The sequence below is a fragment of the Saccoglossus kowalevskii genome, chromosome 4, assembly GCF_978046115.1.
Source record: "Saccoglossus kowalevskii chromosome 4, keSacKowa6.1, whole genome shotgun sequence".
In the NCBI taxonomy this organism is placed as follows: Eukaryota; Metazoa; Hemichordata; class Enteropneusta; family Harrimaniidae; genus Saccoglossus; species Saccoglossus kowalevskii.
The window spans coordinates 25033106-25135735 of record NC_140644.1 but is presented as its reverse complement, the minus strand read 5'-3'; the positions used below and the strand labels follow the sequence as shown (position 1 = coordinate 25135735).

At 37.2% G+C, this 102630-nt stretch overlaps 5 protein-coding genes and 3 long non-coding RNA genes across 12 annotated transcripts; 3 read left to right on the top strand and 5 right to left on the bottom strand.

Annotated features, from left to right (window-relative positions):
• Positions 1 to 5722: 5722 nt before the first annotated feature.
• Positions 5723 to 15795, bottom strand: LOC146747224 (uncharacterized). Its single transcript, XM_085498575.1, has 5 exons — positions 15636 to 15795; positions 13296 to 14053; positions 10630 to 10780; positions 6666 to 6810; positions 5723 to 6013 (listed from the first exon to the last, which is right to left on the bottom strand). Exons 1-5 carry the CDS (start codon positions 15747 to 15749, stop codon positions 5862 to 5864), a joined length of 1320 nt encoding a protein of 439 aa, XP_085354701.1. The 5' UTR covers positions 15750 to 15795; the 3' UTR covers positions 5723 to 5861.
• Positions 15796 to 26344: 10549 nt separating this feature from the next.
• On the top strand, positions 26345 to 27782 carry LOC100372030 (C-type lectin domain family 19 member A-like). Its single transcript, XM_002737087.4, has 3 exons — positions 26345 to 26613; positions 27571 to 27644; positions 27748 to 27782. The coding sequence occupies exons 1-3, from the start codon at positions 26345 to 26347 to the stop codon at positions 27780 to 27782; spliced, it is 378 nt and encodes a 125-aa protein (XP_002737133.1).
• Positions 27783 to 38887: 11105 nt separating this feature from the next.
• Positions 38888 to 44483, bottom strand: LOC100372175 (uncharacterized). Of its 4 annotated transcripts, none has more exons than XM_002737088.4 (4): positions 44338 to 44483; positions 41533 to 41660; positions 40964 to 41108; positions 38888 to 40127 (listed from the first exon to the last, which is right to left on the bottom strand). In XM_002737088.4, the coding sequence occupies exons 2-4, from the start codon at positions 41621 to 41623 to the stop codon at positions 39896 to 39898; spliced, it is 468 nt and encodes a 155-aa protein (XP_002737134.1). In that variant the 5' UTR covers positions 41624 to 41660; positions 44338 to 44483; the 3' UTR covers positions 38888 to 39895. The 4 variants fall into 4 exon arrangements, with proteins under 4 accessions (XP_002737134.1, XP_077867351.1, XP_085354124.1 ...); XM_078011225.2 differs by having other exon boundaries at positions 41533 to 41673; positions 44338 to 44429; XM_085497998.1 differs by lacking the exon at positions 44338 to 44483 and adding an exon at positions 44156 to 44174.
• LOC146747223 (uncharacterized) lies at positions 43136 to 47157 on the top strand. Its single transcript, XR_014929105.1, has 3 exons — positions 43136 to 43239; positions 43557 to 43839; positions 47114 to 47157. It is a non-coding gene; the product is annotated as an uncharacterized LOC146747223 (long non-coding RNA).
• Positions 47158 to 47450: 293 nt separating this feature from the next.
• Positions 47451 to 55577, top strand: LOC146747222 (uncharacterized). Its single transcript, XR_014929190.1, has 2 exons — positions 47451 to 47511; positions 54963 to 55577. It is a non-coding gene; the product is annotated as an uncharacterized LOC146747222 (long non-coding RNA).
• A 6361-nt stretch (positions 55578 to 61938) lies between these two features.
• LOC102803117 (uncharacterized) lies at positions 61939 to 95931 on the bottom strand. 2 transcript variants are annotated; one of them, XM_085497996.1, is made up of 5 exons: positions 95853 to 95887; positions 74589 to 74731; positions 66725 to 66852; positions 66120 to 66264; positions 61939 to 63655 (listed from the first exon to the last, which is right to left on the bottom strand). In XM_085497996.1, exons 3-5 carry the CDS (start codon positions 66813 to 66815, stop codon positions 63430 to 63432), a joined length of 462 nt encoding a protein of 153 aa, XP_085354122.1. In that variant the 5' UTR covers positions 66816 to 66852; positions 74589 to 74731; positions 95853 to 95887; the 3' UTR covers positions 61939 to 63429. The 2 variants fall into 2 exon arrangements, with proteins under 2 accessions (XP_085354122.1, XP_085354121.1); XM_085497995.1 differs by lacking the exon at positions 74589 to 74731 and having other exon boundaries at positions 95853 to 95931.
• LOC146747221 (uncharacterized) lies at positions 85707 to 86751 on the bottom strand. Its single transcript, XR_014929189.1, has 2 exons — positions 86385 to 86751; positions 85707 to 85891 (listed from the first exon to the last, which is right to left on the bottom strand). It is a non-coding gene; the product is annotated as an uncharacterized LOC146747221 (long non-coding RNA).
• A 3400-nt stretch (positions 95932 to 99331) lies between the features above and the next one.
• On the bottom strand, positions 99332 to 101074 carry LOC146747220 (uncharacterized). The gene has a single exon (XM_085498343.1). The coding sequence runs from the start codon at positions 101072 to 101074 to the stop codon at positions 99332 to 99334; it is 1743 nt and encodes a 580-aa protein (XP_085354469.1).
• Positions 101075 to 102630: the final 1556 nt, after the last annotated feature.

The following is a 102630-nucleotide window of genomic DNA, read 5'->3' as shown; positions in this document are numbered from 1 at the left end:
CAAATTCACAATGTCTATTTCAATCCAACTTTACAATATGTTTCAATTCAGCCTCACAATGTCATATTTTAAAACAGCTTCACAATGTCATATTTTCAATGTAGCTTCACAATGCCAGATGTTAATACAGTTTTACAATGTCAGATTGCAAAACGGCTTCACTGTGTCATATTTCAATTCAGCTTCACAAAGTCATATTTCAATGTAGCTTCACAATGTCATATTTCAATTCAGCTTCACAGTGTCATATTTCAATACAGCTTCATAATGTCATATTTCAATACAGCTTCACAATGTCGTATTTCAATACAGCTTCACAATGTCATATTTCAATACAGCTTCACAATGTCATATTTCAATTCAGCTTCACAGTGTCATATTTCAATACAGCTTCATAATGTCATATTTCAATACAGCTTCATAATGTCATATTTCAATACAGCTTCATAATGTCATATTTCAATACAGCTTCATAATGTCATATTTCAATGCAGCTTCACAATGTCATATTTCAATACAGCTTCACAATGTCATATTTCAATACAGCTTCACAATGTCGTATTTCAATGTAGCTTCACAATGTCGTATTTCAATACAGCTTCACAATGTCGTATTTCAATACAGCTTCATAATGTCATATTTCAATACAGTTTCACAATGTCATATTTCAATACAGCTTCACAATGTCATATTTCAATACAGCTTCATAATGTCATATTTCAATACAGCTTCACAATGTCGTATTTCAATGCAGCTTCACAAAGTCGTATTTCAATTCAGCTTCGCACTGTCATATTTCAATGTAGCTTCACAATGTCGTATTTCAATACAGCTTCACAATGTCGTATTTCAATACAGCTTCACAATGTCGTATTTCAATACAGCTTCACAATGTCGTATTTCAATACAGCTTCACAATGTCGTATTTCAATACAGCTTCACAATGTCGTATTTCAATAAAGCTTCACAATGTCATATTTCAATGCAGATTCACAATATCATATTTCAATGCAGCTTCACACTGTCATATTTCAATACAGCTTCACAATGTCATATTTCAATGCAGCTTCACAATGTCGTATTTCAATACAGCTTCACACTGTCATATTTCAATGCAGCTTCACAGTGTCGTATTTCAATACAGCTTCACAATGTCGTATTTCAATACAGCTTCACAATGTCATATTTCAATACAGCTTCACAATGTCATATTTCAATACAGCTTCACAATGTCATATTTCAATACAGCTTCACAATGTAATATTTCAATACAGCTTCACAATGTCGTATTTCAATGCAGCTTCACAATGTCGTATTTCAATACAGCTTCACAATGTCGTATTTCAATACAGCTTCACAATGTCGTATTTCAATACCGCTTCACAATGTCATATTTCAATGCAGCTTCACAATGTCATATTTCAATGCAGCTTCACAATGTCATATTTCAATTCAGCTTCACACTGTCATATTTCAATACAGCTTCACAATGTCATGTTTCAATGCAGCTTTATAATGTCAGATTTGAATACAGCTTCACAATGTCGTATTCCAATACAGCTTCACACTGTCGTATTTCAATACAGCTTCACAATGTCATGTTTCAATGCAGCTTTATAATGTCGTATTTCAATACAGCTTCACAATGTCGTATTTCAATACAGCTTCACAATGTCGTATTTCAATACAGCTTCACAATGTCATATTTCAATGCAGCTTCACAATGTCATATTTCAATACAGCTTCACAATGTCATTTCAATACAGCTTCACAATGTCGTATTTCAATACAGCTTCACAATGTCGTATTTCAATACAGCTTCACAATGTCGTATTTCAATACAGCTTCACAATGTCATATTTCAATGCAGATTCACAATGTCGTATTTCAATGTAGCTTCACAATGTCATATTTCAATGCAGCTTCACAATGTCGTATTTCAATACAGCTTCACAATGTCGTATTTCAATACAGCTTCACAATGTCATATTTCAATACAGTTTCACAATGTCATTTCAATACAGCTTCATAGTGTCATATTTCAATACAGCTTCACAATGTCATGTTTCAATGCAGCTTTATAATGTCAGATTTGAATACAGCTTCACAATGTCGTATTTCAATACAGCTTCACAATGTCGTATTTCAATACAGCTTCACAATGTCGTATTTCAATACAGCTTCACAATGTCATATTTCAATGCAGCTTCACAATGTCATATTTCAATACAGCTTCACAATGTCATATTTCAATGCAGATTCACAATGTCGTATTTCAATGTAGCTTCACAATGTCGTATTTCAATGCAGCTTCACAATGTCGTATTTCAATACAGCTTCACAATGTCGTATTTCAATACAGCTTCACAATGTCATATTTCAATACAGTTTCACAATGTCATTTCAATACAGCTTCATAGTGTCATATTTCAATACAGCTTCACAATGTCATATTTCAATACAGCTTCACAATGTCGTATTCCAATACAGCTTCACACTGTCATATTTCAATACAGCTTCACAATGTCATGTTTCAATGCAGCTTTATAATGTCGTATTTCAATACAGCTTCACAATGTCGTATTCCAATACAGCTTCACAATGTCGTATTTCAATACAGCTTCACAATGTCATATTTCAATACAGCTTCACAATGTCATTTCAATACAGCTTCACAATGTCATATTTCAATGCAGCTTCACAATGTCATATTTCAATACAGCTTCACAATGTCATATTTCAATACAGCTTCACAATGTCATATTTCAATGCAGATTCACAATATCATATTTCAATGCAGCTTCACACTGTCATATTTCAATACAGCTTCACAATGTCATATTTCAATGCAGCTTCACAATGTCGTATTTCAATACAGCTTCACACTGTCATATTTCAATGCAGCTTCACAGTGTCGTATTTCAATACAGCTTCACAATGTCGTATTTCAATACAGCTTCACAATGTCATATTTCAATACAGCTTCACAATGTCATATTTCAATACAGCTTCACAATGTCATATTTCAATACAGCTTCACAGTGTCATATTTCAATACAGCTTCACAATGTCGTATTCCAATACAGCTTCACACTGTCATATTTCAATACAGCTTCACAATGTCATGTTTCAATGCAGCTTTATAATGTCGTATTTCAATACAGCTTCACAATGTCGTATTTCAATACAGCTTCACAATGTCGTATTTCAATACAGCTTCACAATGTCATATTTCAATGCAGCTTCACAATGTCATATTTCAATACAGCTTCACAATGTCATTTCAATACAGCTTCACAATGTCGTATTTCAATACAGCTTCACAATGTCGTATTTCAATACAGCTTCACAATGTCGTATTTCAATGCAGATTCACAATGTCGTATTTCAATGTAGCTTCACAATGTCATATTTCAATGCAGCTTCACAATGTCGTATTTCAATACAGCTTCACAATGTCGTATTTCAATACAGCTTCACAATGTCGTATTTCAATACAGCTTCACAATGTCATATTTCAATACAGTTTCACAATGTCATTTCAATACAGCTTCATAGTGTCATATTTCAATACAGCTTCACAATGTCATGTTTCAATGCAGCTTTATAATGTCAGATTTGAATACAGCTTCACAATGTCGTATTTCAATACAGCTTCACAATGTCGTATTTCAATACAGCTTCACAATGTCGTATTTCAATACAGCTTCACAATGTCATATTTCAATACAGCTTCACAATGTCATATTTCAATGCAGCTTCACAATGTCATATTTCAATACAGCTTCACAATGTCATATTTCAATGCAGATTCACAATGTCGTATTTCAATGCAGCTTCACAATGTCGTATTTCAATGCAGCTTCACAATGTCGTATTTCAATACAGCTTCACAATGTCGTATTTCAATACAGCTTCACAATGTCATATTTCAATACAGTTTCACAATGTCATTTCAATACAGCTTCATAGTGTCATATTTCAATACAGCTTCACAATGTCATATTTCAATACAGCTTCACAATGTCGTATTCCAATACAGCTTCACACTGTCATATTTCAATACAGCTTCACAATGTCATGTTTCAATGCAGCTTTATAATGTCGTATTTCAATACAGCTTCACAATGTCGTATTTCAATACAGCTTCACAATGTCGTATTTCAATACAGCTTCACAATGTCATATTTCAATGCAGCTTCACAGTGTCATATTTCAATGCCAGCTTCACAGTGTCATATTTCAATACAGCTTCACAATGTCGTATTCCAATACAGCTTCACAATGTCGTATTTCAATACAGCTTCACAATGTCATATTTCAATACAGCTTCACAATGTCATTTCAATACAGCTTCACAATGTCATATTTCAATGCAGCTTCACAATGTCATATTTCAATACAGCTTCACAATGTCATATTTCAATACAGCTTCACAATGTCATATTTCAATACAGCTTCACAATGTCATATTTCAATGTAGCTTCACAATGTCATATTTCAATGTAGCTTCACACTGTCATATTTTAATACAGCTTCACAATGTCTTATTTAAATACAGCTTCACAATGTTATATTTAAATACAGCTTCACAATGTTATATTTAAAAACAGGATAACAATGTCATATTTCAATACAACCTTACAATGTTTCTAAAGGATCTTACTTGACGGAAGCATGCCCCAAATCTACAGAAGAAATTCAAACTTTCTGGAGAGTTTCATCTATTGCTTAAGATCTAAATTTGTAAAGACGATGGTGATGGAAGTGAAGAGAACATATAATTTGTTCCTCAATCACACGAAAGAGGCAGACCTACAAGATATTTCCCGATTCTCAAGAAGATGCTTCAGGAATGAATTCAGAGATAATCTGGATCGGTTGTTGAAAGAGTTATAACACTTTGACCAGTATCAGGCAAATGGGTATTTTACACGTAAACTCACCAACGATTCCCTTTCCAATCCGGCATTGTATTCAGCGAATTCTTTATTTGGAAAGAATCGTTAACGTCCCTACAATTGTCTTATCAATCCGCATAGTCACAAATACCAAACTGACTCCTCCAAGTACAAATATAACCGGCAATCGTTTGCAATTCGATATGACAGTGACTGATGCAATATATGATTGACAGTTGTTTAATTCATGTTCATTAGTTTAACCATTTATTAAAATGCATTCTTGAAGACAAGCCGTCACAAATGATCGTCCCATAAATAACCCATTAATATACATTCAAAACATAGATTTTAATTTACATTGTACGACAATGTAGCTAGTAACAAATTTAATAAGTAACTGAGTAACCGGGTTACGTTCTGGCAAGAGTATTATTTCTGGACGTTGGATATACCCACTGAAAACAATTACCATACATGAGCAGCTGTTCGATACAGAGAACGTGTTGTTGAATACATGTCGCTCGCATGGAATAGACAACCACATTAATTGTAACTACAGCTGCCAATATTTTATGATTTATAATAAAAGTATTATCGAAATACCTATCGTCCGTACGTAAAATAGGTTTCTAGTTTTTATGAATCATAACTGAGCATAATCCAAAATGGTGAATCTACGGGTGTCATGAATTAAGTGTTTTCTTCTCAATTATCATTAAAACGACATATAGTATTATCGACGTTACCGTTTACCTCTATGAATAAAGTAAAAAAAACGCATGACGTATAAATGAAACACGGCCTGGACCACAACTCCATTAATTGAATCTAATTGCATTTATTATTTATTATAAACACATTTGTTCCCAAGAATAATGTATATTTTTTTCAACGTTTTTCTTTCTCTTCTCCCATACCAAGAAACCCTTAGTAGTTTTATTTGGTTATGTGAATTTATTATTTCTTCACGATTCGAAACCCTTCCAACACATCCACCGGTGTACCAGGAATATCTGCATATGTATGGGTTTCTTTATTCTTAGCTGTTCTTCCGAATTCAACAAACTCTGACCAATTAGACCAACGGTTCTTAATAAAAATGCTGGCACCTAACAAGTGAAATACAAGAAAAGTAACTTGTTTATTAGGTCATCACTCACTGGACAACTCATGGTATCACTTAGTTTGCGCATGTACAAACTATCGACCTCCTTCATCAGAATGTTACATTTTGAGCTACACTTTCAGTAATTCAATAGTTGTTGTTTTAATGTATTGTTTATCGCTAAACGGCTCGGCATTGCATTATGAAACTTGACATGAAGGAATCGCTACTACCACTCAACGCGCCCTCGTAGCGGATATTCAATGCAATAATTACAATGAGTATCTCTCGTTATTGGCTGACGCTATGACCGACAGTGGAAACATGCAATAAGGGCTCGGTAAATATATCAAGATTCTGTCGTGATTTTCTATTTAAAAACTAAAGATCCCCTCGATTAGTATACGAACAACTGACATATCAGTGTATATTTCGAGAAATTGCACATGAAGAAACACTAATTAAACACTAATTTACAAGAAATATAATAATATAACATTCACTACTTCAAGGTCTATTTCTCTTAAACATCTCAGTGAATCAAATTGTCTGATGTACAAAAATAACTCCACACTGAATATTAGCATATTTCACAACAATAACCAGTGCACGTACTGTAAGTGAGCATATTAAGAATAATTTTATTTCGTACTTACTGACGCATATTTCTTGTTCCAGTAGTGACATTTTGTATGAATCGTCTAAGAATACTTTTATATCTTTCCCAAACATTGATATATTTTGAAGCGAATCACTGTCTATAATACGAAGCCCAGAAGTTTTGAAAAGAGTAATCATATTCTGAATTAACAAGACATTAAAAAAGAGTATTTATTACTTATTTTATCAATGTATATAAATCGATGAATATGCAATGAATTACAATGAAATGCAACAAATTGTAGCAAAAGTAAATGTTTTGTCACCCATCTTGTGCAGTAAATTGATAATAATCATACAAATAATTTATGATTTTCTTTTGAATAGCTCACTGCCCATCTCTATTTAGTTAACGTAACGGGAAAATGTGTTTTGTTTAAATATATAGTAGTTGCATAAATAACTACGGCTGATTACAAAAATAATATTGCCGAGTACTTTTTGAATGACAAAATATGCTGATCTTACGATTATGAACATAATCTGGCTTTATTTAAGTGCAGAATTATATTATATTATATATGCTGATTCTAAGTGCTAATTCACCACACGTTATTTTAATGTGTCTTTATTGAGATATCATATTTAGCTTTGAGTGGGAATGTTTTATTTGTTCATCTAGTTTTGATCACATAATGTTTGTTTTTGGTGTGGCTTAGAAGGTTATTTATTATATAATACAAGCGATTAATAATGAATATAAATTATATCTCAACTGGTATATTTACATAAAAATGGGTGTTAAAATATCACTAGCAATGTGTATAGGCCACATAATTAATATGGTCCACAATTGCACTTTTCAGTTATAACATTTAACGTTTAGTAGCTGCTACAGTTTTTTCTATCTTCCCCATCGCCTAAACTACTGCAGTATTGCAACGTGTGTAAAATGTATACAGATGACTCTCGAGACAATAAGTTATTCACATAATAGTTAATAGTTGGGTAATATTAAATTACTGAACCATTCTCTATATTTTTGTAAACCCTGCTTCTTGAAAAAATCGAAACACATTTAAAGGAACTGAATACTCGCGTATATTTAAACTGCAAAAATTGCATTTTTTTCTGACAATTCTGGGTTCAGCCATTTTGATTAGGTATGGCAATTAGTTTATCATGTGATGCTTATGTAAACAAATGACTATATTTCATGTAATATTGTGTTTCTAGATGTCCAGACTTTCAGAACTATATGGTATTGCTAGAATACTATTGCTAGCGAACTCTCACAAAGTTACTCTTGTCGCTGTCGCTTGTTTACTCTTACAAAACGATTTCTGCAGGTTGACTCTTACAAAACGGCTGTTGCTTTATGACTCTTACCACCATTTGTAGCATTTGTTTATAGCATAGAGCATCGAATAGAATCACTAGTTGTTGTATAGTTGACTTGAAATGTTAAGTACCCCCAATAATCAGAAATATCACAGGTTTTACCTTATTAAAACTAGAAGATGTGCATAATTCCCGAGATTAATCTTTACATGAAAGGAACTGGATGTTTATGAGTTGGTAGGCTAGTTTTGATACGTATCATCATTTCATAGTGCTAATTTAGTTTACATGTTTTGTTTACGTTGTAGTTTCCCGAATTGGACGTCAAAGTAAAGTAATACAATGAGGTATCGCTTTGCATTACGATAATTGCCGAATTTAATGAATATTTTGACGGTATTGTAATCTGTCTGACTTCTTGGCTCCCTCGGCCCGGGTGTGAACGGTTTGTATACCCACAACGCGGCTAGAGACAAAAGAACGCTAGTCGTTTCCAGACCGGGGATAGAGGAACTGTGGTATATGGTAAAATCAGTGATTTAACACCCCGATTTTTTTGGTGTCAAACAGGGGCGGATCCAGCAAAATGTATGGGGGGGGGGTCCAGGCCTATAGGTCGAATACACGGGAACGTGCGATTCGGACGATGCTATGCGCAATCCGGATGCATTTTCATGCGTTTGTAGGAAGCCATGGCCCCCTTGCCCCCCCCCCTCTGGATCCGCCACTGGTGTCAAATACACATATTACCATTGGTCAATGACATTATCTTAGTAGCATAATATTCATTTCAATTATGAGCTGAATAATTGTCCCAATATCGTTTGTATGTGTCAGCATCATTTACTCTATGTTAGTTTTATTACCTCAAACCTTTCAAATAGAAGTGTACATGGAATCATACGAGAAAGATGCTTGACAGGTCACAATTCTGGAAATACTATTGGAATCTACCATGTGTGCTTGTGATTTACATAACAAAGGATGTTCACGATCTACTGACTTGCCTATGTGAGTGCCTACATTTCTTCACGAGACCACATTCTGATTGGCTCTTGAGGAAACCCGTGTGGCGTACCTAAAACAGGGTCATTTATGCTCTATAGATTGAGGACAGTTGTGGTTCACCATTTCAATTAAGTAGCCTGTGTATTATCATTCTGTGAGACTTGTATGAACTGCTCTGTGATTTCAGTGGTGCAAGCAATACTCCTGTATGTTATTATGTAACAGCAGTAACAGTAAGTTTTTTAGGCCACCGGAAGTAGCGTTATGCATAATATTTGCAGAAGCATAGTTGTGCTAGTATACACAAAGTGAGTGTCTCAGAGGTAGAATGTTATAACCGATGTAAATATGTAGTAAATATGTCGATTATGGTGATTGGAGTATCAGTATTGATGTAAATATGATAAACAATAAATATACTAGGTTCAATCCTAGATGGAATTGTCCCAATACTGAGGCAATTAATTGATCAGTTATCAAAGTAATTGCGAAGATGAGATGAGACCAAGCTAGTTGGAGTTTGTCATTCCTATGTGTATGTTTTGAAAAATAGAGCACTCGTGTAAATACAGTAAAAATCCGTAATGACTTTTTAACGAATCCTGTTTTCTGTTTGATGGTGTTACATATTCGTTTATTTTTAATGTTTGGGATCAGAGACGCCAGTTTCGTACGAATTTGGTGAAAGTTATTAAGTTGAATGTGGTGAGTCTAGAAAAGACTAGTGTAATGTATTGAGTTTGCTTAAGCGTAATGCATGCTGGGTACAGCCTCGTTGTGAGTTTTGGTGAATAAAGTCTTCATCCATGTAAAGATTCAATTCTGATTTGAGTTCTCTAATTTATAGCAGTAAGAGTGACGACTTTGTATATTTCAGAGCCTGGGAGTGATATACTACAACTAGATAATACTGGCACCGAGGAGTTTCTGGCCTAAAATCATCTAGGCCACATGCCTGATATGACTCTTAAGCCAGAAACTTCGATGGGATGGTGGCGCTCTACTCCTAAACCACATTGTTACTTAAAATATTCTCACAGATTTCAACTTTTTTGATATATAGTAGCACCGAAAATTGTTCAAAATTTTAAGATAATGTAATTAATATATTTCAGATCTTTTTATGTTTATTTTTAAAATCAATCATGATCATGTCATCAAATAGCTGTTTGGTTGAGTGTACAATTAATTTATGTGCATTATGTTTATGGTTTGTTGTTGTTGATATTCATTTAGGTTAAATGGCTTTCACAATAGCTTGTTTAATTTTCGGATGTGATAAAAGAGACTTATTAGTGGATTTGAACATTCCTCCTGAATGCATGGTTCATACGATCTGTAGTGGTCGCCGATAACGCCGATAAAGTTGTGATATAATGATGGAAATGGGTTTATTTAAAACATGTGAGAAAAAGAAACCTATGTGTAAATTAGTTAATTGGGGGTAAATCTGTACTAACCGTCTAGTATCAACCACAATGATATCATAGTACTAATGACTGCCAAATAATTCCAGATCAACAATTTTATCAATTACAGCTATTCACTGATCGATTTTATCCCCTTAATTGAAGTAAATAATATAAATAAAATATAATAAATGAAATACGAAAATCAATACTAAATCAGACGGAAAGACAAGCAAGTAACTAAAATGACAGATATAACTACCTTTTGACTGCTTGGTGCTGATATATACATGCACGTGATGTTTTTTGATAACACAAATTTGTAAGTAACATCCCGAATCTCATCTTTTCTCAAATTCAATATATCTCTTGCTTCATATCTCTTGGAACCTTTATCAAAGTTAGGCACCCACCTAAACAAAAAAAAAAACATTTTTAGTCTAGACTGACTGTAAGAAGCTGTTGATCTAGATGAGTGTTTGTTGTCTGCTATGCATCCAACACCCGACATCTTCAACAATCAATGTTATGTAGACCATAATAACAATGTATTGGTCACTTACTTGTTAACAATGTAACACCATAACAAAACAAGTGCCACATATGTTGTGCTAAAAATACCATAATACAGAAAAACTTACTGTAAAATTCATGATATATGTAACCGCTAAATCGTGTAGTGTTAAATGTGATTCATTCAGATGGTTAGGTTTGAACTGCTAGACAGATAGGCAGCTTATTGTCTAGCGCGTAACTGGTGGCACATCTTTAATTTAGCTTGGATGGGCTATAGGTTTTTAGTAGGCTGAAACTTTCAAGTTGTGTTGACGATGCAGTAATTGTTATATGAGAACTCATCGCCATTTGCGGATTTTGAGGGAGAATTGTAAGGAATCTAGAAGACTAAATATAAAGAATAGAATTACAAATGAATTTAATTTGTGTTGCTGAGATTTTACCCTGTCGATCGCCGAGAGTATCATCACATCCTGGTTGCCGTGAATTTCTCGAGTATAGACAACCTGTATTAGACTAGAATGTATAGGAATGTAGAATGTATGTGAAACGGTGGTAGTATAATCTGGGATATGCAACTACATTAAGAAAAAAATATTCTGAGAAATTAATTCACTTCGTGTGTTTATTTAAGGACCCTTAGAGCTTGGCAGACTATATATTATTGTTAAGTTGTTTGTTTTAAGGTGCATTTACATTTATCAATTCATAAATAAAGCAAATGGTTTTCATAACCACAGGTGCATCCAATGCGACCCAGAAGGGGAAAATGTTTTATTTAATTGAGTGGATACCAAGAAATAAGTTTCAGTGAAAACAATGATTGCCATTAAATGAAGAACAGAGATGATTGAAGGCATGAAGATCTGCTTTTGTGGAAAGATATCCGAGGTGAGGATGTTATTGGATGAGTGGCTATATGCATACATGAAACTAAAAGCTGCTGGTAATGAATACCATAGCCAATTGGAGAAATAATGTGACGAACTAGCCACGTTTGGTGTAATTTGATGAACATAGGCATAAAAATGAAGGCATGGCTTCATGTGCAGGAGCAGCAAGATTCTTCAAAGTTTGAGTCTGGATCGAGTAGTCATAATAATTGTAGTTCACAGAATTAGATCACCTAGCTAGAAATCAAAACAAGAATGTACCATTATCACCAATTTCAACATAACTATTTAGTTGAGTTAATTCTTTGCATGTGTTTTCCAACATGGCACTGTGAAGAAAACGTCCGAACCTGAGAACTGATTATACTACCTAGAAAAGTATACATAGGCTAAGTGAATAGCATCTAAACGAATTCAATCACAGCAACCTTTAGATGTTATTGGATAAGTTACCCTATGGTATGGATGAGAGAAAATGCGGACAAATATCATAGACTATTCCTGAAAAAAGACTAGTCCAATTCAAAGACTTGGCAAATTATGTCGATCCAGAAGTCAAGGTGCCTTCTAATGTTATTATGTTTGTATACATAAGTGGTAGTTAGAAAAAGATGCAGGGTGTACACAGAAATGAAATGAAGCCCAGGGATAAGTGCCATTGTTACTCGAAAATGGATCATAAAGTAGTCCGATGTCGAATCTTTGCAAGCAAGCTATAAAAAACAAAATACAACTGGTTAGTTCCAAAGGGCTGTGCTGTTTGTGTATCAAGAATTTGATGTGTGACAAAGTCCGTCTGAAATATCCCGAACAGAAAGGATTATTCATCAACTCAAAAGTGGACCAATGTTTAAATTTGAACATCCATAGCATACTTTGATTATAAGACGTGCATGTTAAAAGGGTTAAAGGTATCCGATTGAGATGGAATAAATACAACTGACCAGCCAGTAACATACACACAGAAGGAGATACCAGCATTTAAGAAACATATTTCAACCCAAGGCAACATATTGAGCTTGTCTTAATTGCGTGACGTGTACCTGTCTAGCAGGCTTAGAACTTCTGTCTGGCTGGCATAGATCTTCTGATAGGCAACAATGTTCCCAATGCATATGACACCTGGGAAAGTTGTCTGTTGTCACGCTGATGATCTGATTGCTATACAGACTGTCTTACGATGGCTACAGGGGCAAGCGAGACAGATGATGAGATGATTTTTAACTGGCTTTTACCATATGATTCTATGGCCAAGATAATATGTCATATATTAAATTGTAGGCTCGGATACTTGTTGGTGTCTCAAAAAATCTGGGTTTCAAAAAGTGGCAAAAATATTGTGCTGTACGTAATTGTACTAAAATACAATTCATGATTTGAACATATCATCAATTATAGCAGTTCTTCTTATTGGCGAAAAATATGTTTTATTGAATTGAAGTGTTACCAGCAGCACCTAACAATCAATAGACGGAAGGACAGAATGTACAACAATTTGTGCTCGACCATTTGTATTTACCTTTCCACCATAGCTCTCCAGTGTAAAGCTGCAAACGGCTGACCATCACATATGATTTTGCTAACACGGGCTGCCATTGTACGTATATACGATGATCGTGTCAGATACTTGTCAATTATAGGGTAACTGTCAGTGTGATAATTAGTTGTAGTACGGTACATTGAACTGGCATCTCTCAGTAACACAGCTATGCAGGATTCAGCAAATGAAGTTTCAAAATTCATCCTCACTCTTGCCGCCGATGGACCAGGATCAGGAATGGCAGGGAGTCTTATACCTAATAAATCTTCAATGATTTCAGGATTCTTGTAGACTGTTAGTTTTCGTTTTGTCCAATCTTGAGTTAAATTTTGTTTGCTCATACGCAAATTAACTAAAGATGACAAGGGTATATTTCTTCCACAGTCTTTTATAAAATCGCTAATAGAAGACACAGGTACAAGTTCAGATAATTTCTGCACATCAAATGTCTCATTGAATTGTTTAATCCTGGACATGCCGTCTAACCACGATGACCCTTTTGCATTAAATGGGACTTGAACTATGCTTCTGTTCTCATGCAGAGCATAATTAATTGCAAAGCGAATTCCTTGATAAATAGAGTTTGGACCCAGTGTACAATAGTACACAAGGGGAAGCAAGTAACGTCTTCTATTGTTTTCAACTCTCCTGTGTGGCGCGTTTGTTTCATGTCTATCTACGTCAGTGGCGTGAACAACCTCCGGTGTTGTGTATTTGATTGCGTCAGTGTATACGTCCTTTAAAAAAGTAGATATGAAATAAAGTTAATGGCATACCATGTTATTACAAATTATATTTATTCAGGAAAATGTGTCAAACAAATTATAAATGACGCTGAGGTCAAAAAGCACATTATTTCCTCAAGCATGTATTTATATACAAAAAACGCTTTCAAACGTCTAATTTTGCCTTATTCAAATGATTATCAATTGGTAATCATACCCGTGATTTATTAACTACGCTGCATGATAACCAACTCTATTTATTGTCTATTTATTATAGGGATGTAATCTGTCTGTTTTTGATATGTAGCGGAAATAATTAGGTGATTTTGCTATACCCAATACCCAACGATTTATACTGGTCTAGTCGCTATATATATTGTTCCAGATCATCATATTGTTCCAGACATCGAAATAATGGGAAACTATATTCATTCAGTCGTAAAACGCCTTGCAGACGTGTTCGAAAGTGTTATAGATGATTTTTGTAACGGACTTTCCTTTGTTCACATGGCAGGCGACAACATGCATCGCGTAACTGAAATAGAATCACATCACTGAAGCAGGCAATGGACAGAATATTTTTCATAATATGTATAACCATCGGGTTTTCACTCGAATACCGCTAAGTATGTTCTAACGCAGTACGGAATTGCCGTGCGTGCATACAACAACTTTTTTTACAAAGTGTAACACTGAGCTTAGTCGCATAATCTCTGTAAACATAATCTAAATTTTATATTAATATCATATGAAAATATAGAAAAATATATCAGTGCATCCGCTATGTCTTCTTTCATGTACAGTTTAGAATAAACACTAGTGACATAGATAACATAGCATTCACCGAAAACATAATTGAATATATTTTCCAAATGAGGTTTATCGCATTATTTGTATGTCAAGAGTTAAAAACCTAAAATAAAAAAAATATTATTGGAGATGTTTTATTGAGAATCTACGTAATTTATTTCTTTTGTTATACAAACTAAACATGCATGTCTGTCCCAATAGAACAAGTTATATACATTATTAGTATTTCGCCATCACCTTCAATCACAATTCATTATTGCAGTACCGATCATGGTCGAAGACGATTGGAGAAGCCGATGTATTAATTTGTTGCTATGAACACAAATACAAACACATATTATGAATATTACAAAAAAGTGTTCATGTCAAGAAAATCTCTAACAAGTAAATATTTATAGAACGCAGGTGAACGTACCTCCTAACCAGTGATCCATTATGCTCCGATGAGAAATGTTATTTAGTAAACAATACAGATGCCGTATTGTAACAGCCCTGGAGTTGTTACCCCTAGATTTCAGCAAGTATAAAACAAATACTGGTCGAACTGCTTTGTATAGAAGGTTTTTAAGACGTCCATGTAGTATGAGCTTGAACCGCATAAAACAATCCTCTATTAATTTTAAATACTCAATCCGAGCATATTTACTAACATTTGCTAGCATGTGGATATTGGGCATTTGATGGTACTCAATAATTTGTATCTGTATCAAAAGATATAGGTCGCAAATATTAAAATTAAATAATAAATGATGTTATGTACTCTAGTTAATTACGGTATACTTACCAGTGAATCAGTCCTGGTGTGATGAGGATGTGGCGGATGTAATGGTTCAAACGAAATGTAGTTGTACAAGTAAGACTTCGTTGATGGTACAATCAACATCTTATTAATCACCATACACACAAAGATAAACACCAGTCCTCCAATGATAAATATTACAGGCAATCGTTTTAGGTAAGCCATGATATTAAAGTGTTGTATATCAGAACGTTAGAATATTGTACTGGTTGCCAGTATATCCGAATACCAAATGACTGATAATGTAATCTCAGTTAGACAGTGTAATTATTTCTATCAATGGTAACATATGCATTAGCACGAGTTTAACTTATCTGGTAGAGCCTTTAATGATTCCCACTACAAGCTGTTCCTGTATTAATATTGTAAGCATTGCTAAAATTCTTGTCATCAACGGGAAATCAATCTGACATTTGCGATTAAAATAAGCGATAGCAGCTCGTTTTTGATTTCAGATATTCGTATTAACGCTATGCCTCCCATCAAGTCATGAGAACGTAGGTTTAAATTATTGAGGAATCGTTACAACTAATTCAGTTAACTGGTATAGACATCCCCGTAACATAATAGTAATTCATATATGAATTTCATTAGATTGGCAAAACTATAGATAGGTTTTCTTACCCCATGGTTTGGATAAGGATAGTGTTGACTATCAAGAAACACAACACAAGCTCACAGGACATATTATGGTGAACTAAAATAACTAATTATTATAGGGGAGCAAACAACTTATATTGTGTGCAGCATAATTATTAATTTGAACACGTCATCACGTGTTTTATGTTTTAAAGGGGAACTGTCGGAAAAGGTACATTTACTACATTTATAGCAAATGCAATAATGTTGTACATGCGTTTGTAATAACCACGTGTTTTGTATAAGTGTTTTACACGTATTGTAATACATTACGTTTTTTGTAATATGCCTTGGTGCATTACGTTATTGAATTATCTACGCAAATTGTAATAAGCTTTGATGCGTTTTGTAAGAAAAAATACTAACGCACGATGTAATAGAGGGTAGATGCATTAACTTTCGTATCATCACAGTGTGACGTAAGACAGTGCAAATCAAAAAACCCATGTCTGGTCACAAACCTTTTTCATTGTACGCGATGCATCTGGAATTACTCAAGGTACGGTAACTACGGATTGTGGTAACAATGGGTATTTTTGCAACATCAGGAATGAATTTTCGGAATTATTATTCGGTGTTATAAACCTATTTTAGTATTTTTTCTCTAGATAGTCACGCACATACTATATTATAGTTTTGTAAAACAATACAATTTAGACAATTTCCAATTAAATCTGTCATAATATATAATTTTTAATAATTGTGTAACACTCCGCATCACTTCAAAATATGCGAAGAAGTTAATGGCCAATAGAGGGTTTTATGTTTAAAGAGGGACAAAATAATTACTAAAGTTCTTTTATAAAATTATTACCGACAGTGTGGCTAAGCAACGAGGGATAGATTGTGCAGAAAATTGCAAAGGATTTTTCAAAAAGAAATTTTAATAATGAAAAGTACAATTTATCTCAACACAAAATATCAGCACGCTTATCTTGATAACAATATGTTTTCTGCACTCGATTTCGTACCTTCAAAATGATTTGTTTAAGTAACAGTATTGTAAATGTTTATAAGATAACGACAGTGAACAGTTTTTTACATGCCTAATTGAAAGTTTCTAATAAAATGTATTTTTTCTTCATTAATATCTAGGCACACCAATTTTATATTACAATACAATAACATTCAGTTCGCCATTGTCGATTCACATATTTTATATAATATTGCAGACTGGAGAAATAATTTTAGCGTCGGACTGCTGTGGTCAGGACGCGTTCGGAATTACGGTAAAAAGGTGACTTGACCACGCTAGATCGTAAACGTGCGTTCTTCTGTGAACAGCTGTAAAAAAACACGATGCGACATGCAGCAATATATGCTCAAGTTGTTAAAAAAAATGAGTAATACACAAAAGTATGTTATATCCATATTTCATGGTAATATCAAATTTCTATGAAATATGGAAAAATGAATTTTATGTACGTAGCTCATCTCTTAACCCCTTCTATTGACCAAACACATCTCTGTCAAATACATGACGAGGTATAGTGTTATTATATCATAATTTATCCCTTTAAGATAAAACAAACTTCCTTTGACCTATGCAGCTATCGGTATTATATAGAATAAGCCATTATAATATAATAAATAAAGACGTATGTCGTTTTGTTGATCCAGTGAAATACATATATGCAATGTTATAGAAATACACTCTGGTAATCTGATGTATTTGTTGTTCTCATGACTTGAATGAGCTGGCATAACGTTAATACGTGTGATATAGTTCAAAACGGCCCGCTATCGTTTGTTTTAAACGCAAATGTCAGATTGACGTAAATATTTAGCAATGCTTACAATATTAATATAGGAATAGCTTGCAGTGTGAATCATTTCAGGCGCTATCAGATAAGTTAAAACCGTGCTAATGCATATGTTACAATTGATTAAAAAAATTATACTGTCTAACTGAAATTAAATTATCACAATTAGTAAAATATTCCAACGTTCTGATATATCTCGACTTACCTAAAACGATTCTAATTGAAGTTCATCTTTTTGTGTAAAATGCCGATTGTACAATCTGATTTCTTTGAGCATTACATCCGACCCTCAATTACCACATCAGAACTGGTTCACTGGTGTATGTACCGTGGTTAACTAGAGTACAGAACAACATTTATTTGTTTTATTTGCGACATATATATTTTGATACATTTTAAGAAACAGTATAATTTCAATTATTGTGTGCAACTAATGCCTAATATCCCTTTGAAGCCGGAGGTCATAATACACTGGTGAACAAGTGTGTCATTACTGCACGTATTTTGGTGTGAGACATAACATGAGGTGAAGCAAGGGCTAATCTCATTCAATGTTTATTTTAGTTTCTTGAAAGGAATGTTAGCTAATGCCAGTTAATATAATCAACAAACAATTGTTGGCTGTCTTGCGAGGTTCAAACTGAGAATTGCACTATTGTTTGTTTGGACCTGCTAAAACAATTAACAAAAATAACAACAACAGTGGTGTGGTGATTCGTAGATCTTTTGTCATACGTACTAAATAACACTTCACATCGGAAATACACACCAGGGATAGTTCAGTTGTATTCCTAAACTAACCTGCTGCAATGGTTCGGGTTGCAAACTCTCGTGCATTTCAATAAGTACAATTGTATAGTATCGAGACATATGTCATCGGCCAATGATAGCAAGCGAGCCACTGACGCGGGAAAGACTTGCATAGTCGTGATAAATTTACTAGATATATAAAATATATGCTTATAATACGAAATAATTTACGCCTGAAATATACGAGTTGTTGTCGTGAATTTCATAACATCGTATGAAATCAACACACGCACGTGCTGTCTCTAGGATAGAATTTACATTCTAGGGATTTTCCTGGCATAGCAGTTGTTACAGTATGTAAATGTATGTTAGAATATATTCACAGCTTTTGATTCAACAAAAATATAACATCGGCTTCGTAAATTGTCATCGGTCATCATCGTCAGTGAAATATTTCCGGTAGCAACACGAAATTGTAAATCACTAAAACGATGAATTGTGAGTGATGATGGTGGTGGTGATGATGAAATTAACATTGTTTGTATATATTATATATTATATATAATATACACAATTCAATTTTTTCCCTGAACTGCAAAACCTAGTTCCGTAGTCAAAGGGACAAGGTTGCTAGTGCATGTTTTAGTAAATGTGTAACATCTTGTATAACAAATTGCAGTAATAAATTATGTAATGCGGGTCAATATTATTATTTTGTATCTCATTTAAATATGACTATAAGGACGTTTATCTCAGCTAGGCTCAGTTTAGAACGAGGATGTTTTAACGTATAATGCAAATTATGCACTAATGCAGTACTGTGATTTTACGAACCAAAGTGTATGCTATCCCGTACTGCCCGAGTACATTTTTGCATTAATTTCCTGTACATCCCGTGCCTTTGTTCACTTTCAGTGACGTCCCATGCGTCCAATGTTAACGAAAAAATGTATTTGAGTTTGACGTAAACGTGGCGGCCATTTCCCAATTAAAAACAGACATTCGAACACGTCCGTATGACGTTTTAAAGACAGTATTTGTGGGCAGTATTGTAGTTGAAGGTTGCCGTGCGAGAATAATAATTTTGTTTGGTATTCCATATTCTTGTTTTATATTCTTTTTTTTGAAGGCCGATTGATGGTGACATCAAGTAGTTTGCATGTCAGTTATCGTTGTGTCATGAATCAATCAAATCAAATAATTGATGGTTTTAGCTACATATTGATAATAAATAAACAGTCTACCATTGATGGCTGTCATGCAGCAAAGCAATCTTTAGAAGACAGAATGCGGTTCTTAGTTGTTAATCATTTCAATAAATCAAGTTTAGACGATTGAGGGCGCTGCAGCAAATCCAGAGTCTATCAAGCATCTCAAAAGGTGGAGCTGTTCATCCTAGGGTTATTAATTGTTTTAGGTGTGTCCTACTCGCAGCATCACGGGACATTGAGCGGGTGCTTTTCCGACGAGTAGATAGTAAAAATGAAGCTGTTCATCCTAGGGTTATTAATTGTTTTAGGTGTGTCCTACTCGCAGCATCACGGGACATTGAGCGGATGCTTTTCCGACGAGTAGATAGTACATCACTCATACCATACCCTACCCGGGGTCATATCGACCATCGTTATGATCACAAGACTCACCATTAGAGTTCATAACCTTCTCAAACACTGTGTAGTAATAAGTTCAGTAATTCGTATGATGCAAAGACTTCACTGATATAGCGGGAACCGTTAACAATAGCCTGGATGAGAGTTGGCTCGTCAACATTTTCTGTGATCATAATGTTGTAGAACTCGGATGTTGTGGCTGCCATCGTAATATAACTATAGGAAAAAGATGCTAGACATTGTACACACATATTTTAATCTACGGATGTGAACACGAAACATACGTCTTAGAATTAGGTCTGAAAGTTTCACCCACTGTTTATCCTGCTTGATTTATGAGCCAAGTTTGTATGATGGCTATACAAACGCAAAATATTTTGTTGTTCTTACAACTGTTAATGATCAACCGGGAACGAGTAACCAAACCGAAAATCATGACAATCCCCCCCCCAAATATTGCGATAACCGTGACAGAAGTCGTCCACGGATAGACAGGCGGCCTACACTGTAGACGTGATTTAAATACACGCAGAAGTCGTCCGCGGATAGACAGGTGGCCTACACTGTAAACATGATTTAAATACACGCAGAAGTCGTCCACGGATAGACAGACGGCCTACACTGTAGACGTGATTTAAATACACGCAGAAGTCGTCCACGGATAGAAAGACGGCCTACACTGTAGACGTGATTTAAATACACGCAGAAGTCGTCCACGGATAGACAGACGGCCTACACTGTAGACATGATTTAAATACACGCAGAAGTCGTCCACGGATAGAAAGACGGCCTACACTGTAGACGTGATTTAAATACACGCAGAAGTCGTCCACGGATAGACAGACGGTCTACACTGTAGACGTGATTTAAATACACGCAGAAATCGTCCACGGATAGACAGACGGCCTACACTGTAGACGTTATTTAAATACACGCAGAAGTCGTCCGCGGATAGACAGGTGGCCTACACCGTAGACGTGATTTAAATACACGCAGAAGTCGTCCACGGATAGACAGACGGCCTACACTGTAGACGTGATTTAAATACACGCAGAAGTCGTCCACGGATAGACAGGCGGCCTACACTGTAGACGTGATTTAAATACACGCAGAAGTCGTCCATGGATAGACAGGTGGCCTACACTGTAGACGTGATGTAAATACACGCAGAAGTCGTCCACGGATAGACAGGCGGCCTACACTGTAGACGTGATTTAAATACACGCAGAAGTCGTCCGCGGATAGACCGACGGCCTACTCTACTGTAGACGTGATTTAATGACACGCAGAAGTCGTCCACGGATAGACAGGCGGCCTACACTGTAGACGTGATTTAAATACACGCAGAAGTCGTCCACAGATAGACAGACGGCGTACACTGTAGACGTGATTTAATTACATGCAGAAGTCGTCCACAGATAGACAGACGGCCTACACTGTAGACGTGATTTAATTACATGCAGAAGTCGTCCACAGATAGACAGACGGCCTACACTGTAGACGTGATTTAAATACACGCAGAAGTCGTCCACGGATAGACAGACGGCCTACACTGTAGACATGATTTAAATACACGCAGAAGTCGTCCACGGATAGAAAGACGGCCTACACTGTAGACGTGATTTAAATACACGCAGAAGTCGTCCACGGATAGACAGACGGTCTACACTGTAGACGTGATTTAAATACACGCAGAAATCGTCCACGGATAGACAGACGGCCTACACTGTAGACGTTATTTAAATACACGCAGAAGTCGTCCGCGGATAGACAGGTGGCCTACACCGTAGACGTGATTTAAATACACGCAGAAGTCGTCCACGGATAGACAGACGGCCTACACTGTAGACGTGATTTAAATACACGCAGAAGTCGTCCACGGATAGACAGGCGGCCTACACTGTAGACGTGATTTAAATACACGCAGAAGTCGTCCATGGATAGACAGGTGGCCTACACTGTAGACGTGATGTAAATACACGCAGAAGTCGTCCACGGATAGACAGGCGGCCTACACTGTAGACGTGATTTAAATACACGCAGAAGTCGTCCGCGGATAGACCGACGGCCTACTCTACTGTAGACGTGATTTAATGACACGCAGAAGTCGTCCACGGATAGACAGGCGGCCTACACTGTAGACGTGATTTAAATACACGCAGAAGTCGTCCACAGATAGACAGACGGCGTACACTGTAGACGTGATTTAATTACATGCAGAAGTCGTCCACAGATAGACAGACGGCCTACACTGTAGACGTGATTTAATTACATGCAGAAGTCGTCCACAGATAGACAGACGGCCTACACTGTAGACGTGATTTAATTACACGCAGAAGTCGTCCACGGATAGACAGGTGGCCTACACTGTAGACGTGATTTAATTACATGCAGAAGTCGTTCACGGATAGACAGACGGCCTACACTGTAGACGTGATTTAAATACTAGTACACGTAGAAGTCGTCCACGAATGGACAGGCGGACTACATACGCTGGACGCAGTATTATATTAATAACTCATAGGACCTCGAGTTCGTTGAGCTAAAAATATATCTATTATGTTGTGTCAGTAAAACCCCAAAATATATAGTAATTAATTAAATATTTTAAGCTAGAAGGTGTCCAGATACTGAAAACAAAGATCTTGACAATAAATCTTCTGCTCTATTTTGTGTTTGGTGACATCATTTATTGACACCGTACCTGAACAATCGAGAGTAGTTAGCATATGGTGCACACTAATTGGTTTAGTAATACAATTAACCCTAATCAACATTGGTGATATGTTTTTCTAAAGTCTATTAGAAAATCTTATTATCTGCATGCATGCAATGTATTAGTCATTATTCGACTATATAATTCCCAAGGTTAAACACTCGGTGTAATTATGATATTTAGATACGAGTATTACATTTGTTGACAAGATCAGACTGTCTTTAATATTGAACATGAGATATTAAAATTTGTTCATGCTAGCTGAAAAGGCGAGGGAAGTTTATAAATAAGCATGGTAAGATAAAGCTCAGCGTGTTTGTAATTATGCCAGCTTGTCCATTGTTAATCACTAGGAAGGTCATTGAATTTGAAAATACGTATAGATTGATTTCCGGGCTAATCTCATCCATCACCGGTGAAAACAGAGGCTGATACCCCCACTTTAGGCGAGTTGTTAAGGCTCTTCTCAACAGTGTAACAAGACTACCCATACACGCGTAGCAAATGTAAAGTTAAGTTTGGACTTTTTCCCGACTTGAGTTATTTTCCCGAGCTCATCAGCTCGCACAAAGCTCATTGTAATAAAGGTACAGTCGTGCGCGTCCAAGTAACATTGAATGTTCTGTGACGTAGCACCCAGTTGAAAGTGATCCAGACAGTAAATATAAAACAAATATATTCAGTAAAGTGATTATAAAAATATAAAAATGACAGAAACAAACTCAGTTTCCAACGGTTAAATACTCTTATCAATGAGTATAAAATTTCGACTATTTTCCAGCAAGTATAACAATTAGCATCAAATGGTGTATGAATTATTCGTAAACAAGTTGGTTCTTGTTTTAGGTTTAATGCGTAGGACGTCGGAAAAAATAAAAATAAAAACTACACATTTAAAGTTACTAAATCACAATACATATACTCATATTACTGAGTCATACAGTCTCTGAATGGTTTATTGTCTCATTCAACATTCATCTGCAGTTGAATATAAAGAATTTGAAAAATTCACAAAAAAACACCTTCTGCAACCTTAGTTACATTTCTGCTGGAAACTACACACAGTGTGTTATTTCCAGCAAGAAAACGCTTCAGATGACAAAATAGAAATGTAATCACTTAACGATAATATTTATTTAGTAAAAATGGGCCGGAAGGAACTTGAAGATATACTGGTGTCAAAAGCCAGGCATAATACCAGAGTAGTACACTTGGCTCTAGCCTCGTGTATAAAGTATACCCGAGTCCTTATACTGCTTACAACTATTTTCAAATATATTTAAATAATTCCTAAAGTAAAGACAACAATTGTTCATTCCCGTGCGCTTTTGTAAAGCATTGTCATCCCTTTAAGCCTATAGATTTTTTGTATATATCTCGCCAACGCTCAAATTTGTGGGAGGGGCCTTTTATACGGCTATTATAAGAGAAGCAACAAGAATAAACATATTATTTATTCGGGTACATACCAGTAATCGCCAGAGCGCTGTTTTGTTGAGTTTGTCGTGAATCGAAATATTTTGTGCATAACCAAAACATTATTTTGTGTATGATCGAGATAGTGTATAAACTTATAATGTACATGAACTAATAAACAGTATTCAAAATAAATCATATTGTCTTCATGTCATTGAATACGGTGTATTCAGATACAGAAATCCCTTCTCGTACGCTAATTAAGGTGAACTTATCTCCTCATCTGTTGTCACTACGTCATCTACTACGTCACAAATAAAATGAAAGCGCAATGCGTTCATAAATTGCTATTCTTTCTATGTAGAAATGTTATCTTACTCGTTTATTGTCTGTACACGTCAAATAATTGTGTGATGACCACTGGCAAGATATCTATCCTTGGAATTATCGTATACAGATATTATCTAATTATAGCTCACAATGAAAAATGAACAAATGTGCCCCAGGTGCGGTATCAAACATTGCTATAAAAGTTGACAAATCACAAGAGGAAACACACCGAGCAGCACCACTGATCAAGTCGGTTGTACAGTTCTATGCCAGGTAAGTATGGTCTTAGTTTCATTGTGAAGTTGTTATAGAGTGTGTTTACCGTGAGTTGTGATCGATGAGTCGGGTCTCTATGTGAGAGACGAGACTCACGAACGAGTGACCACGTTATGTATTTTATAAGACGATTCTCCATCGATTGTAACTCGTTGAATGGCTATCCCCCAATCACTTTGAATCTATCGTATGACACAACTTATAATATATTTTAAAGCTACAGTATTTACACGTCCTGATCCAATATGTACTTGCATTTAATCATAGTAACTATGGTCTTAAGCGGATTGAAGATGTTGTCAGTAATCACATTTTTTGCCGTAGTTGGCGTGTGTTATACAAGTAGTGAAGGTAAGTACCGGGTTAATAATGTCGAAAGCCCAAGAAGTCTATAACATGGGTAAACTCATTTCAATGATCTCTTTTTGTTATTTGTCCCAGACATTTTGCACACTAAGAGTTATTAGTGCTGTTTATACTCCACTTTGTGAGGATATTATTTCTTCAAATGTTGTATTAAGATGCGGATTCGAGACAACAATGGCGACAGACGTGCCTGTACATAACTGGTGCCACTGTTCTCAAGGAGTAAACATACACAACGGTTACCGCTACCAAGTACACGTGAAAATTGTTTCTATTGCAAATATTGTCTGCATTGTGGGCAAAACGAGTCATAGGTACGATAACACAAACACGAATATAAATATTCCATGACCTGAAGATGCATTAATTCTATTCACCTTTATTACTTGCACGACGGACGAAGTACGGGTCACACATCTCGTCGCGTAAATGGCAATAAAATTAGGTATTGTTTGGTTATTTGATTTTTAAATACATTTACTAAAGGTCGTCATCGTATGTACAATGTTTTATTTGCAAAGTAACTTAAATTTAAATTATGCGAATTATTTTCTCGAACACAATTATAGTTATTTTTATGTGATACAATATTCTCATTGTGATAACGGTGTTTAAAGTGTTAATACAGCCACCGTCTTGTTAAAAGTTATCGCTACTAAAATTCATATCGATTTTGCCCACCCCTTATATAGCTGTTTATTTTACCAATCACTAAATGTGTACATTTCATCTCCAGCAACATACACGAGCTGTACCTGTTATCGATACGAGGCATTCTGTTAAGACGACACATCAGACTGGTACACAGGTAAAACGCGATGTGAAAATATGGGTGGTTGGCTCGCTACTATAGACCAGGAGTCCACATTCGACGGGATACGAAACGCCGTTATTGATGAAGGAATGGACAACGAAGACTGTCACAATTATGGCTTCTGGATTGGCTATTATGACGCTACCCCTGACGGTGATGGTCACACAGCTTTGGACTTTGAGTGGCTTCATGGTATGTGTACTAACTGGACAGAGTGGCAGCGAAACCAACCAGATGATAACACAAAAATGTCCGCCGTGGGTCAAAACTGTGTCCAGATGTGGTAAGCAGGTCCTTTTGATATTTCTTCTTGGAAGTGAAGAGTCGTAATGCTATATACACAGTGTAGTGCAAGAAATTTGCGCCCACGTATTACACGGATCGGAATACCGAGTGCTTATTTATTAATTCCAGTTTACTTAAACTATTGACGATAACAGTCGTCTTAAATATCCAATATATCTGACTAAAACTTTTTATGTAAACAGATATTGTAATTATATAGCAGAGACCGCTATAAAAAAAAAAGCTGATATTAGGTGTCCTTTACAACTCAACGTCCGATACATTTTGCACAAGTTTATATCCCTTCAAATATGAATAAATTCATTCCCTAGAAAATAAATAAATAAATAACAATCTCAATAAAATATAACTATATACAGTGAAGTGTGTAACGTAAGTTTAAATATAATACACACGTATTTACAGAAAAACTATTTCCCGTTCTCTGTCTAAATCAAATCTGAGCAAGAATATTGGTTGGTTAATCCGGTGCTACCTTTCATTATACGAAGAGTAACGCCATAAATAACAGCGTGTCGTAATTTTTGCGATATTGCACTGGGTATTTTTATCCTACCATATTAGGAAATGCGAATTCCAAATATGAAATAATTACGCGCGTAAGCGTCCTCTAATAATAAAAACGAGCATGACTCCACTAGGGTTTGATCGGACTCCACACAAAGTTCGCTGATTCTGTTCTAAACTGTTCTAAACGAAGACAGTAAGTACACCATCGCATCGACTTCCGCTGCGCGTCGGTCGATACGCCCGCTGTACTGTCTTCGTGCATACTTTGGGATATCCTCGTAATAACCTCATATAATTCTACACTCTTGACTCCAACCTTGCCTCGAAATACTCATTATGTGACCGCATGAAAACAGTCATAAGTAACATACTTTACGAAGTGATCACACGAATGCTGTCATTTATTTCATTTCTATTGTCATAGGTTCAGGAAGAAAGGCAGATTTGACGATGAATACTGCACAAAATTGAAGGGATATGTTTGTCAAGTACCAGAAAGTAGGTATTCTATTTCTAAACGTGTATGCAAATTATGCGTATATTTGTTACAATGTTGACGCGCGAGTTCAATTATATACTAATATTTTTTTTTTTTTTTCAGGTTGCGATTGTAAGATGCGAGATGAAGATGACTAAGTATTCCAGTTGCTATGCCAACCAGACACTCATTTAACATGCGTGCATAAATGTTCCGTTATTACTTGTAATTCAGTATTGATAATTTAAGTTATTGTTACCAATATTAATGTGATTTACTGCGCATGTCTCCCAGAAAAATGACAAATTATGCATCACGAGTTCCACCAGAAGATAGAATTCGTGTGCATATCATGTGTATTGCACCAGTAACATAGTTAATATTGAGAAACTCGAAAAATCTTAATATTAATCCGACCGTTCTACATGTATTCATTGTCAGCAAATATTTAAATTGTATTTTGAGAAGAACCCAGGCAAAAAAGTATTTTCACATATACGTACCCGTTATGTTAAGGTGTCTTCAACAGACAATCAGATTAAATGGCACCTTCTAGTCAGAGTTTTCCATTCTAACCAGTATGCACTTAATAAATATTCATACTTTATTTGGCGTTTAATAACAATTCTGTGACAGATTTTAAAAACTGAAAAAAATTATTAAATTCCTTCAAGAAATCTTTATATTTCAAATAATGTAAACGAAACGTTAGTTACCTTATATACGTGGTTTGCATGAACAAATAAAAGTCTAGTTGCACTGTTATTTGTTGCGTATCGTTGTTTATAGAGAGTTGCGTGATTAGGGGGTTAGCTGACTTCCGGTTGCCAGTGAACTCTAGTGACAGTGATGATTGACATACGTGGAGTTGGTAGAGCAGATTGTGATTGTGACGTATCACTACTACTGTACCGAGAACAATTCGACTTCATTTGACAATAATCGTAAACATTGGCAATAGCGAGGTCCTGATACAGTAACTAACAAATATCATTTATTTTATCACTTTCCTCAGTTCACCCTTTATTGTTCGTTCTTTTAAAAGAATTTACCTTTGGTCAACGTCCATTAACACAACAACGCATCTGATCATTACATTGGATGTTGCGTTATTGTTGTGGGTAATATATAACGAACCTACGACTGACGTCACTACCACAATATGCATACCTATAACTTTGTGTTATAGTTAGTTAGCAAGCGATCGAATTGGTGTGAAATCAAAATAATTGGGAACAAGTTTACCAAAAAAGCTGTTATTAATATGCGGGTGGTCGTATGAAATTGCCGTATAAACTTTTAGATACCATAAGGTAATTAAACAGCAGATGTATATATCATTATGTGTGACAATTTTAATATTTAATCATATGCTATTAATTATGTCAGCGAAGACTGTTACTAATGTTTTATTCTTATGATAAAAATGATTATTATACATCTGTCACCGGAACGCCATAAGTTACAGCGTGCCGTAATTTTGCGGTATTTTACGGGGTATTTTCATACTACCATATTTAGAAATGCGAATTCCAAATATGGAATGATTACGCGCGTAAGCGTTCTCTAATAATAAAAACAAACATGGCTGCCACCAGGATTTGACCGGACTCCATACAAAGAAGTTCGCTGATTCTGTTCTAAATTTTTAGATTTCGGCATTTCCATGATGTATCCTTGAAGGGAAAAGATGTATAATAATAAGGTTATTACGAAGATACCTCAAAGTATGCACTCAGACAGTACGCTTTCACATCGACCTTCGCTGCGCGTCGGTCGATACTGCTGCAGCTGTAGTGTCTTCATGCATACTTTGAGGTATCTTCGTAATAACCTTATAGTAAGTGCAATGTGATCGACTGTTTAGGGGCAAGATATATGTCAGCGTCAATCGAGAATGTATCAAAATATACCGCTTTGCTTTCAGCGAAAAAAAAGTGAGGGTTCGAGTTAGGTGCGCTTAGGATACGGTATATTAGACTGAATTCTTTTGTGTTATCCGTGCTTATTGGAATGATTAATTACAGAGAATGAAATCACAATTATAACGCGAAGAATCAGTCGATCTTGGATAACCTTATGTGATGTTTGGAATATGGGAAAATAACTGTCAGCATATCAACTAAGCTTTGTTTTAAAGTTTAGCACTTTTAAACCTTACATGGACACTGTGAGTATTTAATACAAATTATACACTTATCAAGTAATTACTGTTTCAATTTGATAAGAACCTTCGTAGTTCCCGGGAGTTTATCACATTACTCTTTCAGTATTCATAAAAGTAATAGGGAGAGCATGCCTTGTTAATCTAGACAAATGTTGAATAACGAGGCCAGTGTTTTTGTTCCCCTTCTTTCTTATTCCCATAATCATACTGATGATAATATTGCGTCAAATGATATATTTATTAGTATATTTTTCCAAATTATTTTTCAACATAATGCACCCACGTTGTGACCACATCCAAAAACTGACTAATATGTATTTGTGTAATACCGGGTAATTAGTTTGAATATCTAAATGACGGTGAACATACTGCTACGGTAGGTCATCATTACTCAAGCTGAACAATGAATGAGAGCCAATAGTTGTTTCGTGTAGCATGGGAGGGTCATGCATCTTTGGTCGCCACCTCTTTCAATTCCCAAACATTAGTTATTCAGTTATCGTTATCAGATCGTCATTACTAACTTAGTCAGTACTTTAATGCCGATACATTTATTCTTTTAATGCGCTTATAAATCGATACTGTCGGCATTTCGTTTTTTTTTCTGAGCCACTACAGCGTTGATTTTGATCGAGTATATATACGTAGTTATAATATTTCAAAATAATTTACGTCATTTTATTACTACCTTATACTAAAATATATTTAGATATTCAGAGTACTAACGAATTCCAACTTATAGTCCGGTTAGACTTAAAATACACCACGAATATTCACTTTTGAGATATAATTTTTGGTATGTGTTGGTTCTAGGATATCTAAGCTTCGTCGTCCTGTACTTCGTTTAGTAATTCGAACTTCCCAGTTTGCGTAAAAAAGAAGAGTTTCGCGATTTTGACATCGAAAATGCCTTTGCTTCAATATTTGCTGGGGGACGGCCGCTTAGGTATGTGCTCTGTAACTCACAACACATGAACCTAAAAACGTTAGGTAATCAAACAAAAATTATGTTGTATTAAAGTCCAAAAAGTACGTTCAAGGTCTTCATTTTCTTCGTAGCATAAAAACGATTTACTCCCTCGCTTATTGTGACACCCTCAAATCAACTGATTTTCATTCCCCTCAAGAGTCAAAATGGTATGTGCCTCCATTTTACGCTACGACTGGAAAAATTCTTTTTTGCTTGACGTGTTCATTTGCCTTCTATTACGTTTCAGTAGCTGTCACTGTCGCATTCTTGTTTTGCCGATAACATTTTGGTTCAAATCCACGTAGCTATCGCCGAAAATTCAAGAAATCATTCATTTCTTTGTCAACTAACATGCCGGAAATCAAATTAGCATAACAATGCGCTCGAAGGTTGTTGCCATTTATTCGACAGCTTTCCACACTAGTACCACACTACATACAACTAAAACATTTAAACCTTTGTTGGGGAATTCACGTGTAAATTGCGTTTTTAAGTCGCGTACCATAAATTGCGTTTTACAGTCCCTCAAGTTTGTTCCAAAGACTGCAGTCGCACCAGAGATAATCAGAACATTGATTCGTTGCAAAAACGTTCGTCGTTAAATTCACGTTTAAAAACGTTTTTAACCTTTGTGAATCGATGATAAGCAAACAAGCATGGTAGATTGGCCCCGACTTTCTGTCGATAGGAAACGATTTTCATAGGCGCAGGTCGTTTAGATCGGACGGTTACTTTTGTTTCAGGTTCGTCGTTGTTTTGGGTGAATATAGAACATGTTCGAGCCCAAAATTGTAGCAATAATGTTCACGTCGCTGTACGTTAAAACACAATCTCGAACTTGACAACATTCACTTACGGACCACTAAGATTGATGATTCGATTGCTGACCGGCCGGGGATAGCTGCATTTAGTGTTCATTTCTATGCAATATAAGATCATATCAATGCTGTGGGCGGCGAAGGCTGACAGATTGTTTTGGTTCTGTGGCCGGCTCTCATGCCTGTCAAGTATGAACAAAATCAGCCAAGCCAAAAAAATCACAGAAGAGTTAAAAAGCAATTCATGGTGAACTGTAACCCCAACTTTGGGGTCGAATTTCTCAGTCAGTAATGAAAAAAGATATCAAAAATTCAAATAGTAAATTTGTACCCACACTCAAGCTGAGTAGAATGAGCTATGTCTGAGGTGTTTTATCCTGAATTTGTATGAGTAGATACATTTGGCGCGAAGCTAATCAAAAATCAGTTTTTTGGTTGTTGCTATGGCAACCGTGGGTCACATACATACCTGTCACGTTTGAGCGAAATCGACCAAGCCAGAAAAATCACAGAAGAATTAATATGTGAAAACTGTGGAAATCACACACACAAGTCGGTAGGCTGGTTGGCGATCCGCTCTGCTCAAAAAGAAAGCAACATGTTTTCGGCTGTTGTCACGGTAGGACATGAACGTGAAGCTAACGTAGGTTTATAACTAAAACCGAGTCCTGCTTACAAAGTTCGCAAGAAAAATTCAGTCTTTAGAAGTTACTTTATTTTATTGTTAGGACGTATTCTGTTGTTAAATTTATTATTTCCAACCGTTTTGCGACAGTATTTTCTAGATTGAAGGCAGCATTTACAGTTCATTCAAAGTTGCGTTGGGATTACGTTGATACAGTGTAACCATGTTGGCGCCGGTGATCTCTTGCCAGTGTGCAACGTAGCCAAAATAAAAAGCATGATCGTTTGAACACGGCTATAATTACAAAACTGGTAGGAGGTAATATGTTTGGGTGAAAGTTTTTGGCTGTTGCAATGACAGTGCTGGGCCAGGATTTGTTTCCAACTGTCAAGTATGAACAAAATCGTCCAAGCCAAAAAAATCACAGAGGAGTTAAAAGTCGTTGCTGATGAAAAGTTACCTCCACTTTGAGGTAAATTTTCTTGGTAATGAAAATAGACATAAGAAAAACAAACAGTATTTTTTTGCCTACACCCAAGCTGAGTATAATGAGCTACGTCCATGCTTTTTAATCGTAGAAATGTAGGGTGAGATACATTTTAGCGCGAATGTAAAAAAAATCAGTTTTATGGCTGTTGCCATAGAAACGGTGGGCCAGAATTTGTGTTCAGATTTTACAACCTAACTATACAGTGATTTGCCTGCCAAGTTTGAACCAAATCGGTTCAGCCAAAAAATCACAGAAGAGTTAAAAAGCCATTCATGGTGAACAGTTACCCCAACTTTGGGGTCAAATGTCTCGGTAATGAAAACAAATTCAAATAGTAACTTTGTGCCCACACTCAAGCTGAGTAGAATGAGCTATGGTAGAGGTGTTTTATCTTAATTTTGTAGGAGGAAATACATTTGGCGCGAAGCTACCCCAAAACAATTTTTTTGGCTGTTGCTATGACAACGGTGGGCCAAGTTTTTTTAAAGATTTTCTCCAATAACTAGAGTGAAGGTGTGACCTACCTGCTAATTTTGAGCGAAATCGGCCAGACCAAAAAAATTACAGAAGAAATAAGGAACACACAGACACACACATACAAACCTACAAAAGTGATTATAAGGGCAATCCTAGCGTAGCGGATCGCCAAAAAGTGATTTTAAGGGCAATCCTAGCAGAGCGGATCGCCAATATGTTATTTAGAGTACTAACACATTCCCACTTCCGGTCCGATTAGAATTAGAATACACCACGAATATTCACTCTTGAGATTTTAGTAATTCGAGCTTTCCAGATTGTGTCAAATCGGAGGGTTTCTTGATTTCGATATCGAAACCGCCTTGGCTTAATTATTTGCTGGGGGCGGCCGCTTAGGTACATGCTCTGCAACTTGCAGTGCATGGACCTAAACATCTTAGGTAATCAAATTCACGGGAAGTTGACAATCCCTAATACTGCTAAATCCCCAGTTGTGAGCTTTATAAGGATTCCTGTATGAAGTTACACATCATTCTAGCAAGGAAAAATATTGATTACTGTTGTGCAGGTTATATAATAAAATATGAAACAATTAATATTTCATTTGTGTTAGTATATCTTCATTTATTAAAATATGTACACATTATATCTAATTGGGGTGGGTATTGCCAAGCAAGTTTATAAAATTATAAACAAATATTTCCGTAAATAACACTGACCGCGAAATACGCCTTTGAGTATTAGTGATGAATACTTTATATTGTAATTTCTTTCAATTTGAATTAGTTGTATTGCAATGCATTAGTGATAATAATAATAATATTTATTGCATCTTTAGAAATACAGTATTTCTATCAGTACAGTAGCAATAAAAGTATAATAAATAAGTATATTTATACTTATTTATGAATATATACATTTCTTTATTTCATTGTTGAGACTGAGTTATACAGTTTGTTACGTACTACAATTTACCTATATTGGAAAACGGTTATGGGGATTATTAATTTCAAGAAACAATATTCAACTATCCTTTGAAACATCAATGAGATCATAATGGTATTGTTTATTGGTCTTTGAAACTAGAGGCATTATCAGAGCACGGGTCTTATTTTGGAACTCCTGTTAGGATGGTATTCCCAGAATAGTGCCAGTTGTTAAAGAAAAATAAAACTTTAATTGTCAACAGGGATAAAAGGACCAGTTACTGAGACAAAGCCATACTCCCCGCGAAACCCTACAGATACGAAACCCAATTACCGCGAAAGTCATTCACCGCGAAGCTTCTAGTCCAAGATATAATTTAAACAATTAACATTCAGGACTCACAGTTGCATGGACACAGGACGACAGTTTAGAGGTAGTGGGAGATTATTACCAGTTTTTATTATCACGTAGTGCATAGATACTATTGTTTGAACATATGTATATCTTTCTGAATAATATTTAATATAATATTTAAGAGTGGATGTAGGTTATATAACTATATATAACATACAATTTGAATATTTTGTTCAATTTAACTGTTCTATTTTGGTTGCTGCAACACTTGCAAAACCCTTAAATGGTAGAAAGTTGAAAATTCAGATATATCGTTTCGGACGTCAGATCAATCTAATATGAATTACTTTGACCATATTCTCGCCTCTATCATTTACATAAGAAAATGTAACGCGCAGTTATCCAACATGTGTTCTAAGTTAGTTTGTAACTTCAGACATTGTTTTGATAACCACGAGTTGAACCCTGAGAGATTAGATCGGTTTCTGTAGCAACCGGGATGCTATCTCCAAGCGTTCGCTACATTGTTTCCCATTGCGTTCTCACGATACTTTGTCTTCTTACCGCCAAATTTTCCACTAAAGTTCTGTCTCGTGTTAGTCGCGTGTCATTCCTAATATGGGACGACAGTGTAACGTTTCGTTTGTATGCGCCTATCATTAGCGTTGTTTTATTTTCGGAACGTACCAATACATGTTTTGCACTTCTCCGATTAGTTGTCACCAAGACATATGCCGCTCCAACGTTAACAACTACATTAACCAGGCAGAGCGCTGTCGTGAGAGGCCCGATTCAGGCCGTCGCTGTAATCCCTCCTATGGTAGCTTCGCAACCTGATGCTCGTTATACGCACACACACCCCTTTCTATGCTCTTTGCGCATGTTAAGTCAGTTCGTTTTATGTGACGAAAAGAACACCTCAACGCCTAGTTTTGCGATATAAACTTACCCACCACAGAAAATTTGCTACTAATATGATAGCATATATGAATAATTAATCATTATGCCCTGCCTGAATAACACACATGATGGCACATCGCATTTCTTATAAATCTGATCATATGTCACAATTCATAAGATGTACATACAAAACCTATGATGCAATTGCTGATCTTCAACCATAAAAATGTCCTAATGCAGATTGTTTTTTAGAAGAAGTTTGGAACCATAAATTTTCATGAAGTTATGTTGGCATTAAATATGCAGGAATGAAAATGTGTTGACACTAGTATCACTTATACAGAAAGTTCCTGATAGCCTTCTGACATTTGCACACCTTTCGCCAGCTCGTGTGAAGAATTCAAGATATGGTTATTCTGCTGATTATAGCTGTAACCAACGCGTCGCTGAAATTGGAGCAAATATTGACGTTGCTGAATATTGATTCTACATGTATAGTTGTTATAATATGCTCACATACAAGAGAGTGGCAAATTATTTTTATGAATATAAGTTTTGACCAGCAATAACGACAAATTAGAACAAATACAGCAATTTACAAAACACATAATGCTTGATAATGAAATAAATCAGTAATTAATGCTAAATTACTTATGGCAGGAATAATGGAGCAAACATTACATACCAAAAGTTGATTGTGGATAAATTCTAATATTCGTTACCCATACTTATGTGTGCAGACTGAATTACCTGTACTAAATTTGTTATCTTCCCCTTTACACAGACTGAGTCACCAGCTGGTAAGGCAATCTGTGCAAAACCTATTATTCTACTAGACCCTGGCACTGTAAAGTGAAATTCAGATTCAAACCTTTGGAAACAGCTACACAACATGAGCTAACTTTATCAGTCCATTCCATTGATAAGAGTGAAACTAAAAAATGTAAAAATTGTAACAGTTTTGGGTTCACTTTGAAACAGAGAGGGGAATCGAATATCAGACTAAAAGTAAAAAAACTACCAGTCAAACTTTGTATCATTGTAACAAGTAGAATTTTACTTGGTCACAAAAGGTATATGCATACCCCTTTTTTCTAAGGGCTAAGGTTTTAGCAAATTGCGAAAAAACTGTAGCTACACGTCTCCTATCGTGCTTGCAAATACAATTGTTGCTTTACAGTCATACAGTTTCTACCAAACATTCAAATTCCGTGCATGTAGAATCAGCCATATTTACCATCTAGAGGGAACTGTGAATCATTCTTTAAACAGGCAGCGGATCGTACATATATCATAGCTTGCCTACCAGCGCACTAACACCACTGACCCTTGAGACACGTCAACTATAAGGTATGTGACACATCATGTATCTTTAGTAATGGTAATTATTTCCACGAACCGATGACATAAATTGAAAAGATACCAGTTTGCACAAACAGTATAGAGTTCATTGAGGTGACGCATTCGCTGAACAGAAGGAATGTGTATACATTGTTGATAACAGACTTGTTAATTCGGCTGTGTTAAATCGTAGTCCATTATATCACCCTGTCACCTTGGTTTGTCTGGAATGATAGATGTTGTTTCAAATTAGACTTCCCTGAGTGGCATTATTTGAGGTAGAACGCTACTGGTGTTTTATTTTTACATGTGTGTATATCTCAGCACATATAGCAGTGACAATATATTAAAAGACAATTATCATCGCGTCAAGCATGTGGATATTTCCCATAACCCATTGCGCTGTCTTAATAGCAAGAAAGAATATGCGAATACTGACACAACTATTCAGAATCCTTCTATACCTTGGTAATCTCCTTTCCTCGTCTACTTGCGGCCCAACTACATCGCTTTTAGTTGATCATTCCAACGATCAAATTCAAGCAATCACATAACGACATTCCAAAAATACAATGCAACTTCAAATTTATCGGATAAATAGAGAATATTTAATTAGTGACCCATAATATTAGCTGATTAAACTAGTGTAGTAATATATTTTTATAGAAAACTTAATACAAATTACTACACGGGTTGATAAATATTATTACACAAAATAACATCACAATTGTAATTTGTGTGTGTATGCGTTCAAAACAGTACGCCGTTATTTGAAAAAAAAGGTGTTGCATTAGTTTATCGCATCCGATTAAAGAGACACATTTGCAACTTGTTCACACAAGTTATAGGGTAATAATATCATCGTTCTTTGCCACAAAAATCCTTTGCAGCAGTCCGAGAGTCGAATCCCTTGTTCTACCAAGATGAGGTTGAAGAAACACATTCGACTAAAACTCCCTTTGGCGAATGTCTGGAACTAGTGGAATATTGTGGAAAGATTCGGATTTTTTTAGGAAATTTAAAACAGTTATTACCAAAATAAATTGTCTATAGTAAGTAAACGAGCCATGATTTGTTTTGAGGGCGGTGATATTGAAAATATCACATGGCATTATCATATTCATGTACATACACATATAAATATAACACGTCTTGCCTCATTCCATTGTTTCAAGTATAAGGTTTGTTTTCGATAGTGGTCAGTTTTCGTTGATCATCCCTCATCCACATGTACTAGGACAATTCTTTCTTTGTTAGGTTTACAATGAACAAAAATGTATTAATTATGTTTTTTAAACAGTCAGCGTTACCTTGAGAAAGATATTCTTTGAAAAATATACTTGTAAGCGAATTGTTTTTCGGAATGAGATTGTTCTCACATGATCCGAGTAGAGAATACAACTCCCTATTGAGTATTTAAACATCGGTCTGATTGTTGATGTGCAAAGTGATGAAATTTTACAATCTCTGAAAAAGCATGCAAATAATTATGCCACCATTCACACTGAAAATGAAATGCGACATATGTCAGATACAATTTTTACAGGTAATTTGTCTATTTTCCACCTATTAAAATAAAGTCTTACCAAAACTATCAATTGTGTGCAACTTTGGATATGTTTAACAATAGTATGTATCCAGTACACCGGGTTTCATGAAGGCGTGGTTTTATATCAACTATTTATAAATTTTAAATCGCGATTGAAAATAACCAAACCAATTACAGTCCAGAACCCCACTACGGTCGTATTTATTCAAGAGTCTCTATTATATGTAATTTTGTTTTAAAAGTGCTACTTATTTATAGATTTCAATCATAGTATTTGAAAACTCCGTGTGACAAAATGCCAAAATAGACATTTTGAAACATATTCTAACAACATATTTTTTTAAAAACGTGAATCACCCATTTTATAAATTACAATTATTATAAATAACGTTAAATATGACGGCATATGACGAGAAATAAATTTGAATGAAGGGCGGGGGTCAGTGGGGATAACTGTTTTAGAAATATTTATAAACATCTATGAAACCATTCCCGCTTTTGCATAACTCAATTTCCCGTGTTGTCGTCATAGTAACTGCACAAAGTGGCTAGACATTTCAGTCAATGGCTATTTTTCGGTAAAAACAAATTGACTAGATATTGAGAATAGTAACTTGGGAGATCTATTGACAAATATATAGAAAATTAACCAGTTGTATGTTTATTTTATTCATTAGCAACTCAAACAAAGCTTTAAATATAAAGTTAGGTAGAGTATTATAATCAGCACAGAAGCCTTTCTTAGCATCATTTATAAAACTACTTGTTCAAAGGGTAATAAGTGTTGTACAGATGGGTCATGCGACTACCAAGTAAAGTGTGACAATTTCCACCTGGTTCACAGAAAGTCTTGATTTTCGAAAATTGTGAACAAATGTCGAGTATCAAAATAATCATTAACAGGTTTATATAAAAATAGCACCAAAGTATTCGCGTCTGCTAGCTGTCTTACATCATTAATCATTTTATCATTATTAAAGATTTATTTTTTAGTAAAAATGTGGCCATATCTGAGATTATTTTTATACAACAGTAAGTATATTTCAAATAAATGAAAACAAGACTATTCATAGTTGACGATGAAGTACTGTGATAGCTTATTATGAATATTACAGAACAAAAATATAGTTTGGCTCAGAATTAGAATACAAAATCATTCTTCGTACATTTCCTTCATCAATCATCAAAACACTACAAGGAATATTTGTTATATACAACAAATATTGGTTTCAGCTCAGTTTGTATATGAAGAAAAATCGAATTACCTTTTTCTCACCATCACTTAAATTGTATCCAATAAAGATTGGCATATAAGGTAAATCATGTAATGGAAATATACCTAGAAAACCAAAAGGAACTAACATAATATAATGCAGGTAGAACTAGAACAATAATATGTATGACTAAAAATGACAAACTATTTCACTGTCTGCGACTGTAACTGTGTTCGAACATGTTTGCTATGATTTTGGCTGCCAGAAAACTCACGAGGAAACACACTTTCAAACGTGTTAAAACCTGACAGAGTCTGTTTGCAAAAATGTTCACCGTGGTCAACCATGGTGCTAAATCCTGGACTTCTCTCATAATACGATGAACCATGGCAATTATGTTTGAACACAATCTAACATTTTAGAGCCATGCTCATTTTGGCTAGAATGCTGCTTGACTAAAATGTTGTAGGTGTTTGTAATTTGGCCCCAATTTACAGTACAAGCAGAAATGTTCACAGTTGTTCACCAATAAATGATACTCCCCATCTACAGGCAGGCCCAAATTTAAACACTCTCTAGCTCGACGCAAAACAACATCCACATGATCACTGAACACATGACAGCAGGTTCCACGTCTCTTAAAAAAGCAAACGATCCAGGGATAACCATACCTATAGACAAATTACAGGAAACCATTATAACTCGTAAATAGGTTTAATGTTAGTAGTAAATATGGCAACATGAGATGGCACCAATTAAGTAGTACATTTTTAAAAAGCACTGCTCTGCCCAGAGTGCAACTTCAACAAATGATAGTCAGATACGTTATTTCGTATTCAGGATATTGAACTGTAAATTTATTTCTTGAAAGTTTGAATAATGATGAAAAACTTATAATTGATACGTGTTCACACGAACAAATCCGATCCATGCTAAGTTTATAAATGGATACCTTGTTAATTTGCTTCTCAAAAAATAAAAATAAATGATAAACTACACGTTACACATCACGTGTATACAAATTCATGAGATATGGACAAATGGCCATCTAATTGAGTATTTCTGGCAGATCACAAACATATAATATACCTACAAGCCCAGCGACCGGTCTTGCAGCCTGTAGTCTATTTTACCGCGTTGAACCACTCATGAACAAAGTCATAGTGTATATACATTTTTACCACGGGTTGCTAGTGTCATCGGTGTGTTTTATATTCAATATAAATGAGGTCATTGCGAGGATACAGTACAGGGAACGAATTGACTGACGCCAGGGGTTTAGAGAATACTATGTATATATGTACATAATATGTAACATATACGACACTTTTACATTACAACTAATTTAATTAATTTCCACTGTATGGAAAAATATGCTTTCATGCCTTACAATAATTGATTTCCAATTGCAGAAAACCTTTGAAATATTTATAAAATTGAGCGCTAATTTCCTGTCAAATATAAACAATTCCCAAGCCTCTTGCCATGTATTCTATTTTTCACAAACCTATATAATCGTATGTCCCCAATACTGCCTTCTCTAAATTCATCAAGAGACGTTATTCTAATCCTGGCTGTACTCTTAGATTTCCACTCATCTGGAGTAAAATGTATGATTTGCCAAACACCTCCTTTTCTCCCCGCTACAATCCCTGAAATCAAATTATACACATTACTATTGTTACAAACATAATTACAATATATAGTAATATATCTAGTATGGTACTGACTGTAATGTGTCCTTGTTGTATAATATACAGAATCTGTAATATACATGGATGGTGAGTGGTTGTCAACGGCGTAGTATTTACCATTGGTTAACAGTTGTTGATATACAGTGTTACTGTTTTAAACAATATTTTTGATTAAATCACTGTTTATTTTGTACTTAGTATGCAAGTTTATTTTGAATACTCAATATGACCTGGTTGTTTCTGGTATTTAATACAAGTATTGTATTTGAAAGGAGGTGCCATTGAATAAATTTAAGAATTATAGAGAACCAAAATACTTTTGTAACTATCTATCTTTCAACAAATACAATGTGTCGATTAGGTTATTTGAAAAAAAACATACCGTGATGCGAGTATAAATACATTGTCTTCCATACATATATATGGTCTCCTGGGTTCAATTCACACTCGTTGATTTTATGGAACACGTCCATTTGTCACAAGTCGGGTGTTTCACCAGTAAGACAACAACTACAAAAGAAAACTGCAAACGTATAATTATCAAAACTCGTATCACAAGTGATTCTTAGCACAGCTAGTACACCCATATTCAAGTTTCACATTCCTTTAATAATATTGGGTTATTGACAAAATACTGGAAGTTCTGGTATACTAGTATCTTTTTGAACCAACGTTTCAAAAAGCTTTCAAGTGTATCACTGTCTTTGTAGTTCGTCGCCAATGAAATCAACAAGTGTCAAATAACGTTTAGTGAATGCAGATCATGGAAATGATTACATAATATACTTCAGTATTCATAGTAACATGCTTGCTGATAATAATAGTATTGCCTGCGAATATGTAGAAATGAGACAAAATAGTCCCTTGACAATTTCAGTAAACAAGTTTGTCACGAGCTTGAGTGGCATATTGTGGAGGACACCACTCAATACTCGTGACTGCGTTTTTTTATCCTTCAAAAACAGGGTTACATTATTGGATCCCTCAAAACTAACCGAATTAAAATTTTCCTGATGAGGATAGTACAGTGGCGGCGGTCGAAAATCAAGCTGAAACCCTTTGTGTCAGCAAACTTTGCCCCTCAAAATGCGTCCAGAGGGTCTAGATTTTTCAAGGGAGGATGCCCCAGTACCCCCTAGTAAGGTCGCGTCTTCGGCGCATGGTGGGCAGTTCTCGCCCTTTCATGCACAATTACGTGCCGCAGTCTCTGTAGTATTGTGGATACAAAATGTGTACAAAATAATAGATTTAATATCAAAATATCACGTACAGTAAATAATTTACAAACAATACAATGAATAACAATAAAGACAATAAATACCACTACAGCAGTGGCGGATTCAGAGGGTGGGGGGCATGCCCCCCGAAAAGCATGAAAATGCATCTGGATTACGCATAGCTTCTCTGTGATGTATGCTCCGTAAATTTTAAGCGAAGCCTGGAACCTCCAAAACATTTTGTTGGATCCGCCCCTGCACTACAGCCTCCGAGATTTCCGATACTAATGTGAATGTGTGTATGAAAAAAGTAACGATACTGGTAACAAATGCCATGGTATTTGTAGTCAGCCAGCAGTGCTTGCTATCGATATAAAATCGTAGATTCCCTTGTCGGAAAAAGGGTCCTCAATTAGCACGCTGTTTATTAGCTTGATATGGTAAAGCCCTCTCGGTCAGTCTGCATGGCCCAAGTCTCTTCAGAACTTGCAGGGAGGGATGATGACATCCGTCACCAAAGAACGACTGCCTCTATGTGTGCTTCCAATTCTACCGGATTTTCTCTAGGAGTTCAGGAGTGGGGTCAAAGGTTATGTCAACCTTTCATTCCAGTAATCAGGTCAATGAACCTGTCTCCCTAATTTGGCAATGAATCGGCAAAATTAGTTTCCTCTAAAATTTGGCAATCATTCTCAACTTCCTTCAGCCAAGTTAGTAATACATCTTTGCATATACGCCGTTTTCTTTAAGCACATGCTTATAAACTACAATGTTTTGACAGGAGCATGGCTCGGTGACTGCAAAGTGTGCGTATGCACAAATCTTCCTACCTGGCTGTATAATCACATCATCTGGAGGTTTTACATCTATAGGTAAGCGGGATATACTAATTGTGATATATTTTAAGCCATTGGGGTCAACTCTTCGTGGGCTTTGTGATGGCACTGACCTCCACCTCTTTTGGGCGACCAGCCGAGCTATCAAAGGCTCTTACGGATAAGCACCCGAGCCGCTCACCACTAGATCAGAGGCCGCTAGACTAAACATGTTTTGTTTCACTTTACACTATTTACAGTCTATTGCAGTTAACAAACTAAACAGCATCTCAAAGTTGATGGCTAAGGCTAATGAAATGTCAATTCAACCAGATTTCATCCTACAAACTCATGGCGTGTTTTTGATTTCCTAGATCACTGGTGAAACTTTCAACGTCACGGGAAACAACAATTCGTTCACCGAACACTCACCAGTACCCACAATGCGTCACAAACGCCCACTGCATGACCCCGATTCCGACTAGACAATGCATTTCCACAGAACTTGCATGGGTGTTCGAATTCAGAAAGTTGTTGTCATCGTACATGAATTCTCAATAGGTTGATAATCATATACCAGCAACGCGGATATATCAGAAATACTACGTTGTATGTAATATGGCGCTGTGTACCAGCTGATTGGCAACTAACAAATAAGTAGGTGGTACTGTTATACGTCTTATTATAGAACTTAGGTAATAATGATACAACGTCATGGCGTCGTCCTCACGTTTCCGAAGCCTGGAAGTTATTTCACTCGAGACGCAATGAATGCATGCTGTATTTTCGAATACACCTCATCACTCGTGAACATAACTTCCATACGCCACACATTTCTAGGCTATAGCGTTCTGTCGTATAATTAAATTATGAAATTCCACAGGTTGCTCTAGCGAATGAATAATAATTACACTTAATTATTTAAATTCACCTTTTCGCTACCGTTTAGGAAGTAACATTGGCATTGGCTTACCATTTATACGTCTTAGGATACGAGTCAAACATATGCCAACTTTTGACGGCCTCGGTGTTGAGTGGCTTCAATCGAGTAACGGGGACTGTAATTTTTAGCACTAATTTCATTATGTGTATGTGTTATCTTCCACGAGACACTATATTAATAGGTTGATTGTATGTAAAAAAAAAACCACTTACTAGATGTATTCTGCAAGATAGTTTCTGTACGTCTCAACAGGAACTGCTAGAGTTATTTTGTTGTCATACTGCTATGTATAACTTACTTCTTTGTAAATGGGGAATTTTGTGACTCACACTTGTTTGCATTGTAACACCAAGGCCACGCATTTTATTTAACAGTCAACAGAACAACGTTGCTAAGCGAATGTGTACTTAAGGAAAGAACCACCATTGCAGTTGCGAATACCACAAGATATTGCCTAATTCACGACATATTTGTAACAACCGCACCCTACTAGTATTATTTTACCTGCTTCATTCAGGTCGTAATTTTTAAACATCGAAATATGTTTTAAGCATCGGAGAGATTTTCTCACCCTTACCTTGAACTCCTTGCCTTACATACAACGGCTATAGTAAGCAGCAACAGTTGTCTATATTGACATGAATTGACGTGACACCGATAAGTGTCATACGACAAGTTTCGTTTTGAGAAGGATCGACAAAACTTTCGTGTTCATTTTTGGCGTATTTATGTATTTCTGAAAATTAAATTTTCTCATGCATTTCTTTTGAACTCAAAATAGCCAACAGTCTATATCCTTATCGCAATATATTGTTATTTGTCAATTTCACTTGACAGGAGTGTTTAACCTTTCTGTGTGTTATTCACCTCTGTGGCCTACTTCTAAACATGAGCAACTTTGGTTAAATCACTGAGCGGCGTGGGCAATTTTTACGCCGTATGGTTGCGTCAACATCTGTTTTGCCTTCTTTAGTTTTAATTTCTGTAAAAAAAAAATGAATAAAAGTATTAGGTCGTTTATTACTTACATTCCGAATTAGAAATCATATGTGCAATTTATTTGTTGTAAGGCCGGGCCAAAATAGAACGTTTTGCTATCACGATAAAGAATGAAATAATTAATTTTCATAAGCCGATAAATTTATTCTAGAAACGATTTCTCTATCTCATTTAATTCGCACATTATCCTGCTTAAGCAATAAATTTATCTCTTTCATTTGTGCTGTGGAATTTGTATGTCTAATCTAATTTGTCTCAATACATGCAGCCCAAACATTTAACAAAACATTAAATTTGCTTCATCTTGTTACCACTCTCCCTGTGACCGGTGATGACACAGTTTGCAAGTAGCGGCAACAGAGTTCGCAAAACGGCCAATACCAGCACTGCCGATGGAGAAGACGTTCATAAATCAGTCAACTGCCTTTATATTCTACCGTTCAATGCAGTGAGGTCAACAAGTTTAATTGGCACGGCATTCTGGAGACATAACAATGTTGTTACATCATAACAGCTTTAACAGACTGTTTCGCTTTCAGGGTTGTGTGAGTTGTAATCATCAGCACCGCCATCGTACCTCAACCTTGCAAGCTTTCTGCTTCTTGACATGGCGTATTCCTGAGGTTTCCACACACGTCGGTCTTAACATGCAAAAGTTTGTCCAAAAAATCGTTAATAATTTCAATACTTAAACAATGACAGATCCTATCATTTAAAATTAAAGCGAATCTCTGTAATTGAAATAAAATTGCAGTGGTTTATGTTTTTTGTTAATTTTAACTGTAGTGTATAGGCATTTGAAATTCTTAAAATTAAAGCCCATGGAGGCCATTCTTGAAAGGGGGTAACGAACGAACATCTCTAACCTCTGGCTATTTTTCAAAGCTATGACGTATGACTTTCTGATCACGTTCGTATACGCCATTGTACATAACCATTCATGCAGGCTGGCATTGTGTACTACTAGTATAAACTCACCTTTTATATGCAAAATGAGCTTTTCGGAACTTGGGTAAGAACCTTCTGCGTTTGAACCACAGTATTCTGACAGTCGGACGCCCAAGTACATTGAAGTACCCCGATCATAAGCCCCTCACAGAATATGTATAAACCCACCCCTCTGTTTTACGATTTGAGGGCATCCCCGATTATAAGCCCAGGGTGTTTTACCGGGCGTCGACGACATAAGTACACAACATGGTTCGCACCCTTTCTATTCTGCTATTGTGTTTATTATATTTACTCAGGATGAACCCCGATGTTGCAATACTGAATTAATTCATATTTCTTGAGTAGTAGCTTTCGAAACGCCAAAAATGTCATCTTCAAGTCATGAAATCTGGTCATTGGACATAGTTTTACTTAATCGTCTCCATTGAGACTATAATAGACTGGCACAGTCTGGGCGATATTTCTTTTTAAATTTAAAATTAAATAAAAAAAATAGCGAAATGCAGTAGTTAACGCGAAATCACCCAGACTGGACGTTTTTGCCGCGCCCTCTGTGGTGAGAGCAATACCTAGTGTGTTTTCCTGGGTTACAGTGAAGCGCGATCTGTACAGAAGACCCACAATGTTTACGTCATTATGCAGCGTGCACGCCTCCACTCCTTTTCACTGCATATCATGAATAAATAATAGCAACAGATTCGCTGCAAATAAGGCGAGTCTGTGGTGGTTTCGCGTTCACCCCACCTTTCGCAAAACTATTTTTTCCAATTTTTTTAACTGAAAAAAATCACCACAGCTGGGCCAGTCTAAGACTATAACGAATGGGATGTAAACGACGTTGGCTGTTGGCGACCGTGAAAAATGTTTAAATACTCCCTCCACACACAGTTTAGCTTTCGAAAATTGCGAATCACCAGTTTGTAGGGAAAAATCACCATTTGCAACAGATCGCATTTTATGGCTTTAGAAATCAATTATATATAGTAAACAATATCTTATCAAGTGTTATACAAATGTTTTAAATTTGATTTTGAATAGTGGACATTTCCCACAGACTTGGTCAAAGGCACTGATTTGTCCAATTTTAAAGAAAGGTAAGTAGTTTAGGACACACTATAGGGACGACCATGAGGGCGCTGTTCATAGAAATTCGTGCATAAATTAGCATAAATGGCCGTAAAAGGATTAATTTGAATGATGACGTCACAATGGGATATTGTGAATACATTTGCATACATGAAATTGATTTGAATACGAGGTCGCGTCGAGGTCATCGTGAATACATTTGCATACATTACCATCATTTTTTTTTAATTATTTTGTAATTATGTTTTAATTGGCTTTTTTTTTTAATTTTTTCAATTATTTTTAATAGGTCACGAAAGATTTTTCAGAATGCATCGTAGAGGGCGTTCTCATACACGCACACATATAAGGTAATAAATCCACGGCATTTTGAAAACTAACGGAGTTTATTGCACAGAAGAAGTAAACAAGAATGAAATATTGACATGGAGTATACATTCATGGCGTGATTGAGTTTTTTTTTTAACGTCACGAAAAAACAAACATATGATGTGAGTAAGGAAAATAGTTGCATAGCGTGTAAATGTTTAGCGTGATTAAATATTTCTTAATACCTCGAAAAATACGTACATACATGTAAATGTGTGGCGTGGTTAAATTTATTTTAACGCCACGAAAAATACGAGTACATAAACGATTCGATTAAAAACATGGAAGAGTAAAAAGTCAAAAGTGAACAATCAAAAATAATTAATTCTATTTATACATATGTTGTTCATTGTTTATATTTCTTACTTCATATTTGCTTTTTTTTCGAGTAAATTATTTTTAACGGCACGAAAAAAATATGAGTACATAAACGATTCGATTAAAACACAGAAACGAGAAAAGTCAATAATAGTAAACATTGATCAATAAAAAATAATTCATTCTATATATACATATGTTGTTTATTTTTTACATTTCTTACTTCCTTTCAATGAGTCAGGCAGTTTGTACACCTTTTTTTTTCTTATTCCATCCCTCTAATCAGAATCGCTCATCTGTCGTAGAAGAAAAAAAGAGAGAGAGAGAATAATATTAAAAACCGATAGTTATATAAAGAGGGTTATGTGTTGGAAATTTAAAAGTATGAGTCACCCCGTAAAAATGCGGTCATAAACCCGCTAAAATGCAAAGTATGTAAAATCGGTTGATCGATCGATCGTACAGTTTGGTTTTCAAAAAAATGGCGGACTATGCTACTATGAGTTAAAATATATATTTACCTGATCGTTTCACAGAATAACTTTGACATACATAATCATCACACGGAATGAGTTTACGCTGTAACATAGCGATTTTCGTTTTCCCTTGGCGAAGAAGATCTACGCAACGAGTCATACAGAACGTATTGACCACACATGGCTTGAAAGTATTCGATGATTGTAGATCCACGTACGAGAAATCTTTTAAATTCCATGACATGACTACCGTACGAGTAAAAATAGTCATCGGTGTTTAATACGAGCGATGTGTATTACTCCAAAGCACAATCGTGACTGCCAGTTTGAACTAAATCACACGATTAAGTTTAAGGCATAGGGGTTATTTATAACTCGCTCGTCATAAGTGTTCCTAACGTGAAATAGACCTCCCACGTAGATGATAAACAACAGATGTTGGTGTATTTGTATATTTATGTTATCTAAAACATGAACACTCGCAAGCAGGGATATTGAATAGGGTTTCGAGTTTAAAGCATTACCCATATGCATGGATTTCGACCTGCGTCACGGTGTATTGAATCGCGCCTGGACATGATAAACATCGAGCAAACAAACCTAATCTCGTTTATGGCGATTAGTTGTATACTGTTCCTTTCGTGGCAGTGTGAATTACTACAGAGTTGAAATTCGCCATGAATGAAAGTCGAAATACTCACATAATTTTAACATCAGTCACTTATAACAGGACTTGAAATTTTGTTGACCCCAGGCGCTATCAGTCAATTCACTTATTTTTATCGATTAGACTTTGCTAAAATACTACCGTCATTTTCGACATATAACAAAAACACATGACCCACAGCGGAGGGATTTGATCTCCCAAATAAATGAAATACAACACGTACGTATGACCATTATCGAAGCGTTCAATCCCATCGTTTTTTTTCAGATTTGATAACCTCAGACCTCGTGCCAAAATAATCTCGTAAATAAAATGACGCGTTCCCCATGCCAATGTTACGATTACACTCCAAATTGATTCTTTGCGGGTTAAACACTGGGTCAACTTGATTCAGTCAACATGAATCTGACCCAGGCAGTATGATGATTCCAGTCCGTCACCAATTCACCCCAAGAGTGTATGACGCCTTGTCTCAATTCAGGCCGAATCAAAGACTGTGCACGCCGTCGATCTATATCTGTGATCGGTGTAGACGAGAAACATTCCACCACTCTGATCGTTTCTATATCATCGGTAATTCAGTGTACCGCTCAAATGTAATGCATCAAACAATAGTTTACTTTTGAAGGTTTATTTTACAATGACTGGAAAACCGACCGAAATCGCGAAATTTTAGGATTCAATCTTTACTCCGTCAACCATCAAAACTATTCAGTTCATTCTCTCTTCACTAATGAATTGGCAGTACACAGCAAACTATCATTCATCGTTTTTTAAACATCATTTCGAGTATCCACGATTTCGAAATACTAGAAGAGGCAAGAACGAATCACTGTACATATAATTACGTATACCATTGACAAATTCACACTCCGCTTATAAATTATACTCGATTATGTCTTTACCAATCATTACTCCGCTCATCATTCACTATTCGATTGACCACGTTCTGAATAATTTGTACACACAGATAAACTGATTTTTGCAATATACATGTACTTCTTGTTTTCACTCCAAAACTTACTGCTTATTTGATCCCTCAATCAAAAGCTGTTTTACTTGGGATTGACGTTTCCACATTTCCACGTTAAACTGATGTCATCAACGATTTTCAGAAAGGGTGACTGTCGAAAAGTAGGACACCACTAATTTGAAATAAACAGTTATATCGGAGAGAATGAGATGAAATTTTATTATTATCATTGTAGATTCAATAAGCAAACGGGAAGCGGGTCAAGAAATCGTAAATGTTTAATATTATAGAGATAGTGCGTAGTTCGTTCTTTGACGGTAAACACGTACGCATTGCATACAGAGTCTTTTCAATGCGAACATCGACCAGTAATAATGCCATACACTTTGTATGCTAATTCATGTTTAATAAAATGCGCTAAGTTTTGATTATTGCCAAGATGTACAGGTAGCACTCGTTTATCCATTAGGCAGATTCCATTATACAATTATAATAATATCCTGACCGTATTGTTTACACTCTCGTAAATCGACTGTTTGACGTGACTGGGGCACCGGTGGACGAGGAATGCGTGCGTGCACGTTACATTTCGTCAACACTTTCATTGATAATAGTATCATTTGCAATATGGCGTAATATCAATCGACGATCCTCAGAATACTGTATGTATGTATGCACGTTGTAGTTCGAATGATTAGATATTTCTTTTATTTTGCCATTTTTGTCGATTCTTTCATTATGAACAGTGTTGACTCTCGAAATAAATACTTTTACACCGATGTTACCGTTTGTAATGTTTATAGTGTGTACGTGAAAGATATTCTCCTTTGAAATAATAATTGAAGACACAACTATATAGTCTTCAAATCAGCTGGGTGTTATTATTGAAGTAACGCATGAGGCGTGATATTGTTGTAATGGGGGTCTGATCGCGTTTCATAATTCCTGTATTGAATAATGCCATGAATCAAATTGTGCTAACAACATGGTAAACACGGGTCATCAGTAAGTGGCTATTTTATCGGTGAGTGAAGATCTGCTTCTTGATTGAGATTATGATTATGTCTAATATAATGTATAATAATCTATTACTCTACGCACACAATTTGAAGCGGGCTTTTCAATTCAACTCACTGCGGCCGTACACAATATGGCTAGTTCCCCCTTCGAAAGAGTGCGTGCGTGTGCTGCGTTAGCAACACTATCTGTGACCATTGAGCTTGTCAAATATTTACAAAGCACGATGTGATAACTGCGGTGGTAAAGTGACCATGATGTCAATATTCAATTTTTGCATAATAATAATTAAAATTGAAAACGTATTCATGCGTGGGATCTTGGTTGGAAATACAGCGAAGTAACAAAAAACCAGCAAAGTGTAACAATAATAAAATCACAAACATTTGAATGTAAAGAAAAACAAAATTATTTTGTGGTTGGTTTAGGCATCTGTTATTTTAGTGTTTTTTCTTGTCGTAACCTGAAACAGATGTGGACGAATTTTCCTAGCTCAATGATTGTCTTGTCATTTTAACTTTTAGTATACCTGTTAGGTGTTCATCATCTGTTCAAAAGTTGATTTTATTGTATTTAATATTTTAATCATGATTTTTTTTGTTTCTTCTTGTATAGATTACAATTGAGAAAATATTGTTTTTCGTTCTCAATTTTCTAGTTGTCACAAACTGGGCAAATTTAGTCTTCAGCTATAAGGTTATATACAATAAAGTAACAACAATAAGCAAATTGTAACAATAATAAAATCACAAACATTTGAATATAAAGAAAAACAAAATTAAATTGTGGTTGGTTGAGGCATCTGGTATTTTAGTTTTTTTCTTGTCGTAACCTGAAACAGATGTGGACGAATTTTCTTAGCTCAATGATTATTTTATCATTTTAACTTCTTAGTGTATCTGTTAGGTGTTCATCGTCCGTCTTAAAGTTGATTTTATTGTATTTAATATTTTAATCATGGTTTTTTCGTTCCTCCATGTATAGATTACAATTGAGAAGTTGTTTTTCGTTCTCAATTTTCTAGTTGTCACAAACTGGGCAAATTTAGTCTTCAGCTATAAAGTTATTATATCTACCCCTTTTGATTTGAAGGGTATGCGCCCTTATTCCGAATTTCGCCTTAGCACAGCACTAGGATTTAGATTTTTGATTGTGGTGAGATATTTTTCATAGTTAGAGTCTCCAGTCCTACTTTTCGACAGTCACCCTTTCTGAAAATCGTTGATGACATCAGTTTAACGTGGAAACGTGGAAACGTCAATCCCAAGTAAAACAGCTTTTGATTGAGGGATCAAATAAGCAGTAAGTTTTGGAGTGAAAACAAGAAGTACATGTATATTGCAAAAATCAGTTTATCTGTGTGTACAATTTATTCAGAACGTGGTCAATCGAATAGTGAATGATGAGCGGAGTAATGATTGGTAAAGACATAATCGAGTATAATTTATAAGCGGAGTGTGAATTTGTCAATGGTATACGTAATTATATGTACAGCAAGTTTGGTATTAAAATATGTATAATTTCGAAATTTGGTTAATTTTGTCTTAGAAATATGGAAATGTCTAGTAATTCTGTTCTGATTTTTTTGTTGGGTGAGACACAAATTCAATGGGTTGAACATTATTAATTAACGCATGAATACGTACTCAATGTTTTTCAAATCGGAAAACCAATTCATTCATAAAATGTGTTCTATCAACAGTAATTAACAGATATACTAAAATTGTGTCCTTCATCTCGTGGGTCTCCAGAAATGTTGTGTTGACGTCTACACGTTCTTGCAAGGAACGTAGTTTAAGTATTATGTCAGGATTGTTCTTGTTGGAATTTGAGTCCACGAATTCGTCAATCGGCTGTTTTGCTGAGGCGTACAGTATCTAAGCCGATGTCTTGATGATGATGATGAGCGGCTAGATGTCTCGTTTCAAAGTGGTCAATTTGGCGAGCTAGTAACTTCAATTGTCTCTTTGTAGCCAACCCAAGCCCGTTACCTCGAACAGGAGATCGCCTATAATGTTTCTTTTTTGTCGTTGATCGTGGAAATTTGAATCTGGTGGTGAGGTTAGTTGAGTGATTTCTTTTGCCAGGCTGCTAAAGATGTCAGCATCATTTGTGACGAATCACAGTGCTTCATTTAATTTGGTTTTGAACCATTTGAAGAGAAACTCGTTTTTTTTAAGCATCGGCTATGGCTCTCAATGTTTCGAGGTTGACTCTGTCTTTTAAATGGGTCAATGCATTTGATACATTCTGTTGCACATTCGAGCGGGGTCAGCCCCTTGTCATTTGACCATTCAAATGTAACGTTCGTTCTTGCCTCTTCTAGTATTTCGAAATCGTGGATACTCGAAATGATGTTTAAAAAACGATGAATGATAGTTTGCTGTGTACTGCCAATTCATTAGTGAAGAGAGAATGAACTGAATAGTTTTGATGGTTGACGGAGTAAAGATTGAATCCTAAAATTTCGCGATTTCGGTCGGTTTTCCAGTCATTGTAAAATAAACCTTCAAAAGTAAACTATTGTTTGATGCATTACATTCGAGCGGTACACTGAATTACCGATGATATAGAAACGATCAGAGTGGTGGAATGTTTCTCGTCTACACCGATCACAGATATAGATCAACGGCGTGCACAGTCTTCGATTCGGCCTGAATTGAGACAAGGCGTCATACACTCTTGGGGTGAATTGGTGACAGACTGGAATCATCATACTGCCTGAGTCAGATTCATGTTGACTGAATCAAGTTGACCCAGTGTTTATCCCGCAAAGAATCAATTTGGAGTGTAATCGTAACATTGGCATGGGGAACGCGTCATTTTATTTACGAGATTTATTTTGGCACCAGGTCTGAGGTTATCAAATCTGAAAAAAAACGATGGGATTGAACGCTTCGATAATGGTCATACGTACATGTTGTATTTCATTTATTTGGGAGATCAAATCCCTCCGCTGTGGGTCATGTGTTTTTGTTATATGTCGAAAATGACGGTAGTATTTTAGCAAGGTCTAATCGATTAAAATAAGTAAATTGACTGATAGCGCCTGGGGCCAACAAAATTTCAAGTCCTGTTATAAGTGACTGATGTTAAAAATATGTGAGTATTTCGACTTTCATTCATGGCGAATTTCAACTCTGTAGTAATTCACACTGCCACGAAAGGAACAGTATACAACTAATCGCCATAAACGAGATTAGGTTTGTTTGCTCGATGTTTATCATGTCCAGGCGCGATTCAATACACCGTGACGCAGGTCGAAATCCATGCATATGGGTAATGCTTTAAACTTAAAACCCTATTCAATATCCCTGCTTGCGAGTGTTCATGTTTTAGATAACATAAATATACAAATACACCAACATCAGTTGTTTATCATCTACGTGGGAGGTCTACTTCACGTTAGGAACACTTATGACGAGCGAGTTATAAATAACCCCTATGCCTTAAACTTAATCGTGTGATTTAGTTCAAACTGGCAGTCACGAGTGTGCTTTGGAGTAATACACATCGCTCGTATCAAACACCGATGACTATTTTTACTCGTACGGTAGTCATGTCATGGAATTTAAAAGATTTCTCGTACGTGGATCTAAAATCATCGAATACTTTCAAGCCATGTGTGGTCAATACGTTCTGTATGACTCGTTGCATACATCTTCTTCACCAAGGGAAAACGAAAATCGCTATGTTACAGCGTAAACTCATTCCGTGTGATGATTATGTATGTCAAAGTTATTCTGTGAAACGATCAGGTAAATATATATTTTAACTCATAGTAGCATAGTCCGCCATTTTTTTGAAAACCAAACTGTACGATCGATCGATCAACCGATTTTGCATACTTTGCATTTTAGCGGGTTTATGACCGCATTTTTACGGGGTGACTCATACTTTTAAATTTCCAACACATAACCCTCTTTATATAACTATCAGTTTTTAATATTATTCTCTCTCTCTTTTTTTCTTCTACGACAGATGAGCGATTCTGATTAGAGGGATGGAATAAGAAAAAAAAGGTGTACAAACTGCCTGACTCATTGAAAGGAAGTAAGAAATGTAAAAAATAAACAACATATGTATATATAGAATGAATTATTTTTTATTGATCAATGTTTACTATTATTGACTTTTCTCGTTTCTGTGTTTTAATCGAATCGTTTATGTACTCATATTTTTTTCGTGCCGTTAAAAATAATTTACTCGAAAAAAAAGCAAATATGAAGTAAGAAATATAAACAATGAACAACATATGTATATATATAATTAATTATTTTTGATTGTTCACTTTTGACTTCTTACTCTTCCATGTTTTTAATCGAATCGTTTATGTACTCGTATTTTTCGTGGCGTTAAAATAAATTTAACCACGCCACACATTTACATGTATGCACGTATTTTTCGAGGTATTAAGAAATATTTAATCACGCTAAACATTTACACGCTATGCAACTATTTTCCTTACTCACATCATATGTTTTTTTTTCGTGACGTTAAAAAAAAAAACGCAACCACGCCATGAATGTATACTCCATGTCAATATTTCATTCTTGTTTACTTCTTCTGTGCAATAAACTCCGTTAGTTTTTAAAATGCCGTGGATTTATTAGCTTATTCTCTGGGGCGGACATCCGGGCATTTTCACCGCCTGGCAACCCGCGGCGGTGAAAACAAATTCCCAAAACTCACAGAAAACAGTACTTTGGGGTGATTGTTGAGACTCCTCTGAACAGTGCAACAAGATTAGCCCTACGCGTGTAACATATATAAATTTGATTGTTCGGGATTACTTCAAAGTTGAGTTTGTATTGTTTTCTCGAATTTTCACCGGCTCGACTTGCGATCCACAGCAGCGCGCACAGAGCCCATAGAAATGCATGGTACAGTGGTGTGCGTCTTAGCAACGTGGAACGTCTGTGACGTAGCTCCGCCCCCGAGGATATGTGTGCGTGTATGAGAACGCACTCTACGATGCATTCTGAAAAATCTTTCGTGACCTATTAAAAATAATTGAAAAAATTGAAAAAAAGCCAATTGAAACATAATTACAAAATAATTAAAAAAATGATGGTAATGTATGCAAATGTATTCACGATAACCTCGACGCGACCTCGTATTCAAATCAATTTCATGTATGCAAATGTATTCACAATATCCCATTGTGACGTCATCCTCATTCAAATTAATCCTTTTACGGCCATTTATGCTAATTTATGCACGAATTTCTATTGTGACGTCATCATTTATGCTAATAAACTATGGGGACGACCAAGAGGGCGCTGTTCATCATCGCATCCAACTATGAACAGCGCCCTCATGGTCGTCCCAATTGTGTGTCCTAAACTACTAAGGTAGCATACACGACCTCACTAATTACCATGGCATTTTCCTATTGAGTTGTTTTGGTAAGTTTTTACAATTATTATTAACGAAAGAATAGTCAAATGGTTTGATACAAATAATATTCTCAGTGATAATCAGGCAGGTTTCCGGGCAAATCACATCACTGAAGATAATATTTTTATCCTGTCAACGCTAATTTAGAAATATAGAGCCGCTAGAAAGAGATTATACGTTTGTTTTGTAGACTATAAAAAACGTTTGACTATGTTGACCGAGCTAGTTCATTTTTAAAGCTTGTTAGAGTAGGCTTTAGTTGTAAAATAGTCAATCTTTTGCAGAATATGTACAGTTTGGTTAAATATTGCATAAAATTACCGCATGGTTACACAAACACATTTACATTTGAGATTGGAGTACAACAAGGGGTTATATTAAGCCCAATGTCATTTGCATTTTTTTCTAAACGATTTAGAAAAGGCTTTGAATAAAGCACCATTTAATGGTGTTGAATTGGATGATTACCCACTAACATGTCTTATGTATGCCGACGACAGTGTTATTGTATCTTATAGTGCTTCGGGTTTACTGTTGTTACTTGCCATATTCCAATTTTATTGTTATACGTGGAAAATGTTTGTAAACACCACTAAAACTGAAATTATTATTTTCAATAAGGATATTGTTGACTGTGATGACGATAACATGGACTTTAAACTATTTGGAAATCAAATTGATATTGTTGTAAATTATACATATCTAGGTGTTGTTGTGCCGAAAGTGGTTCATTTAAGTTGGCATGTGCAATTTTGGCCGGAAAAGCCTCAAAGGCAGCGTACGTGGTCAGGAAAGGAATTGGTAACAATATTTCTCCAAAATTACTTTTAACAATATTTGATTCGAAAACTATATCAATTTTAAACTATGGAAATCTGCATTGTAAACCAATTGAAGATGTTCAGTTAAATTGGTGTAAATATATATTATGCAGCTATGGGTGAACTCGGACGATATCCACTTAGTGTTGGAAGAAATATAATCCGTGTTAAATTTTGGAAACGTATTCTGAAAATGTCATCTAATCAACTCCTTTACAAAGTCTATAGAGAGTCTGAAAAATTGCACAGACGTTAAAAGATGCTGCAAGAGTATGTTATAAACAATAATAAATGATTGATTTGACATATGTTTTATATTAGTCATGTTTCTGTTAGTAAATTTAAATTCATTTTACTCTCCATATCATTTGACTGTATATATTGTCTAATAACTGATGGTTGATATTTTATTTTTCAAGTTACCTAGTACAACCCATTGGTAATGCAGCTGGAATTCAAGACACAGTTCATACTCCAATGCTGCAATGGTCGAGATTATAGAAACTACCCAGACAGTGTATATCTCCAATAGATAGACCAGTCAGTGCTACAATGGCCGAGATTATAGAAACTACCCACACAGTGCATATCTCGAATAGATAGACCAGTCAGTGCTACAATGGTTGAGATTATAGAAACTACCCACACAGTGCATGTCTCCAATAGATAGACCAGTTAGTGCTACAATGACCGAGATTATAGAAACTACCCAGACAGTGCATATCTCGAATAGATAGACCAGTCAGTGCTACAATGGTTGAGATTATAGAAACTACCCTGACAGTGCATATCTCCAATAGATAGACCAGTTAGTTCTACAATGACCGAGATTATAGAAATTACCCAGACAGTGCATGTCTCCAATAGATAGACCAGTTAGTGCTACAATGACCGAGATTATAGAAACTACCCAGACAGTGCATATCTCGAATAGATAGACCAGTTAGTGCTACAATGGCCGAGATTATAGAAACTACCCAGACAGTGCATATCTCGAATAGATAGACCAGTTAGTTCTACAATGACCGAGATTATAGAAACTACCCAGACAGTGCATATCTCGAATAGATAGACCAGTCAGTGCTACAATGGTTGAGATTATAGAAACTACCCTGACAGTGCATATCTCCAATAGATAGACCAGTTAGTTCTACAATGACCGAGATTATAGAAATTACCCAGACAGTGCATGTCTCCAATAGATAGACCAGTTAGTGCTACAATGACCGAGATTATAGAAACTACCCAGACAGTGCATGTCTCCAATAGATAGACCAGTTAGTGCTACAATGACCGAGATTATAGAAACTACCCAGACAGTGCATATCTCCAATAGATAGACCAGTTAGTGCTACAATGACCGAGATAATAGAAACTACCCAGACAGTGCTCCAATAGATAGCCCAGTCAGTGCTACAATGGCCGAGATTATAGAAACTACCCAGACAGTGTATATCTCCAATAGATAGACCAGTTAATGCTACAATGGGCGAGATTATATAAACTACCCAGACAGTGTATATATCCAATAGATAGACCAGTTAGTGCTACAATGGCCGAGATTATAGAAACTACCCTGACAGTGCATGTCTCCAATAGATAGCCCAGTTAGTGCTACAATGACCGAGATTATAGAAATTACCCAGACAGTGCATGTCTCCAATAGATAGACCAGTAAGTGCTACAATGGCCAAGATTATAGAAACTACCCAGACAGTGTATATCTCAAATAGATAGACCAGTTAGTGCTACAATGGCCGAGATAATAGAAACTACCCAGACAGTGCATGTCTCCAATAGATAGACCAGTTAGTGCTACAATGACCGAGATTATAGAAACTACCCTGACAGTGCATATCTCGAATAAATAGACCAGTTAGTGCTACAATGACCGAGATTATAGAAACTACCCAGACAGTGCATATCTCCAATAGATAGCCCAGACAGTGCTACAATGACCGAGATTATAGAAACTACCCAGACAGTGCATGTCTCCAATATATAGACCAGTTAGTGCTGCAATGGCCGAGATTATAGAAACTACCCAGACAGTGCATGTCTCCAATATATAGACCAGTTAGTGCTACAATGACCGAGATTATAGAAACTACCCAGACAGTGCATGTCTCCAATAGATAGACCAGTTAGTGCTACAATGACCGAGATTATAGAAACTACCCAGACAGTGCATGTCTCCAATATATAGACCAGTTAGTGCTGCAATGGTCGACATTATAGAAACTACCCAGACAGTGTATATCTCCAATAGATAGACCAGTCAGTGCTACAATGGCCGAGATTATAGAAACTACCCACACAGTGCATATCTCGAATAGATAGACCAGTCAGTGCTACAATGGTTGAGATTATAGAAACTACCCACACAGTGCATGTCTCCAATAGATAGACCAGTTAGTGCTACAATGACCGAGATTATAGAAACTACCCAGACAGTGCATATCTCGAATAGATAGACCAGTCAGTGCTACAATGGTTGAGATTATAGAAACTACCCTGACAGTGCATATCTCCAATAGATAGACCAGTTAGTTCTACAATGACCGAGATTATAGAAATTACCCAGACAGTGCATGTCTCCAATAGATAGACCAGTTAGTGCTACAATGACCGAGATTATAGAAACTACCCAGACAGTGCATATCTCGAATAGATAGACCAGTTAGTGCTACAATGGCCGAGATTATAGAAACTACCCAGACAGTGCATATCTCGAATAGATAGACCAGTTAGTTCTACAATGACCGAGATTATAGAAACTACCCAGACAGTGCATATCTCGAATAGATAGACCAGTCAGTGCTACAATGGTTGAGATTATAGAAACTACCCTGACAGTGCATATCTCCAATAGATAGACCAGTTAGTTCTACAATGACCGAGATTATAGAAATTACCCAGACAGTGCATGTCTCCAATAGATAGACCAGTTAGTGCTACAATGACCGAGATTATAGAAACTACCCAGACAGTGCATGTCTCCAATAGATAGACCAGTTAGTGCTACAATGACCGAGATTATAGAAACTACCCAGACAGTGCATGTCTCCAATAGATAGACCAGTTAGTGCTACAATGACCGAGATAATAGAAACTACCCAGACAGTGCTCCAATAGATAGCCCAGTCAGTGCTACAATGGCCGAGATTATAGAAACTACCCAGACAGTGTATATCTCCAATAGATAGACCAGTTAGTGCTACAATGGCCGAGATTATAGAAACTACCCTGACAGTGCATGTCTCCAATAGATAGCCCAGTTAGTGCTACAATGACCGAGATTATAGAAATTACCCAGACAGTGCATGTCTCCAATAGATAGACCAGTAAGTGCTACAATGGCCAAGATTATAGAAACTACCCAGACAGTGTATATCTCAAATAGATAGACCAGTTAGTGCTACAATGGCCGAGATAATAGAAACTACCCAGACAGTGCATGTCTCCAATAGATAGACCAGTTAGTGCTACAATGACCGAGATTATAGAAACTACCCTGACAGTGCATATCTCGAATAAATAGACCAGTTAGTGCTACAATGACCGAGATTATAGAAACTACCCAGACAGTGCATATCTCCAATAGATAGCCCAGACAGTGCTACAATGACCGAGATTATAGAAACTACCCAGACAGTGCATGTCTCCAATATATAGACCAGTTAGTGCTGCAATGGCCGAGATTATAGAAACTACCCAGACAGTGCATGTCTCCAATATATAGACCAGTTAGTGCTACAATGACCGAGATTATAGAAACTACCCAGACAGTGCATGTCTCCAATAGATAGACCAGTTAGTGCTACAATGACCGAGATTATAGAAACTACCCAGACAGTGCATGTCTCCAATATATAGACCAGTTAGTGCTGCAATGGTCGACATTATAGAAACTACCCAGACAGTGCATGTCTCCAATAGATAGACCAGTTAGTGCTACAATGGCCGAGATAATAGAAACTATCCAGACAGTGCATGTCTCCAATAGATAGGCCAGTTAGTGCTACAATGGCCGAGATTATAGAAACTACCCAGACAGTGCATAGCTTTGTCTCCTCTCCTTTAGTATGACAAGAAGATTAAAAATAAAATCAAGAAATTAGTCACAGTCACATTTTTAAAGCTTTTGCTAACGCATTATTATTACATACAATCATTTTAACCTCTGACATTGTTTCTCTTTTGCAATTTAACCTTCGATGCCAAATTATAATGAGAATACTTGTACATGCATGCTTTTACATTTATTTCGGCGAAGGAATCACAAGTTTTATTCGATCCATCTTTTGCGTTCATGGCAGTAAATTGGCCAATAATTGAAGAAACCCTGCAAAAACATACGGGTAAATGGCATTACCAAATGATGTATGTAGTAAATGAAATCATATTCTTTGAATCACAATGAAGGGCGATGATCTGTCGCGATAACTGTTTAAGAAATATTTATAAATAGCTATGAAACCATCCACGTCTTCGCAAAACTCATTGCATGTAAACATTACTCCAACAATTTAATTATTAGTAAATAGATAAAAGCTCTAGATTAAATAAATATTGTTTACTATAGTGATTAACCAAATTGATATTTCCTACACGTCAACGAACACATATCGCCAACTACCTTACATCGAAAAGTGTTACCCACTCTACCAGCTAACACCCACACATTAGATTGTACCAGTGTTTGTACGATTTAATGACAGCATACATACATAAACTTATACTAAATTAGTTATTTTATTTCACATCAGAACAAATACATATTAAATATTCATGTCCTATATTCAAGCATTACTTTCTTTTGCACATTATTTGTGTGAACAAATAATTTACTTGTATGACATAAATTATTGTCCGTACAGTAAACTAGTATTTATGAATTGCATGTTTATTTTATTTATTAGACACAAAATATTGTTCAAATAAAGTTAGGTGCATTATTATAATCAGAACATGTTCGGTGCGTGTTTCTGCCCTTTTAAGCATTATTACTAAAACTACATGTGTTGTACAGACTTCAAAGTAAATTTTCGAAACATTTCACCATTCCACCTGGTTCACAGAAAGTCGATTTACGAAATGTTTGCCTGGGAATGGTAAAAAATTGTTGAGTATCAAAATAAGCATTAACATGTTTATACACAAATTGCACCTAAACATTTGCGTCTGCTAGCTGTCCTGCCAACCAATATGACCATGGTACCATACTTTTTCCTAGTTAATCATGATTTACACTAATGACTATAACGGAACGTCATGAAACATGATGTTTTGGTGTACACATTGTAGTACAATATTAAAATAATCTAGAAAACAATCGTGTGAAGCATGCTCAAACATCACTGAAGTTAATCAAATTGTTAAAGATTTAGTTTTAGTAAGAGGTTAGCCAAATCTGAGTAAGTAAGTATTTGTGAACTACATGTAAACACAATTAATCATAGTTGACAATGAAGTACTTTAACGGCCAATCCTAATTTGCATATTATGGAACGAATATATTGTTTTCGATCAGAATTGGAAGTCATACTCCTTACATATTCCTCATCAATCATCACAACACGATAGAGGACAGTTTGTTTTATACAACAAATGTTGGTTTCAGTTCAGTTTTTTGTGATGAAAAATTGAATTACAACCTTGAATTACAACCGAAATTGTGCTCAATGAAGCTTGGAGTACAAGGTAAATATAATGTAATGTAAATATACATAGGTACATATATTTCTGTGTTGGCTGGAGCAGAACAAAGTAAAATGAATTACATAAGCCATATTATAATACAATGTTATTAGTACATTATGTATGACTAAAAAATAACAGTGACAATGTGGTTAATTGCCTGTGAATACATGTAACCGTTTTCAAACATATGGTATAGCAAGAAAAAATAGAACAATAATATGTATGCCTGAAAATTACAATCTGGTCCACTACCTGCGAATGAATACATGTAACTATGTTCAAACATGCTTGCCATAATTTAGGTTGCAAGAAAATTCACAAGTTGAAACACGTCCAGACATGTTGAAAGCTGACTGAGCCTGTATGTAAAATCTCTGACTGTGGTCAACCATGGCGCCAAATTCCGGGTGTGATTGAAGATGATTGAACGTGTTCTGACTACTCTCATAACGCGATGAACCATGGCAATTAATTATGTTTGAACATAGTTCAACATTTTAGAGCCATGCTCTTTGTGGCTACAATTATACTTGACTAAATGGTTGTAGGTCTTTGTAATATGGCCCCAATTTACAGTACAAGCAGAAATGTTCACAGTTGTTCACCAATAAATGATACTCCCCATTTACAGGCAGGCCCACATCTAAACACGCTCTAGCTCGATGCAAAACAACATCCACAGGATCACTGGACGCAGGACAGCAGGTTCCACGTCTCTTTACTGCGCAAACCCGCGTGGGAAGACCATACCTATTGACGAATTACCGGAAATAATTATAACTCGTAAATAGGTTTAATGTTAATAGTAAACATGGCAACATGAGATGGCACCTAATAAGTAATACATTTTTAAAAAGCACTGTTCTGCTCAGAGTGAATCGTTATTTCGTATTCAGGATATTGAACTGTAAATTTCTGGCAGATCACAAAAATAAAATATACATACAAGCACCAATGCCGGCCTTGCAACCTGTAGTCTATTTTACCGCGTTGAACCACTCATGAACAAAGTAATAGTGTATATACCAAGAATTGGGTGAATTGGTCAATAGCATGATTTTTTGCAGATTTGAACTGTTTGCTACGGGTTGCTAGTGTCATTGATGTGTTTTATATTCAATATAATATGAGGTTATTACGAGGATACAGTACAGGGGAAGAATTGACCGACACACAGCGGCGGTCGATGCGACCGCTTACTGTCTGAGTTTAGAACAGATTGAGCGAACTTCTTTTGTATGGGATCTAGTACCTTATGGCGTTACGGTGACAGATGATAATTAAGTTGATGTTCTTCATATGACCGTTAGATTGGCTGCGCTAGAGACACCTTCGACAAACTAATCTGATTAATGTAAATCTTATCAAACTGGTATCCTATATATAATGATTTTCCTGTTAACATGTATGAATACTGATGATGTCACATGACCAGACAATCATGTCCATTTTTTGTTTAGGTGAATAATACATTATGGCTAACATCCATCACATGTAATTATATTAGTCTGTTTTGGCAAAGATTTGACAGAAAAGAAAAGAAAACCTTTCATCACCAACATAGGTTTGTTTCTCTAATCTCCAAAAATCGGGCCAATTCAGACCATTATATAAAAAAAAATAATGTGAGAATATTGTGGTTTTATATGCAAATCTTGATACTTCCATTATTAGCCACTTAAGGTGTATGAAAATTCAACTAATCTTCAAATCTTCAGTCACTAATGCAGAGATTGGTGCAGTCAATAGTGGAGTGAATGAATTGGTTTACTCAGCAGTGTATGGATTGATGCAACTAGTAGTGAGTAGTACAGGGAGAGGCGCCGTCATTAGGCAGAGATTGCCAGTCGGTAATGCAAGGATTGATGCAGCAAGTAACAGACAGCAAGTAGCAGAAAGGGGCGTCGTCATTAAGGCAGATATTGGCGCATTCAGTAGTGTACTGATTGGTGCAGTCAGTAGTGCGTGGATCTGTGCAATGTATAGTGCTGAGAATGCATTGTAATGTGTTTTTTAGTGCATAAATTGGTACAGTATTAGTGCAGGGTTGGTACAGTCAGTAGTTCAGGGTTGGTACAGTCAGTAGTTCATGATATGGTGCAGTCAGGATCACTTACAAAAGCAAATAGTCAAACATATGTGAGTGGCCAAGAAGAAAAACATAGCAGTAGTAAGAGAGGGACTACTGGCACCAGTACATGAATTAGTGCAGTAATTGCTTGGATTGGTCCAGTCGGTAGTGCAGACATTGGTGAAAGTAGTACTGTAGGAATGGATGCAGGTGTCAGTAATGCAGAGATTGGTATATGTATTAGAGCAGTAATTGATTGTTCCAGTCAATAGTGAAGGAACAGTAAAGAAATCTCGGCCATAACATCTAATAGTTTTTTGCCAGACAAGGCTCGTTCATTTGACTATCACACCACCACTATAGCTTGGCATATTCAATGCAACCGATTAGTACTAATGTGTCCTTTGGGAATAATTATTTCAATGCATTGTCCAAACAAATTACTCATCATGGCGGACACAATAGGGGCGCTTATAGTAGTATATTTTAATATTAAGGATTCCTGTTCATAATATGATGATCGATTATAAACTGTCACCATAGCGACATTATTTGTAGTAGGATATTTGTGAAGCGCTAATATTTTAACAAGTTAAAACAACGATTTCCACATTGCACACACTGACACATAGTGGAGCATCTGAACATGTCAAAAAAATGCATGCATTGAAAGAAGGGGTATAGTGTATAGTGTATAGTGTAGTAATTTCGGAATAGTTCAAATTAAGTGGATTTGGTTTAGGTTCACAGCACCATGCTGAAAGGCTTTATGCTGCTTTTTAAAATGATGTAATTTCAAATAGAAATATGCATCAATGAGAAATAGAAATAAATTATACCACATATAAAAGTAATATATTATGAACAATGAGGTTTATGAGGTAAATTGGTTGGCCCCTATAGTGGAAGAGAATGCATTTGCAACTACTACGTACATATGTATATAATATGTAACATGTACGATACTTTCACATTACAACTAATTTAATTGATTTCCACTGTATGGACAAATATGATTTTATGGCTTACAATAATTGATTTCCAATTGCAGAAAACCTTCGTAATAATATTAAAATTGAGCGCTAATTTCCTGTCAAATATATTTTCCAAGCCTATTGCTAGGCATTCTATTTTTTCACAAACCTATATAATCGTATATCCCCATCACTGTCTTCTTTAAATTCCTCAAGAGACGTTATTCTAATCCTGGCTGTACTCTTTGATTTGCTTTCATCTCCAGTAAAATGTATGATTTGCCAAACACCCCTTTTTTTCTCCGCTACAATCCCTGAAATATGCAAATTATATACAATACTATTTTCATGAACATAATTTCAATATATATCTAGTACGACACTGACCGTAATGTGTCATTGTTGTATAATATACAGGATATGTAATATACATGGGTGGTGAGTGGTTCTCAACGGTATAGTACTTGACATTGGTTAACAGTTGTTGATATACAGTGTTACTGTTTTTAAAGAATATTTTTGATTAAAATCATAAATTGCGAAGTCAGTTTATACGATGTAATAACTGTTTATTTTGTACTTATTATGCAAGATTATTTTGAATACTCAGTATGACATTGTTGTTTCTGGTATTTAATACAAGTATTGTATTTGGATAGAGGTGCCATTGAATCAAAAAATGTAGACAACAAAGTTACTTTTGTAACTAACTAACTAACTATCTATCTTTCAACAAATACAATGTGTCGATTAGGTTATTTGAAAAAAACATACCGTGATGCGTGTATAAATACATTGTCTTCCATACATATATATGGTCTCCTAGGTTCAAGTCACACTCTTCGATATTATGGAACAAGTCCATTTGTCACAAGTCAGGTGTCTCACCAGTAAGACAACAACTACAAAAGAAAACTGCAAACGTATAATTATCAAAACTCGTATCACAAGTCATTTTTAGTACAGCAAGTACACCCATATTCAAGTTTCACATTCTTTTAATAATATGGGGCTATTGACAAAATAGTTTTGGTATACTAGTATATTTTTGAACCAACGTTTCAAAAAGCGTTCAGGTGAATCATCACTTTCGTGAATCGTGAAATGAAATTGTGTTATCCTTCGAAAACAGGGTTACATTGGACCTCTCAATAAATAACCGAATTAAAATTTATCCCGATGTGGATAACAGTCATAGTACAGTGGAGGCGGCACCAGGAGGGTCGATCAATTGTTAGGGAGGGGGCGTCCCCTCAAAAATCAAGCTGAAACCTTTTGTGTCAGCAAAATTTGCCTCTCAAAGTGCGTTTCAGAGGTCTAGATTTCAAGATTGTTCATGGGAGGCTGAACCCTGACCCCCTAGTAAGGTCGCGCCTTCGGCGTATGGTGAGCAGATCTCGCCCCTTCATGCAAAATGTCGTGTGCCGCCTCTGTAGTATTGTGGATACAAAATGTAACGTCTCTTTAGGGGAAAATAATAGTTTTAATATCAAAATATCACGTACAGTAAACAATTAACAAACAGTACAATGAATAACAACAATGAAAATAAATACCACTACAGTCTCCGAAATTCCCGATACTAATGTGAATGTGTGTATGAAAAAATAACGTTACTTGCAACAAATGCCATGGTATTTGTAGTCAACCAGCAGTGCTTTCTATCGATATAAAATCGTAGATTTAGGCGAGGGTTCTTCGAACCCGCCTATTCACATAGTTCATACCCACCATAGACTCCGGTCAGTCAAAATGACTATTTTGAACTGTAGGCATTAATCAGCGATTCTGCCGGTGACGGAGAGATAGAATCCAGGTCAGGGGAAGCCCCATGACCTCAAGATTCTTTTACCCCTTACGTCACGAACCCACGTGACCGAGGCCACCTGGCAACGCCACAGGTAGCCGTCCATCACTCTGGTTCCTTTCTCTCCGCCTCGAGGACTTAGACCAACGCGACGGAAAGAGTGGGAAGGTTGGGGGACCCGGAGTCTATGGTGGGTATGAACTATGTGAATAGGCGGGTTCGAAGAACCCTCGCCTAAATTCACTACGTTCAATTACCCACCATAGACTCCGGTCAGTCAAAATGACTATTTTGAACTGTAGGCAGAGTCAGACACCGATAGGTGGCGGGTTTTTCCGAGCAAACAGAAAAAAAAAAAGGAGAATGATGAAAGACTTTCCCCCAGTCCGGGATGAAAAACAAACCCAAAGACCTAAGTTAAGACCCAAGAAGGGTGGTGTCTTACCTTGCCTGTGCTGTCCCAGAAGCAAGAAGCCAATGCTGCTGTGGTGACAGGGTTCGGTGTGCCCGAGAAAGCTAGACCCAAGCCGAACTTGGGGGTGATAAGCTTGAAGTAGGACCAAAACAGTTCGCATGAGGGCGTAGGTCGACAGAAGCGAAACCTGGGAGCTTCCAGGAAGTGCTAGTGGAACAGACAATCTGCCCGCAAAAATGCAGAGACTGACTTATCGCCTATGCGCAGAGGCCCCTGCAGTCGTTCGGGCTGGGTCAGCAAACAAGGCCTGACCCGCTACGACGGGGCCTAACCTGAAGAGACCCTGCTCAATAGATTGGGTGTCTCCTAGGTAGTAGTTGATGAAGACGTTCTGCGTTCTCCAGAAGCCTGCCCTCAGAATGTGTTTGAGGGGGGCACCTGACGCTAGCGCTAGTGAGTTAGCAATCGCACAGACCTCATGTTCTTGTACTTGGTGTCTCTGCAAGGTCTGTGTTGAGGAGGATAGTGCATTATAGACCTCCAGTACAGTTGCAGTAATCCACCTGGGGATGGAAGTCGGGGAAACCGGCTTATCCCGCTTGTCAGGGCCGTAACACAAAAACATGTGTTTGGTTCCCCGTCTAGAAAACCTGATACGGTTCTCGTAGCAACTCAGCGCTCGGACCGGGCAGAGAAGCAACTCCTCCTGATCTTCCGGACTGACAATATTTGCCAGCCGGGGGATGACGATCGGTTGAGGATCGTGTCCTGGGATTTGGTTCTTGGCGAGAACCCGATTCGTGTCTTAGTACAACTTGATCGCCCATAAAAGCGGCACAACCGTCCGCAAAGGATAGTGCGCGCCTAGCTTTGACCGGCGCCTACCTGAGGCAAGGGCCAGTAGGAAGACTATTTTCCACCTCAAAAAATTGAGTGGTGCTGATTGGAGAGGCTCAAAAGGCGGTCTGCTTAGAGCGGACAACACAGCCGACAAGTCCCAGTTGGGCAGTTCCCTTGCATGGGGTTTCAGCGTCTGGAAAGCAGTAAATAGTCTCCTAATAGTAGGACAATCGGTTAGTCTTGTTCCCGTACGTTTGAATGGTGGGGCACAAGGCCGACCTGTAGCCAACGATCGCTGCATAGGACAAACCCACTTCGTCAAACAGGTGGACGAAGGAGCCTGCTACCTGGCCAATAGAGGGATGGTATCGATCAATCTCCCTTCTGCTACACTAACCAGTGTATGCTCGCAGCCTAGAAATGTAGGCTGCATTGGTGGAATCCCAGTTCGCCCTGGCCAGGACGTTGGCAGCCCGCTCAGATAAAGCTTTCGTATGGGCGGGTCTAATGAGAGCCTCTATGCGGGTAAGTGATACCCGCTGGGCTCGTGGTAGTGCGCCGTCTGGTGGGGACGGCATGTCCGGAAGCACTGCTGGTGTTTCGACTATCGTTTCCGACAGAAGTGGAAACTAGGCCCTGTTCGGCCAATTGGGTGCAACCAATGATAATATGCAGGTGTGCACCTGTCGAAGTCTTCTCCGGTGCCTGGTGGACTAGTGGGAAGGGAGGAAAAGCGTACACAACTAAGTGGATCCGGGGGGTAGCAAAGCGACCCTGGCCCAGGCTCCTGGAGTCAGCAGGAGTGTTACGTACGTCGGGAGCTTGGTGTTCCGGGGTGCGGCAAACGGTCTAACCTTGGACCTTCCACAGCCGAAACAGCCTGGAGGCTACCCACTGGGGTATCAGCCACTCGGTGTTCTGGAGACGGAGTCGCCCTGAAAGGGCGTCGCCAGACTGTTCCTCACCCCTGGAAGGTGGTGTGCGGTTAGCTCCCCATTGTATTCCAGGCACCAAAGGAGGATTTTGCTCCGCTAGGACTGACAACGATGGGGAATGCGTCCCCCCCTCCTTCTTGAAGGAGACCACCGCTGCGTTGTCTGTGCGGAGCAGGACTCTGTGGTCTCGAACTACGGGTAGAAAGCGTGGTAGTGCTAATTGTACACTGCTCACAGTTCGAGCCGGTTGATATGGTGGTCCCAAAACTATGCGGGAGCCATATCTTTGGGCTTGTTCGTCCAATAGATGCGCTCCCCAACCCTGGGGGGGGCATTTGTTACCAGAGTCATGCCTGCGGCGAGCGGGTCCAAGGGGGCCCCTCTGCCCGAGGTTGGTCAGTGACAACCACCAGGGCAGGGCTTCCTTCAGTTGGTCCGAGATCGAAACCCGCCTATCTAGTTCCCATAGAAGAGCTCGGCGATATAACAAGTGTTATACCGGGCGGCTGCGTAGTGCGGCCTGGGGAACGACCCTTTGAACCGAGGTCATCATTCTGATGATCCGCATTAGTTCACGGAGGGACACCGAGGGAACGCTGACTAGGCATTCGGCTAGGCTGCTTAGCGCTAAGCAATATGCTTGAAATAGCTAAGCCAAGCTTACCTCTGTGTCAAAACTCCATGCCCAGGGACACCAACTGCGCGTTGGCTCGAGGTGGGACTTGTCGATTTACTAACGAGCCCAGCTGGTGAAGTAAATCCTGTGTTAGCCTGATGCGTTTGGCTATTACCCCTTGCCCGGGTTGTTGGTAACCAGTAGTCTGGGTACGGATTGAGGTGTACCGACATCTGGTGAAGCAGCAGCACTACCTGTTTCATCCCTCTGGTGAACACGTAGGGCGCTGTGCCTAACCCGAACGGAGGGGGGGGCACCGAAGTTCGAATACTTGGCCCAGCTGGGCGATTCGAAGGAGATGGCAACTCGCTAGGTGCATCGGTACGTGCAGGTAGGCCCCGCTTAAATCTAGCGGGGCTAGCCAGTCAAAACGGTGGATGGAGAGAAGAACCCTGAATGGTGTCTCCATGTTGAACCGATCGAGGGGCACGTACTGATTCAGTCTGTCTAGGTCCAAAACTGGACGCCTGCCACTTGTAGATTTGGTACTACGAACACATTTGGGTAGAAGCCTGGACTTAGTTCCGGCTGATGTACCCTGTGTATGGCGTCTTTCCCCAGCAAACTGCTACTTCCTGTCTGATTGCTTCCGCCTTGCGGGAGTCCCCTGGCAGTGCCCAACAGGGGAGACACTGACGGGGGGGAAGTGGAGATTTCAGTGGTATGCCGTAAATGGATGTCACCACCTGGGAAGGTCCAGGGGTCGTTCACCCGTTCACCCGCCGTCTCCAAACCGTCTACACCGGCGCAATCTGTGTACGACAGGGATGTGTGGCCATGTGTTCGGCAGTTGCAAGGGGGGAGGGTGCTCCCTTCCCCCATGAGGCGAGTTCCCCAAGGCCTGAAGTAGTCACTAAGTTGTGACCTGGCCACTCACCGAACACGTGCCTGTCTCCCCTGGTTGCAGAGGTGAGCGTCAAACATGCTTCCCCTGCTGCCGGGTAGACATCCGCCCAGAGAGGATGAGGAGCCACCACCTGGCTCTTACCTCCCTGGGGGCACGCCACTACCCTTCCCTCCCATGGAAGGGTATAAGCGCTTGGCAACACTAGGGGGTGTCGCACGTAGATGTGCGGTGGCCCACCAGTAAAAATGTCGCCTGGTCTAGGAGGCTGGTGCGTTCTGCCTCCAAGGTCACCAGAGTGCTGGGCACGCATAATAATGCGCTCAAGCAACTCTGCCCTCAGGGCTAGATGGGTCGTCCTCAATTGGCAAAGACACCCATGGAACGCGGCTATCCCCCTTTGCCCGGTTTGCCAAATTCATGGTACCGGGGTCTGGGGAAGGAGCCTTGGAATCCGGTTGGGGGTGTTTTGGTCTCATCCCACGCTATGGGGTCCGATCCCGAAATACACCGACCGGGTAGCGTTTGGTCCAGTGGGAAATGTTGCCTAACGTTATCCCCACCCGGGGGCCTTAAGCATTACATCCTCCGCGGCTGACCAACGCTGCCCATCAACACCGTTTGCATGCTCTGCGCCCCACTCCGCACTCAGACGGACAGGGGAGAGATGTGCCGACGGGGTTGCTTTGGATCCCGACGCCCGTGATCCCATAAGCGTTGAAGCAACCTTAGGTGGTCGCTTTAGAATCAAGGGTGGGGGTATATACATCGTATCATTGGGATCGATGATACTCCGCCTCACCCCAAAAGCGTGGCTCACCGAGTCATATAGATGGAAGACTCTGAGGGACCGCCCGGAGTACCGGCTGTATCCAACGCGAGTGAACTGCGTCTCCTCTAACTTAAAATATGTGAGAGGGAGCGTGTTCGACTGTGCGTCTCATGACAGGGTCGGTTCCCTCTGGGGACGCCCGTGGGCTGGTAAGAAAGGAGTCAAAACCCACAGCGGGAACCGGACACAAAGATAAATTCGTTACCGTTGTACCGTTACCGCGTGACGAACCCTAGCTGGCTGAAAGTGGGGGGGGGGTTCAACGCGTGCCCTGCCCTGAAAGCCCTGCCTTGGCTGCCAGCACCCCATTGGCATTCAGTGCCCGCGGATCCAGAGAAGGACCGGTGCAATTAGCCTGAGCCTCGGCCACCCCCCAAAATAGTGGGAGAGCCGTGACTGGGAACGGGGGTTCCCCGGAAGAGACGTGTTTGAATGCAAACATGCTTTCGTGTCTCTTCCTGCTTGCCCACTGAGGGGACACAGTGGAGACAGCTCGCTCCGACTGCGTCTGATCTACCCGGCCTGCCAGGGACGCAATTGCCCCGACAGTCCTTCGACCAAAGCCCTCAACTCGGAGGCAAACCCGGTGCCGTGCGAGAAAGGGTCCACAAAGAGACCCGCAACGGGCCCCATAGGAGGAAAGCCTCCAGGGGCACAGCCTCGCTGCAGCCGGTAAAATCGGATAAACCACCGCCTGAAAAAAAAACAGACTGTGAGGATGCCCTCCGATCAGCGGAGGAGACCGAGAAAAATATCGGTACCTCCACTGTCGGGCCTCTTACTCGACGTCCCGGTACATGAAGTACCGGTAGCCGAGCGTGAGGACTTTCCACTCATGCAAAACACGCAACTCACTTTAACCGATTTGTTTACTGGACGCGCCACCTTGCTGTGACGCGGTCATGCAGTCTCGGCGATCTTGATGGCTCTGAAAGAAAATCTCAGGCCTCAGAACTCCAGTGAAAAAAACACGCTTTCACGCAAAAACCCCGAAACCCGCACGTAGCTACGACAAAGTATCTCGGATGCGGTTTCTATGCTGGTAAATTCTGAATATAACCACTGCACGGTCGACTCGAAACACGATGAGACCGGAAAGAAAAACGGCAGCGAGCCCTGGTGCTGTCATTACACCTATATATTGCTAAATACATTAAAAATAAAAGACGACATGCATGAGGGAAACGAATTACAGTTGTAAAAGGTGCCGCCATGAAATCAACATGTGACTACGTAGTGGCGCCGGATTTTGATTTCTTTGCTGTGAAAAATACTACACAAAGGGGAAAACGACACGAGGGTAAAAAAAGACAAGGAAAACTTATCCTACCAGCTACCATGTCGGATGCCGAGCAGCGGCAACAACCCAAGCTATAAATCCGGACAGGAAAAAAAAAGCAGGCGATCCAGCAGAGCTCGCTAAATTTCATCTCCACTCGAGGCGGAGAGAAATTAAGAGTGATGGATGGCTACCTGTGGCGTTGCCAGGTGGCCTCGGTCACGTGGGTTCGTGACGTAAGGGGTAAAAGAATCTTGAGGTCATGGGGCTTCCCCTGACCTGGATTCTATCTCTCCATCACCGGCAGAATCGCTGATTAATGCCTACAGTTCAAAATAGTCATTTTGACTGACCGGAGTCTATGGTGGGTAATTGAACGTAGTGAATTACATTGTCGGACTCCTAAAAAGGTCCTCAATCAGAACGTTGTTTTAGTGGCATGGTATGTTCATACCGCAATTATAGGGTTCCATTATTGGCCTTGCAAAGCCCTCTCGGTCAGTCTGCATACAGCATGGCCCAATTATCTTCTTAACTTGCAGGGAGGTATGATGACTTTGACCTGTTCGTACATCCTTTGCCAAGGAACGACTGCTTCTACGTGTGCTTCTAATTCTACCGGAGTTTCTCTAGGAGTGCAGGAGTGGGGTCAAATGTTATGTCAACCTTTCATTCCGGTAATCAGGTCAATGACCCTGTCTGTCTCCCTAGTTTGGCAATGAATCAGCCAAATTAGTTTTCTGTACAATTTGGCAAACATTCTCAACTTCCTACAGCCAAGTTAGTAATACATCTATGCAAATACGCCGTTTTCTATAAGCACATGTTTATAAACTACAATGTTTTGACAGGAGCATGCCTCGGTGGCATCGTGATGACCTGACCGCAAAGTGTGCGTATGCACAAATCTTCCTACCTGGCTGTATAATGTCTGGAGGCTTTACATCTATAGGTTAGCGTGATATACTAATTGTGATAGATTTTCTGACAACCCTGTGAAAACCACTCACCGCACGTCGGTAGCAAAGCCGTTGGGGTACCCTCTTCGTGTGCTTTGTGAGGGCTACTGTCCTCCACCTCTTTTGGGCGACCAACCGAGCTATCAAAGGCTCTTACGGACCAGCACCCGAGCCGCTCACTACAAGATCAAAGGCTGATAGATGAAACATGATTGTTTCACTTTATACTATTTACAGTCTATTGCAGTTAACAAACTAAGCAGCATCTCAAAGTTGATGGCTAAGGCTAACGAAATGTCAATTAACCATCAACAAGATTTCATCCTACGAACTCATAGCGTGTTTTTAAATTCCTAGATCACTGGTGAAACTTTCAACGTCACGGAAAACAACAATTCATTCACCGAACACTCACCAGTAGTGCCAGTAGTACCCACAATGCGTCACAAACGCCCACTGATTGACCCCGATTCCGACTAAACAATGCATTTCCACAGAACTTGCATGGGTGTTCGAATTTAGAAAGTAATTGTCATCGTTCAAGAATTCTGAATAGGTTGCTAAAAATATGCCAGTAACGCAGATATATCAGAAATATTACGTTGTGTACAAGATGGCGCTGTGTTCCAGCTGATTGGCAAATAGCTAAGTAGGTGGTACTGTTATACGTCTTATTTTAGAACTTAATAATGACACAACGTCATGGCATCGCCCTCTCGTTTCTGGAGCCTGGATTTATTTCACTCGGGATGCAATGAATGCATGCTGTATTTTCATTCGATTCGATAGTGCAAATAAGGCCGCAAAATACAACTCATCACTCGTGAACATAACTTCCATACGCCACACATTTCTGGACGATGCTATAGCGTTCTGTCTATAATTAAATTCTGAAAGTCCACAGGTTGCTCTAGCGAGTGAATAATAATTATGCCTAATTATTTAAATTCACTATTTTGCTACCGTTTAGGAAGTAACATTGGCATTGGCTTACATTCTATACGTCTTAGGATACGAGTCAAACATATGCCAACTTATAACGGTCTCGGCAGTGTTCTCCCCAGGCTCAGAGGCAAGCAGGATTCACTCTCACAAAAACAAACATACAAGACAGTATTAAAATGTATGAGAGACTTTATTTAAATTACATAATACTTTACATAATATACCATAATTTGACAAGATCGTCATTTAATGTGAACTGTTCCATAAAACTTAGTCCAAACTAATCCTTCTGACTTTGTTGTGCTCCAAACATTGGCTGCCTTACTGTAGTTAAACTCGTCATAGACGTGCTTTGAGCATTAACTGCACAACATTCCTAGTGGGAAAAAATGAAAAATAATAAAAAAAAACAATGAGGATTGAGGTTCAAATAAATGTAAACATAACGATTGAATTGTGCCACGATCGGGAACCCAGTGCCGTATGGATAGCATTTCGTCTGCAAAACATGTTGTTTACATGTTGGTTTTGTCAGGTCAACGACAAGGAGACAAGGGAATTTCGAGGAAAAAAAACATGAGGTCACTATTCAATTAAAATTAAAACGTAACGATAGAATTATGTATACAAATCGGGATTCCATCGATCATAGCGCGTACGAACAGATCGTCAGGCCCCTGTGATAGCAGCTGTCGTTCGCAAGACGTTGACAGGCCGCCATCTTGGAAATACCTACACAGGTCAACATGTGACCGGAAGATTACAAAATTCGATTTTTTTTTTTGCTTGGACAAATTATAACATACCCGTACCCATTAATCTATGAAGATATCCATAAATAATCTAAAAAAAGTTGACAGTACCGAGTGATGTTTTTTTTTTCATGTCGTGTCTATACCAGCCTCATGTGTTGGCGGGAACTGCTATACTTTACTATAGGGATGGTACCAAAATAGTAGCACATATAATTTAGTTGTCGGGACTGTTATACTTCACTATAGGGATGGTACCAAAATAGTAGCACATATAATTTAGTTGGCAGGAACTGCTATACCTCACTATAGTGATGGTACCAAAATAGTGGCACATATAATTTAATTGGCGGGAACTGCTATACATTACTATGGTGATGGTACCAAAATAGTAGCACATATAATTTAGTTGGTGGGAACTGTTATACTTTACTATAGGGATGGTACCAAAATAGTGGCACATATAATTTAGTTGACGGGAACTGCTATACTTCACTATGGTGATGGTACCAAAATAGTAGCACATATAATTTAGTTGGTGGAAACTGCTATACTTTACTATAGGGATGGTACCAAAATAGTAGCACATATAATTTAGTTGCCAGGAACTGCTTTACTTCACTATAGGAATGGTACCAAAATAGTAGCACATATAATTTAGTTGGCAGGAACTGCTATACCTCACTATAGTGATGGTACCAAAATAGTGGCACATATAATTTAGTTGCCAGGAACTGCTATACCTCACTATAGTGATGGTACCAAAATAGTAGCACATATAATTTAGTTGGCAGGAACTGCTATACCTCACTATAGTGATGGTACCAAAATAGTGGCACATATAATTTAGTTGCCAGGAACTGCTATACATTACTATAGGGATGGTACCAAAATAGTAGCACATATAATTTAGTTGACGGGAACTGCTATACTTCACTATGGTGATGGTACCAAAATAGTAGCACATATAATTTAGTTGGCAGGAACTGCTACACCTCACTATAGTGATGGTACCAAAATAGTAGCACATATAATTTAGTTGGCAGGAACTGCTATACCTCACTATAGTGATGGTACCAAAATAGTGGCACATATAATTTAGTTGCCAGGAACTGCTATACATTACTATAGGGATGGTACCAAAATAGTAGCACATATAATTTAGTTGACGGGAACTGCTATACTTCACTATGGTGATGGTACCAAAATAGTAGCACATATAATTTAGTTGGCAGGAACTGCTATACCTCACTATAGTGATGGTACCAAAATAGTGGCACATATAATTTAGTTGCCAGGAACTGCTATACCTCACTATAGTGATGGTACCAAAATAGTAGCACATATAATTTAGTTGGCAGGAACTGCTATACCTCACTATAGTGATGGTACCAAAATAGTGGCACATATAATTTAGTTGCCAGGAACTGCTATACATTACTATAGGGATGGTACCAAAATAGTAGCACATATAATTTAGTTGACGGGAACTGCTATACTTCACTATGGTGATGGTACCAAAATAGTAGCACATATAATTTAGTTGGTGGGAACTGCTATACTTTACTATAGGGATGGTACCAAAATAGTAGCACATATAATTTAGTTGCCAGGAACTGCTTTACTTCACTATAGGAATGGTACCAAAATAGTAGCACATATAATTTAGTTGGCAGGAACTGCTATACCTCACTATAGTGATGGTACCAAAATAGTGGCACATATAATTTAGTTGCCAGGAACTGCTATACCTCACTATAGTGATGGTACCAAAATAGTAGCACATATAATTTAGTTGCCAGGAACTGCTATACATTACTATAGGGATGGTACCAAAATAGTAGCACATATAATTTAGTTGGCAGGAACTGCTATACCTCACTATAGTGATGGTACCAAAATAGTGGCACATATAATTTAGTTGCCAGAAACTGCTATACATTACTATAGGGATGGTACCAAAATAGTAGCACATATAATTTAGTTGGCAGGAACTGCTATACATTACTATAGTGATGGTACCAAAATAGTAGCACATATAATTTAGTTGCCAGGAACTGCTTTACTTCACTATAGGAATGGTACCAAAATAGTAGCACATATAATTTAGTTGGCAGGAACTGCTATACCTCACTATAGTGATGGTACCAAAATAGTAGCACATATAATTTAGTTGCCAGGAACTGCTATACCTCACTATAGTGATGGTACCAAAATAGTGGCACATATAATTTAGTTGCCAGGAACTGCTATACATTACTATAGGGATGGTACCAAAATAGTAGCACATATAATTTAGTTGATGGGAACTGCTATACCTCACTATAGTGATGGTACCAAAATAGTGGCACATATAATTTAGTTGCCAGGAACTGCTATACCTCACTATAGTGATGGTACCAAAATAGTAGCACATATAATTTAGTTGGCGGGAACTGCTATACTTTACTATAGGGGTGGTACCAAAATAGTGGCATGTATTATTTTGTTGTTGGGGTCTGTTATTATTCGATATAGGATTGGTACAAAAATAGTGGCATGTATTATTTTGTTGTTGGGGTCTGTTATTATTCGATATAGGATTGGTACAAAAATAGTGGCATGTATTATTCTGTTGTCGGTATCTGTTATTATTCGATATAGGATTGGTACAAAAATAGTGGCATGTAATATTCTGTTGTCGGTATATGTTATTATTCGATATTGGATTGGAACAAAAATAGTGGCATGTATTATTCTGTTGTCGGGATCTGTTATTATTTAATATACGATTGGTACGAAAATAGTGGCATGTATTATTCTCTTGTCGGGATCTGTAATTAATCGATATATGAAAGGTGCCAACATAGGAGTGTGCATTCTTTTGTTGTCTCATGACCCACAACAATTCATAATTCCCTTTGTTAATGTACTGATCATTGCATTATCAGATTCCCAGGGAATTATTCGAAATTTTGCATAGTGAAGCCATACCTACCTTGCCAAAACCAATGTATTGTATGTATGTTCAATGGGTACAAAGTATACCCTGGTGGTGGGTGAACTGCGGGAGTTCAAGCCCATTAGTGACCCTCAAGTAAATTCCAAAACGGGGAAAGGGGCGCAGCTAAATAATTATCTATTCAAAATTACAGGCACATATATGAACATATAAACTGAAACACAAGATTGGAATGTGCAACACGGCATTGCACGTTGTGTTGGCCACACTGTTTCTATTTCCCACTCTTTATCTCCTCCACTAGCTGGCTAGTTTGTGGGATTTGTTCACCCATGTTTTGTGATATATGCTAATACAGTTGTGTTGTCGCAATGGATGGGAACTGTTTTATTTTATACTTCATCTAGAAAGCAATCTAGTGCCCTCCCAACATATTAGGTATGTTTATGTGGAGCTGTGCTTTCCAAGGGAACCACTCCCCATTCTATTTTCAAGGCATCCAGGACCAGTGTTATAGCCGGAGTTGATGGAGCAATCTGTTATCTCCGTCTTATGTTGGTTGAGTCCATCCACTTGAGGGCAGTCAAGCTTTGTGGGATCCATGATATTTCCCATGTGGCGACCCACACAACTGGAGTGTGTGGACCTGGACGAGCATACTCCTGAGAGCTGTTTGAGGCACAAGGCCTCTCATAGATGGAGCCATTTCCACAAAGCTCATTAATTGTCTGAGCTGTGCTTGCATGCCAAAAAGTGTGGCTGCCGGGTCTCTCAACCTGAAACACTCCCAAGAATACATTCCCGGAAATACTAAATGTGATTGTTTGAAGGATGTGTGCTAAAATAACTGCTCTTGTATCAACCAGATATTGATAGAATGGATTCACATTGTTGGCCTGCTGTGCAGCCACAAAACTGGCACTACCATTAATTTTGGAAAAAACCTGTGAGGCTACAATGGGCAAACATTGAACTAATATCTTAAATCAAATGTATGAGATTGAGTGATATCAGGAAATCCCCTGATGTACACAGCAGTGTACCTCTGCTGGGGTCACCATCATGAAATGCTCTGAGAGAATATACTGATTCAGTTGGCTTGGGTCTATATTGTTCTTTATTGTTTACCAAAAATATGGGAGAATAACAGGCACTGCACTGCTGCCATTTGCCAATAATTCTCTCACTTCCTGGAAAATCAGAGCCATAGACACTGGTGATGTAGTCAACTGAAACTTTTTGGCCAACTTGATCTTGTAGCTGTGCTTGACTTCTGAAAGGTTCTACAGGGTCATTGTGATAGTTAGCCAGTTTGCTACGGTAACTGAACAATTTAACGACACAGGAAATAAGGGTTGGGAAACAAAATGAATCCTTTAATTCATACCACTGAAAACACCTGACCCCAACCACATCCACCTCAACGATCATTTCCTTGGTTGCTATGATTGTTCCTGTATTCCCCTCGACCAGACTGTCATTATTGGGCATTCTGACCCTATGAATGAGATTACTGTTCGTGTGTATCTGTCTTCAGATTACCATATTTAGAACACATATTATATTGGTGCATCTATGCCTAGCATCATTGGTTCTGGCAATGTGGTTGACTGCTGCCTCTGTTGAGGCCCTCAAAATGGCAAGCTACTTAGGCAGGACTGGGCCAAACTAATTCCTTATATTTGGTCCCATTGAATCAAAATAGTTTTGCATGCCCCTGTTCAGTGAATATCCTTTTACCATAAATACAACATTCTGGGTGATGTTAGCCATGTAAAAAAAGGGACATGTTACGATCAGCAAATTCTTGTATTGTCCATTGAGTGCCAGCTTAAAGCCAGAGACTGCAGCAGCACTTGGTAAATCAGAAAAATGCAACTTATGTGGAAATTAAAATTTCTTTAACACCATGCGCAAGGTTAGACATTCTTCCTTGCAAAAGAATGGTACATCTGGGCTCACCAACAGTACTGGATCATATGATACAGGGTCTCCTTTACAATCTGGTTTGTCACCAGAAATACAGTACTGATGTTCCCACTTGTAATCTAATGATGCTTTGGCATGGTGTGGAATTTGCAATCCTACCTAATATCCCTGCCCTCTGCTCGACGAATGAATCAACAGCAGGTGGCAGTAGTGTAACAGTGGATCTACACAGAGGTTATTGTACCACCTCAGTCACCTCATATACTTATCTATCCCAAGAATTTTTCTATTTGGGCTACATTTTTTGAGTAGACTTGACTCATCAGAAAATATAGAACTAAACTAAAGGGCACTGGACCCCACACATGATCTATTTTATTGTCATATTGGATGATCCCATGTTTATACCAAATTTGAAAGAATCCCATACACACGACCAGAATCTGGTTTCAGAATGATAGAAATATCTAATTCTTTTTTCAGCACAATGTATATACATATTGATATATACCGGTATATCACAAGATGTTTGATGCACGTGTACAGTTAGAATGTTACCGTTAAAGTCCTATTATAAACCGCGGTTTATATTACAATGTATCAATTTAAAAATTGGGATCAAAAGGTCAAGTTCGGGGTGCGGTTTCTATTACGTACATATTGCAATCACTAAAAGGGCGTGGTCATTTTTTGTCCACAACACATGCACAAAACAAACAATACACCGTACAATCTCTTGAATAGGCGTCGGGGAAGAGTGAAAGGCCTTATTTTGGTTCTAAAATAGGCGTTACGAAATGTTGAAAAATTACAGTCAATCAAAAAAAAATTCCACATGATACAAAAAATACTCAGTATTTTTAATGTAATATGCATTTATTTTTTTAATTTTCTTGGTAACGAAAAGTATATTCTAACAGAAGTTTCAAATAAAAACACGAATGCACTGCTTAGTAGCAAATGATCACATGTAGCTCGATCCGGCCATGCTGCTGGTCACAAGTGAATAACTTACTTGTTTTCGAAGTGTTGATATTGGTGATTATTATTTAGTAGTGATTACAATAACGCACGAAAAATAAATTCGTTGAATTGTTATAAAATGCAAGTAAAATTCAACTTAGTTTCCCCGTAAGCGAATGATTTCTGTCACATGTAAACAGCCGATACGATATCCGCCATGCTTTTGAATGCTCACGTGACGTATTATTGACCGGATAGGTCAAGTCGCTAATTAACCAATCAAAATGCTGGATGGTGCCCACGTGTCTAAATTACATAGCTCATTTAAATATGTTAATAACAGTTCAGCGACCTCATGGTGAACGCAACACGGAAGAGATTTACCGATAATGTAGTGCGATCTTTTGCCTTTGATTTCCATGGGAAAACGGCATGATTTTTTTTTTAAATCAAGAAATTATTTGTTTTCGATAGATAAATTATTCTTCAATGCTCAGTTTAACACTTTTACGGTGATAAAAGCTCATTGTCTAAAACTTACGAAACACAGACGTATTCAGAAAGAGTATTGACAGAGGTCGCCGCCAGAACAAAAGCAGTTTCATTGCCTGTCTGACATCTTATCACCGCTGAACAATAAATAGGTGTGAATATTTTTAGGCATGTTGTCGAAACAAATGAATAGGATTAGGAACAATGCCGTTTTGGAACAGCTGGTTGAAACAATGAAGTCAGTCACGGTCTTGTTGAATTGGGGGTGCGGTTAGTAATAGGTACTTTTCAAGTTTTCAATTTATGTTAAGAACTCTTTAACCCCGAAGCCGGAATTGGGGGTGCGGTTACTATTACGTATGCGGTTTATATTAGGACTTTAACGGTAGCAGTCCTGGCATGTTAACAATGCAGGTACATATGAACAGTTGTTTTTAAATTATTAGACATAAATCATAAAGATCAAAGCTTTATGCTTCAATCAAGTTTAAATTTTTAAAGCAAACATTTTGTAGAATATAAACACAACACAATGTGGTATTGCAAGAATCAGAAATAATATATTTTTGTCTTGTAGGTGTACAAACTATATTATTTGCCCAATTAAAGAATCTAACACTGCAATTTCAAATATTATAGAATTTTCCATAGTACTGAGCAATTTAATATATAGCATGCTTGAAAATAAACAATGCACCATCTTACTTATCATCTCACTCATTATGTAATACACTTGTAATACAGTTTTATAATATTTTTGTTATTATCATCATGTTATAACAAAATACACTATATACTAGTAGTCACGAAATAACCAGAAAACTGAAAAAGTGGTAATACAATTACTAAAAATTACTAAATGTCACACACAACGTAATATTACCGTAATTGGTATAGTACAGGTGTGATGGTTCAAATACCAAAATGGCAACAGTAACAGAAAGACTTCCCTGGCGGCGATGATAAAATACGAACACGGAGCCAACAGATGAGGTTTCAACTGGTACTGGTATTATTATACTCTGCAAACATCAAGTACAATAACGCGGTAAAACACCACTACTCCAATAACTAATACAATTCAACGAGATCTCCGATCTGAACTCAGTGCTGAACAACTCCCCTATATATACCCACACTGTCTATGAATAGACCATTACATCAGCATACATAATGAGTCTGGAACTTACTACCAATTTCTAGAATGTTCCATTGCCTTCTATTGCCTCCTACAGTGTTCTATTACCTATTCAACCAGTTTCTAAACAAAATCTAGAATATTCCACCCAGACACAGTACGGTTCTAGAACATTCTCAGTGACACGGAAGTGGTACATAAGTCGTATGCGACACTAAACAATTACTAAATCATTGTTATGGGTACTGAAGCCATTGATACCATATTCTTTCATTTCTCTGTATAGTATTTCCAAGTTTCCTACAATAATAAAAAAATAAATTGTTAAAATATCTATCAAAATACAAAGCTTGTATGTTATGCTAATTTATCCCAGTATAGGGCCTAAGGGTTATCGGTAACAAGTCTTCCATTAGTAGTTAGTGTAGTGAGTCAGGTCAGGGAATTAATATTAATACCGGTAGTACCCAGTCCTAATTATAAGTAACAAATGACTCATTGGTCATTAGTGCAGTGAGTCAGGTCAGGTTCTCTGGGATTAATAAAACCCAGTCCTCATTAACAAATGCCAGAACAGAGCCTCAGGGATTAATAATACCCAGTATTAGTATAAGTAACAAAAGTCTGATTTGTACATGAAATTAGTGCAGTGAGTCAGGTCAGGTTCCCTGGGTATAATAATGCCTGGTCCTAGATATAGGTAACAAAAGTCCCATTGCTAGTTAATGCAGTGAGTTAGGTCAGGTTCTCTGGGTATAATAATGCCCAGTCCTAGATATAGGTAACAAAAGTCCCATTGCTAGTTAATGCAGTGAGTTAGGTCAGGTTCTCTGGGTATAATAATGCTCAGTCCTAGATATAGGTAACAAAAGTCCCATTGGTAGTTAGTGCAGTGAGTTAGGTCAGGTTCTCTGGGTATAATAATGCCCAGTCCTAGATATAGGTAACAAAAGTCCCATTGCTAGTTAGTGCAGTGAGTTAGGTCAGGTTCTCTGGGTATATTAATGCCTAGTCCTAGATACAATGTATAGGTAACAAAAGTCCCATTGGTAGTTAATGCAGTGAGTTAGGTCATGTTCCATGGGTATAATAATGCCCAGTCCTAGATATAGGTAACAAAAGTCCCATTGCTAGTTAATGCAGTGAGTTAGGTCAGGTTCTCTGGGTATAATAATGCCCAGTCCTAGATATAGGTAACAAAAGTCCCATTGGTAGTTAGTGCAGTGAGTTAGGTCAGGTTCTCTGGGTATAATAATGCCCAGTCCTAGATATAGGTAACAAAAGTCCCATTGGTAGTTAGTAGTTAGTGCAGTGAGTTAGGTCAGGTTCCATGGGTATAATAATGCCCAGTCATAGATATAGGTAACAAAAGTCCCATTGCTAGTTAGTGCAGTGAGTCAGGTCAGGTTCCCTGGGTATAATAATGCCCAGTCCAAAATATAGGTAACAAAAGTCCCATTGCTAGTTAGTGCAGTGAGTCAGATCAGGTTCCATCGGTATAATAATGCCCAGTCCTAGATATAGGTAACAAAAGTTCCATTGCTAGTTAGTGCAGTGAGTTAGGTCAGGTCCTCTGGGATTAATAATACCCAGTATTAGTTATAAGTAACAAAAGTTTCATTGGTAGTTAGTGCACTGAGTCAAGTCAGGTCCTCTGAAACTAATATACCCAGTTCTAGTTATAGGTAACCTCAATCTGATTAAAATCTGATGTAGTGTACGGGCTTTAATTATTTTGGCTATAAACTTATTTTGATTTTATTTTTTATTACTTTTGTTATTAATGCCTTTTTATTTTATTATTTTACTTTGATTTTGATTTTTTTTAATTCCGCCCTACATACATCTGATCCGACGCCTACGTAAGTCCCGTTCAAATCTCGCATAAGTAACAGCCAATCACAGGCTCCCTTTTATACAGGCTGTCGGTTGCTTACTTTTCAGTGTAGCGATACTCTACGGGCAATCTTTCTGTACATTATATTTTGCCCACTTGAATAAACCATTAATAGAACATTGCTAGTATACTTTTATTTACAAAAGAAATTCCACAGCATTTTACAATTTTTGTCATTACATTGAATATTTTGTTCACTTCCAACAAATGTGTACACTTCCTGATACATCTTCGCCAGCCACGGTTCGTTTATTCAGTCATCGCTTCAATTTTACATCAAACACTGAGCATAATTATCTAGAATGGAAGCAAAAAAGTAAGTAAATCGTAATGATTAGAACACTGTAAACAGCTATAGTAAACAATGCAAATTTTAAATTGTATAACGGTCACCGGCCCACGGCATCGACGCAGACAATTGGAGCAAAAGAATATTTCCTGATCAATTGCGATGTGTTCCAAATAAAAAATATTTTATTCCAGTCCAAATCAGCTCAATTACTTTAATAAAGAGTTATTGTATAATGTACAAAATGTTGATACATTTTGATGATTATTTACAGCTACGGCTTCAATACCGTAGACGGTTTTGACCCGATCGTCAACAAAACATCACCCGTCTCCAGGGCAAGCGACTGGAAAAAGACACCGGTGTTCGGTCGAACTGGTGGAAACAAAATCGTCACTCCCAGAATAACTACGCAAAATAACGATCTAAACTCGAACCATTCGAGCCACAATATAAACATAAAAAAGTGACTTTCGTTGCATTTGACAATGATAAACTTACCGAAAAGCCGTGTTCTTCTCGGTCGCTAACGTCGGTATAATCCGCCATTTTATTTGAGTGTGTTTGCCACCTGACTCTGCCCAGTGACATCATCATGTGCGCTATAGAAGAAGGTCTGTGATTCGTTGACTAAAATCGTCGACAGTGGGTCTCATTGAAATCTCGTTACATAGGCATCGGCTCAGATGTAGGTAGGGCGGAATTTAAAAAAAATCACAAAATCAAAATCAAAGTAAAATAATAAAATAACAAGGCATTAATAACAAAAGTAATAAAACATAAAATTAAAATAAGTTTATAGCCAAAATAATTAAAGCCCGTACACTACATCAGATTTTAATCAGATTGAGGTAACCTGTGTCCCATTGGTCATCAGTGCAATGATTATGGCCAGGGTCTCAGGATTAATACATGTAAAACCCAGTTCTAGTTATAGATAACAAATGTCTCATTGGTTGTTAGTGCAGTGATTCAGGTCAGGGCCTCGGGATTAATAAAATCCAGTCCAAGTTCAGTGTTCTCCCCAGACCCCATGTCAAACACTGTATCTAATTTGCATAATTTTCCCCATTGAACATTCTGATACAATAACTGTTGGTATAAAATTATTTAACAATCTATCTACAATTAAATAAAGACGAGACAGTCTGATATTTTATATCATTTTACTCCATTGTCTTTTATGTATTTATCAAGTCAAATAAAGTTTGAAATAGAACAGCAAAACAAGCAGCCTGTCGGCTGAGATAGCTCTGCTGTTAACAAGGCACATTTCAATTAAAGAACTGAGGATATCATATAAGAAAATGAACAATATAGTATGTATAGCAATCGGACTTGCTGTTTCAACAAGAATTCAAAAATATCACTTTTTACTCAAAATGACAAAAATATTCATCAAAATTAGATAATTGAAGATATCATCATGAAATGAACACATCTGAGGGAGGTTTACCTGAGGTACCTATATGTATGGTATCAAAGCAATCAGACTTGCAGTTTTTAACAAGAAGTCGAAAATATCACCTTTTATCAAAAATTACAAAAATATTGACCAAAATTAGAGAATTAAAGATATCATCACAAAATGAACAAATCTGAGAGAGGTCCATATGTAGCACTTATATATATATATATATATAATAGCAAAGCAATCAGACTTGCTGTTTTCAGCAAGAAGTCAAAAATATCACTTTTTACCAAAAATATTCACCAAAATTAGAGAATTTAAGATATCATTATAAAATGAACAAATATGAGAGAGGTCCACATGTAGTACCTATATATGTAATATCAAAGCAATCGAACTAGCGGTTTTTAACAAGAAGTCGAAAATGTCACTTTTTACCAAAAATGACAAAATTATTCACCAAAATTAGAGAATTGAAGATATCATTACAAAATGAACAAATCTGAGAGAGGTCCACATGTAGTATTCTATATATGTAATATCAAAGCAATTGGACTTGCGGTTTTTAACAAGAAGTTGAAAATATCACTTTTTACCAAAAATAACAAAAATATTCACCAAAATTAGAGAATTGAAGATATCATCATGAAATGAACAAATCTAAGAGAAGTCTACCCAAGGTACTTATACACCAAGTATAAAAGCATTCAGGCTTGTAGTTTTCAAGAAGAAGTCGAAAAAGTAAAACATTGACACGAACGACGACGGACAATCACTCATATGATAAGCTCCGCTCGACAAAGTCAACAGCGGAGCTAAAAAATTCCTGAAAATGATTCATTGGCGATTATCTTAGAACCATTAATAAACAGACTTGGCAATCCAGGTATTTCTTTTGATCTAACATGTGTCTTGAGTTAATGTTTTAATCTTAGAAAGAACTGGGGATGGTAAAAAAAATGTCCACAAAGTCATGCGATAACATACGACTTTGTGAGGAACTATGGTGTTTCAACAGGAAGTGATGCAAAAGGTCAGACCGAAGTTTAATATTTTATCTTACATTTTGCCCTGATGTATCATATTTTCAAGAGTTTTTTAATACATGATCGGCAAAATACAGTAACATAATACCAGCTCTGTTGTAGACATGGCGACGTCAACTATCCTAGAAAAATCGACTATCAGAAAAAATGTTATGGTAAAAGTCGTTCATTTTTCTTTATTATACAGAGTTATATATTTATTCAGTACCATTGGCCATAGGCCATAATGTACACACTTAAATGTAACACAAATAAATAAATCGTTTGACAAGAATAATCACTGCTACTGCTTGTCTGAATATTACAAATTTATACTTCACCTATGAATACCAAATTAAATTTATATTTCAGTTAAATTTCCCTCCAACAAACTATGACGTTTTTGTAAAGAGTAGAATACGTATTTTGCAAGATTTTGTATTATATGTGTATTTTCAGATTGCAGTAGCAAAATAAATTTCCATTCAAGCGCTGGGCAATAGTAAAACTTGTGTATAAAACGAGTTCTAATTTCCTCAAATTTGGGGCATTGTAATAGAAAGTGGAACTCGTTTTCAATGAGATTACAACCAAGAGGACACAATCTTTGGTCAAGTGGTATTCCCAATGCCCTACCCTTTTCAATCATGAGCTCATGAGCAGATATTCTAAAACAAGTGAGAGATTTTCTAAAAACACTTATAGTAATAGAATCCAGATATTTTTCCCCGGCTAATAATTTTTTAAATTTAGAATAAGTGCATAATTTTGAACTATTACCAATCTGATCATGCCACTGTTGCTGGGAAATATCTAGACACCGTTGGTTAAACTGTAGCAGAAAACAATTTGGGTTATTAACATACTGGCTTTCCCATACGTGTGCAAAACCAAAATTACATAACAAATCCTTAACATATGTTGCCCAACAATTGAATCCCCTTTGTACCCTGTCATATTGATAGCCATAACATTCTTTTACTAAAGCAGAGGAATCACCATCTATACATTTTAACCAATACCGAATTATTTCTTTGTTCACATGTGTTCTAATTAGATGTCTTCCCAACTCCCCCCTCACAGCAGAGTTTGTGGCCTTTGGGTGTACCCCTAAAACAAATTTACAAAATTTATGATGAACTGTTTCTATATCGTAAGATTTAAATGTTCCCCATATTGCACTGCCATAAAGCAGGATTGGGAGAATTTTGCAGTCAAAAACACGAAACGCAATAGCTGGTTTGAACCCATCATATTTGTAAAGAATACTTTTAATACTGTGCATGGCTTTCGTTGCTTGTTCAGCAATGTGTTTTTGGGCCTGATACCAGATACCTGAACTAGAAAAAAGAACCCCCAAATAGTTATATTTTGAGACTATTTCAATTTCATTCCCGTTCCAAAACCACTTTTCAGATTTCCTCAGTCTACCCGATTTGCGAAAAACAACAATTTTTGATTTATTCAAATTTACTGTTAACCTCCATCTTTTACAGTAATTTGCTAATCTATTTAGAAGACGCTGTAGACCAATGGGAGATTTACTAAATAATGCGAGGTCATCAGCATATAATAGATACATTAATTTTAAAGTGTTTACATAGATTACAGTTTCAACACCTTGTGTAAGAGCCTTTTCTATATCATTTATATAAAAACAAAAAAGTAATGGGGAAATAACTGAGCCTTGTTGCAGGCCTGTTCCAATTTTAAACAGATCAGTCACACCATGTGGGGTTTTAACTACTGCCTTAACATGTGTATACATTGAGAACAAAGTTGTTAATAGTCTGCCTCTCATTCCTGCCTTTGTTAATTTATAAAATAGTGAAATATGGTGGACCCTATCAAATGCTTTTTCATAATCTATAAAAGCACAATATAATCGACTATTGAGATGAAATACATATTTATCAATAATTGTGCTCAGAATAAACATATTATCTAATGTGCTTCGTTTCTTTCTAAAACCACTCTGATTTTCAACAATTCTACTATATTTATCAAACCATACTGTCAATCTTTCTGTCAGGATATTCATATATATTTTACTAATAACATTTAAAAGCATAATGCTCCGATAATTTTCAGGGTTATCCTTATGCCCTTTTTTATACACTGGTGTTATTAATCCAATTGCCCACTTTTCAGGAAAATAACCTTGTTCAAGTAATACATTAAATAAAATAAATAACATTTCAACAATTTTCTGTGGTGCATCTTTCCAAAATTCCGAAGAAATTCCATCTTGCCCAGGGGCTTTATTATTTTTTAGTTTCTTTATGCTCTTTTTGATTTCCTCTTGTGTGATAGGGCAGTCAAGGTCAGTATTATCAACCTCTGTGTTCTCAATGTCATCAAAATTTAACCTTGTTACATAATCATTTACTGAATCAAAAAAATCCGCCATATCCTCATCCCCTATAAAATTGTTATTAAACAGATGTTTAAAATAATCATGCCACTCTTTCTGGGTAATAATTTTAGACACATTTTCGTTTCGTTGCCGAAATTTCTGCCAAAATTGCCGTGAGTTTGAATGAGCAGCTAAGTTTACAAGTTCATTTTGTCTCATTTCCAAATAATTTAACTTTTTCTCCTTAATCAATTTTCTATATTTCTTTTTTAATTTTAAGTAATATTCCAAACTTTTCCCATTTTGAGAATTTCTAAACTGATTTAGTGCACGTAATACTTCTTTTTTAGTTGCCGAACACTCTTTATCGAACCATAAATTTTCTCTCTTTTTAATATTATTTTTGGTCTCAGTTTTCATGTCAGTGGCACACAAAGAGACAATGTTCACCAAACCCGCTGCTGCTTCCTCGAGGTTTCCCATAATAATACTATCGTTAAAAGTAAGAGTTAATTGTTCAATTGGTTCAGTTTGAAAGTTATCAAGATACTGCTGTTTTTTCTGTTGCTCCCACCTTAACCTAGATGTGTCATTTTTGTTAACAATACAATTGTCCGAACTATCCTTAGTTGGATTTACCCCCACCTCATTTTGGTAAGTTAAAACAAATTCTAAAGGCATGTGGTCAGATTCAACTCTATTGCCCACTGTAAAATCAGTAAATTTAACTAGAACCTCCTCTGTTGTTAACACATAGTCAATTACACTCGTACCAAGTTCTGATATAAAAGTGAAATTGCCACTCCCTCTTTCCTGAAATAATCTCCCATTCACAATTTTTAATCCAGTCACTGAACAAAATTCAAGTAATTCCATCCCATAATTATTTACTACCACATCTTTTGAAATTCGTTTATCAGCCCTTTGTCCCATATTTTCAAACCCCTCCATTGGCAAGTATGTGCAATCCAGATCAATACCATCAGATTTGCAACCTGTTCTACCATTAAAATCTCCTGCAATTATAATATTACACTCGTATTTACTGGTATAAATTAACATTTCAGATTCTAAAGTATCGAAAAAATCTTTGTCAGCAAATTGTGAGCTTTCTGGTGCTCTATATACATTACCAAGTAACAAAATCGGGTGGTTTCTCTGTGTTATCAAAGCCCAATTTATATTTTGTGAGTTACTAGAAATAAACTTTATATCAAAATTATCTTCATTTTTTTCTCGAAATAAAATTGAAATCCCACCTGATGCTCTACCATAATTCCGTTCCCTCCTACCAAGCATATGAAAATTTTTAAATCCCTCAAAATGCATATCAAAAGGCTTATAAAGCCATGTTTCAGTGAGACAGGCAAAATCAAAAGATTTTAAGTAATCACAAAAATCTACATTTTCTATTTTTCCCAATAAACCGTTCACATTCCATACAAGGAATCTTAAACTCTTATCTGTTTTAGAACATCTTGTGTCCAAGCATTCAAAACTTTGCCCATGGCCCATACATTCAAGAACATTACTATAAAGATGGTTTATACATTCAAATAATCATTACTTTCCTAAAATATGGTCAATTTTGGCTATAAAATATATTATTTGGCAACTCAACTTAAAACTCAATGTGTGTACTCGCCATTCGGCAAAATTTGGCAAAGCGTGAGCCATCAGCGTAGCCGAGACACACATTCGTTGGGCAGATTGACACCTCCAAACAATAGTGTTGCCAGTCAGTTTTTTTCTTTGGCGATCTCGCCTGCAGTTGAATAATTTTTGCTTCGATTTATGTACAGTTTTATTTTCAATGGGACTTAATTTCACTTGTTTTTTTTAAATTAAAGCAAAAACTGCAAATAACAGCAGTGTACCAAATCAGTATATTTTCCAGATGTATGCAGCATTTGTGATTTGTGAGACTTATTTTGTCACATTGTTGCTGTTACGTGCAATGGGCAAATTATTAATATTCTAGTATTTGATTTGGATTTAGAGGGGCTACACCCTTGAAAGAACTTCTCACAGGGTCACATCACTGTACTATGACGCTTTAGAGGTCTGGGGGAGAACACTGTTGTTATACATGTACGTAAAAAATGTCCAATTGGTTGTTAGTGCAGTGAGTCAGGTTAGGTTCTAGGGGAATAATAATACCTTATTATTAGTTTTATTGTTAGTGCAGTGAGTCGGATCAGGTCGTCTTCGATTAATAATACCTAGTCCTACCGGTCATTGGTAGCATAGTGGTTGTCGCATCAGACTCATGATTTGTAGACCCAAGTTCAAATCCTACTCAGGCTGAACATGGAAAGCCCAATTCCACTGGCCAAGATTTATTCACTAACAAATGCGACTTTGGGGGAACCTTGATTAAGGTCCACTAGGATAGCGCATTAAATTGCCATTTGATAGGAAAATGGCCGCACAGCCCTGTCATGTAGTCCCAAACTTGAATATGACTTCTGTGGCAAAAATGCACTATGTGTCAGCACTTGCAATTTGCACATAAAAAAAAGTCAGGAGAGACAACAGTGACATTCAATGTCCGGAACTGTTGCCTGGCACAACAAAATTATTAAATATAATAATAATACCTAGTCCTAATTATGAGTAACAAATGTCTTATTGGTTGTTAGTGCAGTGAGTCAGGTTAGGTTCTAAGGGAATAATTATACCTTATTATTTGGTTCATAGTTAAGGCAGTGATTCATAATATCCAGTTTTAGATATACATGTATAGGGAAGAACTGTGTTAACTCCATATTTGATTTTGCAAAAAGTTGTGGGATAGATAATCGAACTGAAGAGGGCATTTGGGGGGAGGGGGGCTCGCATCTTTTCCATAGAGCCCTCCGTTAAAATAAGCTTTTTACCTCTCCTGTTTTCAAGCAACGTGCAAGTTATTTTTAAAAATGTTATGGTTATATTGTTCAGTTGAATTTTCAATCCCACAATTCTTTGCAAAATCCAATATTGAGTTAACACATTTCTCCTCTATAGGAAGCCACTATCCCATTGATCATCAGGTCAGTGAGACAGGCCAAGGTAGTTAGATACAAATAGATTGCATGGCAAACTTTTTTATTTTCAAAGGATTTTTTTAGTAATATTATTCATTCACTTATGGTACATGTATAAAGTATAGTTTAAACATTCATCTATCACAGCAAGTATTTGGAAATGAAATTAAGAAAGCATTTCTGTGAATTCATGGCGTCCCAAAATTCAGTAGGAATTCCAAGTGGTTACTCACATTCTGGAGCTACATTTACAAATGTATATCCACAATGCAGCAATAATAATGGTTTTTGTATTGTAAAACTTATTAAACAAATTAAAATGTAATACAAAGATAAGATAATAATAAGATTAATAACAAAATTGTATGTCTTTTCTAAATGACTATAGTATTGCCTAGGCTGTTTTATTGACTATTGACACACCTTTGTCATTTACGCAAGTGTATAATATATTATACAAATTGTTCTATCTCGTCATGTTATAGAGAAAAATATGATAAAATAAGAAAGTGACTGACATGTTTTATACAAGAATACCATTGAGGTTATGGATATAAATTACTAACATCAAGACCTCATTAATTACTGTAAATCTTGCGTATTAAAACATTTTAATTTCAAGAAAATAAATAGCTGCTAAAATATGGATTTTCCAGAATGGATGCTACAACTCTTGACAACACCAGCGAATTCTGGAAAGTCATCATATATGGAATATTTTACAGAAATGCATCTCAAATGGAAGAAACACAAAACGGAAAATATCATTTCGCTCGGTGGCTCTGTTGTTGTCCGCCTGCTCAACGTCCGCATATAGATTATTTACATGTAAATTCAAGCTGGACATGTACATGAAGTTTAAACTATCACTTTCTGGATCAGATGAACTATATACATGTCTATAAATTACTGTTTTGAGAAATCGATGCACATTTAAAATTGGAATTGAACACAACATGATGATGATGATGATGATGATGATGATGATAGAATCAAATAGACGACTCGAGACGCCGCAGCAGTCTGAGCAGGCACACTGAACAAGTCATAGTGGGATAGCTAGCTAGTAAATATCAATATTAGTATTGAATCGCCATATACTTACCTAGCAGCTTCGCCGAACAGTTTCGATGCACTAATACCATTTCAATCGGCGACGGATATGCTATACAATTGATTTTTAAAAGTACGACAGTTGAGTTGAGCTCCGTGATATGGCTGTTAGGACAGCTGATTGTAATACCCCCTAAGTTAGCGTCACTGTGTCTGCGTCAAAAAGATGACAATTCGGTCGGAAAAGATGCGCAAGCAAAGAAAACTTAAACTAAACATAACAAATTACTCCAAATTATACACAAACTGTCCAGAATTATTCAGAATTATGAGATTTATTGATTTGTGAAGAAAAATAATAACAAAAAGCAAGAGAACGTTGGTTTTAATTTTCCCGGGTACCAAAATAGTGGCTTAACACTCGTGTCTAAGATGTTGATTGAAATCGGTGTTGGCCTACCATGTTCGGTGTTCTTACGATCGGCAAAACATACACACACTGGCATTTTATTTCTAAAATTACGAAATCTTACCTGAACAATTGACCTTAACCAGGGAAATGTCTTTTTCCACGATTCATCAAAACCAGCCTCACGCCGTTTCCGTGTTTCTACACGCTTCCGTTTCTGTGCTGTGCTAGCGGTGATTGTACGTTTTAGCCGGGCGGCATCACCTATTTTTCCTTTACATGTTTAGTCGTATAGATCTCGGTGTTTGCAACTTGAGTGACAATTTGTTCCCCATTGACAGCGTCTGTACTTCACACGTGTTTAACAATGGGACTGTTTAATTTGTCCCGGCAAGTTCAAACCGCCGTGGCGTAGACGGTGATAATTTATGCAGCGCTATGTGTGAGCGGGTCAAACGGATATAAACAATGCATCCTATTAGCATGGCGGTGAAGTTGTAAGCATGGCGGTCCGAGCCCAAGCGTGGCGGCCGGGTCGCCAAGCATGGCGGTGGGGAGAACACTGCTCGGTGTTGAGTGGCCTCAATCGAGCAACGTCGACTGTAATTTTTAGCAATAATTTCATTATGTGTATGTCTCATCTTTCATGACACGCAGACTGATTGTATGTAGAATAAACACACACTTACTGTCTATATTCTGGAAGATCTTTTCTTCGCGTCTCAGCAGGAACTGCTAAAGTTCGTCTGTTTCACTACGCTTTCATTTCTTTGTATTTGCATATATCACATGAGTTTTTGCTTCAATGAGTCTAGTATAATAGGATTCTATGAACAACTTCTATTTATAGCTTACTTCTTTGTAAATTGGGAATTTTGTTACTCACACTATATAAGTGTTTGCATTGTAACACCAAGCCCACGCATTTTTTAACTGTCAACAGAACAACGTTGCTAAGCGAATGTGTACTTAAGGAAAGAACCACCATTGCAGTTGCGAATACCACAAGATATTGTCCAATTCGCGACATATTTGTACTAGCCACATCCTACTAATATCATTTTACCTGCTTCATTCTGGTCATTTTAATTATAAATGTAGCGTGTAGAGGTATTCGAAATGCTTAAAATTAAAGCCCGTGGAGGCCATTCATTGAGGACAGGGGGTTAAATAACGAACATCTTTAACCCCCGGCTGTTATGGGTTCTGTTCATTGAAGATAATTAATGACAAGACGAGTGACTGAACACTGACAGCATATCTAAGACGCCATGTTTATATTCTACACCGAGAGGTCAGAAAGAGGCTGCATACATTAAGTGTATAAACAAGCGGGTTATCAGTATGGACGCTGAGGTCGCCATATCTTACATAAGGCTAACTCCCTAACATCTCCCTTCTTTTATCAAGATTAAAGTTCAATGTTCACACTGGATGTTGATGCTGCATCAGGATGCTAAAAGTCATTTCTCATATGCAAAGATCTTGAACGAATCAGATAACGAATGAAATATCGAACAGGGTCAAGTAACATATACATGTATGTATAAAACAACGAATCAGATATCGAATCAAATATCGAATCAAATATCGAACAGTGTCAAGTAACATATACATGTATGTATAAAACAACGAATCAGATATCGAATCAAATATCGAACAGTGTCAAGTAACATATACGTATAAAACAACGAATCAAATATCGAATCAAATATCGAATGTTATATCAGCATAATTGTCCGATCATTATACTACGCTAGTACTATGTATATAACTAAATCACTAATCTAAATACTACACTTAGTGTTCATGTCATTATAAAGTCTCTGTATTTGGCGGACGGTTTAATGTTGCTTCTGGTTCGAGTTGATCTTGTTGTTTGACTCAGTGAGGTCTCTGTCACTGGAATCTCTGGAATTGGTTGTGTAGATGTATGATCCGGCTTATCATTACTCACTGCTGGTGTTGATTGTTGAGTTGGTAACGCAGTGCATTCAGGCTGACTTGCTAGTTGAGATGGTTGGTTAGTCGGTGGTTGACTAGATAGTTCTGCAGTTTCACGTATGAATTTACGATTCCGTCTATACATCCTTCCATCTTCTGTTTGCAATATATATGAACGTGGACCCACTTTGTTGACACATGAGGCTTTTCTCCATGGTTCTCTGGGGTTTGTAGGTTGCAATCTAACTTGTTGACCTATATTTAGCTCTGGTAGTTCTTTAGCACTTTTGTCATAATGAAATTTGGACTTCTGTTTTCTAAGTTTGATGTTTTCTGCTACACCTTGGATAACTTGTGGTTGAAGTAATACTTCTGGAGTTGGTAATAGTGTGCGGGCTCTACGTGACATTAATTTCTGTAGTGGGCTGCTGCCATCAGTGCTGGGTGTATTTCGCCAATCTAAAATTGCTAGCTGTAAGTCTTTCTTGTCTTTGTTTGTTTTCTTGATGATCTTTTTTGATATCTTGACAGCTGACTCGACTTTCCCGTTGCTTTGACTGTGGTACGGTGAGCAGGTTATATGTTCGAATTCCCATTCACGTGCGAAGGTTTCATACTCATTGGATATGAATTGCGGTCCGTTGTCTGAAATTACATTCTCTGGAATGCCATGTCTGGCAAAGTGTGATTTAGTATAGTTAACTATAGTTGATGAAGTTGTATCTGTATCTAATTTGTCAAGTTCCCAGTAATCACTATAGTAATCAACAGTAATTAGGTAGTCAGTTTTGTTGTATGTAAACAAATCTTGTCCAACCATTTTCCATGGTCGTGATGGAATCTCGTATGACATCAAAGGTTCTTTTTGTTGTTTACTGAGGTATTCGTTGCAAGGACTACATTGTGTGATTTTGTCCTTTATTTCCGCTGTCATTCCGGGCCAAAATAGTACGTCGCGTGCTCGCCGTATACATGCTTCAGCACCTAAGTGACTTGAATGAATTCTATTGAGCATTTGTGGTCTCAATTGTTTTGGAATTATGATTTGATTTCCTTTGTATAGAACACCATTGTGTACTGTGATTTCTTCTCTGTATGTCCAATAGTCTCTTGCACATATTGGAACATCATCTCTGTTGTCTGGCCATCCAGCTAATACTGTTGTCATTAAGGATTGTAGAGTTGTATCTGTTTGTGTTAGCTTTTGAATTTGCTGATGAGTAGGATCACTGACGCGTTGGTATTGAGCTTGGTTAATGGACTCTATTTCTTGAAACAACTTGTCTTCTATTTTTAGCTGAAATAACTGATATTCTGGCATGTTGGAGCTAGTACTCTTCTCTGTTAAGTATGCTCTGCTGAGCATATCAGCAATGTGCATCTGGTTGCCGGGTTTATATTGTACTTTGATGTTGTACTTTTGAAGACGTAGCATCATGCGCTGTAAGCGTTTCGGTGCTCGGTGTATCGGTTTATTGAAGATAGGTACAAGCGGTTTGTGATCTGAATCTATGGTGATTTCTTCTCGTCCATGTATGTATTGATTAAATCGTTCACATGCGAAAACGATTGCTAAACATTCCTTCTCTATTTGGGCATAGTTTTGCTCAGTGGGAGACAACGATCTTGACGCAAATGTCACAGGTTGTCCGTTTTGAAGAAGTGTGGCACCTAATCCTTTTTCCGAAGCATCGCATTGTATGGTTACCTCGTCATTTACATCGTAGTATTTCAGAATTGGTGCATGGGTGATAAGATGCTTTATTTGACTGAACGATTCTTCTTGCTGCGATTCCCATACAAATACAGCTTTGTCTTCTTTCAGTCGTCTTAACGGTTCGCTGATTTCTGCTAGTTTGGGTAAATATCTAGCTAAGTAGTTAACGCATCCAAGTAAACGTTGTACTGCTTTTTTGCCATCTGGTCTGGGCATATTCTGTATCGCCTGTATTTTCTGAGGATCTGGTCTGAGTCCATCAGTGGTAATCAGCTCTCCCATAAATGGTACTTCTTTGAGCGATAATCTTAGCTTCTTTTTGTTTAATTTCAAGTTAACCTCTCTCGCTCTCTGCAGTAGACTTCTTAGCTTTTTGTCATGGTCTTCCATGTATTGTTGAGGAGTGTCTCCACATCCAAACACAAGTATGTCATCTGCAATGACTTCAATACCAGGAATATCATCCAATGCGTCATGAAGGCGGCGTTGGAATTCTTCCGAAGCTGATCAAATACCAAACGGCATCCGTACATATCTGTACCTGCCAAAAGGTGTCCAGAACGTTGTCAGGTAGGAGCTTTGTTCATCCAGTTTGACCTGATGGAAACCATCTTTGGCATCTAGAATCGAGAATACTTTGGCATCGGATAACTTAGGTAGAATTTCGTCTAGCGTTGGCATCTGATACTTGGGACGTTTAATTGCTCGATTTAAATCTCTGGGATCGAGACATACTCTCAACTTGTTTGGTTTCAGAACAGCTACAATACTGCTTATCCAGTCTGTGGATTTAGTAACTTTCTTTATTATGCCTTTCCTTTCCATTTCATTTATTTTGGCTTTCAATTTTGCTTTCAGTGGAATGGGAACGCGTCTTGGTACATGCTGTACTGGCTTAATAGTTGAGTCTATTTCAATTTTGTATTCACCAGGCAGGCACCCTAGACCTTCAAACACATCATTGTATTGTTTGATGACGTTATCTTTAGATGTGCATGTAGGAGTTGCTTCCTGTGAAATACTATTCACAACATTAAGAGTAATCAGTCCCATATTTGTACATGTATCACCAGATAGTAGTGGTTTCTGTTTTCCTGCTATAACTTTGAAGTTCAGTGTGTATTCTTTATCTTTAACTTTGCAGATTAGGTTACATTCACCAATAGCATTTACTATGCTATCGTCATAGAGCTTCAACCTTGCTGTTGTTTTCTCTAATGCTGGCTTGCCATGCTGTTTTATGTCACACAGGTCATTATATGTCATCACATTACAGGTTGCACCAGTGTCTAATTGACAATTTATTCTTGTTTCACCAGTCGTATCTCGAAATGTTATTGGTATATAGAATTTCTTTCTATTTCCATATTGAACTGCACCAATAGTATCTATCTTAAATATGGAATCATCAGAATCTGATACTTCATCCTGCAGCTGGTGTAGATTCTGTTGTACTTGACGCTTCTGTTTGCATACAGATTGAAAGTGATTTTGCTTACCACAATTCCTGCAAGTCTTACCATAGGCTGGACATTTGTTCTTGTCACGTTCATGGTTGCTACCACAATATCTACACTGGGAGGACTTATCTTTCGTTTGCTTATACTTGGGTCTTTCTTTGCGTTGCTCAGTATATTTATGTCGATTGTTTTCTGTATGTTTACCTCCTTTCTTTACATAGTTGACTGGGTTTACTGTGACATCATTTCCCATTTGACTTAGCTGTTGCCGTGAAACTTCACTTATTCTAAGCGATTCTATGACTTTGTGTAAGTCACTTGCTTGCTCTCTGAATAATCTTGCTCTTGCTATGGAATCTTTACAGCCAAGGACCAATCTATCTCTAACCATCTCATCTTCGAATGTGCCAAATTTGCATGGTTCAGCTAACTGACGTAGTCGGATTACTAACTGGTCTATGGTTTCATTGGGTTGTTGTTCTGCGTTGTGAAAAACATATCTTTCATACAGAACGTTGCGTTTTGGTACGAAGTGTGCTTCTAACTTATCTAAGATTGTCTGAGGCTCTTTCATTTCATCATCTGTGAGTTGCAATCTTTTCAGTATTTTCTTACACTCTGTACCCATTAACATCTTAAGAGTAGCAACTTGGATGGGTTTATCTTTCTTATCAAGCTCAGTGGCCGTTTTGTAATCTTCATATGATTCACGATATGTCTGCCAATTTATTGCTATATTTCCATTACAGTTCATTGGTTCTGGAGCGGGAATGGAATTGTTCGTTGCCATGATCAATCACTGGGGTCAACTCTGACAACAAATTTTACGCTATGTTACTCACGGTTTTGAAGTGTTGTGCTGCACACATCTGAGTCAGTTTGAAGGCTGGATACTTCAAAAAAAAGTGTCTGCACTCACATATATTCAATCGGTGATATTGTCAAACTGTTCACAACAATAATAGCGGCGATCTGTGCTCAAACACATGTACGGAGTCAAACTTGCCAGTCTTGTATTTTTCTTTGCTCAATAGTCTTCGTTTTGGTAGCTGTGTTGTAATCCAGGCTTTTCTACTGTGATCCACACTATTTTCGCCAAAACTTCACCACTTCTGACACCATGTTATGGGTTCTGTTCATTGAAGATAATTAATGACAAGACGAGTGACTGAACACTGACAGCATATCTAAGACGCCATGTTTATATTCTACACCGAGAGGTCAGAAAGAGGCTGCATACATTAAGTGTATAAACAAGCGGGTTATCAGTATGGACGCTGAGGGCGCCATATCTTACATAAGGCTAACTCCCTAACACCGGCTACTTTTCAAATCTATGACGTATTACTTTCTGATAGTTTTCCCTGGAATATAGCTCCATGAAACACAAGCTTTTTTTTTCTGAAGGGCATATTGGAAGGGGTGTAGGAATTTGTGTTTGAAATGCCTGGTTCTAAGATCTGTGGTAGCATGTGCTTTTTTGGTTGTTCAATTATGAAAACAATTTTTGTAGTGGGAATTGGTCATACTAGCCAAGGTTTAATTAGAATGACCTGGATTTTAGTCTGTATGGAGGAAATATTTTGAAATATAATAGTCTTTTTGCAATATACAGTGTTGAATGCATTGAGCGACATTTTTATTATGTTACCATTATAGGATATTCTTTACTATGTTGTTAGGTGAGTAGTAATTAGAATATGTTTGTGGGGCTGTTTTAGTTTTAATTTATGTAAAACAATTAATGAATAAAAATATTTAGATCGGTTATTACTTACATTCTGAACTTAACATCATATGTGCAATTCATTTGTCGTAAGGCCAGGGCCAAAGTACAACGTTTTTCTATTACGATAAAGCATGCAATAATTAATTTTCATAAGCCGATAAATTTATTCTAGAAACGATTTCTCTATCTCATTTAATTTGCACATGATCCTGTTTAAGCAATAAACTGATACATTTTATTTGTTCTGTGAGATTTCTAGGTCTATCTAATCTGTCTCAGTACATGCAGCCCAAACATTTAACAAAACATTAAATTTGCTTCATCTTGTTACCACTACCCCTATGCCCCGGTGATGACACAGTTTGCAAGTAGCGGCAACAGAGTACGCAAAACGGCCAATACCAACATTACCAATTGAGAAGACGTTCATAAATCAGTCAGCTGCCTTTATATTCTGCCATTCAATGCAGTGAGTTCAATAAGTTTAAATTGCACGGCATTCTGGAGACATGCCAATGTTGTTTCATCATACGAGCTGTAACCGATTGTTTCGGTTTCAGAATTCGGTGCGTTGGAATCATCAGAACCGCCATCGTACCTCAACCTGGTAAGCTTTC

Coding starts and splice junctions, on each gene's coding strand:
- LOC146747224 (XM_085498575.1), bottom strand. CDS start 15,749: ATGGTGATTAATAAGATGTTGATTGTACCATCAACGAAGTCTTACTTG. Junction 10,781..13,295: donor TGGAGAGCTATGGTGGAAAG/GTAAATACAAAT, acceptor TTTTTTGTTTAG/GTGGGTGCCTAACTTTGATA. Junction 6,811..10,629: donor CAGCACCAAGCAGTCAAAAG/GTAGTTATATCT, acceptor TTGTTAATTCAG/AATATGATTACTCTTTTCAA.
- LOC100372030 (XM_002737087.4), top strand. CDS start 26,345: ATGGGTGGTTGGCTCGCTACTATAGACCAGGAGTCCACATTCGACGGG. Junction 26,614..27,570: donor CAAAACTGTGTCCAGATGTG/GTAAGCAGGTCC, acceptor CTATTGTCATAG/GTTCAGGAAGAAAGGCAGAT. Junction 27,645..27,747: donor TGTTTGTCAAGTACCAGAAA/GTAGGTATTCTA, acceptor TTTTTTTTTCAG/GTTGCGATTGTAAGATGCGA.
- LOC100372175 (XM_002737088.4), bottom strand. CDS start 41,623: ATGGACGTGTTCCATAAAATCAACGAGTGTGAATTGAACCCAGGAGAC. Junction 41,109..41,532: donor GTATTTATACTCGCATCACG/GTATGTTTTTTT, acceptor ATTTGATTTCAG/GGATTGTAGCGGGGAGAAAA. Junction 40,128..40,963: donor GGGGACATACGATTATATAG/GTTTGTGAAAAA, acceptor ATTTGTCTATAG/GTATGGTTATCCCTGGATCG.
- LOC102803117 (XM_085497995.1), bottom strand. CDS start 66,815: ATGGACTTGTTCCATAATATCGAAGAGTGTGACTTGAACCTAGGAGAC. Junction 66,265..66,724: donor GTATTTATACACGCATCACG/GTATGTTTTTTT, acceptor TGCATATTTCAG/GGATTGTAGCGGAGAAAAAA. Junction 63,656..66,119: donor GGGGATATACGATTATATAG/GTTTGTGAAAAA, acceptor ATTCGTCAATAG/GTATGGTCTTCCCACGCGGG.
- LOC146747220 (XM_085498343.1), bottom strand. CDS start 101,074: ATGGCAACGAACAATTCCATTCCCGCTCCAGAACCAATGAACTGTAAT.